This window comes from Triturus cristatus, chromosome 12 (genome assembly GCF_964204655.1).
Source record: "Triturus cristatus chromosome 12, aTriCri1.1, whole genome shotgun sequence".
Taxonomy (NCBI): domain Eukaryota; kingdom Metazoa; phylum Chordata; class Amphibia; order Caudata; family Salamandridae; genus Triturus; species Triturus cristatus.
Genome location: NC_140595.1, coordinates 67,848,466 through 67,992,644, shown reverse-complemented (window position 1 = coordinate 67,992,644; position 144,179 = coordinate 67,848,466). Strand labels below are relative to the sequence as shown.

Here is a 144,179-nt window from a genome sequence, read left to right as displayed (position 1 = left end):
TCCCCCACGAATAACAAGCCTCTCTCCCTTCTGACGAGCAAGGGAATGATACACATCAAGATGCGGAGAACAGGCAGGTTGATAGACTGCGGAGACCAGGCAGGTTGTTAGGCTGCGGAGAACAGGCAGGTTGATAGACTGCAGAGACCAGGTAGGTGGTTAGGCTGAACCCGTAGGCAAAGCCTGGTCCGGCAGTACGGGCAGAGCCTGGTCCGGCAGTGCGGACAGGGCCGGTTGCAAGGAGGCGCGCCGAACCCCGTGGAGATGTGTCAGCAGTACGGAAATACAGGAGTGCAGTTATAGGTCTAGTGTGATACTATAAACGAGGGATACCGGGCAGTGTCTAGCCTGGCAAAGAAGTAACACAGGCAGTGGGAGAGGAGTCGGGCATGAAGGACTGGGTTATTCTTAAGACCCAGCGGTGCCAGGGAACAACACCTGAAACCTTCGTGGGTTACCTGTTCTGGCGTACCAAACACAGAGACACGGGACACTTCCAGCGACGTCAGAGATCAGCGTTTATTTACTGCAGGGATACAGAGGTCACAAGAAGTACACAACGTGTAGGTTCTCGGAGACTGCTTCAAATTCGTAGACGTGGATCGCTCCTTTTATACAAGTTTTTGCCATAGCACAGTATGGCGAACAAAGGTTACAACTCAGTTCCCACAATAAACTTCAAAAGGGTCGCGTTCATGTTTCAGGAGGCCGGAACATAATTACAACAGTCTTGCCGGTTCCCAACTGTAAAAACATATTCCCTCCGCAATAAATACCTCCCATCCTAACCATAAACACATTAAGAGGAAGGACGAAACACAGATGCAAGGAAAGGACAAGAATACACAACAGGTTTAGAAAAGAGTGTCAGGGGCAATAAAGGAAACTCGATAGAAGGGTCAAAGACCTCGTGTCTAATGTATGCGTGGCTGAAACAATAGACCGGAGCGGCAAGATGAGCCTTGAGCGGGGCCATCTGCCTTACTCGTGTCATTCCCCTCATCGTAAAAGTCACCTCAAAGAAACACGTGTCCTTCGTGCAAGCTTGAAAGTCCCAGGGTCACGAAACGGACAAAAAGCCCGTTCGCTGGCTACCTGAGGGCAAGAAACAAAATGGATGCTGTATCTAAAATGGAACCCGAGGGTTCGGATGAACAAACCCAAAAATGAGACGAACCATACGTGGCTGCATAGCGAAACTGCGTACACCCGCTATACTCGTCATTTGCGGTTCGTAGATACCAAACTCATCCATATTCGTCACCACTCGAAAAGTGCCGTCCCATCTCACACGGAACCTCAGACGCTCCTTTTGCCCTCATGTAGGCAAGCACTAGTCAAGATCAGAATCTATATCAATATTCATCAGATCGTTCAGCTGCTGCTGGAACATCATCCTATTCATCAACGTCTCCTTGGTAACAGATGGCCGCCTTATACACGTCGCAGCACATAGGCCACATAAGGCAGGACCACACTGTACACAAAGACAACACGTGAACAGAAACGTTACAACAGCCCCTACGATCATTAGAATCTTCCAACCCCAGGTTGACATCAGGCCCCAAAACCATCCTAGGAGCGTCCAATTACCTTCGTCCACGTGTATGGACTCGGAAATCTTGTGCAACTTCGAGATGGCTTGGTAAACAGTTGGAGCATTGTCAGGAATAAAAATGCAACAACTCGAATGGATAATTTTACACACACCCCTCTATCTGCAAGAACAACGTCTAGAACCATACGGTTCTGCAACGTCATGAGTCTGTCCGCCTGTAGTTCAGCTGTCAGATTACCAAGGGCATTTGCAGTAATATTAGCAGTCGATTCTACCACACGGGTCAACTGTCTTAGGTTCCTACTATTAACCATAGGTCCCCAAAACGGCAAGAAACCCTTGAAGAAGTCTCCTGCTTCTTGACCAGCAGTATCCTCTTTGCTAATAACGCCTCTCACGACTCTAGTTTTGTGGTAGTCCGAAGCAACTGTGAAAGTCGGAGGTAAAAGATTCGCAATGTAACAGGTACCCGAAAAGTCGCGGGGTAACCATGTATACGCGCGTTCATAACATACAAAATAGGTGCCCTTAGCAGTCAGAAAAACAGGGGAAGAGAGCATCGGTAGGACATACGTATCAGTGCAAGCACTGTCCCCAAGTTGTGCTCTCGGATTTCGACCCAAACCTTTCAAGCAGAAATTACCAAGGTGCGGTACAATCCATATTGGGGACGAGCTCTTAAGCTGTCTATCACCCACTGACGTACTATACTCAGTCTCACTCAGATCCTTATAGGCCTGCACTTCTTCATCTGGAATGAGTGATGCATCAAAAACATCTCTATCCAGATCTGCTATAGCTATCGCCAAAGGCTTGTGGTACGGCCCAGGACCAAAGTTGACAGACCGTGGCTCTCGACTGGGGTAGGAATCTAGTGCACTACGGAACATAGTTTGGAATGCTCGAGCTGAACCCTGGGAGCTGTATGGAAGGACCAAATACGGAATACCCCTATCCATGGTGTGTGGCATTAACCCACATACCCAACAATTGGTAGTATTCACCACCAACTGATGCTGATGTAGAAGTTGAACAAAGGAATTATTCATGAATTCCGCACGTCTAACCTGCTCATGTTGAGGCAAAGGGTGAAAGGAATGTGGGGAGACAGTGGTGAGGGAACTTGGGTTAGGAGAAAAAGTAGGTGGAACAGAAGGCAAGAACAACGGTACTCCGAAATACACTCCACCCACCAATAACATAGATAAGGCCAGGAACAGTAGAAACACCTGAAACAAAAAACATTTTGTTCGTACAACCCTCCATAACTCTGATCTCTGTGCCAACACCCTTTCTTCTTCCAACAGCTTAGAGAATGCCATCCTCTACAAACCGTCCGTGACGTACTTGACGCACTTCGTTCTGAGTAGCGATTATCAATCCCCAGGAGTTCCCAGAGATCGACAAAAGTAACCAACCTAGCGTCAGAAACCTGCTAAACAGAAAGGAGTACCCGCACGGCCCTACGGTGACCCGGATGGCGAGGTTTCCTCGAAACGTTCAAATTTATTACAAGTCTCTTAGCAGTGGAAAGCACAAAGAAACTCAAAAAGAAAGGATGTAATTGTCCATAATATTCGTAACGTCAAAAACCACTATACTGTTAACTTTTATTAGTCCTTGAACGAAGAAAGTATCGACTTCTTCCAGGTCGAGTTTGTTCTTCAAACAATTGTTCAGCTGGCGCAACAGTGATCGATGAAGTGGACAACGAGTCAGACCTTGGGTTCTCTGCTACTGATGACTCCACATGTGGATTTGGCAGTGACGAATCCTCCTCCACCAGTTGAGCGTCGCTAAATGGCACAAAGTGCAAAGGAGTCTCAGTTTCTGCAGCCAAAATCCCAGTCCTCACCCAACCGTCCGTTGGTAAGGGGATCGGTACCTTCTTTGTGTGGCTGGCATGCACCCAGTTTTTCCGACCCTCCAGTCGAACCGCTGTCCTCGTCGTCAATAAAACTTGATAGGGTCCGACGAATCTTGGCTCCAAGTTACGCTTTCGACCAAAATTTCGGGTAACCACCCAGTCTCCTGGCCGGAGCTGGTGTCCAGGACCCTCTGTCTGCGCCGGTAGAGCTTCAAGGACCTGTTGATGGATTAACCGTAGTTTAGTGGTCAAATCATGCAAGTAATCAATTAACATTGGATACTCAAGACTATCAAAAGCCCTAGGCCTCGGGACTCCCCAAATATTTGCAGGGCGGCCAAACACAATCTCATATGGGCTAAGCCCTACTCGAGAGTGTACGGTTGCTCTGGTCGATAGGAGAGCCAGAGGCAAGGCATCAGGCCATGCTAGACCAGTCGTGGCTTGGATCTTAACGAGTTTCAGCTTCAGGGTACCATTGTACCCTTCAACCAAACCCGCTGCCTGAGGATGATTAGCACTGTGGAATTTCTGTCGAATTCCAAGGCCCTTACACACACTCTGCATTACACTTCCCACAAACTCGCTTCCATTATCCGACCACACAATCCGTGGCATTCCGTACCTAGGAAAGTACTCCCTCAGCAGGATTTTTGCTGTGGACAGGGCAGTATTATCTTTAAGAGGATAGGCCTCGATCCATCTGGAGAACGCGCAAACCACAACCAAAACATACTTCAGGTTATTGCATCTCTCCATATGGATGAAGTCCAACTGGATAACCTCAAAGGGACAAGGAGGAGGAGCAAAATGACCAGGTGGAGTGGGGGTGCCTTTTCCGGGATTGTGCATCAAACACACCATACAATTCTTAACCACTCTCTCGGCACACTTAGCAATACCCTCATTCCTCCATACAGGGGACAAGAACTTACATATTCCTTTCGCACTAATATGTGACAACCCATGAGCCATCGTCACAACAGCTAATACATACGCATCTGGTAACATCCACCTCTGACATTCCGTCAGGTCAACCCAACATCCATGCATATCCAATTTCCCTGTACTTTCTTTCCACTTGGTCTTTTCAGCTTCAGTAGCTTCGTTCTGAATTGCTTTCACACTCTCAACAGTATTCTCACACATACCAGTCTCCATCGGCCACCTCACTGAACTCGTGACATACATTCGAGTCGCAAGATTCTTAGCCGTTTCCTTAGCAATCTCATCCGCAAACGCATTACCACGACCAACGTCATCCGTCACCTTCCGATGTGCACTACATTTAACGATCGCCACTTGTTTAGGCAACGTAAGTGCATCCAAAAGGTCATTCACAAGCTGCCCATGTTGGATCTTTGTACCATGCGATGTCATGAATCCTCTTTCTTTCCACAGTCTTCCAAAGTTGTGCGCAACACCAAATGCGTACTGACTGTCGGTAAACACATTCACTCGCTTTCCCTTAGACAAAACACACGCTCTCGTTAATGCAATTAACTCTGCCGCTTGCGCGGAATTCTGGTTCAATCTCGCAGTTTCCACAACCGTGCTCAACGTCACCACAGCATACGCAGTCGTCACATCGCCATTCGGCAATTTGAAGCAAGAACCATCCACATACAAAGTACCATCGGGATCTGCCAAGGGAGTGTTTTTCAGGTCCACACGACCTTTTGTTTCTTCCTCAGTCCGTAAATAACAATCATGTGGCAGCACATCATCTGACTCCATATTAATCGGCAACAATGTCGCCGGATTCAGTACATTACAACGTTTGATCTGTATATGACTTGCCAAAAGGGTCAACTCGTACCCAGACAACCTTGCACTCGTCAGATGTTGAGTCTTTGTCCGATTCAAGAGCGTATCAACTGCATGCGGAACCATTACTATGAGCATATTATCCATGACCAAACCTGCGGATTGTCGAATAGACGCCGCAGCTGCCGCTGTCGCCCTTAAACAACTCGGCAACGCTCTAGCTACCGGGTCTAAGGTCGAGGAAAAATATGCACACGGACGCTGCTTATCACCAAATTGTTGCGTCAAAACACTCAACGCACAACCTTCTCTCTCGTGAACGTATAGTGTAAACGGTTTACTGTAATCAGGAGTACCCAACACAGGAGCCGAACACAGCGCATCACGTAGTTCAGAAAAACTTTTCTGACATTCGCCCGTCCAAGGCAAAGGAGTCGAAACGTCCTTGCACGTGAGAGCTACCAATGGCTTCGCTAACAGTGAAAAGTTCGGGATCCACTGTCTGCAGTATGACGTGATACCTAGAAAGGCACGCACATCTCTCTGAGTTGTTGGCACAGTCATTCGAGCAATTGCTGCAATTCGTTCAGGGGTCAACCTTCTTCCCGCCTTTGACAATAAGTGACCTAGATAGGTAACTTCTTGACAACAATATTGCAGTTTGGAAGGTGACACTTTATGATGTAAAGCACAGAGATGCTGTAACAGAGACACTGTAGCGGCTCTACAGAGCTGTTCAGTGTCGGCAGCGACCAACAAATCATCAACGTACTGAATCAAGGCTGCACCAGCCGGTAATACAAACGCATCAAGTTGACTCTTAAGAGCTTGGCTGTAGATCGACGGACTCTCACAGTAGCCCTGTGGTGCGCGTTTGAATCTGAAGCTGCGACCACCTAATGAGAAACCGAACAAGTCTCTGCTTTCCTCAGCAATCGGAATGCTAAAGAACGCATTCTTCAGATCGATCACCGAGAACCATGATGCAGTGGCTGGAATCATAGTCAGTAAAGCTGTAATGTCTGGCACCACAGGAAACTGTGGGACAACAATTTTATTCACCTCTCGCAGGTCGATAACTAGACGATACACGGGAGGCTTGGAGGGATCCGTTCGTTTCAGAATAGGCAACACGGGACTATTGCACACATTACCCCGTGTCTCCTCAATAACATCTTTACCGATCAGATCGTAAATGATCGCTAACAGTGCCCTTTCACCATCAAGGGAAATACGATACTGAGGTATACGTGGCAAACGCGCACCAACTTTCAGTTGGACAACATAAGGTGGTATATCCAACAGGCCCACGTCATTGGGACCTGTCGCCCACAAGGAGTCCGGAAGAGATCTCAATTCCGATGGGAGCTTGTCGATCGATAAATACATAGGGGAAATCACGCTCTTACCCAACGTAAGCTCCACACCCGTAGGAGAACAATACAAAGTCGCATGTAACCTTTTCAACAGATCTAGGCCCAAAAGATTCTCACCACAACCAGTAGTCAAAATCAAAGGAGCCTTTAGCTCATGAGACCCAATCGTAAGGGGCAAAGGGCTTGAAACTGGATTGCTAACGGGGGCGCCAGAAAATCCAACGGAAACATTCGTTAAGCCAGACAAAGGCGCGCCAGGGAGTTTCGAATGCATGATGGAACTTTTTGCTGCACCAGTGTCCAACAGAAAAGGCTCAATGACGCCCAAAGTGGCTACTGCAACATAAGGCCCTCTCTGATCAACTGGAACTGATACTTCTCCCTTCCTTTGTCTATGGCTGTCCTAGTAGATACCATCCGCATCAACATCACACTCAACATAACAATCATCCACATGATACTGTGCAGACCGACCGGACGATTGTTCGCGCCGATCGAAACAATTTTGCGAGTCCGAAGACGTGGCAAAGCGTTCGGCCTGATTCTGGGTAACTCCGCGACCTCTACCACGGGAAACCTGTTGAGGACCACTACGTCCTCCTCGAGCCGACACACCATTGTTCCTATCACGGAGAACCGGACAGTCAAACTTCAAATGGCCCTCCCCACGACAATATGCACATTGATTATATCCCAACACAAAGCGAGGTGCGGGAGAGGCATTTCGCGGCTGTGATCTAGAGAACTGTGATTGGGATCGATTTGGCTGCTGGGTATCACTGAAATTCGAACGCGGGGGATAGGCTTGCTGCAATAAGACTTTAGTTTTAAGATCCTTCGTTTTCTTTTCTGCACGCTCACATTCCTCCTTTTCTCTATTTTCGTAATATTGGGCCGTCGCCAATATTTGGGCAGTGGTAGAAACAGCCCACGAACTCTCAGAATTCTTCAACTTGTTGCTAAGGTCGGGCAACAAGTTCGATACAAACTTATCAACGAACAGCCGCTGACCACCCTCGGAACCCATGTCCTGACCACTATGATCAACGAATGCTTCCTCAAATCTCGTAAAGAAATCAGAAACGCTTTCATCCCTCTTTTGCTTGCACGCTGATAATTTGTCCCAATTGACGCGCATCGCTGGCATAAGCGTTTTCATGAGGGTAATTATCCTCTGGGGCAAAGCCACGATAATCTGTTCAGGTTTAGCCCCACCGACCTGCCGGGCGTCTGCCGCTGTAAGGGCAGCCCAGTCACCGCCTAACTCGGCTGCGTGATTCTCGTGACGAATTTTCGCCCAAATCGGCTGAGGCACCACATTGCCAAACAACATGTCGATATCAGCTAGATTCATAACAGTAGCATCCACCAATTGGGACAGCTCCTTATAATAACCTGCAGGATTCTTACGGGGGTCAGGCAAGGATTGCTTCACTTGTAAAACTTCCGATCGTTTCCAAGGGAGGTGTATCCACACTCTCTGGAAATGGCCTGGGACAACAGGGTTAGCATTAGGATCACCTGGCATCCATACCGGGGGAACTTCCCGCATAGGATATTGACCAGGTTGTGCCATCCATTCTGCAGTCTCATCCTTAAACAACGCACGAGGTTGCACTGTACATCGAAAGGATAACAAGCGTTCTAGAGCCTCTCGAACCTTATCACCGACGATTACACCCGTGGCGAACCGAAGCTGTAGCTCGGAAACCTCAGGTGGTATATCATCAGCCATATCATCGTCCCACTCCTCTTTCAATGACTTACACAATTCTTCGAACACAAACCGTTGCGTGGGCACATTAAACTGAGAAAACGTTTCAAACACTACACGTGGGGTGTATTTAACAGGGTTACGAATCCATCTCCGTGCCGTTTTCACCAACGATTCACGTTCCCTACCATCAGGGAGCTGACTGCGCCTTTGAGCGACATCTGAAAGAGTCGAGCCAAGTATCGGCCCAAAAGCGGAGAATAAAGAGAAGCAACAGCAGTCAAGAGACGACTACGAACAGAAGGAGAAGAGGAAGAAGATGCAGGCGTAGCAACAATAGGGGTGGAAGCCGTAGAAGTCGACGCGGCAGCAGGAGTAGCAGGAACAACAGGCACTTGGAAAGGCGCAGTAGGGAGAGAAAGCGGAACGAGAGGATGCACGATCTGTGGCACAAGGGGATTTGGGAGTACGGGAGGAACGGCGGGCTGACCAGCAGCCGCCAAAACAGCGGGTTGAGGAAGAGGTGGACGAACGGGACCCATAACATCGGGAGCATAGGGAGGTGGCGATTTCATCAGATAAGACAAGAGCGAGTCCTCCATCGCTTCTTCTCCTGTCTTATCGATATTAGAAGGTAGCACCGGATAACATTTATCCACTGCCATATGGTGAAGCCGAGCGCTAACTTCCTGCTCTTTCTCATCTTTGTCTAACTGATATTGTTCTGCATTGCGCATCACCGTAATAACACCTTCTCTTTTACTTTTCTTATTCTGTTTGATTTCTTTCTGCTTGGCCTCTTTCCGCCATAACCGGAAGGAATCAAACATGGCCGGCCTAGCTTTCTTTTTAAATAATTTAGCTTCCAAGTTATCTAAAACGGCAGTCTCGAAACTACCATGAGATGGCCAACTAAGGACGCCATCCTTTTTAGTGTAACGAACCCAATATTCATTATATACGATAGGACCCACGCCATGGCGACTATAGAGCTCGTAAATCGGAGTTCCAACCGGAGGTATCGGACATGAATCCTCCAGCCGGGAATCCATGCTGCAACATTTGAGAAACCCAAACAAAGTACTACGGCCAGGCATCGTGCACACTAACCGAGTATACAAACTTCAAGGGCTATCGAATTACGATGTCCTTGCAAAAATGCAAGACCCTCGGTTTTTGGCAATTGCAATCGTCAAATAAAACCCAACAACTAAGAACTACGAATGCTATGGAACCATGCAAACAACAAAGCGACACTGGGAGCGACCCACAAATACTTAACTGAGAGAACAATGGCGTCACCAGGAAGGCCCGTTGAGCGTCTCGCCGTACAAAGGACTACGCCAGGCGCCAAAACAGGTCGACAGTCAGGGCATCGGTCCGTCGCAGCCGTTAGGAGGCGGGGATCTTCGCGGGAAAAGACGTCGGGCCACTTATTTCGACAACTGGATCGATGAAGCGGGGTGCACCTTCCCTCGGCGATTTCACACGAAGTTCCTCACGATCGTCGGGCTTTGGACCGGTACCGTTGATGTCGCCCTACGTTGGGCGCCAACTGAAGGACTGGGTTATTCTTAAGACCCAGCGGTGCCAGGGAACAACACCTGAAACCTTCGTGGGTTACCTGTTCTGGCGTACCAAACACAGAGACACGGGACACTTCCAGCGACGTCAGAGATCAGCGTTTATTTACTGCAGGGATACAGAGGTCACAAGAAGTACACAACGTGTAGGTTCTCGGAGACTGCTTCAAATTCGTAGACGTGGATCGCTCCTTTTATACAAGTTTTTGCCATAGCACAGTATGGCGAACAAAGGTTACAACTCAGTTCCCACAATAAACTTCAAAAGGGTCGCGTTCATGTTTCAGGAGGCCGGAACATAATTACAACAGTCTTGCCGGTTCCCAACTGTAAAAACATATTCCCTCCGCAATAAATACCTCCCATCCTAACCATAAACACATTAAGAGGAAGGACGAAACACAGATGCAAGGAAAGGACAAGAATACACAACAGGTTTAGAAAAGAGTGTCAGGGGCAATAAAGGAAACTCGATAGAAGGGTCAAAGACCTCGTGTCTAATGTATGCGTGGCTGAAACAATAGACCGGAGCGGCAAGATGAGCCTTGAGCGGGGCCATCTGCCTTACTCGTGTCATTCCCCTCATCGTAAAAGTCACCTCAAAGAAACACGTGTCCTTCGTGCAAGCTTGAAAGTCCCAGGGTCACGAAACGGACAAAAAGCCCGTTCGCTGGCTACCTGAGGGCAAGAAACAAAATGGATGCTGTATCTAAAATGGAACCCGAGGGTTCGGATGAACAAACCCAAAAATGAGACGAACCATACGTGGCTGCATAGCGAAACTGCGTACACCCGCTATACTCGTCATTTGCGGTTCGTAGATACCAAACTCATCCATATTCGTCACCACTCGAAAAGTGCCGTCCCGTCTCACACGGAACCTCAGGCAGCGGGACAGAACACCGGGATGAGGGGAGTAACCAAGACAGAGGGAACGGAGCAGGATGCGGGACAGAACACTAGGATGAGGGGAGAAACCCAGTCGGGGGGAAAAGGAGCAAGCTGCAGGACAGAACACCGGGAACAGGGGATTACTCCATCCGCGTTAGACCTGGCAGCAAAAGAGGAGCTGGCGGCAGGGCGTGTCAAACGAAACCAAGAAGATACGCGGTAGTTCAATTCCAGCCAGCGTTCTCAACTCGCTAGGGGCTGAAGGCGGAAACAGGAAGCGAGGACACGGAAGTCAGGCAACGAGAATCAGGACGGAACCAGAGCTCAGAGCTAGAACGCTAAGCGCGTTCGAGAGCATCGAGGGTCCTTAAATACTGGAGCGTCGTACGAGTCGGACCACGGGGCATGACACTGGCTGGGCCATTCGGGCTGGACCGTTCCTATTGGAGTATGACCAAGGCTGACTTGAATGTGGCTGGGTGTAATATGATGTGGCATGGTGGGCAAAAAACTGATGGATTTCGATGTGAACCAGAGTAATTTCCAATGGATGAGATTAATTCAAGCATTCCATTCATCACATTTTTATATTTTCATTGTGACCACTCAAGTGTGATGAGTCTGCCCAGATGTGAGTCCTGTGCTCACTATCTCACTGGAACTAAGCTGCATCCCACTGAAGATGCCAAATTAGGTATGTCCAGATTTGTGTCCTGTGCTCACTATCTGTCTTTAACCGATCTGCACCCAACTGAAGAACCTAATTTAGACTTGGAATTGAAAAAATTGAGAGTGATTTTATTATGAATTCCTGGAACAACAAAGGAATATTGATGTACAATTCTAGATGAGTTGTAATTGTTACTTTTCTGTGTTAGACCTGTCATCCGTAGGGTGGTCTTCCCCCAAATGTTTTGCCTGCTTACCTCATCTTGTTGCTGAATCTTTTGTTGGCCTCGGGACTCTGAGCACTTTACCACTGCTGACAAGTTCTAAAGTGCATGTGCTGCAGATCGGCGCATATAAAATCTCCCTACTTCCACGGACAGAGTAAATCCACAGTCACACGCACATGCACTCATCATACGCTAGGGCCCATCACACTGACATTTATTCTATTACTCTATCCACACTGAATATAGGAGAGAAACCTAAACCAATCTGCACCTAAAGCGAGGTCAATGCGACCATAAAGAAATTGTCCTGAGTCATGATTTAAAACATAAGAAATACATCTGAAACTCAATAAATGACAAAGAATAACCACCCGACACTGGAATTCAAACAAATGGTTGTTTATCTAAATTAGTTCAAATGAAAGTCAATCAATAGCAAAATCATTATTCTCATAGTTACCTATTCTAGCTAAATGGGTCAGGACAGGTCTCTCAGTAAAGTCTCCCGAGTCGCCGTCCTCACGAACAGCATCGATCCTCACGAACATAGGTTCAGGAAGAAGTGGCCTTAGACCCTCCCTAGTCTAACATTATTTATAATAAAACTTGCAAAATAAAAGTAACAAATAAACACTGAACGTCCGTTGAGCCGCTGAGCAGAGCGAGCAGGAAAGGATGTTGTTTTAGCACGTTTAGAAAACCTCCGCTCAGAAAAATCACAAAAATAAAAACACGGAAGAAGGAAACTCAAGTTAGGCAATCGATACATTTATGAATGCTCTTCCCTGGAACCATAGCGGAGCCACTGCATACTATCAAAGTTCATTGTGGCTTTATTCTCCTCCAAGGGCACTTGGCAGCAAGCCCGGAGCTGCTGTCCTCACGGAAACTTTTAATTCAGACAGAGGCTGTGGTCAGGTGACTTCCAACCATGTTCAGCAAGGCCTCTTGTCAAATCTCAGTCACTCGAGTGCAGGCTGTAAATAGCGGCCATCTTGATTTAGGCCAAAACGGACCATCTTAATTAAAAGAAACACAAAACAACGTTACCACATCGTAATGATTATACAGTGTTAATTCCCACTAATACCCTTATGTCTATATAGACTATAGCCCATTTGTCAATAAAATCGGTTAGGACGTCATTTATGAAATGTTGGAAAGTGGCTGGGGCGTTACACAGCCCGTACAGCATTAATTGCTACTCAAATAGGCCGTATTTTGTTCGAAATGCCATTTTCCGTTCATCTCCCTCTTTAAGTCTAATCAAATGGTAAGCACCTCTGAGATCCAGCTTGGTGTAAATTTTTGCCTCCTACACTTGGTCAATCAGCACAGAAATAAGAGGTAACGGATATCTATTCTTGATTGTAATTTGGTTTCTTGCTCTGTAATCTATACAAGTTTTCAGATCCTCTCCTTTCTTCAGTATGAAGAAGAGGGGCGATGATACTGGTGACTCAGAGGGTCTAATGAAACCATTATCCAGATATTTCTTGAGATAATCCTTCAAATGTTGGTTCTCCTTCTCCGTCATTGCGTATATTTGACTACAAGGTAAATTGGAGCCTGATTCAAATTAGATTTTGCAGTCATAAGGTCTATGAGGAGGAAGCTTCTTAGCTTCCACTTCATCAAACACATCCGTATAATCTTTATACTCTTCTGGAATTTCATTAGTTTGTATCACACAAACTGAGACTTCGCTGTTACAAAGTTGAGTTGCCACAGTTGGTTCTTGATTGATTCTTCCTTGATTAAAACAATGTTCTTTACAATAATCGGAAGTCATTTCTATTATTCTCGCTCTCCAATTCATTACAGGATTGTGTTTAGTCAACCAAGGAAGACCTAAGATCAGTTGGAATTGCGGAGCACCTATAAGATTGAACTGAAGTATTTCTTGGTGTCCTTTTAGACACTGCAATTGCACGGGTACAGTGTGGCTCACTATTGAAAGATTGGTGCCATCTACTGTTCTCACTGCTTCACTTTTATCCTTTTGTAAGGCTGTTATTCCCATTTGATGTGCAAACTTCAAATCACAGAAATTTGCTGTGTCCCCTGAATCAATCATTACTGAAACCTCTTTTAAAACTATATGTCTGCATTTTAGTGTTGCCGAAAGGATAAGGTGAGGCGATGACAATTGCAAAGTATTTGCCACCAAATGGTTTATTGGAGTTGTCTCCTGATCTGCACCCACCAGTCCAACTCCTCCTACTGGTGGTACTGAGAGTTTTCCTTCATTTGTAACTTTGGTTTCTTTGGGCAGATCTTTACAAAATGTCCACTAGCTCCAAAGTAGAGGCATAGTTTGTTAGTCCTTTTTTCTTTTTCTTCTTTCAGTAACAGACCTCTTATTGGGCCTATCTGCATTGGTTCTACCCCTGTGGGTCTGTCTGTTGATCTTAGTGTTTCTGATCTTACTCTGTCGAATCTTGGTGGGCTGGTTCGAGACTCTTTTTACTTTTCCCGGCGCCTCTCATTCTGCCTAAAATCCATTTCCAATACTAAGTCTATTAACTCCGAAATCTCTGTTAGTCGATTAGGGATTTGAGCCAATGTGTCTTTCAATTTGTCTTTTAAACCTTGGTAGAAAACCGCTCCTCTTGTATTCTCTGGCCAGTTTGTTTCTATTACTATTTGACTGAATTGTGCTAGATAAGTGATCAAATCTCGATTACCCTGTTTCAATTCTAGTAGTTCATTGTCAGTAGCTTGTGATGCCTTCCTCCTGTCGAATATCTGAAGAAACTCCTTCTTGAATTCTTCATAGTCATATAAAATTGGGTCATCCTTTGTTACCAAGGGCATGGACCACGATGCCGCATCTCCGCTGAGATTCGACAAAATAAAACCACACAAGACTGTGCATCAGGAAACATTGTTGGACGGCACATAAAATGGAGGGAACATTGTGTTAAGAAAATTTAATTTTTTTGAGGGTCTCCACTAAAACATTCTGGGGTGCTAACGGAATCACTGGAGAAAGTGAATGAATTACTTGAGTGGGTGTGAATGACATAGAGCTAGTTGAGGGACTAGTATTTTCTGTAGCATGTGGCTAAATTTGAAATTTCTCTCCTGGAACTGACTGTCTCTTTCTGTGACGTTTTATTTTCTTCCCTCACTAACATTAACTCTTTATGAATGCTACCCAAGATTTCTCCTAGATTTTTTAGGTCTATTCCTTCTGCCATTCTGCTCAGGTGCAGTTAAGCAACATGAGCAATTCACTCTGTCAGAAGGTGATAACCAAATTGCAAAAGCAGAATGACACCTGTTCCCAATTCGCCTCCATGAACTCGCTGCCCTGAAGAAATTGTTTAGTCAAGGTGCAGTTACGTTCAAAGGGGGGAAAAGGGGATGGGGAAAGAGAAGAGACTGCCCAAGCAGTGGATGGTCTTGATGGAATTTCTTCTTATCTTCTCACTCAGAATCTTCCTTCTGTTTTTTATGTTATTGCAAAAGAATAGCAAAATGTTATCCTACTCTCTCTCTCTCTTTATAATTCACTAGTTATATATTCTAACTTTAACCACATACCCTCACTGTCTTAGGCTATTGATCCTCTTCTATGTCTTTTCTTGGTAGCTTCTTAATCAGTATGTTCTTAAATAATTAAATAACGTTTTCACATTCAATCTTCTTTTTTAACTTTAAACCTTTTCTTTCTTTTAGATTTGTACTTCCGTGTCCGGAGAGACGCTTCGAATAACTGAAGACTCAGCAGGTAAGTGAAGTAACTTCCGATTGATAGCCTCGTATTTCTATGAAGTCTGTCTCCACTCGAAAGAACAGATAGAATTGCATTAGCAAGATACAGGTAATAGACTTCCTAATGTTCTTTAACTGTCTTTATTTAATTAACCTTTGACATCCTTATGCGCTTCAATTATTTGGAACCTTACCGGTTTTGAAGAGATAAGTGCTCTATCTAGGTCTGATTTCTAGTATTTGCAAGGTTCTATAGGCTTCGTACCATCGTTTTACAGATTGGAATCAAGACGCTACTCAACGTAAGCCATGTGCACAAAACCAATGCCCATAAAGGTGTCCAGCAATGTATTTCCACTCTGACTCGCAAGAGAAACACTTCTCTCTGGAAATGGAACAGTGCGCAGAATCAATTTGGAAACACTTGCCTCAAAACGTATTTTCACTCAGACACAACATAGACAATAATCTCTCTTCGTAGTTGACTTGCGCTAAGGTAAAACCTAGTTGTCACTGGAGATGGGTTATGGTGTATAGGAAGCAATCAGATAAGTGCATTTGATGCCCGTCTCGACTGGCTTAAGATGTGGAACCATTAGGAGATAGATAGATAGATAGATAGATAGATAGATAGATAGATAGATAGATAGATAGATAGATAGATAGATAGATAGATAGATAGATAGATAGATAGATAGATAGATAGATAGATAGATAGATAGATAGATAGATAGATAGATAGATATAGATATAGATAGATAGATAGATAGATAGATAGATAGATAGATAGATAGATAGATAGATAGATAGATAGATAGATAGATAGATAGATAGATAGATAGATAGATAGATCTATCTCAGAGACCTCCTATTGCTATACATTGGAAAGACCCTGTTTCTCTCCAGTTCGCTAGTTGAGAGTGCAGATTGACAGACTCACTTGCAAAATGTGTCTCTCTCAAGTGACTGACTACAATTCCTGCACTCTCCTCAGCCAGAAGATACAGGAAACACCATGACCACTGATTGATACATGCCTTAGGTGAGACTTGAGAAGTAGATGGTGAAAGATTTTAGAGGTAGTTGGCATGGAGATGTTGAGAAATAGGGGGTTGGCTGGCTCAGAAGCCATGAGACATTAATTCTGTAAAATACAGAATGTACAAGTATAAAATGGTAGCACTTTTTAAACTTTGCTCCCATTGTAAACCACTGTACATAAAAAAGAGTGAGCCAGTTCCTTACTGGACCAGAATACAAGCAACCAGAGGTCAGTTTCACCCTGGATTTAGTTTTTTTGGATGCTTGTGTTCTGCTCGGAAAGGACCTGGCTGTAAGGAGTATCAGGATTTTCTGCAGGAGCGTCAGGAATCCGAAGAGAGAGCCTCAGCCTTCCCCTACGGCCTTCCGACTCTATAAGACGCTAGACTAGCGGATGACACGCCAGGGGAAAACAGGGAAACAAAACAAGGGAAGGCGGGTAAACTCCTGTAGTGTGGCTGAAGACGGGTCAGGAATGGGTAAGGCGGTACTCTGTTGTAAAACAAAGGCTGTGTTATCTCCAGCAGTTACATATGACCCATATGTTGGATTAACCCTTAGGCCCCACCTACCACTGTTCTTTTACATCCGATCATATAAGGGGTAGGCGTTAAGGTTTCAACATTGCGGATCCCATACGATAGAAAACACAGGGTTAGAGAGAGAGAGGACCCCCTGAGAACTACACCAGACTACTAATGAGAGTAACTCACCCACCCGTCTTATAGGTACATAGGACTGTACTCCAACTAGGGCCCACTATGCTTGAAATGTGAGGAGTTCAGCTAGGGCGTAGGAGAAGATCTGCCAAAAGAACAAAACAATGCTAAGTACCCCCCAAACTGTTATCATGAATCAAGGTAAAGAAATAGGCAGCGCACAGTGCTGTTACCGTGCTTCTGTCGTGCTGAAATACGGGCACAGTGGTCCACGCTAGTTCCCCCACGAATAACAAGCCTCTCTCCCTTCTGACGAGCAAGGGAATGATACACGTCAAGATGCGGAGAACAGGCAGGTTGATAGACTGCGGAGACCAGGCAGGTTGTTAGGCTGCGGAGAACAGGCAGGTTGATAGACTGCAGAGACCAGGTAGGTGGTTAGGCTGAACCCGTAGGCAAAGCCTGGTCCGGCAGTACGGGCAGAGCCTGGTCCGGCAGTGCGGACAGGGCCGGTTGCAAGGAGGCGCGCCGAACCCCGTGGAGATGTGTCAGCAGTACGGAAATACAGGAGTGCAGTTATAGGTCTAGTGTGATACTATAAACGAGGGATACCGGGCAGTGTCTAGCCTGGCAAAGAAGTAACACAGGCAGTGGGAGAGGAGTCGGGCAGCGGGACAGAACACCGGGATGAGGGGAGTAACCAAGACAGAGGGAACGGAGCAGGATGCGGGACAGAACACTAGGATGAGGGGAGAAACCCAGTCGGGGGGAAAAGGAGCAAGCTGCAGGACGGAACACCGGGAACAGGGGATTACTCCATCCGCGTTAGACCTGGCAGCAAAAGAGGAGCTGGCGGCAGGGCGTGACAAACGAAACCAAGAAGATACGCGGTAGTTCAATTCCAGCCAGCGTTCTCAACTCGCTAGGGGCTGAAGGCGGAAACAGGAAGCGAGGACACGGAAGTCAGGCAACGAGAATCAGGACGGAACCAGAGCTCAGAGCTAGAACGCTAAGCGCGTTCGAGAGCATCGAGGGTCCTTAAATACTGGAGCGTCGTACGAGTTGGACCACGGGGCATGACACTGGCTGGGCCATTCGGGCTGGACCGTTCCTATTGGAGTATGATCAAGGCTGACTTGAATGTGGCTGGGTGTAATATGATGTGGCATGGTGGGCAAAAAATGATGGATTTCGATGTGAACCAGAGTAATTTCCAATGGATGAGATTAATTCAAGCATTCCATTCATCACATTTTTATATTTTCATTGTGACCACTCAAGTGTGATGAGTCTGCCCAGATGTGAGTCCTGTGCTCACTATCTCACTGGAACTAAGCTGCATCCCACTGAAGATGCCAAATTAGGTATGTCCAGATTTGTGTCCTGTGCTCACTATCTGTCTTTTTTTTTTTGTGTTGAAATTTTTTATTGAATTTTATAAGACAAATACATTAGGGCATATGCAATAATAAATAAAAGAGAATAAATACATGTTAGAAGGAATCATGGAATAAGATATTAATAAATAAATACGATATAAATATGCGTTTAAATAGATAAATACAAATTAATGCAACGATGAGATCAAAACCCAGAGTGACATGTAATAAGAGTGAGCTATAGGGAAAAGAGAGAGGAGAAAAACATAATAGAATAAAAAGTGCTGGAAATATAAAGAAATAAAACAAAGGAAAAATAATTAAATAAGAGCAGAAGAATACCACAACGGAAGAAGCAAAGGATTGGGGGGGAACAAAGAGAAGAGAAAAAACAAAGGACAGAAAAGTGAAAGCTGATTAGTGTGTTTAAGTAGAAGTGGAGGCCGGAGAATCAGCAGCATTTGATTTAAGAAATGGAGACCATATTCGAAGAAAAGTGTCGTTTTGATCCTGAAGATTATAGATTGTACGTTCATGGGAGGCAGTTTGCATCATTGCCACCAACCAGTCCTCCTGTGATGGAGGCAAAGTTGATTTCCAATGACGCAATATACATATTTTGGCAGTAGCAATTGAAGTATGAAAAAGACGGAGTTGTGGCTTCGTGAGCTTTGGGGAATGACGTAAGTCATGTAGGAGAATGTTAGTAGATGTAAGTGGCAATTTTAGGGGCATAGTGGATTTCAAGGTAACACCGATAAAAGTCCAATAGGGTTGGATACTAGGACATTCACAAATGATATGAGTAATATCACAACCTGAATTGGAGCATCTCCAACAGTTAGAATGAGAGAGAAGACCAGCTTGGTGTAATTTGACAGGAGACCAGTGCCAATCATGCAGAATTTTAAAAACACAAAATTTGAGCCTTGATTCACGGGCTCCCTTATTTAAATTCTCTAGAATCAAATCCCACTCAGTATCGGAAAAAGAAATTGAAAGACGAGAATGCCATTTACGCTGGAGATCATGTGAAAGAGATTTAGAAAAAAGATGAGATGAAAAAATTTTGTATATACCAGAAGTAACACCCTTAAATTTCCCCCAAATGTGCAAATAGGATAATATAGGAGAATCCTGCAGGAGCCATGGTGATGTTCCCATATGAGTCTTCAAACATTGTTGGAGTTGAAGATATTTGAGAGAATGATGAAGGGGAAGATCAAATTCTACCCTGAGCTGAGAGAATGACTTAAAATCCCCATCATGCAGAAGTTGATCCGGATAGAGAATACCAGCAGCTCGCCATTCAGGCCAGGATAACATACGACCATTAATACGGATCCCCGAATTATTCCACAAGGGAGCCTTAGCATGGATTCTTGAGTTTGAGCCTAATAATCTATGACTTCTCTGCCAGGATTTATGTATGGCAGATAGTATCGGGTTTTTTGGGTCAAAACGACTAGAGCCAGTACCATACAGAGGAGAAAGGTTTGATTCTGAGGATAGGAGATGTCTTTCTATTTGAACCCATTGTGGTAAATCTTTGATGCCAGGTAAAAAATATGAGATTTGGGAAATATGTAACGCCAAAGAGTAGTGTTCAATAGATGGAAGGCCAATTCCGCCAGATAACTGGTGGGCCTTCAACTTAGTGATAGCAAGGCGAGGCTTCATAGTACCCCAAATGAAAGTTTTAATCTGGGCATCTATTGATCGAAGTAAGGATAGAGGGATCTGCAAAGGAAGCATACCTAGAATGTATATAAATCTCGGAAGGGTAACCATTTTAACCGCCTGAGTTCTGCCCCAAAGAGAAAGGCCCAAAGCCTTCCATTTGTCAAAATCCCGTTGCATTTGGGATATAAGAGGAGATAAATTATCTGCAACCATGTCTTGTAATCCTTTATTAACGAGGACACCCAAGTATTTAAGGCGTGAAGGCTGCCAATGAAAAGGGAATCCAAAAATGGCTGCTTTTGTGGTACCGTTAGAGATGGGCAAAGCCTCACTCTTGTCCCAATTAATCTTATAACCTGAAAAAGAGGAGAAATCATTAATAATGTGAAGAAGAGAAGGAATCGACCGGGGAAGACGAGTAAGGGTGAGTAGGATATCATCAGCATATAAGTATATTTTAGAATGTCCAATTGGAAGGGGGACACCAGAGACCTCATCAGATTGACGAATGGTGGCGGCCAAGGGCTCCATAGCCAGAAGAAACAAAAGAGGGGATAGTGGACATCCTTGACGTGTCCCTCTCTTAATGGTAAAGGTGTCTGATAGAAACCCACCACAATTTACCTGAGCAGAAGGATGATCGTATAATAAGCGTACCTTATCAATAAATTTCGTGCCTAAACCAAATCTATCCATGACCTTGAAGAGATAGTTCCATTCGATGCGGTCGAACGCCTTTTCTGCGTCAAGTGAAAGGGCTAACGCATCATCCTTAAGATGTTGGGCCGACCATAATGCATGGGCCAGAGAACGCAGATGGTTCCGAGAGGAACGACCCGGTACAAAGCCTACTTGAGAATGGTGTATCAAGGAAGGCAAGACTTTACGCAAACGCGAAGCAAGAATGCTGGCCAAGATTTTAATATCAGAGTTCAATAGAGAGATGGGGCGATAGCTACTGCAGAGCTGGGGGTCCTTACCTGGCTTTGGAAGCACAACAATAATAGCCTTGTTAGAAAGAGGTCCTAGTGAAGATGAACTATCCGCCTCCTGGAATGCGGCATGCAGGGTATCAATAATATTGTGACCTGCCCAGCGATAGAACTCAGGGGGAAATCCATCTTCACCAGGGGCCTTGTGGTAAGGCAGGGCAGTAATCGCACTAGAAACCTCATCTCTGGTTATTTCACCCTCTAGGATGGCTCTGCCCTCCGCCGAAAGAGAAGGAAGATGCACTTTTGCAAGAAATGCTGTCATTTTATCCGAGTCCATTCTACTATCGGAGGTGTAAAGAGATTCGTAAAAGGAGGCGAACTCATTAACAATGTCTTGAGGTTTCGTGCACAGGTGACCTTGCGTAGATCTAATGGCCGGAATGGCCATGGACGCCTCCCTCTGACGCAGCTGCGCGGCTAATAACCTTCCCGCCTTTTCCCCTTGCTCGTAATGCCGGCCTTTCATTTTCTGTAAAGCGTATTCTGCTTTAGATGTAAAAAGGCTATTTAAGGCCATTCGAGCTTGCTCAAGTAATTTACGGTTTTGTAGAGACGGAGATATGGTGTATAAACGAGAATAAGTTTGTATGTCAGATTCGAGCTCACTTTGTCTCCTTGCATTTTGTTTATTAGCAATTGCTGCATCGCGCATTAATTGCCCCCTCAAAGTAGCCTTCGCCGTGGCCCAAAGAGTCCTGCTGGAGGTGACAGACCCCTGATTAGTAGAAAGATAATTTTGAAGGTGAGATTGCAGTTGGGCCTTACCAGCAGGAGTCCTGTGGCGTTGGATGTTCATTCGCCATGGTTTACGTCCAGGCCGAGAAAGACCCAGATCAAGGGAGAGGAGAACCGGAGAGTGATCAGACAAGGCCGCTTCCAGGATGCAGGAGTCTGTAACGAATTGAACTGTGCTATGAGAAATAAGGAAGTAATCAAGACGAGAAAATGTACCATGGGCCGATGAAAAGAAAGTATATTCCTTATCCGTTGGATGGCTAAAACGCCAATGGTCAACCAGTCCAATATCTGATATGATGTCCCCCAACAAGGCTCTGTCTGACGCATTGCCCCTATCTAATGGGCCAGTTTTGTCTAGAATGGAATCTTGCGTTACATTCCAGTCTCCGCCAATCAAATATTGTGATGCATTAATTTCAAGCAGCAAACGGGATAGTTGAAGAAAGAATGTTTTTTTGGTACCCGTAGGGGCATAAACAGACCCTACACAGATGTGAGACTCTCCAATTTTAAGTTTGGCAAATACATAACGGCCATTTACATCTGACCATGTTTTAGAGACAGTGACCGGGAGGGATTTGCGAAGGAGGATTGCTACTCCACATTTGCGGAGGGGGCCTGTATCTGAGGAATCGTCTTGCTGGACGCTACTATGGATAACCTTGCCCACCCAGTCTCTGCAAAGTTTATCTGATTCTAGAGCATCCAAATGGGTCTCCTGAAGCAAAGCCACATCTACATGTTTGGTCTGGAGATAGGAGAGTACTTTCTTCCGCTTTATGTAATGGGTGAGGCCATGTACATTCCAAGTGATCGCATTAAGAGAATGTGCCTGTGTCATAGTAGAATAGAGCAAAAATCAGAAGGAAGAAAATAAAGCACAAAACAACGTTTTGAACCAGACAAAGAAAAAAGGGAGAGAAATGACAAAAGGAAGGGGAAACAGAAAGAAAATAAGTGGAAGCAGTACTTCTAATCTAGATGAAATGCATAAAGGAAACAATAAAAAGATAAAGACGAAAGGAGGTAAAATTTAGAAAATAGTACAGTAATAAAGAAACTATAGAATAGTAGCGAGTAAAGAACAAGAAACCGTAAAACTGTTACCCGCGGGTCTGGGCGCACTAGAGCGCCGCCGCGGGAAAAGACCCCACAGAAAAAGAGAAACAATTAAGAAAGCATTAATAATATAGAAGGGAAACCCGAAAGAGCAATATAAAAGAGAACAGAAGAAGGTAGAGAAAGCCAAATAAAGGTTGAGAAGCGACACTACATAAGAGGAGAAATCTTACAGTAATTAAATGTGAGGTAACCTTAAGTGTATAAAACATATCATACACATATCAAAAAGCCTATACCAATATGCATACGAGCAAATAAGATAATACAACTATAATCAAACAATTAGGCGCCAATGCACCCGAGTAGCTGCAAAACCAGTTAAGAATATGCAATAAAATTGTAACATGAAAAGTAAGAAATGCAGGGAGAAAAAGAATAGCATTATAAGGCAGAAATATAGCAGAAGGCAAAGTGAAAAGAAAAAGAGATAAGATAAGAAGCTAGTGAGAAAAGAGGTGAAAAAAAAAAGGCAATCAGATATTATAAGAACAGCGAAAAATGCCAAAAATAGAGTAATGATTTAACAATAGAAACAAGGCTCGCAAGGACCAAAAGTCCACCATAAGCTGCCAATAGGTCAGGAAGTAACTTTTCCCACAGGAGGAAGTATTATTCAGTCCGCATCCGAAGGGGTTTTAAGAGGAGAGCGGGACTTGTCCCTTTGTAAGTCTTGTGGGAATGTGGCTGCCGAGACCGATTGTATTGCAGACTTCCTATCTTCTTGTGAGCGATGAAGTCGTTCGAGGTCCCTGCCCCGAGATCTAGGGCTACTAGGAGGGCGCCTGTTACGTTCTGACATTGAAGTAGAAGATTTAAGGAGTGATTGGGACGGACTTGGCTGTGAGGATGCAGCGAGAACCTCCATATCTTGAGGTTGAAGGCAGTCCAAAAATTGCTGAAGATGTTCTGGATCAAAAAAGTCCTTGGAGACTCCATCTTTGGTAACACGAAAACGTGCAGGTTCAAATAGGCCATATTTTATATCTAATTGACGTAACTGAGGTCGCATGGAAAGAAAGGCCTTCCGCCGTTCATTGGTTTCCTTTGAGAAATCAGCTGCCATATGAATGCGATGGCCTTCAAAAGAGAAGGAACCTTGAAGTCGAGCAGCAGACAGTAATTGTCTAGTTTGGTCATGTCGGAGAAAACAAGCAATGATCGGCCGTGGGCGCGCGGCAGGATCACCACGAGGAGGACCAATTCTATGAGCCCGCTGTATCTCCAGAGGTGGGGTAAAAGAAATACCAGTCATCTGAGGAAGTATACGACACAGAAATGCACTGGAACTCTGCCCTTCAATACGCTCTGGAAAACCAAAGAAACGAACATTAGCCCTCCTGCTTCTGTCTTCCAAATCAATAAGTTTGCTACGGAAGAATAGGAGGTCTCGTTCTTTGTTGGGAAGGGAGTCCAAGTGGTTCTCCACCGTCTGAACTCTGGAGTCAAGAGATTCAATCTTCGCATGAAAGCTGGTGAATTCTGCTTTAATTGATTTAGTCTCCTCAGCTAATGATGTAATTGTGAGTTTCATGTCATCTAATCGGCGACTAACCTCAGATATTTCGTGTAAAATTCGCTGCAGAGTTGCCGCCGATGTCTGCCCCCCATTAGAGGTCGAAGCCGATGGTAGAGCGGGAGGAGAGGAGGCAGTAGCTTTCGTTGGCATGTTAATGGTCTGCTTAAGAGCTTCGGCAAAGAGAAGTGGCTTAGAAGACTTATTTCCTTGCCTAGGGGCAGGCATTTGAGGAAAATATTTGACAGAGACTTTGAAAATGCGTGAAGACGTCTTGCTGGTAGACAGTTCTTGTATATAAATACAAAAATACAACAATTCCAGACACTAAAATGTAAAAGTACATCACATGAAGGGGAAAACCCTGCTTAGTTATCCCCAAAACCACAAGCAAAGGGTTAAAGCATTGATGAAGATAGTGTAGCTGTCGCCATGCTCAAAGACGCATAAATAGAGTGAAACAGCATATAAACCACAGTTGTATTTGCAGAATGAACAGGGAAATCATGAGCCTCATCAAAGCAAAGAGTACACAACCTGACTGAAAAGGTTGACTAAAGCACTATGATGACATTAAATTAAGACATGCTATTAGATGCGTCACCCATGTTGCATTAAAAGAGTCATTTCCAGGCAGCCCCAATCGAAGGGGCGAAACTATGAGGCCACTCATAAGAGGATGAAAAAATTCGAAAAGTTCAGTTTTGAGTGACAGTCGTGACTTGTTCTTGCAGGAAAAACATTAACTTTGCAGAAAGTGTGGCGCAAAATGACTGACTGAGGTAAATGACAAAGCGCCACAATAAAGTTATAAAAGGAGTTAATCCTACCAGCAGCAGACCAGCAGCACAACAAGAACCATGACTCCTGTGAGGTAATATTGCTGAGGAGAATAAAGCAGGCAAAATTGAAGGAGGCGCGGCTACATGAGGAGGCAGGTATTCAGCAGTAATAGCAAGGGCGGGACTTCATGAGGAAGGCGCCTGACAGCAGCAGCGAAGGCGCGGCCTCATGAGGAGGCGGGCGCTCGACATCCACAGGAGCCCGACCTCGTAGGGAAGCGGGTGCTCCTCAACAGCAACAAAGGCGCGGCCTCGTGAGGGGGCAGGCGCACTCCATGAGTAGCAGAGGCGCGGCTTCAGGGGGGAGGATGAGGCAGCCGAAGGAAGCACGTCAGGCGGACTGCGTCAGGTAAGCAGCTCCATACAATCTCGTCAGGATGAGCAACACCAGGAAGACTGCGCTGTCACATCCCCGGAACACGCCCAAATCGTGCCCCCCACCTTCCGGCAAGCACAGGGCACACGAAGAGGACTCCAAAGCAGGTAAGGAGTAAAATATTTCTGTTAAGAGCCCATCCCGCGGCGGAGCTCACTCGTCAGGCGGCCATCTTCCTGCGTGGCCAGACCACGCCCCCCTCACTATCTGTCTTTAACCGATCTGCACCCAACTGAAGAACCTAATTTAGACTTGGAATTGAAAAAATTGAGAGTGATTTTATTATGAATTCCTGGAACAACAAAGGAATATTGATGTACAATTCTAGATGAGTTGTAATTGTTACTTTTCTGCGTTAGACCTGTCATCCGTAGGGTGGTCTTCCCCCAAATGTTTTGCCTGCTTACCTCATCTTGTTGCTGAATCTTTTGTTGGCCTCGGGACTCTGAGCACTTTACCACTGCTGACAAGTTCTAAAGTGCATGTGCTGCAGATCGGCGCATATAAAATCTCCCTACTTCCACGGACAGAGTAAATCCACAGTCACACACACATGCACTCATCATACGCTAGGGCCCATCACACTGACATTTATTCTATTACTCTATCCACACTGAATATAGGAGAGAAACCTAAACCAATCTGCACCTAAAGCGAGGTCAATGCGACCATAAAGAAATTGTCCTGAGTCATGATTTAAAACATAAGAAATACATCTGAAACTCAATAAATGACAAAGAATAACCACCCGACACTGGAATTCAAACAAATGGTTGTTTATCTAAATTAGTTCAAATGAAAGTCAATCAATTTTAAAATCATTATTCTCATAGTTACCTATTCTAGCTAAATGGGTCAGGACAGGTCTCTCAGTAAAGTCTCCCGAGTCGCCGTCCTCACGAACAGCATCGATCCTCACGAACATAGGTTCAGGAAGAAGTGGCCTTAGACCCTCCCTAGTCTAACATTATTTATAATAAAACTTGCAAAATAAAAGTAACAAATAAACACTGAACGTCCGTTGAGCCGCTGAGCAGAGCGAGCAGGAAAGGATGTTGTTTTAGCACGTTTAGAAAACCTCCGCTCAGAAAAATCACAAAAATAAAAACACGGAAGAAGGAAACTCAAGTTAGGCAATCGATACATTTATGAATGCTCTTCCCTGGAACCATAGCGGAGCCACCGCATACTATCAAAGTTCATTGTGGCTTTATTCTCCTCCAAGGGCACTTGGCAGCAAGCCCGGAGCTGCTGTCCTCACGGAAACTTTTAATTCAGACAGAGGCTGTGGTCAGGTGACTTCCAACCATGTTCAGCAAGGCCTCTTGTCAAATCTCAGTCACTCGAGTGCAGGCTGTAAATAGCGGCCATCTTGATTTAGGCCAAAACGGACCATCTTAATTAAAAGAAACACAAAACAACGTTACCACATCGTAATGATTATACAGTGTTAATTCCCACTAATACCCTTATGTGTATGTAATTATCTAGCCTTCTGCAACGCAAAGAAGCATTAGAGCACGTTATTTAAAAGCGCAAACACGAAACAAATAGCACTTTTGCGACACTCATTTAATTAATTTGCCCACCAATTTAGTTCACATATTAATAAAGCCACATAAATGCATTCCCGTAATTTTCTCTTCATTAGTAATGTTGATTAATAAAGACACCAACAAAGTTAGTATTTTAATGATTATAAATCAGTAATTTTAATCACGACATATAACGCAAACTGGAGTTTAAATCTCAACAAATTTTCAATAGAAAACCCTGCTCCAGCAATCCCCCCTTTGGTGATATATATCACCACAAATAACCAACCCAAAAAAAAGCAATTTAGTCCCAATTTTAGGAGAAATTGAAAATGTCTTTTATGACACAACATTAAACACCAGATTCTCTTTCATCATCCCTCTTCGACCCCAAATATACACTCTCCCTCAATTCTTCTAATTCTATTTCTTGTGGGTCTCTCTTTGACCTCTTTTGTTTCTTTGCAGAATTTCCTCTAATTATTCTCTTTTTCCCTCCCCTGTTTTTACAACACAAACACCCTAATCTAAGCATCAATAAGGCAACAATCACACATGTCAAAGGAAATAATACTTTACCAATAATGGTACTACCTATCTTAGCAATATAACTCTTAACAGCTATTAGCTTATTAGCTATTTTAGTCCAGATACTTTCAGCTTCCAGTGGTACTAATTCTTCATGCAAATCAGTAATATTTTTGATATAGACCTTTAGATCTCTACTTTCGTCAGGAATGTAAGTGCAACAATGTTGAACTTTCAGCATTCCACAAACTCCACCCTCCTTGGCCAATAGAATATCAAGGGCAAGTTGATTTTGCATAGACATGGCACGTACGGCAATCAGCTCCGTATTTACCAAAAGAAACCCTGCAGCGGTACTTGTCGATAAGCGATCCACCACTGTTGACAGTTTCCGAATTCCATATGCATTTAAAGAAATTCCCACTGCTGGAATCAAAGCTCCAAAAATATCACCTACAATTTCTGACCAAGTTTCTCTCTTAAAACGTGTTAGTAGATTAATGTGTTCTACGTCCTCTATTCTATCTATATGAAAAATCTTTGGAAAGACCAGGCCAACATAACATGTGCCATACCAATGGTCAGGCAACCTGTAATAAGCCCTGTTCCCACAAATATAATACACTCCCGGGAAAACTGGATCTTCACCACCTTTAAAACCCCATCCTGTTGCAATAAAGTATGTATCATGACACTCACTAGTCCCAACAAAATGACTATCATATTTACCCTTCTGTGGTGCATCTAAAGCCAAAGTTGGACTGGCCCCATTCTTCAACTCTTTTCCCATCTCAATATCCCATATTGTCTCACTCACTTCATATTTCCCTGCCTTCTCATGCATGCTCACTCTCCTTTCTTCTACCAAGTCTAGGAAAGCCTTTTCCTCTCCTTTCAAACTGCAAGTTAAATTGTTTCTAAAAATGTAATCTAATGTTAACTCTTCTGCCTCAATAAAAATCTCACCAAAAATGTTAACTTCTTTAGCTGGATTCAGCTTCTTATCCATAGGCAATTGCCCAAAAATGTTATCTTTGTTAGACATCTCATAATCTATTTTCCCTAACAAATAAAAAACACTACTTAGCACACTACATGAAATCCCATACGTAGCTGGTAAATGGTGATAAGTAACACCCTCTGAAACGGACGCAGGTAATTGCATACAAACGTAGCAATCCCTAACTTCCATTGTCTTTACGTATTCGTACAACAACTTTGAAAAAACATTGCTAGAAAAATCATTAATTGATCTATCTTTATGTATGTAAATGTTACTACTTCTAGTCGGAACTACTTTCTGTGAATTCTTCTCTATATTAGTCACATTCTCAGTATGTATTCCAAAAGTATCTATTGTAACCCTAAAGGTAACTAATAAAGCTAGTACACCCCATAATAGTATTAATAATCCAGTACAGCAGCAGCACATTCTACACCATCTTTTCAAAAAGGCACATCTACTTTGATTATTTTCTGTGTTAGCCATTTTACTATTTTGGCAGTGTCTTTTGACTTAGCCTCTTCTACTCCACTACTGAAACACTAGAACACTAGATTATTTCAAACAGCTAATTTCAGACTTTTTCTTTTCACTTTCCTCCAAGTGACTCCTTCAGTTTACTCAGTTTGGATTTTCATCACTTTTCACTTCTTCTTCAGCAACATCAAATTGTATCAAATCTTCAACAACATCCTGTGCATCCGACTCTTCTCCAATGTCAGTCAGGATAACTTTCAGGATTCCAACAGTTTTCTCCTCAACCACTTCTCGTACGGTCCCCTCTGGATATCCTTAACTCTCTGCCTCTTCGCCTTCAGACAGTACCACGTACGTCCATTCCGGTGACCTATACTTCTGGTTAGGTTTTCTGATTCTCTTGATCTCCTCCGGTTCTTTTGAGACCTTTTGTTTTTCACCTTTTGCTTGATTCTGACTCGACACCTCGTTCACCTGTTCAGCTTTCGATGAACTTGAACTTGCACTTGCTCGTGTCAGTTTGTTCCTTAGCCTCTTTATTCTGTTAGGCCAAAGATCTCCTCTTACACTCCTCTTTGGTCTCACTTCTTTATTATTTCTCTCTCCAATCCAAGTTCTCTTTCTCAGAACTCGACCCTCTGATTTCTCATTATCACTCTCATCTGATTCTGTCTCATTTGCCTCTTGTCCATGGACAATTTTCTTTTGCTCCACAGTCTTTTCCACCACTGATTGAGATTTCCCTAATTCTGTCCCTCCTCGGGTCTCCGACACGCAATCTTCTTGCTGTCTACTTATCCCTTCACCTAGCTTATCAGGAATGTTCCCTACACCTGCTCGGGGGTCTTCCGCAATCTGTCCCTCTCTATCTTCTTCTGACCCTACTTCTTCAGGTGTAATCTCAGGTGAATTTTCAACATCTGATTCAGGCGTAATCTCTGTGGAATTGCTCTCTTCTCTTCTTTCTTCTCCACTGTTCGTTGGAACTTCAGGCACTCTTACAGAATCTGATCTCTCCTCTGAGACTCTCAATGTTTCTCTTGAAGCCTCTCTTGGAAAGAAAAAAGAATCACCTGACTCTCTTTCTCCTTCCCCCCTTTCAGGATTCTTTTTTCTTCTCACTAGTTCAGTTTCTGCATCATCACTGGAATCTGACTCTTCAAAATACTCCTTACCAGTCCCATCCTTTGGATTTGGAACTCTCAGAGTATGACTTGCATGAACCCAGTTCTTCACACCAGCACACTTCACTGCAGTTGTCGTAGTCAGAATGACTTGTCTCGGCCTTCCCCACCTTGGAACCAAGCAATTTCTTCTCCTGTGCACCTTAATCCTCACCCAGTCCCCTGGACTCAGGTCATGGGCTTGCTTCTTCTCAAGTGTGGTAGCGTCTTCTCCAACCTGGTGAAACACAGAATGAACTGCGTCAGCCAGGCCTTTACAGTAATCCAAAATCATGTCATCAGTTATTGTCATCAACTTGTTGACTGGCACAAATGCATGTCTCGTCGCACGTCCCATTAATATTTCGTGCAGACTCAACCCTGTGGTTCTATCTGGAGTAGACCTAATAGTCATAAGCACAAGAGGCAAGACATCAGGCCATTTCATTCCAGTGGCTAAACACATCTTACCAATTCGGTTTTTGATTGTGCCATTCATCTGTTCAACGACACCAGAAGCTTCTGGTCTGTATGCACAATGTAGCTTCTGCTGTATGCTCAATGCTTCACAAATTAAACCCATGAGCTCATTGTAGAAGTGTCCACCTCTGTCAGACTCAATTGTCACTGGGAACCCGTACCTAGGAATCAACTCTCTTAACAGTAACTTTGCAACTGTTATTCCATCATTCCTCCTAGTCGGATAGGCCTCTACCCATCTTGAGAACAAACAGACTACCACTAGAACATACCTCAATCTGTTCACTTGGGGCATTTCAACGAAATCTATTTGCATTCTCGTAAAAGGACCTCCTTCTCTGCCTATTGTTCCTAGACTCACCACTGTCTTTTTCCCAGTATTGAACTGCTGACAAATCAAACATCTTTGACAGATGCTCTCTGCAATTAGCCTGAACTTTGCACTGTACCAAGTTTGCTTAAATGACCTAATCATTGCGTCCCTTCCCAGATGTCCCTGACCATGGTACATCCTTGCCATTGTTGACAGCATGCTATTTGGCATGACTGGTCTACCATCTCTATAGATCCAAACATGATCTGTCTCTCTTGGGGCACAACCTGCCTTGATCCAATCTCTCATTTCCTCATCTCCTGCTTCATCCTGCAACTGTTTCACTTCATCCCACGTTTCTAGGACATTAGTAAACATCACAGAACAAAAAGACATTTCCTTTTCTCGTCCCCTATTAATCGAATTATTGTTCTTTGCACAATACTTTGCTATGTCATTGGCAAAACGATTACCAAGAGTAACAAAATCATCTCCTTGTCCATGAGCAGCACACTTCACAACTGCTAGCTCTTTAGGCAGCTGTATCGCCTCAAGCAATTTCCCAATCACTTCAGCATTCTTTATTGGAGTCCCACTCGACGTCAAGAAACCTCTCTGAAGCCAAAGTTGGCCAAAATCATGAACCACTCCAAATCCATACTGACTATCAGTCATCACAGTCACTCTCAGATTCTTCCCAATCTTGCAAGCCTTTGTCAATGCCACCAATTCAGCCACTTGAGCAGATCTTACTCCTTTCAAAGACGAAGCTTCCATAACTTTTGAAACCTTGCACACCGCATATGCTGCACTCAGCACACCATCATCAGTTCTCAGACATGATCCATCCACAAACAGCACATGATCACTCTCTGGCAATGGCAAATCTCTTATGTCGGGTCTGGGTTTTGTGCAATAGTCAAGCACATCCAAACAATCATGATCAACATCATCTCCAACATTCACATTGTCAGCATCTGGCAACAGAGTCGCTGGATTCACATTCACACATCTCTCGAGAGTCACGTTTGATGCTCCCAGAATGATTTTCTCATATTTAGTCAGTCGACTGTGTGACATATATTGAGTCCTGCTTCTTGTCAAAAGAATTGCCACATCATGAGGTACGAATACCCTTACAGGATATCCCATTATTATACCCTCACTCTGTTCCAAGCTTCTGCATGTAGCAGCTACTGCTTTCAGGCAACCTGGCAAACCCACAGCTACGGGATCAAGTGTCGATGAGAAGTACGCAATCGGCCTTCTCAGTTGTCCATGTTTCTGAATTAACACTGAAAGTGCACAGCCATTTCTCTCACTGCAGTACAACTCAAACTCTTTCTCATAGTCTGGCATTCCCAAAGCAGGGGCTTCACACATTCTGCTCTTTAACTCTTCAAACGCTGCCATTTGTTCTGCATCCAATTCCAATGGGTCTTTCACTTCACTTTTGGTCAGTTTAATCAGTGGCTTTGCTATCAGGGAGAAATTACTTATCCACTGACGACAATAACCCACCATCCCCAAAAACATCCTCACTTCTCTCTGGGTCATCGGGGCTCTCATTCCTCTGATAATTTTGATCCTGTCATCGGTCACCTTTCTCAGACCTTTCTCAATATTGTGTCCAAGATAATGCACCTCTTTCTTGCAAAATTGCAATTTGGCTGGAGATACCTTTAACCCTCCATCTGCCAGATGATTCAGTAAAGCTATGGTATCTACTTCACAAGCTTCACGTGTCTTCGATGCCACAAGTAGGTCATCGTTGTACTGCACTAGTACTGAGCTTTCAGGCATGATCAAACTCTCCAATTATTTTTTCAACAACTGATTGAATATCGAAGGACTCTCTGTATACCCCTGTGGGATACGACACCATGCTAAAATACGCTGTCCAAACCGAAATGCAAAAATCGGCTGGCTGTCATGATGCAATGGAATTGAAAAGAAAGCATGACACAAATCAATCACTGTGTACCACTCGGCATCATGAGGAATTTGATACAAAATCACTGACGGATTTGGCACAATGGGACAACATGCCACCACAATTTTGTTAACCTTTCTCAAATCTTGTACAATCCTGAACTTTCCATTAGGTTTCTTTAGCCCCATTATCGGTGAATTACACGGGCTACTCAGTAACTCTCTCAAAACACCCAGTTGAATCATCTTGTCAATTATAGGAGTTATTCCTTCAATTATCTCTGGTGTTAATCTGTACTGTGGGATATTAGGATAAACAATCCCCTCTTTCACTGAAATCTTCACTGGATCTACATTATTCATCAATCCCACATCCTCTCCAGTAAAATCCCAAACCGCTGTTTTTACTGTGTGTCTCAACTCCTGAGGCAAATCATCTGGATTAAACACAGCATATGCCCCAACAATCTCACTCTCTCTATTATCTAGAGTCATCCGGTACAAAACATCCTCATCTGGTGTCTCAAAAGCTATTCCATCCGGAGTACAGAGAATTGTACAATTCATCTTGCACAATAGGTCCATACCTAACAAGTTCACTGGACTAGTGTCACAAACTACGAACCTGTGCATGTCTGAAAATTTCCCTATTCTTACCCTTACTGGTTCGGTAAGATGAGTCTTAATCTGTGTATTGGCTACACCAACCACTTGGATTGCTTCGTCCGAGAGAGGAAGATTTCTAATATCTGCTGACCTGACAGTTGATCTCGTCGCTCCTGTGTCTACCAAAAAAGTAACACTCTCCCCATTTATTTTCCCATCTACAAATGGTCCTGCCTGGTCTATTTCTAGAGTTGCACCAAGTATACACTCTTCCTCCTCTCTTCGGCACCGTCAGTAGTCCCCTTCAGACTCACTCCCCTCATTCTTTAACCAGTACTGCTGTACCAGGTTAGAACGTCTCGGAATGTCTTTCTCCCGAGTCGCCGTCCTCACGATCAGCATCGATCCTCACGAACATAGGTTCAGGAAGAAGTGGCCTTAGACCCTCCCTAGTCTAACATTATTTATAATAAAACTTCTAAAATAAAAGTAACAAATAAACACTGAACGTCCGTTGAGCCGCTGAGCAGAGCGAGCAGAAAAGGATGTTGTTTTAGCAACATTTAGAAAACCTCCGCTCAGAAAAATCACAAAAATAAAAACACGGAAGAAGGAAACTCGAGTTAGGCAATCGATACATTTATGAATGCTCTTCCCTGGAACCATAGCGGAGCCACCGCATACTATCAAAGTTCATTGTGGCTTTATTCTCCTCCAAGGGCACTTGGCAGCAAGCCCGGAGCTGCTGTCCTCACGGAAACTTTTAATTCAGACAGAGGCTGTGGTCAGGTGACTTCCAACCATGTTCAGCAAGGCCTCTTGTCAAATCTCAGTCACTCGAGTGCAGGCTGTAAATAGCGGCCATCTTGATTTAGGCCAAAACGGACCATCTTAATTAAAAGAAACACAAAACAACGTTACCACATTGTAATGATTATACAGTGTTAATTCCCACTAATACCCTTATGTGTATGTAATTATCTAGCCTTCTGCAACGCAAAGAAGCATTAGAGCACGTTATTTAAAAGCGCAAACACGAAACAAATAGCACTTTTGCGACACTCATTTAATTAATTTGCCCACCAATTTAGTTCACATATTAATAAAGCCACATAAATGCATTCCCGCGTGTAATTTTCTCTTCATTAGTAATGTTGATTAATAAAGACACCAACAAAGTTAGTATTTTAATGATTATAAATCAGTAATTTTAATCACGACATATAACGCAAACTGGAGTTTAAATCTCAACAAATTTTCAATAGAAAACCCTGCTCCAGCACATGTGCTTCTCCCCTTAACATGGTAACATTGGTTCCTACACAATTTACATATTCAATTTACTTGTTAGTCATTTGCAAAGTGGAATATCATATACCCAGGGGCCTGTAAATTAAATGCTGCTAGTGTGCCTGCAGCACTGATTGTGCCTCTCACACATGTAGCCTTTCAAACATGTCTCAGCCTGCCACTGCAGAGTATGTATTGAAAACAATTTACCATGCCTTAAACTCCTCTTTTATTACACATACGTTACCCCTACGGTAGGCCCTAGGTAGCTCATAAGGCAGGGTGCTATGCAAGTAAACGGTAGTACATCTACTTTTATGTTTTGCATGTCCTGGTAGTGACAACCAGCTACATTTGTTTTTACTACTGGGAGGCTTACTCCTCTCATAGGTTAACATTGAGAATTGATACACTTTTAAGTTGTAATTCCTGATAAGAAACGAGTAGCTGTGTCATGTTTTTTGGAACGGTAATGATAAATCCTCTTTACAGCTAAAGTTGGATTTAGCTTTACAGCTAAGGTTGGATTTAGCATTACTACTTTTAGAAAGACCACTTTTAGAAAGTGGATATTTCTCTGCTCTTACAGCTCTTTATGCCTGCAATCTGTCTCCAATACACGTCTGGGGTTGGGTGACAGCTACACTTCGGGCGTTCCCTCTAGACAGCCAAACACACAGGAAGGTTAGGAGTGTCTGAGCACTCATCTGCATTCTAATGGCTCATCCTGGGCAGGATGGGATCGAAGAGCCACCACTTACTCCTGAATAGGCCGTGTCCTGTCCCCACACAAAGGGCTGATTACCCCCTACAGATAGTCTGGAGCCAGGGCTGGGAAGAAATGACTTCTTTGCACTTCAAAGACCCTTCTTTGAAGTCTCCCCTACTTCAAAGGCACAACTGGCAATAAATACTGGGTATCTGACCCCCTCAAATCAGGCACTTCTGGACCTACAATTGGACTCTGTCAGAAGAACTGCTTTGCTGCATCAAGGACTGCCACTCTGCTGGACTGCTGACCTGGAAGGTTGCTTTTCTGCTGTTCTTCTGACCTGCTGCCTGCTGCTCTCTGACCCTGCTGAGGGAGAGTTGAACTCTGCCTTTCACCCCAAGTGTTCTCCAAGGGCGTGTTGGCTTGCCTCCTATTGTTGAAACTCAGGAAAATCAAAGTCTATGCCTGCTCTTGTGCTTGGTTCACTGGAAAGGGGACCCAGCTACTTGCCTCAGAGGCATTGACGCATCCACTGACTGCGTGAGCATAATTCAACACATAACACCTGTGGTAGGAGCATTACCTGGCGCATTGCTTCGGAACCTGTGCAGCACATACAGAACCACGCATTGTCACCACAGCAGTCTTCAGAACCAACGCATCTCAGCTTTGGAGCTGCGTGATGAAAATCACTGCATCACCTTGACTGAGGGCTCGACATCAACACATTGCTCGTCTGCACCTTGTACCTCGTTGCGACCATGATTGTCCATTTTTCTAACCCTGTGTGGAATCTTTCTGTGGTGTTTTCATTGTGTTACTTTGTGTTGTGTTATGCAAATATTTTTCACATTGCCTCTTTTGTTTAGGCCGACTGCTCTGTGCCAAGGTACCAGATTGTGAGCACAGGTAAACATTTAGTGCGTATATAGACTAGAGTGGTAGTCCCTACTTGGGCAGGGTGCATGCCTCTACCCACTAGAGATCTTTTTTAAACACTCTGGGTACAGTGACCAAATGGGAACTGTTCTGTCTTACAGAATAACTAACTGCATAAAATATTTCTTCTATGTTTAATGTCTTGATGGATATGGTCTTTCTTGACTGTTCGCTTCACATATGAACAAGGCATATGCTGGAACACATGGACCTTCTTCTTATCAGCCAGCACTGTTTTCTATTATATGTCTGTCATTATCATTTCAAGTCATTTAAAGAAATATTGGTTTGACATTATTTAGTTAGGATAAAAAAGGCATTTTTTTCAATAGTTAAAAATAATAGCAGCCTGATAAACTGGACCACTTACAACAGAATTTTACCAAAAAATTGAAACTCCTAATGGTGGGTAAAGAACCCATGTTCATAACTCCTATCTATTCACAAGTACGCTTTGCTAGGGAAAATAAATGTGATCTGAAAATCACATTTTCCCGCTAGTGTACTAATAAATGTATGCTCACCCATTCATTACTGCAGTGAAGATATCAGACCATGGTACAGTGCAAATAATGGGAGAAACCATGCTTACTGAACTACAGACTGCATGGGGAGTGACTTTACAGAGAAAACTACTTTATTATTACCGAAAAAGTATTTTATTGTGATTTTACTACATTTCATATTTGTAACCCCTTGTATTCTGCTTCTGATTGATTGATACCTGTATTTATAACTGATACACGTGATAAATAATGTTGTCTAAACCTTGCATGCGGATCCACTGCGGGTAATATGCTATTGATCGCCATTGCTGGCGGAACAGAGGGGCTCCTGGATCCAATCAAGGATTTACTTTCCCTGAGTCATGGCCCCTCCCCCTCAACAAAGCCCATTCACATCACATTAGACCCTTAAAAGAAACCTTAGCAGGCAAACAGTGAAAGGGGACCCGACGTAAGAGTAAGGAAGAGTTCTGAAATGGATGCAAGAAAACAAATGCAAAGCATCCCTTTTGGGGAATTGTGACCAACTGATAGACACACTGTTTTGTTTTCTAGCCATGAGAAAGACCCCGCAGACAGAGGACAAGAAGATGCTGTCAACAAAGAATCTGGTTGACTCAGGGCTGGTGATCAGCCTTCTGCTGCTCGCTACATTGATTGCTCGCGTAATACTCTGTAAGTAAGATTTACTATCTTTGAACTCTTTCAAAGAGATGTAATGAATTACTAGGAAATTAGACTGTCCCAAAGTCTGCTCTGTTTCTGCAATTGGACAAAATTGTGATCAAATTAGCATCATCAAATGGCATTTTCTGTCCATTTTGTCACTGCCCTCACTGGACTTGTTGCAATGCCATTCCATGTTTGAGAACAAGGTGAAACCTTAAGTGAAAAGTACTATTTTCACCCCTGACCTAATTCAATTAATGAGACAGTGTGTGCATGTACTTTTTTAAGTACCACAGATTATTTGACATGAAATAAAATCCCTTTAAATAAAATTTAGTTCAAGTCGCTCTTACTCCTTTCTTCAATCATCTTAGATTCAACGGTTACTGCCAGAGCCCAGCTTACCCAGGAAAAGTTGGCACAACTGGAGAGCAATCTCAGCCGGGCAATGAAGTACATCAGGTGCAAAGAGAGAACTTCTGGCACCAATTGTGGGCGTAAGTACTCTAGCATGGACCGGTATTTGTACTGTGCTACAGGCAGACGAGAGTCACAAGCAGGCCTGGACATTTCTGAATGAGCAAGTGAGCATCGTAGGGACTCTTCAATAAAGAACTTACTTTAAAAAATGGGCCAATTGTTATTTTTTATAGCACATATCCCATAACTATTGAATAACAATATAAAGGTTTTTTAGGTAGGTCTGAAAGGGGATTCATGAAATACCCAATGCTGTTTCATAAAAGCTTTAAAAATGTCTCCAAATTAATATTCGGCAGGTGTAACAGTGCTAGTCTGAGTGTTCTGCATCCAATAGATCCAAGATACCTTTAAGTGAATGTGGTGCTCTGTAAATCACATTACAAATAAAATAAAAAAAAACGTCTTCAATACACAGCGCACTAACCAAGTGCATTATTTTGCGACATGGCAAATTACATAATTGTTTAGAAGAAAATTGTGCCCCATTCTACAGAGCTGCAATGGAGGTTAAATGGTCTGAGATGGAGTGGGGAAGGCTCATGAATTGAGAAAAGAAACAGAAGCTGGACACAAGTATTTGGAGAAAAGCATACAGCCATCAGACAACTTTGTACCTTCCAAAGAACTCCATTCGATAGTCCTGGTGGATGCTGGGATCATAACAGATCCTAGGTGCCAGGATGAAATTTACCCTTGCTCAGATTTTCAGTTTTGTACTTTAGACTTCAGTCTGATGGTGTTCTGGGTATGGTGTGCTGAGATGCACTGGGTAGTGTGAGCTTCTCAGGAAGATTTTTCATGAGGGAGGGGTGATATATGGTCTTATTTCTTAAGGCTCTTGATAAGGAGTGTTTTGTTGGGAAGAATGCCCTTGGTGGCAATGTGGGAGTCTGTGGAGCAGATTGTTGCCACCATCCAGACACCAGAGGGCGAGGGCTTGACCAGTAGTTCTGAAGTCACCTTCTGGGAGGAAACATTCCACTTTGTTTAGATTAGAAGAAAAAGATGATACTAGACACTTTTTGATTTCTAGAAATGTGCTCCTTGTGGGTGAGGTCCTGGGTATATGAGAGTGACTTGGCATTGAGTGCAACCTGCTGTATGAATAAGTCCAAGTTCATGTTGTTGAGCCAGTTTTGCTAGTTGATGCACATTGTTGTTGGCGATTAGAGGCATTCCATTTTCAAAGGGCATGAGCTTATGGGAGGTGTGGGTTAGGTCCATCTGATGGAGGGTGTTAATGGTGTTTTTCCTGAGTACTTAGAGAAAGGAGCTGGTAGCTTTGGCTATGTTAGACTGTGTATTGATTAGAACCAATCCAAAACAGCTAAACCAGTTACACCGAGACAGGCCGCTGAACATGTGGGGCGATTGTAAAGAGTAACTGCGCAAATATACATTCAGGGCAGTAGATGATGAAGTTATAAGCTGCTATGCTTAAGCTCAGGGCCTTAGAGACACCGCCAACTAAAACAGAATGTGGTGTGAGCACCGTGAGGCTCACGTTTAACCCAAGAGAAGTATTTTTGTTGGTTATTCTCACTGTACCTTTGTCTTTCAGAGTTCTTCTACCAGGTCTGCCCTGCAGATTGGTTGCTGTACAATGGAAAATGCTATTTCTTTTCTCAAAACACGCTCTCATGGGACGGAAGCAGATTAAAATGTCTGAGGTGAGTTAAGATTCGTGTAATGCTTTGCTGTGATGGCTCAAAGGCTTCTTCCATGGTGTATGTCTGCTTCGGAAGTGTTGTAGTCTGCAGCATTGTAGCCTTAATTGTGTTTCAAAATGATTTTGAATGAATATCAATCTATATATCAATTGGAAATCTATATGTTTCTCTACCAGCCTCTTTGCCTATCGTTGTAGCCACACACACACACACACACACACAACCTTGCTCGAGTCTATTAGCTGTCAGAGCTGATTGAGGCAAGGCTTTGGGTGAGAGAATATGTAAAGAACCATTGCCTGAGCCAATTGTTTTGGCTTTGTTTAGTGGAGACCTGATCTCCACTAACAAACACTGAACAGGTACAGTCAGGGCAGCAGAAGAGTAAAGGTGTTGAAAGTTTCTTTAAAGGTACGCAGATACAAGAAAACAGTGAGGAGGAGTGCAAGCTTCCCTCCCACACAAAGATCAAGCACTGCCCTGCATCAGCAGCTCCCTCTTCTCTCACACAAAAAACAGCAGCAGTGGAAGCTGCTCTCAGAGAAACGCAGAGCAGATCCAACCCTGTAGCAGCAGTGCAAGCTTCCATCTCACAGTGCAGTTGCAGCAGAGATGGCTGCAGTGCATGTTTCACTCATACAAAACAAATGAAAGCAGGATTGTAAAGTTGACACACACAGACACCCACACACACAGCAGCTGTTAATGATTCTTTCACACACAGACTAGTTACAGCACAAGCGGCTGTAGATGAAGCTTTCCTCGAAGTAACAGAATAGGTACCTTGCTGGAGTCAGCTATGTTATACACAAAAGGTACAGAAGCAGCACCCAGACTTCCAAGCATATATACTTCACATACAGCACAAGCAACAGAGAGAGGACAAGCTCCTCCCCCACAGAACAGGTACAGCATTGGCAGAACAACGGTGCATAAAATTCACACATGCATTGCTCAGCACAATATGTACAGTAAAATAAGCTGCTGGAAGTGCTGTCTGTCTCATACACACAAGCACACACAACAGGTACGTGGGAGACAGGCAGCGGCCATGCAAGTTTACAGCCTCAACATTAGGGGCAGTAGAGTAAGCTCCCTCGCACAAACAGAGCAGGTGCAGCACATTTTTTTTTTTTTTTTTTAGAGTTTTATATAGCGCGAACTAGACCCGAGACATCTGGTATCAGAGCGCTTTACACAAGCACCAGTTTAGTTACAGTTGAACACATTCACTATTTTAGTTTTTTGTTAGGCACGGGGAGATTAAGTGCTTTGCCCAGAATCACAGGATGTTGAGCGTCGTTGCCGAGACTCGAACCCGGTTCGCTGTTTTGAGGTCGACTGCTCTAGCCGTAAGGCTACATCATCTCCCCACATACAGCAGTAGGAGGTGCTTCTATAGAATGCAGTAGAAATGTTTTATCCCTGTACAGAAATATGCACCGTACCTGAGGCATCGGTGAAGCTCCCCTCCCACTGAGGACTGCAGGAAGAAGCCATGTAAATTTCTCTTACACAGAGGAAAAGTACATCAAAGGCAGCATAAGTGCAAACTACTCACAAACACAGCTGATGTAGCACAAGGAGTAGCAAACTTTTACCACAACAACATTTGTTCAACACAAGTTGTAATGGTCCAGGCAACCCTCACTCAGTACACAAGTACATTACAGCTGACAGCTGTGCAAACCTCTTCTCATAAAAAGATGCATGGAGATGGTGTAGGGAGTGAGGGGAGGATGTTAGCAAATCCAGGATTGAAGACAGGATAAAAGAGCACACAAAATATACTTGCACTTATGCAAGCAGTCCACACTACTCTGCTTTGACACTGTGGCACAGCCTACTAAAGTTGGCGGTGGTTACAGGCCGGCAGGCACCAACAGTGTTTTGATGGATCTCAAATCATAAAGAAATTGAATTTAAAGTGCGTCCTAGTGTGAGCGGTTGCTGCACCACAAGTCAAAAGACCTGTTACTCCCAGCAGCCATTTTTCCATACAAAGGGTTTTGGTCAGTAAATTTTCAGAATCCTTGCGTGCACCCAGCTCCGTTGTATCCATGAGTTGTCTAGCATCAAAAGTGGCCACCTGTGTCTGAGACAGGTCACAAATTACCCCAAGTACTCTGAGATTTGTGATCTTTTGCAGAGCCTGTTCCCTTTGCTCTCCTGCAGCTCTTCATCTCAAACACGACAAAGACGGATAGCTACTGGATTGGCCTGACGGACAGGGATCAGGAAGGCGCCTGGAAGTGGGTGAACGGTCTCAGTTTGCAATCAGAAGAGTAAGTCGCCTTCCAAGCAAAACAAACACGATTTATATTTCTGTATATTATAGTTTTCTATTTGTCCCTTATTTCACTTACCAAACCACAGAATCTAGAACAGCGACGTGTTAACTAAAGGTAACAAGCATTGGCAAGGCCAGTAGGTCTCATTTATTTCTAAAAGGGCATCTTCCGTCCTTGGTGAGTTTGTGCAAGCAATAACTCATCTTACAGGCTCACTCATGTATCCTTGAACTCATACATCCAATAGGATATCACATGGCTCATTCCTGTATCATTAAATTTGTCCAAATTGATGTTGTCAAGAAAAGTAGTACAGAAGGAACCAAGGAATACAGCAGAATAAATAAATGTGTTAAACTCAGAATCTAGAATTGATAGTTTTAGACAAACTGTGTGATAGAAAACATGGAAAATTGCATCCAAGTAGGAGACGGCTGAGCAAAAACAAGAGATCAGAGATGTAATTTCACAGGTGGAAGAAGAAAAATAGAAAAAAAGTCCAAGGATCACATACTATTGGGCCGCAATTTGGGCTTGTTTCTATATTCAGACTGTACCCTGTAAACACCCAGAGAATACTGACTGCAAATGGGGTGGTATTTACCTGATGTACAATTAGGGGCCCATTTTGATTGAAGCGTATTGGATTTGAGGATGCTGTACTACTAGGGGAAGCTATTTACCATACTACGGTCACCAAAGAGCACAAGTGCCCTTTCACCTACTCAGATTTCAACAGGTTGTACTAAAATCCTGGAGTGCACAATTTGCTCCCATTCAGGAGATTTTACCCAAATCAGAATTGTCAATGGAATGAAGGCGTAAACTGTATGTGGCAGACGACGAAGGGGAAGAGAAGAAGTGGAGCTTTGTATCCTTGTGAAAGACTTTTCACTCAAAACTCAGGAAAAAATGTGCAAGGGAAAATTGAGAACAGATAAGGATAGGGGAAAGGAGATGGTCAGTAGCAGAGAAGAGTGGGAATGGCTGAGAAGAAGAGAACAAAAAAGAGGAAACAAGTTGAGCAGAGTTATGACGCAACCAGGGATTGGCAGACAGATGAATCAATGAGATAAGCCAATTTCTTCCAGGCGATTTCAGTCAAAAATTTTATTCTGCACAATCTCATTGGACCATAAAAGAACAAACAGTATAAAATTGCTACAACAACAGAAGTTAAAAAATCAGCTTAAAAAGACAGAGGAGTGATCGTGCAGTAGGAGTAGACTGCTCAGATAAAGAACGTTAGCCACAAATAGCACCCAAGTGGCTTCCCCAGCATAGAACTACTCCAGCAACACAAATGAGAAGTGTGGCTCAATGATTAGAGCGGCAGACCCTGATGCAGAGGTCTAGCCCGGGACCAGGGTGCAATTCCCCGCCTCGGCGGGTCTTGGGCTCAAAAATTCCACGGACCTGATAATTCTCGCCTCGGTGCCATTCCAATCATGGAGTCCCACTCTGCAACTCTGGGCAATAGCTTGCTTAATCTCCACAACGGTCCCCACAATGCTAAGGATGCCTGGCCTCCACCTTGGGGGTGCCCAGGAGTGGACGCCTCACAGGGAAAGCCAGGATGGGTTCCACAGCGGTATTCGTACAAGCGCCTTGAGACCCTTGCGGGTGAGTAGTGCGCTATACAAGTATCAATATATATACAAATAAAAACAGTTTACAAAGACGAGGTAGTGATCATATAATAATGATAAAGAGGTCAGCTAAGAATCATCATCAGCAAATAGCACCCAGACAGGCTATCACAATATGAAAACAAACTATGCACAGCATTAATGGGAGAACCATCTAAAATAGGCAAAACTTATGTGTAATTAGATATGCTTTTTCTAGTTTGAATCTCACTCCATATATAACAGGCTATTCAAAAGCTTCGGGCCAGATGTACGACACCCAAAATAGCGCCTCGCAAATTGCGAGTTTTTTGCGACTCGCAATATTTTGGATGTACAACAGTGTGTAACACACTGTTAGCGATTCCCAATGGGGTCACAAATTGAGAGGCTCATGAATATTAATGAGCCTCCTGCAATTTGCAAACCCATTGGGAATGGCAGGCCCTCCCAGGTATGGTGGCCTGCTGGGCTCAGCAGACCACCATGTCTGAGACTGCTTTTAAATAAAGCAGTTTTTTAAAAATCCTGCCCGTTTTCCTTAAAGGAAAACAGGATGCATTTAAAAAAGAAATAAATGAAAAGTTTTCGTTTCATTTTTTAAGGGCAGGTAGTGGTTCCTGGGACCACTGCCTGTCCTTAAAAAATATTTTCCCATCCATTTGCAAAGGGGAAAGGGTTCCCTGGGGGCCCCTTTCCTTTTGCATGTGCATTACCACCCCCTTGAAGAGGTCGGTATTTTGCCCGTCTTGCACCCGCAATTGCGGATGGAAAACATTCATACATGGTCTTGCGCACGCTATTAGGAAGGGAACGCCCCTTCCTAAAAGCGTGTCGCAAAACCTATTTAGCGAGTCGCAAATAAATTGCGACTCGCTAAATATGCTTTGTACATGGCCCATGCTGTTTTTGCGTGTGCAAAAGGGTATGCAAACCCGTTTGCGCCTGCAAAAATGGTTGTACATCTGGCCCTTAGTCTGATCCAAAGCACACAGGTACCGCAAACCATTATTATGATCCTTGATACTATTTTCAACAAAGGTTGGTTTCAAGAAACAATTCCTTTGACCGTCATAGAAACGACAGAATAATGTACAGTGCTGAGTGCTCTGCTTCGCAACACCATCACATTTGCATCTTACTGCGCCCCTGTGCCAATGATTCGTAATGGAGAAAGTAACAAGGTGGTATACTATGCCCAGGAGCCGCCTTGTAAGAACAAAGCGGTGTTGAGTGTTGCTCACTTAGGAAAGATACAATTGGAGGCCCTTGGGGAAGGTGCCCGACAAATTAGAGACTAGTATTGTCGATTTATGGACTCAACAAGAGCCCTTTTTTCTTTCCTAGCACCTAAAGGCCCCTAAACACACATTTGTGTAAAGCAGGGTTCCTGTAGGGGACTTGGAGCATGGAGGTATCAGACAATGATTTAGAGACTTTTTTTTTTTTTTTTTTTAACATAATTTTATTATTTTAACAAGTTTGCACAGTTCTTACAGTGGCGTGACATTACATAATAACTCTTACATATAACTTGCACTGTAAAATAGCTTCTTGTCCACTTCCCATAGCTGTTCCCGGCTCCTACAATTGTCTACCATAATGCACGATTCGGCAAATACTATATAACCACAACAATAATAGAGACTTTGTTACTATAGGATAGTCACTGTATTTCAAAGACATGGTCTAACGCTAGACAATCCACATTGATGAATTTCGTAAAAGCAGTTTCGGTTTTAGCCCAAATTGAGTGCCAAAGTAAATTGGACTTAAGAGGGAGCAGGTCCCCAGGTGGGTTAGCCCCACTTCCTTATGCACAGTAGTGGATGGTGTAGAGGCAGGTGTAAACAATAGGCGCCTAAGGAAAGCATTCTCTTCCACCTGAAGAGGACAACAAGACGAATAACCTCTCAGGCCCCCTCCATACATAGCATCAGAAGGGGTTCTTGCTTTGTAAATGCTGACCATTTCCCTAATGGGTTGACTGCCAAGTTTATGGGAGAACCTAAAAATTCCCTCACACACTGTACTCATTTTGGATTGAGCATTTTGAATATGTTGAGTCCATAAACCATTTTTAGTGAAAAGGATATCTAAGTAGCAAAATGAATTGAGCTTCACGATGGGAAAGCCCTTGATAGAAAATGTTTTACACTTCTGGCTATTTCTACCACAGGTCATCGTAAATGTTTTAGCTATATTGATCATTAATTTTCTAGGCTCAATAAAGTCCGCGAAAGTGTCCATCAGTCTCTGCAGACCGACAGCACCCCAACATCATAGGACCGCATCATCTGCATTCAAAAGCCCTGGGACCGAACGTCCTCCAACTATAGGAGAATTGGCCCTCAGAGTCTGCATGGCATCATCCACTCCATTGATAAAAAAGGGAAAAAAGGAATGGAGCAGGACGCAAACCTGCCTGAATCCCCTCTTGATATTACACAAGGGAGACCATTCTTCATACCAATCCAATCAGGATTTATAAAGCGCGGCTAATCACCCAATAGAGTATCCAGGTCGCTTGCAGGTCCCTGAGGCTTATTCGAGCAGCCAGGTCTTGAGGGCCATTCAGAACTCTGGAATTTAGGCAATGGTCCGGAGGTGCATGGGGAGGCTGTTCCAGGTCTTTGCTGCAATGTGGGAGAAGGAGCGTCCTCCACTTTTGCTTCGGTAGATGCGGAGAGTATGGGCAATTGAAAGGGAGGCGGAGCATAGTCTTCTCGACGGTTAGTGAAAAGTCAGGCGGTCGTTAATGTAGGCAGGTCCTTGGTTGTGCAGAGCCTTGTGTGCGTGGGTCATCAGCTTAAATTGGCCTCTCTTCTGTACGGGCAGCCAGTGGAGTTTCCTGAGGTGAGGTGTGATGTGGGTTCATCGGGAAAGGCTGAGGATGAGTCTGTCTGCAGCGTTCTGTATGGCCTGAAGTCTCTGTAGAAGGTGTGCTGCGATTCCTAAGTAGAGGGCATTGGTGTAATCCAGTCGGCTGCTGATGAGGGCGTGTGTGGCGGTGCATCTCGTGTGTAGGAGAAGCCTCTTGAAGATCTTACATAGCGTGCGCAAAGTCAGGAAACCGGCAGAGGAGATGGCGTTGATCTGTGATTTCATGGTGAGCTTGTTTTCAATGATGATTCTGAGGTTTCTGGCGTGGTTGGAGAGAGTGGGTGCAGGTCCTAGGTCTGCTGGACACCAGGAGTCATTCCATGTGTTGCTGCTGTTGTCAAAGGTCAGTACTGCGGTCTTGTCTGTGTTCAGCTGAAGGCAGTTGTTCTTCAGCCAGTCGGTGACGTTTGTCATGCATGTGTGGATGTTGGCTCTGGTGGTGGTGGGGTGATCGGTGAGTCAGAGGAGGAGCTGGCTTTTGTCTGGTTCGGTAATTATGTTGAGACCGTGGGATCTGACGATGTGGGCAGCAAGGCCATATATATGCGTTGAAGAGCCATTGGGGCCATAACAAACTTTTGCAGATAAATTACCATACAACTGGGACAGGAAATGAACAATATTCTCGAGGGCCTCAAGAGAGAGCAATATGTGCCACAAAACTGAAGGCACTGCTAAGGTCAGCAAAACACAGAAGAAGGGAATCAGACTTAGCCTTCGTATATTTACCAATAAGCAGATCTCAATTCACACACTTCTCCACTATTCACAGCCCCCTCCTCAAACAATACTGGGCCTCCGAAAGGAAAAGTACCCTGCCCTGCAACTTTGTGGAGGTGTGCAGGAGGGAGATGGGGTGGTAGCACTTGGGATTGTATCTGTCCCCATTTTTAAAGATGGGCACTATAATGGAGTTGGCCCGGCTAGATGGTATCGTGCCCTCAGCTGGCGTATAAAACACTCTGGTCAAAATGGGGGCCCATCACTCAACCAGGGCTCAAAATGCATCAACCAGCACTTATCAGGCCAGGGACTTTGACTCCAGTGCGCTTTTCTAGGGCTAAAAGGACCTTGTCTAACGTAAATGCAGGGGTCCCACTACTAATTTGTAAGCCTGGGCTACGCTGAACTCCGTGAAGTGCATAAAAACTTTGCCGCACTACGCGACGCTCCGTGAGCAGCGGAGTGCATTAGATAAATGCCAGTTTGTGGTGATTTTCAGTGCCAGGTGCTTGTCCTCACTGTGTAATCATCGCGAACGGCACCATGCACAGTGCAAGCGGGCGCTGCTTCCTTTCTGCCGCTCGAATCGATTTTTACTCGAGCAGCAGCTTTTCTTAATGCGAACAGACAGTTTCTCAACGCGAGTGGTTACAAGCATACACGACCACTCGCAATGAGAATTCTGACCGCCCGTGTTGAGAAATCTCGTTGGGAGGTTGATTTTCCACCCTCGCACTCGCCAACATGATGTTGACGATCGTGAGCAAGAAGAAATCTCGCCGGTAGGTAGATTTTCCTCGCTCGTGCTCGCCAACTTGACATTGACGAACGTGAGTAGGAAAAAAACTCCCCTCTGCAACGCAGAGTTTTTCAAAACTCCGCGAGCTTTGCATAACGCGGAGAGGGAATAACTCCACAAACTCCATGAGCGGAGCGGAGCGGAGTTCACAGCCCAGACCTACTAATTTGGGGAACGCTCTTAGGTTCATCCACTATTGCCTTTCGACTGTTCTCAAAGTCAGTGCCCACAAAGGGATAAAAAGTCTTTGAAAAAAAATGGTCAACCCATGCTTGGAGAGAGTCAAATGAAGTTAGTTCCGGGGGTGAATCATTAAAAAAAAAGGTGTGCTAACCATGCCCCAAAACCGGGACACATCAATAGTCCCAGCTGCCTGAGCCAGACCTCTTCCCTGAAAGCCTGTTTCATAGAGGCAAGCGCCTCACTATAATGCTAACTCAGTTGCTTAATGGCAAGATGGTCCCTTGGAGAGCTATGTAGGGCTATCAAGAACGACTTGGATGCAACCTTACATGAATGATTAAACCAGCCGTGTCTTTTAGAATTCCTAGGTCTAAAAGGCCACATCAGTAAACAATTAATTGATCTGGTGATTGTTTCAAAAGCTTGAATCAACCCATCTTGATCCACCTCGTTGCCCAGGCAGTAGTTAAACTAAGTTACATGTGTGGCTAATAGCTTTTGTGTTTTGTGCTATGAATCGACCTTGTCCATTTGATGAGGTCTCCATTTGGCCTTACATGGCTAATGACTGTGGAACCTTTAGCTCGAAGGGACAATGATAAAACAAATGGGTTGTGGTCACTCACAGCATTTCAGGTTACACCAAAAAAAAAAACAAGGTGACAAATTAAAGAAGTAATTAGGATATGATCAATTTTGGTATTTGTACCTTTACTAGCGAAAGAATGATTCTGCACACTAATTGAGGTAAGGTTGAGTTTAAACATTAAGGAATTTAAAGACTTTCCATAGGCATTGTGCGGAAAGTGTGAGACACCCTAACCCAAAGTGTCGGTAACAACAACATATACTCGTCTCGCTGGGAGGGGAGATTTTGGAATATTAAAATCGCCAGCCCATAAGATGGGACAGTTAGAGTGAGTTAGATGTGGAATTAAACACGCTATTACAAAAATGTGATCAGGGATTTTAATCATGCTTTGCGTATCTTCAAATCCGATACCAGAACCCTGTATGTCTGTGTACTCTCCAAGTTTCTTAGGTGGGCCTGGCTTTTAAGAACCAAAGGTCGTGCAGCTCAAACGTAATGCAGATTAATTTTTCTGATATATCTTTTTAACTTAATTGTCCTATTTATTATGTCTATATGTGTTTTTTTACTCAATTTCCATCTGCTCAGGAACTGTAGGTGTTGTTGCTATTTTTTATCTTTTCGATATTTAGATTGTTCACATTATTATTATTGTATGTGCTTTTATGATATCTATATATCGAAATAAAGCTTTAATTCATTCAAAAATGTATTATCATTAGATCCGACCCGCCTCTAAAAGACAAAAACACAAACTGATAATATGGGGAAGAAGTGACAGATCTTCTAATAATAACAGGCAAAAAACTAGAAATTAAAATCTGCAGGCTGCCGCTGGTACGACCTGATGGAGACGGAATAGCAGCAGTGAATATAGAGGAGAAACCTTCAGCATGGGTTGGTTCAACGCGCCAGGTTTCCCAGAGGCTTGAGAGGTTTCAGTAATAGTGAGTCAGTCCGGGGTCATTCATTTGTTTGAGTCCAGAAATATTTATTGAGGTGATATTACATACCCCATCATAACTGGAGGTTATTGGTGGAAAGTGTATGTCGGGGGGATCAGGCAGCATTGACTGACCCCCCTAACAGCCTGAGATGGATTTAAGAGGGCAGGAGCAATAGGTTAAACCATCGGCTCATGACTATGACAGAGAGAGGGACGGATGTTATCAGTAAGGCCATCCGGGGAGATTGGCTGAGGTGTACCCCAACTGCCAAACTGTCACTCAACCACCTGCAGGTCGCTCAAGGCTGCAAACCTATTAAAGAGGGGAATTTGAAAACGACGGTTACCAGTGGAGGACTGACCAGGAAATAGACTGTCAGGGGCAAGATGCGCACAGTGCAGGTGGCGGTAGAAAAAGGCAAGTGGGAGAAGCTTAATGTTTCCGGAATTAAAGAGGCGAGATTAGGACATCTCGCCCACAGACCTAGAGTCTTTAAAATTAATAATAAACCAATCTCCCTTAAAGGACTTGTTAGATGGGCCAATCCACCCAGTCCTTCGTGCCAACAGAAAGTGACCAGCTTTACAGACCGTAAAGATATACTTGGCCTGAAGCCAGTGGAAGACTTTGTTCTTTAACTGGTCTGGGGACTCTGTGATATGCGGAGACTGGGGATGGACATTCGTCATTATCACAACATAAGGACAGCAGTCAGGTGGTAAATTAATGGTGACATTATTGTAACACTCCTCCTCTATGGGTAGAGCCCTCACGTTCCCCGACCCCCGAATTGAATTACCCAGTCAGCCATCAAGTGGCGTAGTGCTGCTGGTAATGCTAGCGGGGTTATTAACACCAGCACTAAGAGGCTGTGTGGATAGCTGACCTGCTGTGGCCCTAGAGGCCTTACCCAAAAGAAAATCCCCCCAAGGCCCTTCCACACCACTCAGCCCAGAATCTACTCAAGATTGATGATTTCTTGAAGGGTAGTGGTGTGAAGTGGGGGATGAGGCGTGTATCTGTCCACAGAACATTTGGGTGGGATATAGTGTTTGTTAGGGGGCAACACAGGGCAAGAGTGCAGAGGCCCGGGTACCAGAGTGTGAGGAAGTTGAGCAGCTATACTATTAGGGGCGGTAGAGAGTCTTGATGTAATGCTGCACAAATGAGTTTTGACAGCCTCCCAACCGCACAAGCAGAGGAGAAAGCAGAGATTCCACCTCCCCACACAGAATCCAGTAGTTTCCTCTGGAAGAGCTCCAAGGCCAAGGCAATAGACATAGTAGTGCTTGTTGGGCTGGTATCAAAAGCACAGGTTGACAGTTTTAATATAGAGGGCATCGTTCTTGATCCCTGGTATCTTTTTAGTTTAGCGGGCGCCCATGTTATGTGAAGAAGTTCTATCCACTCCAACATTCCACCCAGGGACCGAAATTAAAGATGAATTAGGTCTGGACTTAGTGGGAATCTGGGCTTTATGTTTCGCCATCTCGGGTGCTGGGGGCAGATCAAATAAGCAAAAGCAGATCAGTAAAGCAACAGCACCTCCAGAAAACTGGAACCAAGAGTGGTGGCCCAGTCTCAGGTCCCCCATTGGCCTGGGCACAGCCCAGCTGCTTCCTGCGCTGTGGGATTCAATGCGCTACCCTGGCGTTGGCGTGGCCTAGAGCAATATGGGACAGGTAGTTGCTGGCGGCACAGTGCTGCAAAGCATCTTCCTGGCTTCATAGAATTTGACAAGACCATAGAAGAAGATTCACCCAGAAGGAAGCCAAAATTGGGGAGATTTGCTTCCAGGCAGAAGGCAAGGAAAAAAAATGAAGAAGTCAACCACAGAGTTCTGGTCAGAAGGAGCAGGAGGTGTGTGGTCAAAGGCAAGGCTGGTACGTAGAGGAGAGAGGGCTTCAGAAAGAGAAGAACAAAAAGTAGTGGGTTGTGAATAAAAGTAACATTGGAGGAATGGGAAAGAAGGAATAGAGTTCTTTGGTGATGGATATGGCTGAGACGAACAATTTCTTCAGGCTTTCCTCAGTGCTCCGTGTAGTGTAATAGTTACATTGTGAGGAAGATCACTCTATCAACAGGGCTCCTTTCCTGATTTCCTCCATCTTACCTCCACCCTCTCCCTCTCCTGGTCAGTCCTTTCCAAATTCCGCACTTTGAGACATCCTAGAGGTGTGTAAACCCTAACATAACATGACATCCTAAGCGTGGTCCAAAAGTATAACGCAAGGCAATGCAACACAATAGAACACAACACATAAAACAGAACAGCAAAACCCATTACATGAACCACATAGCATAACATGGCTGGTTTTTGCGGTTGCAAGTGTTTCCTGTGGCAATACTGTGGGGGCAGCAAAACCTCCTACGCATCAGGCAACAGAAGGAATGAGACTGACACATCTAAATCAGGAGTGTGCACTTCTTGAAAAAAATAATATGTTGTACTCAGTAGATGTAAGGCCCCCGTCAGTTCAAGCCCTGGTCAGAGATGCTCCAGTCTGCTGGGTCAGTGGACTAATGCATTCCCTTCAGAAACCTGTGTTTCACCTCATGGCCACAGGTTTGCATCAAATTGGGTTCACACAGCCCTTCATCCTTCTGAGGTCGATGAAAAGGGTACCACTGGCTATCAGGCAGCGTTATACAAACATTTTCGAAAATTGGAACACATCTCTTGATCCTTATTTTTTTTTTTTAGATTTTGGAGCTGTGATCAACCTGATAACCGTGATAACTCTGGAAATGCAGAGGATTGCGCCACAGTGGGCTCTATAACATATTGCGGAGGAGCTTCGAGCCGCTGGAATGATGCCAGATGTGAAAATGAGTTTCAATTCATCTGCGAAAAAGAGGCGGAGGACAGGAAGATGGATTTCCCCGCATGAAAAACCGAGCCAGACAATGGGTCACTTTTAATTCAGCCCTTTTATGTTAAAAAAAACAATAGGTCACATTTACTTACAGCGACTGAATGCACAATTCTCATGGGGCAAGAGGGGTTACTTTGTCAAAATCTGATTAATAGTGACGCCTAATTTCCATGTATATGAGAACGATTTTATTTAACTAGCTCTCTAGAATGTTTTCATTTGAATTTTGCTTTCTTTAGAAACAGTTAATGCAATGTATGGTAAACAGATCAAAAAAATTTAAAAGAAAAATCTTCTAAGGCCAGACCCGGTGATAGTGTAAACTATAAAGAGGAGGGTGGGAGTTGAAAGAAAAGACCCACTTCAGTAAGTGAAATAATTTGCAAGATTTATGATGAGAAGGCGTTCTTCAAGAAGTATTATAATTCAAAACAGTGCAGTATAAGAAAGGGTGTTATCTTTGGTGTGGCATTCTTAATGGACATCTGGAGTGGATGCACTAGGGCCTCCTAAGCAATAATTTCACAGTCCTTGAGATTGAAAATTTACTGTAGTTTTGCTACTTTTTAGGTCGAGCCTGGGCAGCGCATGCGCTGTTCTGCGAGTCATGCTGTATTAGGGTATGGACTTGAAGCCACCCACACTCTCCGCCCATATTTTTCATTGGCTTGTGTCATTGTCCTTAATAGGCTTGTTAGTCCCTCCTTAGCACCGCCTTGTCTTCATTTGTAACCTCCCATGAGGACTGTCCCGTTTACTTCGGTTATTACACGGTACGTCTTATTTAGTCTGTAAGCACTACTTTCTTTAATGAGTTCCACCTACTGCAGGCATGTCATACTTTCCTGCAACATTCAGCTTGCCACGTGTGCTTTTACTTCCCGAGCAGCACGGGACAATTGTGGCCACTTCTTTGAATAGGTCTCGCATTTACAAGCGTTTGAGCTATTGGCATTATAAATGACAATGCCTTTTATTTACGTGTTAATTAGTAAAACAGATAAATAAAAGGCATTGTCAGTCATTTACAATGCCAATAGTTAAACTCTCGCAAATGTGAGACCTATTGCATTGCAAATGCTTGTCCCCTTTGTAATGGAGAGAGTTTGTGGACGTCAATCTTACCGCGTCGATCTCCACGTGTAAATTCTGAAATCTGGGCCGTTTTGTTTTACAAATTCCAGGTTTGACCTCTTCTTGTATTAGACTCAGAGCATGGAAAACCACTATATTTCAAGCCATATGGAATCAAGCAGGATTCCTGTTCTGACCCTAATTGCATAACAGTGAAGCTTAGAACAAGGCCTAAGTACTTGGCAGTGTGAATTAATTGTTTACTTTGGTACAATTGGACATTGTCAGCAGTATGTCCACATACCAGCCACCTTAGTTTGGCTTGTAACTGGGTTGTGTCTCACGCAAATAGGTATAGGTTATAAACAGAGATATATTTATATAGCCGTGTGACACCAAGAATCAAGTGGGACTGCATTGCCCAGAGTGATGTGGCTGCCATGTTGAGGAGGAGGAGCCAGAACCTGTTTCTGGTGCAGGAGCGCCATGAAAGTGCGGGCTGTGCTCCACTGTGCAGGACGTGCCCAGGCGAAGCCCGGGCCAAGGGCAGGCCTGCCCTTGCCCGTCATTGACAGGAAGAGGCAGGGCAGGGTCACCCCCCCCCCGTGTACCTCCTGCCTAACACTAACTGTGTACTACCACCAACTGGGAGATTGAGCCTCGCAAGTTACACACATTTTGCTGTGACTGTACGCTCTTCATTTCCCGAGACTCACATAAGTACAGCATCCGAGCGGTAAGCACGCACACTTAATCATCAAGCACAAATTTAAAATCATTATAGATACTGTGGGCACTAAGAACATCCCGAACATCTTGTAATTTCTCTGACTTTTTGCTGCTGTTTATTTGTTTTCAACTGTTTTTTCCTGTACCCCCGTGTACTCCTTGGTAACCTGTGGCCACGATGGGTTAAAAAGGCGATAAACAATCAGTCCCCCCAAAGTAAAAGGTGTCAGGGGCCCCATCTTCAATGTTAATGAAATACCTTAGTGGGGCGATGGGGGCAATAGGGAAGCAAATTACAACAATAAACTCAGGCGGGCTGGGGGTAGCAGCTTCCACGAGTAAGGAGGAAATGGCAGATTTGACAACAACAACAGAGCCTCCTAAGACACTACAAGCCCAGAATGGATGTGTTCAAAATGTGCCGGAACATATAATCATTAGGGATCTGGAGTGCAACGCAGAGCCTCCAGCGAAACGCCCCCGAATATTTTCAAAAACAGGCCTGACTAAATCATCAACTGGTTACACAACAATCTGAAATATATGTCTCTTTGCTGCAGGGACATTGCGTCCATGTCTCCTAAGAATGAGTTACACCTGGATGTTACTCCTAACAGTTGTCCTTGGGTACTGAGTGAGCAATGGTCCTCTGATGCTTGAGAAGCATGGCCAACCCATATATGGGAATGATTACTATCAGTTAGCAAGCAAATAACTGGAATAAAAGATGTCTAATGTGCAGTAGAGCTGGGATATATTTTGAAGACAGTCGTCCATGGAAGCTACAGAGTAGAGGGTTTGTCGAATTGAGAACATCCTAAGTTAAAAGATTGAACGAAGAAAAGTGAAGGACTTAGTCGTTTTTCTGTCTTGTGGGGAAAAGAAGGAAAACTGCAGTGTAATATTGTGCTTTGCACATGTACATCAAGAAATATTTAGGAAGGGGTGTAGTGTGTGCTGAAGCATGACATCTTGGAAAATAGGGCAGAGGTGGACATCATTCTGCTTGACAAAAAGACAATTTAGTGCACTGATGACTTAAACACAAGAAGCACAAGAAAGGAATTAAGTGAAGTAGAACAAAAGGAGGAAAGAGAGAGTGAGAAGCAGAAGGAGAAGAATAAAAATAAGGAGTATCAGCACTAGTAAGAGACGAAGGTTAAGAAAATGGAGGAGATGAAGAGATAGAGAGAGAAAGAGAAGGGGAAAAAGAAAACAGGGAAGCTCAAGAAGGAGGAAAGGAGATGGGGAGTGGAAGCAGGGGGAGGAATGGATTGAGAGGTGGGAGGAGAAGTCCAAATGTAAGAATGAGGATGGGTTAGAGAAGAATAAATAGTATAGGGCAAAGGTAGTCCGGTAAGAGACAAAGGAGAAGGAGGAAAGTGAAAACAACAGGGGGGGGTAAGAAGGAACAAAAAGTAGAGAGGGAGAAAGAAGAAAGAAAGAAAGACAGAAAGAAAGAAAGAAACAAACAAACAAACAAACAAACAAACAACCAAAGAAACAAAGAAAGAAACAAAGAAAGAGAGAGATACATTAAGAAGGACATTGGAGAAGAAGGCACATAATACTAAGAAAAAGAGAGCAAGAAAAGAGTGGGAGAAGGCAAATATTGAAACAAGGATGAGAAATGGAGAAGGAATAGAAGGAGGAGGGAAAGGAGAATGGGAAGAATAAAGAGAAGAAAGCTGAAAAGCAGAAGAAGCTAAAGCAGAATATTGAGATGGAATAAATACAGAATTGAGAGTATGCGGAGTAGGAGAAGGAAAGGAAGGAGTCAGTGTGAGGGAAGCAAGAGATGGGTGGAACAGTAAGGGAATGGAGCAAAAGGAAGCTGAAGACACAAGATGCTTTTCCTAGATCATAGAAAGAGACAATATGCTTGGTTTAGTTCATCAACTTTCATGATTGTCATGAGCTGAATAGTAAAGATGGTTGGACTATGGCCACCTATTGCAGTAATGGTGAAAAGACAGTGCCTGTGAATTATCAAGAAGATATTGAGAGTTAAACTACAGATGAAATCATAAATATGTATTTCCATTTGATACATTTTGTGGTGTGACATGTCATGGTCAAATAATGTTCCTGTTTATTTTTTAACTTTAAGGAAGCATCAAAGTGCGCTTAAGCATGTGTCATCAGGATAAGAATTAATTTCACTCTAAAAAGTTAGTAACTATTTTATTTTGTGAGTGGCTGGTCACCAAAGAGACCTCATTCATTAATGTGAAAATCCTCTTGCATTGCAAAGTTTACTTTGATTGTAAATCCATAATGGGGATGTAACCCCCTCATGTAAATAAAATAATGTAACTGTCATAAATGTAAATCAATTTATCCTCATATTCTGTTATATAATGTGGACGAGCCTGAACTGAAATGGAAATTTGGCAATTCAAATGTAACACAATTGAAAAATATTTCTCAATCCAGACAGACTTGTGGATATCACTGTTTTAGTGTTGTAACAAAAATAATAAAAATAATAAATGACTGAAAAAAGATAACGCCTCCAGTTTTCATCTGTCTCCAATATGAGGTAAGAGGCCTCTGTGTTTCAAATGGGACTCCCTTGAAGCCTGTGACTTGGAGAAATTACCTGATTTGTCTTGAAGGTAAACTCTGACCTGGACATGTATTGAATGTGGGTCAACCTTTCTAAACCTGGAGCACACAACACTGAGCTCACAACTCTTCTTTTTAACCAACCTATAAGCAGCAAACTAGAATTAAAATAGGCACAAATTATCATTTGCTCTTTTTAGCACTTGCGCCACTTAGAAAGACGGGGGATGGTGGTGCTTAATTGATCCATGATTCCACTACCATGACGCTTGTTCCTATGACGTATGTGTTGTGAGGAAGAGGGCATGTCTGGGGTGTGAGAGGTAATCGGAGGATAGCTTATACTAATTGGTTCTGTACTCTCTTTGGTCATGAAGCCCAAAAGCTTTTTCCAGATTTAGTTATGAGGAAAACATACATATTGCTCATGTGCTAATCTGTACAAGTATTTGCACTTGTTTGTTAACACTGTTCTCTCTGTCAAGCATCTGCCTTTGGTGCATAATGTGTGACTGTGCAAGTGTTGAGGGTGTGAAGAGATGGAACTCAGCTCGTTCCTCATTCCTAGAAGGAAGGGCTAAATTTCCCACCTGGTTCCACTGCATCTCCACTAGGGGAGGATTGAACAGGCAGAGGGTGCTGAAAAGGAAGACACAAGTAGACATGGGGCAAAAAAATGTCCTGTGCGTACACCATATTCCACTGCTCATGAATTACATGAGCGGTGGAGGACTGTTATTTATTTGTACGTTTGTATTTGTATGTGGTATTTGAATAGTGTGAACCTATCTGAAACGCAGTGGATCTCTGTACAGGGCCGAGGTCGACGAGTGATGGCGGGCGTTAATGCATTGTAATGTAGTGTTCTTTAACCCCTTCCATGCCCATGACGGAACGGTTCCGTCATGAGCATCGGTTGCGCTGTGCTCATGACGGAACCGTTCCGTCATGGCCCCGCCCGCGCTCGAACCCTTCAGCACCGCGGGGGAATTCCCGCAGCGCTGAAGGGGTTAAAGAGGTGCATCTTCAACTCTTTCCGAAATTGAGAAGCATTTGGGCATTCCTGATGGATATGGGGATATTTTTCCAGATCCTGGGTGCATAGATGTAAAAGACTAACAGTCTAATGGTGTCCTGAATCTGGGTGTACCGACAACCGCCAGAGAAAGTGTCTGCAAGGTAAGTGTGGTGCTGGTCTTGATGGCTTTGTAAACGATGCAGCTGGTTTTCAAGATGGGGTGGGCTGGCAAGGAGAGCCAATGGAATTCCATGAGGCTGGAGGGGATGTGATGCTTTTTTCGTCAGGCCCTGGATGACATGCTGCACCATCTACAATGACTCTAAGGGGGTGCCAGCGTGGAGTATGGGTGGCCATAGAGAAGGGCATTATCAACATCCAGATACAAGAAGGAATTATTTAACCTTCTTTAGAAGAGAGAATCTGTACCAGGCAGTCATTGTTTTTTTTTTTCAATGTGTTCATTAGGTTCAATTCAAGTGGCATTCAGTGAAAGATGGGGTTCACCCAGTTTTGTACAGTCACTTGTTGGTTGTTCTTGGCAAATAACAGAAACTCTGGAGATTTAGAGCAAAGGTGTGACATATACATCCTTTAAAGACCAAGCGTATATGCCCAAGGAAGGCTGTAGGCGCATGGATGCAAGCCTACTCATATCAGCAGGCTTTGCCACCATGCCCATGTTGCTTAAGGGAGCCAAGGCATAATAATGCAGTAGACACACAACTTTAAGGACAGGGCTGAAAATGCAAGCCCAGACTCTCCAATCGAGGCCTGGTCCTCCTACTGACTGTAAATCCCAATTATGAATGTTGTAGGGGAAGAATGCTTTTTTGAATGATGTCCCTGGCATCAGACCACTCCACTGACATGTAAAGGTGCTGGACTGAATAGGCTCAGACTGAATTGTCGAGTCCCTACAGGTGAGAATTTCAGTTTTTGAAGCATTGACTTTGGGATGGTTCCAGCACATCTAATTTTATACTGTCAAGTAGCAGTGACAGAAAAGGGAATGCTTGTTTCTGATGTTTTCCCTCATTTTACAATGACTTTAGCATTGTAACCAAAGTTGGGGTACATGTATCCTCAACATTGCACTAGCATCAATAAGTAGTAATCAGAACAGGTCTTGTCATGGATCCTATTACACTTAAGTGAATAAGCATCAATTGAAATGAAAATGTATGTGGGAGAGCATGCAAATTCACCCAGAAATTAAAGGCGGAAGAGATTCATTCCTATTATGGGATGGGGTAGCGAAAAAACTACTCCAATGGGTAGAGCAGATCTATTTATTAATACTTTAAAAACCACCTCCAATGCTGTTCTCTCAGGTAGGTCTCCTCAAAGTTCTCTCATTGGAATTCCAACTCCCAACAGTCAATGACATTATCAGGGATTAAGGAAATATGGCATCATAGGGTGTAAGTGAGTGTACCAAGAGGTAAGTAGAGATAATAATAAAAATTAGCCAATAATTAATAACCAATATAACACATATTCCCCTTTATGGAGTGATAAATCATTAATACTAAATACATTATATCAAAGTGACACAAATGAAGTAAGAAACTTTGAAAAGAGAAAAAATACATTACAAGGTAGTGGAGGTTATAAAAAGATAATTATTTCTAACATACAATACATAATGGCTAGTGACATTCATATTGTGGAGAATGTTTAACAAATGTTGAATAAACATGTCCGATGGAATTACATCTTAACTCGTCATATAGTCCTTGTACCATACCGAATTTTGGCCTTGCCTAGACATTTCTGGAAGAAAGGAGGGAGATTCAGTATTGTTTCTTGATAAATTGGTATGCCTGTCCCCATAAATGATAGGATGATGCACCAATCTATCCATAATCCAGGTGCAGACTCTTCCATCACACCTACATTATGTTTTTTCTTTGACATTTTCATAGGATGAGATAAGATGAAGTAAGACAAAATGAGATGAGAAGAGATGCGATGAGATGAAATGAGACGAGATGAAGTGAGATGAAATGAGATGAGAGATGTCATGAGATGAGCTGATTGGTCATTGTGTTGGCTTGGACTTTTAAGAATCGCCAATTCACCTACAGTCCAAAGCTGTTCCTTTAGTTCATGTTTAGAGTCATGACTTTCTTTGTCTTTACTTTGATTTTGTCATACGCTTTCCTTCATGGATTTTCTGTGACCCCACACAGGATCACCCCCATGGGGCCAATTGAGAGTGTGAATGGTACCTGGATGTCTACCACCCAATGAAAGAACTGGAGATTTGCCTGTTGGGAGTAGTGGTTTCCAGGTACCAAGCTTACTCGTCGTTCTGGCATGGGCAACTGAATTATGCTGTGTTGGAGCACAGAGATTAATGGCAAAGGGCTCCGTCGAGTCGATCAAGATATGAGGTATTTTAAACTTTTAAATGTGGAGGCATATAGCAACAACTTTAGTGATTCTTTTCTGCACCATGTCGATAATGACAGTTTCACATGAGTGGTAAACGATCATTATCCAGAAATAAAGGAGAGAGTATAAAGCTTTAGTTTATGCTGAAAAAGGAACTAATGTTTTGAGGAGTGAAGAGGAAGCATCATTCATGCAAGATCTAAACGATGGACAATAAAAATCTTGTGGGAATCCAGTCCCAAGCATAATAAGTTAATAGCGGATAGAAGATCATGCAGGATAATCAAGTGATAGTTGAGTGCATACCAACATGTGAATATTCTGACTTATTAGGAAATAACAGTTGAGAGAGAGATGAGGGCCCAGGAGAACAGGCGGAACGGCTGTCTCCTGCATAGACCGCTTGATCTTGGTCAACCAGTGAGAAACATCTCCAGTGGTTAGAGAAGACGGATTTATTAAGACTTAAAAAGCCACCCCCTAGGAGCTTCTCTCAGGCAGGTCTCCTCACAGTTCTCTCAGCAGCATTCCAGCTGCCAGTAGTCGATGACATCATCTGGGAATAATGAAAGTGGCAACATAGGGGGTATGGGATGTACCAATCAACCAGAAGAGGTAAGTAAAGGCGATAATAAAAATGAACTAATAATTAACAACCATTATATCATGTACTGTATCCAAATCAGCTGAGGTCAGTTACCCAATTTTCACCAGCATTTTTAAGGCCATCCCAAATGAGGATTAATGCAGACTCAGCTTCACGCAGGGGTCTAAAACCAACTTTGGCACTTGACACGGGATTATTCCCTGAAAATCACTCTAATAGCAGGAGATCGGTTTCTCTTTCATCATCCTTTTTCTTTAGGTCTGTAGTTGCCAGTTTTCAAGAGGTCTAAACTTTGCCTTTTGAGAATGTCTGTGATGTAAGATGTTAAGAGCCAGACAGGGAACAGCTGTTGATAGTGGAAATCTGATGGAGCAGATAGAGAGAAGGGTCCAGGGGGGCAAGGGCCCTGAGAAGAATGAGAGAAAGGGAAGAAGCCATAGTCAGGATTTGTTGGGTAATAAAGCAGCTTGTGGAACCTGTGGAAGCTAGAATGTAAAATATCATAACATTACCTGTATTTGTAAGGTGCTCCAATACAACCTGTGTGGAAAATACTTCTTGCTTTCGTTTAGTTTCACAAAACACACTGAAGAAATAGGTTTATATATGATTTGCATTGAAACAAATGGTTTGGTATAAGGCTCACTACTAGCAAAACATCTGCAACTTTGAAAAGTCCAGAAATATAAAACAATAATTTGTAATGGACAAACATTTGACAAAGTTATTGACCACAGAATGGCGCACTTGATTCAGCCTTTGAGGCCTAATGGTAAAGTTAGTGCGTGCCAAAACCACAGGCTCCACGTTTGTGTACCAGAATGGAAAATTGTTCTGTTCTTCACATGTGGGTGCTCTGTATGTTGTTTTCCAAGCATCACAAAAAGGGCGAGATGAGGACTTACATGGGCCATGTAGAGGAGGAGAGCAGAGTGAAGAGGCAGCCAGGACTGCAGGAGAAACAGAGAGGGAGGACAGCACAGAGAAGTGAGAGGTGAAAAAAACGAGATAAAACAATTTTAAAAACCAAGAAAAAAATGGGATCTGTCAAAAGAGAAAATGGGGAGGGGCTCCATTGTTAGGTGGATGTGAGCACGCAAAATGCTGTCAGAGTAAAGAGAGTGAGTGACTAAAGTGAGCTGACCCACTGGCCCATGCTGTGTGCTGTAGTAGGCAGAAGTAAAATCTGAAGGACCAATTAAAAGGATACTGGATGAAGGCCGAAGGGCACTCTATGTCTATATGTATTTTTTATGTGCCTATTTTTGGGGGAAAAGAACAGCCTAATGTTAAAAAAGTCCAGACCTAAAAAGCAAAGTGCGCCCACTACAAATATAAAGCAGCGCCAAGCAACACGAAGCGAGGGGGCTCTGCCAAGGCCGACCTGAGGAGCCAAAAGCCACTCCAATCAGCTCCTTGTGCAATCTCTCTTTTCATCCATCCATTCTCTCTCTCCTCCTCTTCCTCTGCTCCCTCTCTGTTTGCTTTCTCTCTACCTTCCCCCACCTCCCTCTCCTTCTCTTGAAGCTTCCCCATGCCAGCTGCAATAAACTTCGAGGACTTTGGGGAAGTGACAGCGGCACCAGAAGTTGACTACGGGATATCCCTGCTCGTGTCTCACACAGGGAGGCAGCTTAGCTCTGCATGCCAGGCCTTCATCTCCATAACCCTCTCTTTTCTATAGAGAGGAGCATAGTGGACCAGGGAAATAAGAGACTCACACTGCACGGTCCGCTTTTAGGCCTCCTGTGGTTAGGTTACTTCTGGGATGGGGTCAGGACGCTTAATTTACATTGGAGCCTTCAATCTGACCTCTTTTTGTTTCGTCGCAGCGAAACCCAGCCTTTCGCTTAGCCTATGAGGAGATGGGTAATGTCCGTGCTCTTTATTAATGGTAGGGTTCTTGTTGAAGGTAATACCACTAAAGGGCAATCCATTAACCCCTTGAGTGCCTAAGTATGTGCAAAATACAACAAAATAACTCCCCAAAGGAAGTAGATGGAGTTGAAGAACTAATAAGCAGCCGGTTGTTAACAGATTTGTTGGACTTTCTAAAGGCGGCCCTGCTCCATCCTAGTCACTTCGGTGTCTGGCTCTTAATTCTCCAGAGAGAGGAATGCAAGTAAACATCTAAAATGGAGCCCACTTTGCAGATGCTTTGAGCCAAACTTTAAGGGTGAACATCAAAAGACCCCCACACCGGCATTTGCAGAATCTCCTTTATGATTTTTCCATTATTTCCCCTGAATACTCGCTCATGTTGATATGATCATGAGGTTGCTCCTTGCTGTGAGCGCAGTCTAAAGCTCTCAAGTTTTCCCTATTTCCCGGCCTTTACTTTACGCTTCCAGCCACTGAGTTGATCAGCTGTTCTTGCTGAACTCTGGTCTAGTGGTAATTCAGCAGTGGCTAGACTTTAGTCTAGTACCTATCATAAGCCCCCAATATAACACTATCTCAAATGGAAATAGTGTTGTCTCTTTCTCTGTGATTGCATCATCAGATTGCATGCAATTTTAAAAAGCCTGCTCTCATGGCCGTCCGCAAGGGGGAGCGCCTATTCCCCCCCACCCCCACCCCGATCCTAGAGTTTTCACTTGTCCTTTAAAAAAATCTTAAGATTGAGCTGTCGGTATAATACCGGCAGCGCGAACCTGACATTGGTTCTGTTCATTATATGGAAGGTAGGCGGGCTGGCACAGTAACAGCGGTGGGGCGGGGCAGGGGCAGGACGAGTGGGGAAGTGGACAGATTATGGGATAGGGGAAAGTAAAATTTAAAAAAAAAAACACTTGCCTTGCGCTCAAAGCACTGGCAAGTTGGCAATGTGGCAAGAGCATGGTAAATGGATAAAATTATTTTTTATTTCACTTTCCCTATCCCATCGTCTGTCCACTTTCCCCTCCACCGCCCCGTCCCTGCCTTTCCCCCCTCACTGCCCCACCGCTGTTACCTGTGCTGGCCGCTCCTGATGGAAGGAAGGAGAGTTGCAAATGACTGAGGCAATGGTCCCTTTAAGAATATGTGACTACAAGGAGATGTTTTCTCCCCTCCACTAAGAGTTATCTCGCTCTTGATTATAGGGAAACCCTGTGAGACCAAATAATAAGTGAGTATGTTTTTGTTTTTGTTTTTTTTATATTGGTTAATGTGTTTATGTAACTACTATAAACAAAGAACTTTCCATTAAGAGACCTACAGGGAATCATTCAGTCCAATTGAAAGCCTTATTACCTTTTTGGCAACTAAAGAGGCTGAATCATGTTGACTAAGAACTAGGATGGTGGCATACTCATTTCCCTTTCCCATTTGTATATTTTTAATATTTGTCTGAGAAAACCCCAAAGCAAATAAAGTAAAGACAGCTTCTTTTCAAGCCAATTTTAGTTTCAATAACAGTTACTGCAGATCAATATCACATTTTGAATGCTCCCATTAGAGTGGTTGAGCCCATCCATGCAGGTAAGTGCGGTGGGGCCGGGTTGGGTGGTGGGGGCTATTCGACAGACGACCATGAGGGAAAATTAAATAAATAATTAATTTTCCCTTGTGGTTGTCTGTCGAAATCCTCCCCTGCCCCACTTCCTCACCGCTCTTACCTGCATGATCCGCGGCTGACAGCTTGGAAGCTATGAGTATTTGAATGTATTTAAATAAAATAACAAAAAGCATCAGGGGTGACAACTTGTAAAAAGTGAGTGAAGTATTAATGAAAGAGTCTGAGGTAGATGCATATGTTCAACTGAGCTTGATGGGTGGCAGATTTTCAAAATAACCACTGACTGGAAGGGAAGCAAACCACCACTTAAATGTGAGTAGGGCAAAGGAGAAGTAGTTCCAACAACAAGCAATATTTTTCAACAGTGGAGAAAAAAAAAGACAACGGAAATTGCACCATTGAAAAAAGGAGCTTGTATTTCACAATGACTAACTGCACAACATGCGCAAATACATATTGTGGAAAAGATTCCAACAGACAAAAAAAAGGACTTTAAATAGGTTTTCCTGGTTATGTCTGGAAAACTGTGACGGGTGCAGGTTTCAGACGTAACATGGATAGGTTTTGTGAATTCCAGAAAGTCATAAATCTTTTCATATTTGAAATTTGGGCTGAAGAATGCCTCATCTGCAATGCAGCCAGTAGCCCGATCAGCGAAGAGGAAGTAATTAGACAGCCACAAACCAGTATAGAGAAGTCACAAACACACTCATAGTTGTGGACAACATCTACCAGGCTCATTCCACTCGCGAGGGTCTGTCTTGAAGTCTCGCCTCCATCTGTTATTGAGAAGCACCGGGCGCTCACAGCCACTCTTTCCAAGTAACACCAGTGGCAAAATGATGTGACTGGTGTGAACTTCTATTCAAACAGAAGAGCAGATCTTGTGTGGCGCACAGGCACAAATGAAAAGACAGCAAAAAAGAGAGCATTAAAAGTAAGTACCCTATTAGGAATGCGGTAGACCGTGTGTATTTAATTGTATTGATATATGTGTATGAGTTCCTTACACTAATGTACCACCTTTATTCCTTTGCCAGATTGAGTGTTTGATTTGGAGCAAGCAAGGGTTGCATGGACAATTTCGGTGTGAGCTGGAAGGGCACACATATTTGGTAGAGTACGTAGAACTAGTGTGGTCTAAAGAGGAAAACGTGGTGTTGCGTGTGTGATCATCGGAGAGCCCTGAGTGTATAGTTTCACACAAGCAGATTAGCTGGATTCAAGTAAAAGAAAAAAAGTTGATACAGAGAATGCAACTTTAAAGTCAGCATGAATGCCAGTAGTAAATAAAAGTGATTGGTAGACCTGTTGATTAATACTGGTATTTGGAAACAGGTTTGCTGTCACTTGTGTGGCTTTAGTATTGTAGAGTCTTTGTCTGATTTGGTGCAAGTCAGGGCTATACAGGATCACCATGACTGCTTCAATTCTAGCCAGATCCTGCATGAGTAGAACGTAGAGAGCAAGGATGTAGTAAGTCATACGAAGGAAGTATTCTTGTAGGTGTAAGGTCCTAGGAGGTGCTCTCAATTTTTAATAAAAAGACAGCATGTATACACGATTGTGCCATGAAGAAAAGATAAGGATAGCATAGTATTGTTTGAATTCATAATATCACTGTTTCTTGTCACATGTTCCACGCTGGTCCAGATATGGTTGTTTTGTGTGACGCTCTGCAAGACTGAGCCTGCGTGCTTGGTTGCCTTGCTGGAATATGTGAAGAATTGAGCTACTGTGCGTAGTTTCCTCCACTCATTTAGTGGCAGTTGGGCTGTAGAATTTGGATTTTTATTTGTATATTATACGCCAACCCCGCACACATGTGCACGGTCATAGTTCAAACAGATTGTATTGTCTTACCCGCAATGGTATGACATCGATGCACAAGCCATGTACCCCATCATAATGAAGAAGTTTAATAAATTGTGCAGTAAAATCATAATTCAATATAAATTACAGTGTAGTGATTACTGGGGTTAAACCCAACGTCAAGGACACCCCGTTTGTATTGCTTTCTTGAATATATTTAAGTTAGTGTGTTTCCTCATCAGTAGGCTGTTGCAATGTTTAGCGGTCTGAACCGTAGAAACAGCACGAGTCACGGCATTTCCTGAAACTTAAATCAAAAAATAAAATTGTAGATCTGAGAATCTTTAGTTAGTAGAGAGAGAGCTTTGTTACAGGGTGAGGGGGTCTTCACTATTGAATGTCCTATGTGTGATGCTGCTGAGTGTCATAAACAAAATCTACTTGGCTACTGGGATTTAGCCTCATGTGTGGAAGGAGGAGATTTAGTCCTAATCTCAATCGAAGAGGAGTTGGTTTGCTGCTGTGTTCTGTATCCATTCGATTTGTTCGAGATCATATTCAGGATTACCTAATAGATACCATTGGCTTGGTCCACCTGGAGAAGAAGAGGGCTAGGGTGCCTTTACCTTTGAGAGGAGGCCCATGAAGGAGAAAATGCCTTTTAAGGTCCTAAGAGAGCAGAATTATCATTTAATACATATGGCAAAGTGCAAAGCAGAGTGACGAAAACTTGTTATCTGACTCATCCCTCTATATGTGTGGGACCCTACGTAAACTGGTTATGACCTGCATAGGTCTTATGAAATAATTGAGAATTCAAAGAAGAAATAACACAATTCTTATTTAATGAAGTGTCAGTCTGTAGAGGTTTAATGTATTTATACTTTAGGTGGAAACGGTTTAAAAATAAAATACAAATTTGTATTGGCTGAAAGTAGAAAAGCCATTGACGTCACTGGCCCGTGAATCCATTATGGATGTCCTCGGTATAGCATGGTGAAAGATGGATGGTCAGAATAGTATACCCAGAGAGTGAAAGTGTTTTGCCTCCACTCGTGTGGTTGGGGGACGGAAATCCAGTCCCTGGAGAGAGGAGGATGTAGACAGAGCTACCGATAGAAATTCTGGAACTGCTGATTAGTTCTTCCTGAACCTACAAACCCATCTAGGATGAGACACTGCCCATTGGGAGAAGCCCAGTGTGTTCCCAGGGTGTGGGGTGACTAGAAGGCTGCTGAAGGACGTTTAGCTGGTCCTGACCCAACGACTGTGTGGTTTTCTAGTCTCCAGTGGCAGCTCCGGATGAGAGCTGCACAGAGAAATATTCACCACTAGATATGCACCAACTGCATCGGCCTCCATCGCACCTGCAGTGCACCAGCCTCCGCCTGCACTGGCCTCTTGGACAGCAACAACCAGAGGTTTGCATCTGCCTGCTGCAGCCTCCAGTGCCACACTCAAATATTCCCAGGCCACACTCACATACTCCTGGGCCACACTCAAATACTCCCGGGCCACACTCAAATACTCCTGGACCACACTCAAATACTCCCGGGCCACACTCAAATACTCCCGGGCCACACTCAAATACTCCCGGGCCCCAATCAAATACTCCCAGGCCACACTCAAATACTCCCGGGCCACACTCAAATACTCCAGGGCCCCAATCAAATACTCCTGGGCCACACTCAATTACTCCAGGACCACACTCAAATACTACCAGGCCACACTCAAATACTCCCAGGCCACACTGACATACTCCCGGGCCACACTCAAATACTCCTGGGACACACTCCAATACTCCCGGGCTACACTCAAATACTCCCGGGCCACACTCAAATACTCCCGGGCCACACCTGCTGAAACCGACCATTCACCTGCATCGGCCTAAAGGGCCTCAACTGTAAAAATATGGACCTACCTGCAACAGCCTCCAGGACCACAACTTCCAGTGTTGAACATCTAGATGTGCTGTCCCCAGTGCTTAATGTGTAAAATAATGAGTACCACTACACAAATCTCTGCTCAGAAGCCCATCTCCAATGCAATTAAATATTGGTGCACCGTATACCACATTTCATTCGATATTGTATGGGATATACTACTCTTTTTTTTCAACCCCCTTTTGAAATGTGCAATATTTCGTAATGCTGTGCAATTTAAAGTATTTTTTTAACATAAAAGATGAGCTCTGGACTGAATAATAGTTTGGTTGGTTTTGAGTTCTGAGCTGTTGTCCCCCACTCTACCGGCCTGAGAAGTCTGTAACTGCTCATCTCGCCGCCCCCAACCCTGTGAGTCAAGTTCAGAAAGGGTTATACTTGGCCCGGTGTGCACAGCCATAGTAGAACAGACCCCAAAACACCAGTGGTGAATGACTTCAGCCACCACAGTTCAGGGCGAGTATCCCCTTTTTACCCAGAGGTTGCGCAAATGGGGTCTGACAACTTTATACCAAAACAAGTACTGGAATAAGTACTCAGGAAGGCACCGCAATGAGAGTATTCATACTCACTGCCCCGTTCCTAGGTCAGTTCTGCTATCACCGACACCAGCAGTCGAGCACTCCACCTGAACACTATATCCCATGGCACCTTCGCTGCACGCACAGCCGAGCCACGGATATCACAGACTGTGGAACAGCAGGAGTATCATTGGCCCAAGTGCAAGCAAGGATTATGGCCTCGCCTTTGATAGCAAAAACCTTCCAGAATTCCAGGACAGTGGGCCCTGACACACAGGGACCCGGTGCCACTGCACCAGCTGCACAATTTATAGCTATGATCTTAACCACAGTTTGTCTCTTTTTACCAATGTTCACCAAACCCTGCAGCTGATATAAACTTGTATTAAAGTTTTTATTTCACTCAGAGTGGAGCTACTTTGTATCAATGTTCACATGAACTCCTTGAGACTCTTTGTATCCATGCTTACATTTGCACAGAGACTGGGATGAGTTGTGACAATATTCACTGTTCCTACCTGGGCTGGGTAACTTTGTATCAGTGACACATGTCTTATTCATTTGTATTAGTAACACATGTCTTATTCAGGGCAGTTTCTTTTTATCAAGATTCAAACTTCCTGAAGATCAGTAGACAAGACAACATTGCTCTTGAGCAGAGTCGATGGCTTCAGGTGTGGCTCACCAGTAATCTTTAGTGGGGACCTGGACTTATTTTTCCTCATCAGACTTTGACCCAGAGCAAGAGAGAGAAAAACACAAAAGGCCAAAAGTCGTCAAGAAGGATCAAGAGAAAGACAAAAAAAAGTGACAAATGGAGAAAGGAGGTATGGAAATGCACCTGCAAGAATGAGCTAAATGTGCAGCGATGCCTGGTGGTGCACGGAAGCAGCATAAGGAGGAATTAAGACTAGGCACCCTTGGTATTTAACACCCCGACATTTAGTAATTCAAGCAGTGGGAGCTTCTCGGCAAAACTTTGGGCCCGGCACTTATTCTTTTAAAACATAACCGCAGCTCTTAAAGTGCTTAAGATTTTATCCGATCATGCTCCCATCTTTTTGTTTCCACCCAATATCTCTGATCAGAGGATTCTTAAGCTATATGAATAATGGGAAAACTGTCGGCTAAATCTGTGAATAGAAGCCCCTGTGGCTGCCCTACACGTTTCCGAGATAGGGCTTTGCCGTTGGAAAGTTGAGAATACTGCCTTTGCTCTCTGGTAAAATAGACTAAAGGCCTGTGATAATAAGGTACCCTGTACTACATGAAAGTGAGAAATTGCAAGAAATAATCCATCTGGAAACAATGATCTTAAATGCCTTTATGTCTCAGATACCTCAGATGAATGACTTAGTAAATCGTCGTGTTAGGGGACCTGATCAGAGCTAATGGCCATGTATAGGGTAACACACTGGAAGCCAACTCGGTGATGCGGCGCACGCAATATAAATTGTTTTGTTTATTTATTTATTTACTTAACTCCGTTCGGCCGTATGCTGGAGTTTACTACCCTCCACCCTGCCCCTCCCCCGCCGCACCGCCCCGCAGCACTCCCTCGAAGAGCCGCCACTGGTAAAAGTGTTGTCGAACATCCACATCAAGGGCATTGTCGAATACAAGATGCAGGCCCTCCAGCATTTTGCAATTCGCTAAATCAACTGAGGAGCATGATGGGCGTGATAATTATCTTTTCAGCCGCAAAAGGCTGTACAGTAACAATAGCTGCCTGCCTCCTTCTGCCGCCTTAGGAATTACAGGAGCGATCCTGTCTGTGGGCCCTGCGGGCATGACGTTCAGAGCTTGCATTCTGTGGCGCGTGGATCCAGAGCTTCACGCCAATAGCAGAAGAAAGGGGAAATCAATGATGTTGAAAGAAAGATGAGAAAACAAAAGTAGCACTTCACTGGCAAACTCTATAAAGTGGCGCTAATGTGTTTGATTGTAAATAATACCAATCCGGTCGCTTTGTCTTGATATATTTATTTTGACAGATTTGGGGGGGGGGGGGGGGTCATCCTTTTTTTCCTCTGTCCCGAGGCTGCACATTGGATGGGTAAAATATCTGAAAAAGATGCCATTTTCAGCAATGCCCATTTTTTTTCTTTTGGATCCATTTCACAGGGAAACGAATGTAGGAAAGGAGAGGAAAAAGAGAGTAAGAGCCGAATCTTAAAGTCACCGTTTTAGGCAGGTGAGGGGAGAAGAGATAGAGAGAGAGAGAGGAGAGAGAGAGAGAGAGAGAGAGAGAGAGAGAGAGAGAAAGAGCGAGAGAGTGCTAGCTCTGCCAGTGGCCTCAGTGACAAGTTGACAAATGTGAGCTGCAAGGGACTAGTATCACAGTAAGATGAGGGCTTGGTTTTGTGTCAGTGTCAAGCACTCCTTAGGGTACTTGTGGACTTTGTGGTGCTGGGGCTCATTTACAAGTTATTTGCATAAACTGGCCTCAATCTGCCCCTAAAATACACAGGTGATACACCACCTTTCTGAGTACTCTGTCTCTTAGCCACTCTGTGTGCATGTCTGTCGTCTCGCCACCTGAGAGCTCTGACTTTGCATAGTGGTACAAAGTAAATAAATCTCCATTTAGATGGAGCTGTTGTCTATGGCACCCATCAATATCAATTTACAATTTAAAGCCTGTAGCAAAAGCATTGGATAAACTAGGCACACTACAGAGAAACAACCTTGTTTGTTCTCCAAATCATCACAGTTGGCAATTTGGATAAAAACGCAGGCAGCTACCCTTTGCTGTGACTCGCATATTCCTTTAATATAATCTACGTTTTCTGAGGTCAATCATCAACAAACTCCCATGAAAAGACCCCTCATCGTCAGAAGTTGAACCATACCTGCAGAAGATGAACCTACCTGGCTAGATATTCTAAAACATTTCAGGCACTTCAGAAAATGCATCTACCTGCTCAACTTAAATAGAAATAGGTTTAGTGAAGGCCCCTGAAACCTCTAACTATTGAAATCATCCTGTCTTTGCCACATCATTGGAAGGTCACTAAATGGCAGACTTCAGAGTTAGTCTGGGAATCAGACGGGATATCATTGAAGCAGCGTAATTTAGGCTCCACACTCCATCATGGCACTTTTCAGCTTTTTGTGGTTCCCCATGTATATTAACCCTCAGCGAGTCCAGTGAGAGTGCTTCATGTTTTCCTTGACACACATTTCTCATCAGAGCAACAGGCTCTGCTTGCAAGGAGGTGGGTCCAAACTGGACCAGTACCCACAGATGAGGGCAAATACTGCACTCTCCAATCACATTATACGGTGGCCAGAGTTGGACTGGGACAGAAAATAAGCCAGGGGACCAAAAACAAAGTGGCCACTACAAATGCATCAAACAGCTAAAAAAAAGTGGCCCACATTGCAGTTTTGAACTTTTGTAGAAACTATAGGTGTTTTGTAATGTATGTATGCATTTGTGTTTGCTACAAGCAATGTTTATGGTAATATCAGTGAAAACTTGCAAACCAGACTCACAAACCTCCCAAAAAACGTCCCACACACTATCTTAACAGACCAGCCCCTCGGGCATTGCCTGATTGCCCTATAGGCCAGTCCAACCCTAATGCATACTGACATTCAGTCAAACTTAACTTGATCATTTTGGAGCACAAACCATTTCTCCTGCACCACTACTGAGAAAAATGTCTGCGAATCACATCGTAAGTGGGCTCCTTTATGTAACATGCTTGTGTCGTGTGTTTGTAACCCCTGGTGGAGAACTCCATTTAGCCAGTGGAGTTTACGGAGTTTTGCCTACTTCGTGCTCCGTTTAAGAATGCGGAGTTCAGGCAAAAAGCCGACTTCGTGGTGGAGCAGAGTTAGCCAGCCCCTCCACCCTCCATGATTTAATTATTTTTTAAAAAGGCACTCACCTGCTATGTGTCAGTGAGCAGGTGAATGCCATGTTAGTGAAGAGTCAGATTAAAAGAAAACATAGGGTATTTGTAAGGCCCTCTCGTTTTAATTGCTGGATGTATCTTTAACTGAAGAGAAAAGTAATTCCAAGATGGCCGCTATGTTTACTGACCTTCTGAGAATAGTAGCGGATGGGTTACGAGATCTAGTGAGACTTAAGTGTTCGAGTTCTGAGGAAGTGCGTTCTACCGCGCACTTCAATTTGACTAGAAACCAGAGAAGACGTAATTTCAGAGCGCGCTCACCTGAGTTGCAGTTGTGAAGGAGCGCGACCTTCTAAATTCCCTCCGTGGATCTATGAACTTCGGGAGGGGTACCAGTGTAAATACATTTTGAGTTTGAATTCAAAGTGTCGCGTCACGGCAAAAGAGTTGTCCGCCCGGGGTGACTAATTCCCCGAGTCACCTTGACGGAGTCACCCGTTCGAGCAGCCCCAACTCAATCTACCATAGAACGCTGCGAGCAACTGCAACATTTCCTCATCTCCGGTAGGCAAACCCGGGATGGTCAGAGAAAGTGCGAGTGAGAGAGCCAAACCAGAACATTGAAGCAACGCACAAGTAAGTAGAGAATTTTATGATTAAAACTGTTTACAATCTGTTTGGAGCGCTACAGGAGTTCTACAACAGCGCTTGCTCAGGCTTCTTTTCCCTTCCTCCCTTGCGAACTCACCTGCTCTGTCCTACATCCTATTTACCTTACCCTGTCCCTTTTTGCGCGTAATCCTTAGAAGCTGAGCAAAAAGAACTCAGACCAGAAACTTAATGAAGTGACTAAAAACTACGAGAGAAGTCTGAACTCAGTATTGACTATTGTGAGTCCTACAGTTAAAAACACAAACTTGTCAAGATTTGAGAGACAGAATACAGGTAAGAGATAGGTAGATAGAAATGAGAGTAAATAGTTAGATAGTAAGGCAGAGCTGTTAACTGTACTTGTATTTCCTGTGTGCATTAGGTATCACCCGCTACGAACATAACCAGTAGCCAACTTAACTTCTACAGAAGAAGAGCAGCTACTCCTGCAGAATCTGGTAGGGGGGAGTACAGGAGTAGAGAGAAAGAGTAATAGAGAAATTAGTCTGTAAAGAGCAGATTTGAAGTGTTGTCCCCTTCTGTGCCCTAGGTCTTCAAGAAACCACTTACATAAGACGAAGAAGAAGACGAGGTCCAGCACGAGTGTCTCTTCTCTGTCCCATTCCCCTTTCCCCCTGTCTGGAACAGCTGCATTTACGCAGTGCGTTCTGGAAGGTGGGCATTGGGTCTAGGCTGCGTTCTGCCTCCATGGAGAATCTGGAGCATTCCTGTCACTATGGTGTCTCCCGGCTTCCTCCTCCTCATGATGATCTCTCTCTCCTCCTTGTTCTTGCCGCCCTCATCCACGGAAACCCTACTTTGTATGCGCATGCCCGTGTGCATAACATACAACGTAGGGGGTTTCATGGACGAGGAGGAGAGAGAGACCATGACGAGGAGGAGGCAGCCCGGAGTCGCCACAGCAGGAACGTGCCTTTTTAAAATAATTAAATTAGGGAGGGTGGAGGGGAGCGGAGCAGAGTTCCACTGAGTTTTTTTCCAACTCCATGGAACTCTGCGTAGTGGCACTCCGCCTTCTCTGCCCGGGCCTCGTGTTTGGGTCCATATCTGTTGTTCATGGTACCTGGCTGTTGAATGTCTTTTATGTTCTTCAAGGTTCTTGCATACAGCACACAATCCTGGTCCCATGCCAGTAATCCTGTCACTGGAGCAGCTCCTTGTGTGGACCTTAGATATCCTGTTGCAATTTCACCTTTTCTGGTATTTTTATTTTATTTTATTATATTTCATTTTGTGTGACCCCTGCTGAATATCTCATGGAGAAATAAACATCAAACAATTGGTATACAAAAAAATAAAACATCCACAATACAATGAAGATGTAAATTTAAAAAACAAATAAAGTCACATAACTGTCCTCAGACCCTCAAACCCTTGGCATACTACAATTCAAATAAAGGGATGGGTCTATATGTGAAATCTAAGAAGAGGCCAGTTACAGAAGAAGTGGAAGGGTAATCAAGGGTAATCGTTGGGCAGCTACTGGAAAACCATGAGTTTGGCTTTTGCACATATTGGGAATATCAAAATGTAGTATCCTACAGAAGATGACTCTGGGGCTTGGACCCACTAGCACAAGTCAGCACAATGCCACAAAAAACAGGATGACTAACAATCCTGTGCTATTGTGCTTGTCTTACACTAGGATGCAGAATGTTACCATATAGCAAACAAACACTCTCAGACACTTTAAACATGCCTATTTGAAAGTGGAATACTCTGCTAAAGCAGTTTCCTTTGATTTAAGCCTGAAAAGGAATGATTACAAGTAAAATAAAGTACTGCAATAATGCTGCAAAATTTTAATTTTTGTGCCGCAAAATTTTAATTTTTGTGCTGCAAAATATGAAAATCTATGGCACGGTATCCGGGAGGTCTGAAAAGGTGTGCGATAACCACTAAACACTTAGATACCAACAGCATTAACTGATGTAGTTGGATGTTACATTCTACCACATTCTATGACATATCTTAATATAAAATGGATGCATACCACTATTTTTTCATTATCAATTATTCAAAGAAGATTGTATTTGTAAAAAGTTTATACTTATTTATAGAGTATTAAGGGGTCACAATTCATGTATATGGACCTATTTACAAACTATATTTTGAAGTACATGAAATAGTATTACAGTAGTACTACCCATGGACTACAAAATGCTATTAAAAAAACTTTGTGCATAGAGTAAGCCCCTGTTTCACTCACATATGTGTGCATTTCAGTAGTAAATGAGGAAGAAGCAAGAGAGAGAGAGGTTGGAAACTGGACAATTCTTAGGGCCTGATTCTGTTGCGGTTAGGAAGGTCTCCTAACGGCATTTGCTCCGTCCAAATTGGATCGGGAATGTGTCTTTCCAACCAACTCGGAAAGGTTTCCAGTCGACCGAGTACGATGCGAGTTAGGCGTTAGGAATATCCCAATCCAAATCCGATGACATTTGGAATGACTGAGCCGTACGGAGCAAAACTGTACGTCTCTACGGGCCGCGTTTCCAAACGACCGAGTACGATGCTGAATTTGGACAGCCTTTCTGAATCGTGCCATTCAACTCGAATCGGCAGTCGGAATCAGACCTTGGGGGCCCGTAATGGGCCCCCTGCACCTGGAGCTTCACAATCGGGCCCGTGGAGGTACCCATGGTCTTCCTTTACAAGCCATGCAAGTGTGGCAGGCACCGGGGGGTGCCTGCCACAGGATGCCCGATTTTCCCCAGCCACCCCTTTCTTCAATGGGAGCCTTAGCATTTGGTCGGAGCAAAGGCTCCCATTGAAGTCAATGGGAGTTCAACCAAATCGTATCTGGAAGCATCCAGATGCATTGTACTCGGTTGGTTGGACTCTACCGATCAGATTCGGTTGGAAACCCTTCCCAAACCCATTCGGTCGGGAAGCTTTCCAAACCGCATCAGAATCGGGCCCTTAGTCTTACTTATGAGGGGTTTAGAAATATTTCAAGGGTTTAGAGATGGACATGCTAATATGAACACAAACCCAGAAAGGAGTGCTGTTCACTTACTACACTTCTAAATTACTGCAGTACTAAAGCTAACAAAACATTGGAGTGAGTCATACCATACGATTGGTATATATGTGTGTGTGTGTGTGGGGTGTATATATATGTATATCTATATACACACACACACACGCACACACCCACACACATACCCTACAAGACTACTGGAAGGTCTCACAATGGTTGTATGATGTTATCAATTATGTAATTTAACATGTCATGAGTGATGTAATATGGGGTTAAAAGTAATGCCATGTCATGAGCACAAGTTATATTTTGCTCAGTAAATTATAACTAGATACTTGCAGCATTTGTCTGGCTTTTATATGCTTGTTTTTATATTATTGCGACCCCTAACTATAATGCCACTTTAAACTTTGTTCTTTCAGAGAATTTCTGTTTTTTTCAGTCATATCCACTCAAATCCCCCTCTGAGTATAGCTTTTTGTCATGCATGCCTTGGGGTTGGCCAAAGGGCTAGACCTGAGGCCAGGCCCTGAGCCCAACCCCCTGCGGAATGCCAATGCCCTGCTGCGCCCGGCCAATGGCCTTGACCAGGCTATTTGCACAGCCCCACAAGGACGGCCAACCCCATACCACACCCAGTTTTCGTCCCTTCACCGACAGTGGTTGGGCGCCCCACAAAGGAGTTCAATTCCCCACCATGCACAGCAGTTGGTATGCTGCAGATCTTGGCTCAACCCCCAGCTGGAGGGCAACCACCAACAGACACACCGCACATTTTTCTTGGGTGTTTATTTTCTTTTCAATTTTTTAGCTTTACCAAGGTACCACAGCTGAAGATCCACCTGCAGTACCGCGACATGGTAAAAGTTTCACTTGCTGACGCTAGTGTGTTCTCACAGTACCCTAGCTCCTTTGGGAGTCGTACAGCGCTATAAGGGGCTGCGCTGGGTCTCATGGGAATTCCACAGGATATGCCAAACACATTTATTTTTTTGAGTCCACAGTAGTGTTTCCTTTCACGCTTCCACAGAAATGGCAAGTGTGTAAGGTACCGCTACCCGGCTCCCTTATATGTTTTCTAAACTTTTGGTTCTGGACACGGGACAGAGTCTTGAGAATGTAATGGCAGCTGCAACATTTTTCTTCATGTTGTTGCCAGTCAGTCAGATCACTTGGTCCTGCGGGATCGGTCCCTCTGAACGGAACCAACCAACAGGAAAAAAGCCCTCTCGGCCGATCGAATCAATCTGTTTTTTAAATTACGGGTCTGCGAGACTCTCACAGGACAAACTGTCCAAATATCACTGTAGTTTAATCCCTTCATAACCACCCAGATTTACACAAAAGAATGAAAAGCATGCTTTCTGAGAAAAAGCTCAACCTTTATGCCGAATTTTGTATGATTCTGTTCAGCCATTTTTATCTGTATCGCTTCCTAAACTTTTCTATGGGAATTAATATGGGAAAATTATGTTTTCGGAATGTTAATTTTTCCCTGCCCCGGCTCGACGGATCACCCTGAAGCTTTCCCAGAAGGAGCTGAGGTGGATGAACTCTTTTTGGGAAAGATTTGAGAAGATTCATAACACAGCAACCTAAGAATACTTGTCGTAACTTTACACTCGTAAATCCTGATGTAGGAATCTTTACTGCTGGACTACAGGGGGTTGAGACAGGGATGTTTACAATTAAGTCTACACTTGGAAATTGTGAAGAGTAAAAAAGTGTAGAGTTGCATCTATGTTTAGTTGTAACATATACGTGACTAAGTATACAGATGTATATTAACATTTGAGAATGGCCTCACAATGTTTTACATTTTGGTTGATGCTAGTTATGTTCTTAACAATTACTTGGTTGCAGCACAACCGCCAACATGTTTCGACCCTTTCAAAGACTTTCTCAAGGCACAAAATGTTGTGAAGAACCTTAGTCATAGCTGCAGTATTTACTAGTGTATCACTGGTGGCTTTAGGAATAGTTGTGATGTGTCCAGTGTCTCTCCCTTTCTTGTTTTAAGAACCCTGTGGTTAATACTTAAAATTGTGGAGTGTTCAATTGCTAACATAATGATATTGTCGTTAATAAATGAAATTGGCAGGGCTGCTGGAATAAATATATTAGGGGTCACTGAGGTTTATGATTGGGCCACGTTTAACAGATATTTAACGGGAAGCTATCCGAACTTGCCCTACCGATTTCACGCTGAGCATTCATGACCATTTATTAACATCAATATCAAACTTCAGTTCCTCATTACACGTTAGGCTGCATAGGTGATCTAATTCCCACAGATGGTAAAGAATATTACTCTGGAGTGAGTTATCAGCCATGTGTGGTAAATTCCTGCTGTTTCGACTTTTTAACTTGAAAATGAGACATAACATGCGGCATCAGTATTTAACACACCAAATTCAACATATTTTACCTTTCTTACCAGCCTTTTCCCCTGATAGATCTCACCAGTTTTGACCTGATGGACTTTTTCAGAGGAAAACTGCTAGGGGTAGGATAATTATCACACAACTCGTAATAACAGAATTTAGCCCTCGTAATCAGGGCAATAGTCACTGAGCATCTCTGACCCAAAACCTAGTAAAATAATTGTGCATGCTTAAGGGTAGGATTTAAAGAAGCGCGATAACATAACAAACATAGAGAAGCAGTAATATTGCCATGTGTTGTTCTCATCTGCAGGTGGTAGCATGACTATTCTCAATGGGCAGTAATAAGATTGGGAACAATTGCATTAATATTGCATATCTAAATGTCGTGTGTGTGTATGTACAAAAAAAAACACACCAGAGGATTGACCAATCTGACTTTTTTAGGGGATTTTACTTTTGTCTCATACAAAACATTATTTCTGTCTTAAATCAAGAAACATATCTTTGCTTTACAGAGGATAAGAAACACTAAACTTCCCCAAAAACATATTTTGAAAGCATTTCATGAGACAAAGCCTAAAACAGAAATGATCCATTTTGATAGCTTATTATTATAAAAACATTTCTAATGAGAATAGTTTTACATTCTGCACCTTTCTAATGAAGTGAAAAAATTATTGCATTTCACATAATATTTGGAAGAGGCTCATCTTAAAAACAAAAATCATTGTTTTGTCACTACTAAAACTTTCAGACAGGGCTCGAATCTGAGGTTTTGTAGCAGAATTGTTACTGTATGTTTACCTGTTGGTACATAAAGTAATTACATTTGTTGCTCCTCAAGAGTGTTTTCACCAACTAGGCTTTGTGCTTTCTCTGCCACCTTCAGGTGATGAGAAGATACAGTTTCCAAAGATACTGGACTGGAATCCGCAGCCATGGAGTCCGATGTGACTTATGCTGATTTGAAATTCAACTCCGAAGTGGAGCGGCCAGCTAAGCCAAAATCAGGTAAAGGGTACGATGACGGAATGCAGAAGCTTACTGGCCTGTGGGTAGGCTTCAGAGTAGGTTATTGTATGTGAAACAGAGAACAAGTATAGAAATATTACTTCATTGTGTGCAGTGCTGGTGTTTGTGAGTGTGTGATGGTGTGTGAGTGTCAGTGTGTGTGTGTGTGTGAGGGAGAAAGAAAGAAAGAGAGAGAAAGAAAGAAAGATAGAAGATGTGTGGGTGGTTGTGTTAAGTATGTGAATGTGTGTGATGGTATAGAAGATTGCCTTATTTAGAGTTTGGCAGACAGGTAACACTGTCAAAAGTTTGTGACTATCCCTTTCGACATATTACAATTGCTGAACATCCACTACATTTGTGACGGAGTATTCCTTCCAGCAAACGTGAAATAAGACCATCTCATATTACACCGAAAAAACCCATAAGAAAAATACTTCCCTGATGTCAACAGTGGAGGGATACCCTCAACCAATTATAAAGTAAGGTGAAATCTAAATGCTATTGGTGGGACCAACACAAGATTACAGGAAGGAACCATTGAAGTACGAGCAAGGAATTGAAATAGAGAAGAAGGCCATCAAATCATGAGCAAGGGCAGACCCGAAGGTCACCTAAGAATATGTTGAAATATTGGTTACGATGTTGTTTGTAGGACACAGCTAAAGCTGTCTGTAGGGACAATGTAAAAAAAGGAACTTGAACCTCATGTCTAACAGAGGTCTGCCCTTTCCACTGCTAGCCAAACTTGTAAATGACTCATGCTCGAGCTCTCTCCAGCAGTTCTTATGAAATGTAAAGTCTGTATTCCAGTAAAGAGTATGGAGTGCAAACCGACATGCAAATATTTCTGTACTAAATTACGCTTATAAAGCTATTTGGACATATATATTACATTTATATACATACAAATAACATAACTTATAATTGCAAATTGATTTGAAATTCACAAAGGTAAAATTGCATTCATAAAGGGATATACTTATGGGTAATATTTCCCCAGTACACAATATTATGATGCATGATTGAATATTATTTTACTCTGCAATTGGTTGGCTATATGGAGCCCTCTCAAGACACCGAGTGAGAAAATTCCTTTTCTGTGGACTGGGTGCGTGGGCTGAGGGATTCCTACAAATTTGCTTTGTGGAGAGAAAATAATTGTTTAAAAGTACAGGTGCAATAACTCAAGGGTTTTGTCACACAATCAGTTGTGCACTAGGTGCAATTTCGCATACAGAACTGATTTTGAACATAATGGGAAATCATCCAAATCTTCCAGTGTGCTTCTGGAAAGCTGCAACTGTGGCAAGTAGGGTTCCATAAGTACTCTTAAATGCCTCTATGGATTCTAAAAACTCAGCACACAAACAGGGAGTAAACATACATCTGCAGATTCACGCATATTGTAAATATCAAACCCATATAGGGAAGGAAGGAGAGAGGGGGGAAGAAAGAGAGAAAGAGTTATTGTATGGATTATAAATTCCGTTAAAAGTGAGCCTACTATTCCACATAGGACGAGTTCTCCACCTGTACAAGGTTGTGCAGGTCGAGCAACTCCTTCGCTATTTCTTGTTTTTATCTTCTAGTAAGTAGTTGGACTTGCTTGATATGCTACCCTTTCATTCTGGCCTCATCCCTACCTCCGAGTAACGTTTCTGGCCCTCTTGTATATAGGTACAAAAGGAGATTTTCAAAGTGGGATGCAGGTTTTAGTTGGTTACCTGTAATAATTTCATCCACTGAATCAACTTTATATTTGGAAACATCTAGGGGATGCGGTTACGGGTTTCCACCCTTCAAGCCACCTCTTTCTCTATTCAGCAGTGGTGTTGAACCTTATTTTCAGGTAGCTGTCATCCATCCCTGGTGATGGATTAAGAGAAAAAAGCAAAAAAGGCGGAAAGACCGTCTGAATTGATCATGATAATTAGTTGGGTGTGGTTTATGGTCTACCTTTTATTTCTCACTGTTCATCTCCAGACTGGGAAGAATCATATGTAAATCAGCCTTGGCCCTGCTCCATTAGTAATATTCCAGCCTAAAATACCAATCCACATCCCCTTTAAATGGAAACACAACCAACCCCATACAGGTTTTGGCCTTATTGGGGGGTCACCAGTGAGTTAAAACTTGAGCCCTTTATGACTGACAACTTTTCAGACCCCTCTCACTTACTGCTTTACTTAGAAAAACAAAAAAGTAGTCGGTGGAATGTTTGAAGTACTCTTAGCCACTGTTAAATACTCAGGTGGTATTTTTAGACAATGATCCACTCCAAACAGAGAGCAACCAAATTCAAGTCAATCGTGGCCTTGCCCTAATAGGAACAGTCCAATACTAGCCACCAGGCCAGGTTGAATCTGAATGAGAACACACAGATACCCCAATAGCGTTACCCATGCTGGGTCCCCTGGCACAGTCTGTGAGAGGATGACGATTCTCCAATTAATATGCAGAGAAAATCTTGATTTCATTAAAGACAAACGGAGGCTAACATTATGCAATGACTTTTCTTTGCGGCCCAAACACGCAGCCCTTTAAAGAATGTCAATACAACATAAAACATAAGAATGATACTAAAACACTATAAATACACAGCGCACAGCCCCATCCTCCTCGTAGGCTGCGATGACACCAAGGATTAGACATCTCGTGGCTTTCCGCTTAAGCCTTGTTATCTAAAGAATCAAAAGAAAAGAACTGTATGTTAAAGATATTCTGAAAAAAACAGTAAAACACAAAAGCAAGAAACATCTTCAGTCAGCATTACATTAACTCAGGAAAATAATAATATTCAACCCTTACTCCTCAGGGTGAGGAGGTGGTGAGAATGTTAGCCTCTGTCTGTCTTTAATGAAATTAAGATTCTCTCTGCATATTTACTAAAGAATCGTCATTTCATTACAAGACCGGAGGGTACCACTTTGCATCTTCAAAGCCATGTAGGGCTACTCTGCTAACATGCTCCACTGGTCTCAAGGAAGATTTTGAGAACTTGCTTGCATTTGACCAATCAGCTGTTTTAAGTATTTCAGGTAGGGATCCCCCTGCCCAGAATACTTTACTAGCCACGGCGCCCCTAGAAGAGTGTGCCCCATACCCAGAGAAATCTACACCTGCTTCATACGTAACGTGTTGAAACCATCTGGCTAAAGTAACTAGAAACTGGTGTATATGGTCTAACATATGAGATCTGAATTCTGAAATCTTGCTCTCATATACCTTTATTCAACTAACCACACATAATTTCTCACATTCATGGGAAAAAGGATAGAATATAGACTCTGACATAGTTTTGGTTCTCTTCCAAATATCGAAGTGAACGCATTCTGAAGAGTAGAATCTATTAGAAAGTTCTAACGCTTTAATCTCTGAAACTCTTTATGCAGAGTAAGGTCGCAGGCTTCATGGAAATTTGCTTAAGAGAGTGCAAGGCATTATCAGGCCAGGCCGTGAAGAGTTAAAAAATTAAGTGGACAGGATTCGTAACGAACTTTAGGGGGTCTTCTTAATCTAACTCCTTTCATTACTCTCTTAATTAGGGGGTTACTACCTATTGCAAGATTATTAATCAAGGCATGACCTGATGAGATTTCAGATCTATAACAATTGGTAGTGCTATAAGAGAGACCTGAATCAAAAAGATGTGCTAGATAGTTGACTATCTGTTGGAAAGAGCTTTCCACGGGATCCAGATCCCTTTCCATGCACCAACTACACAATTTCCTCCAAACGTCCCTATATCTCATCCTAGTTCCTGAAGCCCATGATTCTTCCAGTAAGCTTTGAGCCCCTCCCGAAAGGTCTGAATATCTATCTGATCCCCTGAAATCTCCCAAACAAGAAGGTTCATTTTCACTTCTATGACCAACGGGTGTTCCTCTCCGTCTGGACCTTGAAGAAGGCCCAAGTATGTTGGGATCAGGCATGGGAAATCCACTGCCAGTTCCATTGCCCCGGGAAACCAGACTTGAGATCTCCAGAAGGGAGTTACTAGAATGAGGGTGCATGACTCTAGTCTCACCTTTCACAAAACGCTCGGTATCATGGAGAATGGGAAAAATGCATAACCCTTGTTTTTTCGCCAGGACTGAAGGAAGGCGTCCTGCCGTTGCGTTGGGATCTGGTCTCCAGCCGAAGTACGCTTGTACTTGGGAAGTTAGTCTGCTCGCAAAAAGGTCTATCTGAACTGGACCCCATATCTTTTGAATTAATGCAAAGCCTTCTGGATTCAATTTCAGTCGCTGGAATCGTGGAGAAAATGAGAATTTCAGTCTGCCTTGATATTTTGAGTTCCAGGTATAAAGTCTGCTCTGAGAGTGATCTTTTGTTCCCAACAAAAATACCAGATCTATTTTGCTATATCCGAAAGTGCTTTGGATTTCGCACCCCCAGACGGTTTATGTGTGAGACTGCTGAGAACTTTTTCAAACTCATAGGAGCATTTAAACCCACTAACATCTCTAAGCAATTTATGTGTAGGGATTGTTCCTTCAATGACCATCTCCCCCCAGTTTCTAGTTTGTTTAGGCGGGCTCCCCAGCCACGGTTGCTCACATCTGATTCTAGGGTAAAATCTAGAACGTTCCCGAAAATGGTTTTCCTGTTCCAAGTGCGGAGGTTCTTTAGCCACCAAAGTAGATCTTCCTGGGCATCCTCTGATAGGGTTATTAAGTCCTCATACCATAAACCCTTTCTCAAACCCAGGGCATTCAGTCTCTGCAGGTCCCTGTAGTGGAGGGGGCCGGGCAAATATCTTGGATAGAAGATGACAGAAGTCCCAGGACTCTCGCTAGATCTTTCAAAAGTATTGAGTTTTTGATAGGACAGCAGACACTTGTTTCTTTATTTTGGTTACTTTTTGCGGGGAAGAATTAAATGGGATAAAATCGTTATTTACCTGAAATCCTAAGAATTCAAACTCTAACTATTTATTATAAATCATAATTTCAGTAGGAGGTCTACAGCCCAAGACAAGTGTTCTTGAACCTCTGTTTTGTCATCAGACATCAAAAGTATGTCGTCTATGTAAATAATTAGACAAACACCTCTCTCTCTGAGGTAGCTTACTACCGGACGAAGGACCTTGGTAAAGCACCAAGGGGCTGAGGACAGGCCGAAGGGTAGGCAGAGGAACTGATAAAGAGTTCTTTTCCAAGTGAAACAAAGGTACTTCTGGCTGTCCTTGTCCATGGGTATTGTAGCATAGGCATCTTTGAGGTATAATTTTACCAGCCAGTTCGTGACTTGTGAAATGTCGATCAAGAGAAGAATCCCTTCCATCTTGAAATGCCTGTAAGTTAAGAACTTGTTTCGATACTTTAGGTTTATGACGGGACTCCATCCCTTGTACTTTTTGACTAGAAAAATTGAACTTATGAACCCCTTTGAAATCACTGTTAAAGGTATCTTTACTAAGGCTCCTTTGTCCAGCATCTGGGAGATCTCTAGGTCTATTAGTTTTGAATTCTCTGCGTCTAAAATCATCTCTCTGGGTCTTTTGTGCTGAATTGGATGTTTCCAAAAATCTATTCTAAAGCCCACAATTGTTTCTAGTACCCAAGGATCATGTGTAATCTCTGGCCAATTGTGTGCAAAGTGTCTCAGTCTCCCTCCCACCTTTGTATGGGAATAGGAATTCGGGCTTACCTTGGTAGCTTTGGTTTGAAGATCTGGGTCTGCCGCCATGCAACCTTGAGTTTCTCCCTTTCTGGGGATAGAAATTGGAGTTTTGGCGATAACCTCTGTTATAAAGAGTGGGGCCCCTCTGGTCTTGTGGGAAGAACTGGGACCTGTAGGAACCGCGGCTGACAGCCAGTCCCCTCCTGTCGGCCCTTCCAAAAAGTGGGCGTGCCCCAAAGACTCTGCGCATGTTAGACTGGGCTTTACTAAAAGCGGAAAAGGTGGAAACATACTTCCCCAGCGATTTCACAAAATTGTCTCCGAAGAGGAGTCCCTTCGTATCACCCATGTCCTCCCTAGAGAACAAATCTGCCAGTTTGGGATTCGTTCTCAAGAGGCCTGGCTTCCGTCGCTCAGTAATCAGGTCAGCGTTGGCATTGTCTAATAAACAAATGGCTTGCTGGGACCAGCCTCTCAGTAGGTCAATATTGACTGTCATATTACTTGCCCTTGCCTCTTCTGTCACATGTCAGAATCCGTATTATTGAGCCATGGACATCTATGAGTTTGTCTTGTCACTGTTTCAGATATTTTTCTATCCCTTTCCTAGGGTCCTTGCCAAACTTGAACAGGAAGGTTATCAATTCCGTATCGAGGTTGGGGGTGTTACATACCTTATCCTCAGTGGAGGGTCTTGGGCATTTATTGGGCAAAAGGTTATGAGTTTCTTTGTCCAGAGATTTCCTCACCCACTGACTTAAGTATTTATTCATGTGGCCCATGGGCCACCATTCTGTGCTGCGTGGGTGCCTAATGGATATAGGATTGAACATTTCCCTGCCTAGGGGGTCTTTAATAGTCATGGAAGTAGAGGGTTGCTCCAAGTCTTTGCCTAGATTCTCTAGGGTATCGTAGCTATCTTGTGGATCGAAAATAAATTCATCCATGTCCATCTCTTCATACTCTAAAAACTCAGATGGTGAGTTAAAGCTGTCTGCAATATCATTTGTACCATGAAGGTTACTTCTTTGTTCCATGCCGCTACGGGCAACCTTTCTCTGAACCCCGATAGGCTGGGCTTTATCTTTTGTGCTGCAATGAGCACCATAATCTATTCTAGCACGAGGGCTACCAAAATCATTGGCACGGGTAGAAGCTTCCTCTAAGTGTTTCCTCTTGTGGGAATCTTTCCCCCTTTTAAGGGGTTCTTAGGTAATAGGGGACTCGCCGTCTGAGAGAAAAGTAGATCTCCTCGATGGGGGTCACCCTCTTCCTCTTGGTTAGCGCGGCGTCCGCCGCCTCTTTAACGGAAGACCTAAGTTCTTCCTCAAGAAACTTCTTAAAACTTTCCCCCATAAGCACTTCCTTAGAATGGTGATGTGGGTTGTTTGTATCCATTGAATCAGATAGACAGACTAAAATAAAATTAAAATTGATAAAATAGCCCTTTGCAAGGCTTACTCACTGTTTATAAAGAAGGATAGAAGAAGGGATATTGTTTCCCAAACTTGTTAGTCTTGGAATAGTCAGAATTGATATGCTGGCAATTTAATTGTCAAAAGAAGTACAGCCAGTATGTATTTGCCCAGCATTAGAGTAGTGCTTTTAGAGAGAGGCCACTAGGTGGTGTCAGGATGAAACTTGCTTAAAATTAAGGGAATAGGTACTTTCTTTGCCAAGGAGGCGTCCGACTCGAAGGAGGCACTCGAGCGGGGAGCTGTCACCAAGGTAACATGCCTGAACGGCAAGGAGGCCTCTTTGTCAGGTTGCTATGCCCCACGTCACTAAGGACGCGGGCCCAAGCAGGAAAGAGCCTTCCCTCGTGTCTCCTAGGTAGTTGCTAGGAGACGCAACTCACTTAAATCCGTGATTTCGTCCATTCATTCTCTTTTTTTTTTATTAAACTCAAAAATTTACAAAGAATTAAGCTGTTGGACTTGGGAGCCCGGCTCGTCGGGAGCGCGACCCGCCTTAAATTACTGATAAAAGCAGGCAGGAGGCACGGGGCTCGATCTTTGAAAAAAGATGGAAGAAAATTACCTTTGGAAACTTTTAAGGTAAATGGCCTAGATGAAGCTTAACAAAACGCTTACCTGGCCCCACCATAAATTGGATGGGTTTAAAACCTGATAGGACAATCCTGAAAGGAAAAATATTGTTAGTTAGAATACTCTATGACAAGTTTACACAATGAGATCCTTAAGGAAAGGTAGAAACAAGTTGAATACTTGGTATGAATAGAAAACAACCAGTTACTAATAAAGCCACAACAAGGACTAATACTTAGCTTGTTATCAGGAGCAGTGAATAAAAGAGGAGGATGGGATAGTGTTTTACAAACATTCTTATGTATTAGGATGTATAGACATTCTTTAAAGGGCTGCATGTTTGGGCAGAAAATAAAAGTCATTGCATCATTATAGCCTCTGGTCTTGTAATGAAATCCATGACTTGCACATCTGACGCACTTAGGGCGTCACACTGGGAGAAGCAAAAAAGTGAGGGATGAAATTATTTATTTAGTCTTAACCACTAGTAATTTGTCTGGTGGCATTTCACTCCATTTTAATCAGGTTAAGGGCTTTTTTGTTCCTTCCGCTTCTTCCTTTATTGGGGAAGTGGGTTGAGACAGTTCAGGGGCCACCCATTCCTGGGCATGGCGGCACAATCTTTTTATGTGACATCTCGAAAAATCAGTGCAGTCAGTCGCTATTGGAAGACCTATTGTGCAACTCCACTCGTGTGGCAGAGCTTGTTAAATATTGTTCAACAGGTACCTTCTGGAAGCCTTATTTATGTCTAGTGCTTCATTGGCATTATTGCCATTCACCTTGCTGCCATGTTTAATCCGATTTTAGAAGCTGGCTTCTTTCCTCAAATCTGGAAGGAGGTGACGGCGGTAACTCTTACAAAAAAACTTACAGTCATTCTCATGGTTCTTAATAAAACAGGTCTATATCCCTGTTGCAGCTTCCTGCTTAAATGTTGGAGACAGCCCTGAATCAGGAGCTGTGTAGAATAAAGTAATGAACCAACCTGTTGGATACATTCCAATTGGGTTTTAGAGGTGGCCAAAGTACGGAGTCTGCAATAGTGGCTGTCACTGATGCCATTAGAGCAATGCGGGATCGACGGGGCTCTGCATCCCCGATCCTGCTGTACCTGTTAGCAGCATTTAAAACTGTGTCCTACTCTGCACTGGTGGCCTGCAGAGAGCAACTTGTTTTTAAAGGAAAGGCTCCAACCTATTTATTCTTTTCTGTCCATCTGAACATAGCCTATGTATGGCATGTAATCATTTCCATTGTAAATGCTTGTTGCTTTCATCTGGTGGACTTCAGAGATCTTTCCTGTGCCCCACCCTTTTTAATTTGTGTGTTTCTCTGCTGGCTAGTCTTATTCAGTCTTTTGGACTTAAGCTCCTTTCTTACGTTCATGACATGCAGATTATTGTTACCATCTCCGATGACATCCAACCTGTTGTAGCCAATTTTAGAAACTGCATGTGTGCATAGCAGCTCGATGAAATCAAACTGGCTTAAGGAGAATGGTAAAAAGACTGAGGTTCTGCTGTTTTGCTGAGATTTGGCCTTTTGGTCCAATACTTGCTGGACCTAAAGTAGTAAATGCCATTCAAGTGCCTTTCCATTCCACCTGGAATTTGGGAGTGGTTTTCGACAACTCACTACACCACTCCTCCCATATGAATAACGTCATAGCTACCTGTTTTGTCATTTTAAGGGCACTAAGGAAGATGTTTTGTTTAAACCCTATTTCATCACGAAATATAGTGTTGAGGGCCTTATTCTCATGGAGGTGGGATTAGGGGTGGGCGACAATTTCCGTTCCGCTCGCGGAAATTGCGACAATTCGACATTTTCGCGTTCCGCGCGGAACGCGAAAATGTCGAAATTTTCGCGATCCGCGAGGGAACGGAAATTGTCGCCTTGAGTCCTTTCCTGTCACAAAAATTAAGCCTCAACAGGAAGCACTTACAGATATAAATAATGCAGGGGCCCGAGTTGAAGCTCAAATTCAGTAACGCATTAATCAGCACAAAACATTCGGGAGCTAGGTCGAGGCTGGGCAGGTGTGCTTTTCTCCCCATATCTACCCTCAAAAATTAGCTGTGATCTTTGATGGAGCTCTGTGCAGCCATGACTTTCTAGAGCGCAATCCCCTTGTAGCTCCTGACACCAGAAGGTTCTGTCTCCTCGTCTGCTGCTCTGATCGGTCTCTGGCCCTTTATAAACAAGCGGCACGTGAACTGCATGGAAGCCCCGCCACACACACCAGCGGTGGGCAACGTCTTCCCACCCTTTCCCACACTATGATGGACAGCTGACTCGAGGGACCCCAGGGCCATCGGCGCCGTGGCAACGTTACAGACACACATCTGGTGGTCTTTGCATCCTTCATTTTCTCGAGCGCAATACTCGTGTAGAATTTGTGAGCGTGGTTAAGCATATGTGCCTTCTCCCCATTTCCACCCTGAAATGATAGCTGTAATCCTTGACGGTGGTCTTTGCATCCTTGATTTACTCGAGCGCAATCCTCCTGTAGTTCCTGTGCCAAGGCGGTTCCTTCTCCTTGTCTGCCTCAGAGACACTGCTCTGACCCTTTATAAACAAGAGGCATGTGAACTGGCCTAGAAGCCCCGCCCGTTAGGCCCCGCTCCTAACACACTAGCTTGCTTTATGAAACTTCTTCCCGCCCATTTCCCGCTATGATGGACACCTCACTCAAGGGACCCTAGCGCCTTTCGGCGCGGTGGCAAAGTTACAGACACACATTGCCACTGGAGACAACTCTTCTGGCCCTTTACGCAGCTGTAGTATGGGAAAAGCACTATACATTTACCCAACGAGGTAGCACTTACTGATTAGCCAGTAGAAAGTACTCGAGTTGAGTAGAGGTATTGCACAAAACGGTGGCATCTTCTTGGGTAAAGATGCAGGGCAGGATTCATTCTGGCACGATGCCCCTGTCACAAAATGTAAACCCCAACCGGTAGCACTAATCTCCGCGATCACGCAAAATATCGCGTGATCGCAGAGATTTTGTGCCGTTTCGAGATATTTTGCGAAAGGCACTTTCGCTAATTCTGCCCACCCCTAGGTGGGATTGCTGCCATTCCTTGTATTTGAGGTTGAGGAAGACACTGCAGTGTAGGCTTCAAGGGGCTCAGAAAGCATCAACTCGCCTCTTTCTCAATTTGCCTAGGAACCAGTTGGTCGCCAAAGAACTCCACATACTTCACTGGCTTTCTATCTGCAAAAGGGCCACGTTTAAATCTTTATTTTTGGCTCACAAGGTAGTGAATAATTCTGATCATAGTTTCATTACTGCAAGATTTTAGCTGTATATCCCTCCGCCTCTACTGAGATCTAGGGGCATATGTATCAAGCCCTTTTCCCGTTCGCAAACGGGCCGATTCTCAGAATCGGCCCGTTTGCGAACGGGAAAAGGCCTTTTGGGATGTATCATCCCAAAAGGGCATCGCAAATTAGAGAATCGCAAATTTGCGATTCTCTATTTTGCGATTGCATTTAAGGAATTGCAAATTGCGATTCCTTAAATGCAATGTAACAAGCACCCGAGTTGTGTGATTTCTCCTTAAGAAATCGCAAATTACCACCAACTTCAAGTTGCTGGTAATTTGCGATTTCTTTGAAAGATGCACTTTTTGGTATCTTTCAAAGTGCCATGTGGCGCACATACATGCCCTTAGGGCATGTATGTGCGCCACATGCGCGCACATGCTCATTTCAGGGGTGCATCAGGGTGTCCTTATGACACCCTTGCACCCTTGAAATTATTCTCAATTTGCGATTCTCTAATTGCGAATCGCTAATTGAGAATGTCTTCTCATTCATTCCTATGGGCCTCCTGGCCCATAGGAATGAATGGGAAGGTATTCCTCAATTGCGATTAGCAATTTGCTAATCGCAATTAAGGAATGCTAAGAAATTGCAAAACATTTGCAAATTTTTTATTACATCCCGTTTTGCAATTCTCAAATAGCGATTCCCTAAAAATCGCTATTTGAGAATTGCAAAAACGGAACTTGATACATATGCCCCCTAGTAACACGAATGAGCTGGTGGTTTCAAACTTTAAATTCAGAAGACGAGGTGGTAAATCTCTTTTCACCTCCTTCATGACTGAATAGTGGAACTTGCGGCCCTTAGCTATTGATCTTACAGAAAACCATCAATCTTTCAGGAAACTCATTAAGACGTTTGTCTTCTCTGTGATCTTCTCGTTCCTGCTGACTAGCTCTTTGCTCCAGCTTGCAGCTGCAAGATGCCTCTGAGTAGAAGTTGTGCTTTGCAAGTGCATTTCATTTCATTCCATAAGCGGGGCTACTGCTTCTCTTGCTCCCTTTTCTGATGACCCAGGCCTAACCTACTCCTCCTGGGCACCCTGGATTCTGATGCTGTTCCTATCCCTTTTCAGCCCAAACTGTGGCTACAGTTGTGAGACTAAAACAGGCAATGGAATAAGAGGGTCAGAAGAGAATCAGTGGGATAAATGCTCTAACTACAGACTCCCTGGTGTGTTTACAGCTACCAAGAACTCAAAAAATATACACAGGTACCACTTGCCCCAGCTGAAACCCACAACCTTCACACTTTTGGGGGCTATGGGTACTGCACTGTGTCCTTGTGTCTTTAAAGTCCAGCTGCTGACCTACAAACCAGCATTGTTGCAAGCCTGGAGAAGGCGCGTTTGTCAGTTTAACCCCCGGAGCTCCTTAAAGTCATGACTAATGCTATTGGCATGGAATCGCATCTATCTCCTTGACGCCACCGGGGCCTATTCATTGGAAACTAAGTGTTAAGATTACATTGGATACGCATATCCTCCCTGTTGGATTCACTATAGGAACCACGGACTTCAGTCCTCACCTTTAATTGATGGGTTGCCCAGTCCAGTCCTGATGAAGATCCGCCAGGCCGAGGAATTAATCGCCCTTTTGGCCACAAGTCGGATCGAAACGTCGACGCCCATTTAATCTAGCCTGGACCCCTAACCTTGTTTTCCACGTGCTATCCTAGAATTGATTTCTAGTCGGAACTGATTTATTATTAAAAACTTGTGTGATTATACTTGGGCCAGGTTACCCAAGGACGGTGATTTGTAACCGGTCCTCCCTTGTTTTTGCTTTGACATATCAAATTTCTTATATATTTCTGTTGAAATATTTCTTCTCATCACTTCACTCTCGAGCACTCTGTTTCATTGCACGTCTCCCTCTGGAGCAACCCCCCCTTTTTTCAAATTGCTATTTGTATTGCTTACTGCCTGGTTTTCACCAAATTGCTTTAAATAAATATATGGTGATCCAGAATATGGTCGTTTTTTGCACTTTTTATGTTGAGTACTTTATTCAATAATATGTTAAATCATAATCTCTGATTGATTCAAAATTAAAATATAGTTGCAGGACCACTGTCTTTTGTACCAAACATTACCCAGGTCCTTGTTTACTTTGGGTTACCCCGTTCTTTGAAATGATGACCTACAAACCATCAGTCCTGTAATGACTGCCTCAAAACTTTGCATGTTCTGGCAAGGAAAAGCCTCCATTCATGAACACGATTAGCACATCATTCCAGAGTACATCAAATGCAGGCCAGCGGTAAGACATAAAATCAGTGATATAATACCACCATCTGGATACATTCTGGTGAAGGAGCGCCTTCCTGTATTAACTGTATATATTTCAGTGAAGAATTTACCAGAATCCCGCTGCTTAACTAGTTATATGTTGATGAGTGAACACCTCCTGCAATATATAGATATAATCTAGTGAGGGAATGCCTTCCTGCATTACCTGGATGTACTCTGTGATGAATAGGAATTACGACTGAGTAGGAAAATAGCAAAGCTTGAGGAAAGACATTTAAAAAGCTTTTCACATTTTTTATTTTATTGTTTCCTATTGCTTTTTAAGGTAGCATAGTTTGTAATAATAGTCATCAGGGATTTTATATTATTTGTAGCTGTTTTCAATTGATTTTTAATATACTGATTCTTACCATAAATTCTCATTGTTGAAATTTTTGATTTTCCATTGGGTGTCAACACATAACTTTTCCATAGATTCTTGCTGGTGACATCTTTCATTATTTGTATTTCTTACAGATTTTGAGTTTGACATCCATACCCGCTTACCTTTTACTTAAAGTTGTGTTGGACATTGAAGTTCCTTATACCTTACTGTATCGTTGTATTGTTTACTTTTAAGCATTGCAACTAAATGCAGTTTCTCTGAGAATTACTTTATTGCACAGCCCACAACATTAAATACAAGGTAAGGTTGTATTTTGTATAACCTGTTTATTTGCCTGGATTGGCCTATTTGGCATTCTCAATAGGTCGGTTTCTCACAGTCACAATATATGAATCATTAATCCTATTGAGTGGATGGATGGGTCTCAAATGTCTTTTGCAAATGGAGTTGAATCTGCTACACATTTGCAATTTAATGGGTTTTCTTGTCTTGGCTCTGGATACTCAAACCCTCATGCATTAGTAATTGGAATCCAAATTGAGTCAAAGATTGTGTTCTCAACAAAAATACTGAATTTCATTGGAAGAGATAGCGTATAGTGTTTGCCATAGTGAATTGAATCTCAAGATAAGAGGTAAGGAAGTAAAGAGGCATACTACCAGCACTATATTGCATGCACTATATAGTGTGACAAAAATATTGCATCCACTTTAATGACCTAATCACTGCATTACATGCTAAATATCAACAAGCAGATGTCGAGTTACGAATAGTAAATATACACTCACATTGATGATTTAGTGGTAGGCAATATAACTGATTCTGTTGAATGATTTTAGAGTCCTTGAAACAGTGCCATATGTCTGTTAAGAAGTATCAGAAGTGCAAAAATCCTCAAACAAATTGGGTAGAGGTGGATGAAAGTGGATAAAAGGAAAAGTCATTGAAAAGGGAAGGTTTGAGTGGTGAAATGTGGAGAACTTAGAAAAAAAAAGGAAAATGTGATGAACTGCATAAGAAAGTATTACGTTTGAGGGCTTTAACCAGAGCACCTTTTCAAACATGACTGACATCCTTTTAACATTCAAACATTCAAACTAATGGTCGTTCTTTGGTTTCAAGGTGCCAGGACAGACTCCCGGGCTCAGGGTGAGAATAAGAATTCACCAAAAATCTTGGTAGCCCTATTGTTGGTGATTGTCCTTCTGGTGGCAGGATTGATTGCTTTGATCACACTCTGTAAGTACCTCGTGTTTTCTAATAATCTCAGTCAATAGGTCAGACTTGTTTCTGGCAACATCACCGGAAATGTATTTTTTTCATGCATGCCGTAATTTATTTTTCTAAATCATGGTTATACCATCCGCAGGTTTAACTGTCTCCTTCCCCAAGTACAAATGTGCCCACTTATATTCAAGTGGACAATCCCACCTTACCTAAACATTTTACATCTGGTAAATTGAGAAGATTCCCATTATGAATTCTCTTTATATCCAAAAATCCCTTCCGGTTTGTATCAATTATGGAGAGGTACAGGTGACTTTAACTCTTTTTAACTTTATTTTGAACTAGAAATTTCCATTGTTTATATTTAAAATAAATTACTTTTATTTTATGAGACACTGGAGGAAAGTGTTTCCCAAGTTACCTGTTTCAGAAAAAGGATCTGTGACTGTAAGACGTTGTTAGGATGTTATCTGAACTGATCGCAGCGTGGAGTCTAACTGGTAGAATTTTAAATGTTTTCTCATAGTCTCCTATCGCATCTGATTAATATTCTATATTTTTTCTTAAATGCCTCTACAATTTCAGCATTAGTGGTTTATTCAAATCCTTGGATTGTTGTTTCTAATTGGACTTTGACTATCTTTGCACAATTCTTCCTGAGTGAATTAGCACAGGACAACAGCCTTCCTTGAAGTGTGGTGATACCAAGGCCACAGCAATTATGCAATTCTGAGGCTACAGTACTTTCTGCATAATTACAGATTTGCTGTATTTGCCTCTTAATCCATCAGGTACATAATTTGAAGATTTTAGCAAATCAAAACAAAAGTTACTAAAAATTAGTTAACTCCTGTTGGTGCATGGTGGAAGGAACTTCACAAAGTTTGACTGGTAACCTTTCATTTGCTTGTATCTTAATTTTGGTAATAAACTGGTACCAGTTTTGCAACACCTTTGCAAGTTCGTTCTAACATGTGTAAAATGACTACATTATTAGGAAACAAATTAAATTACCAAATGTGCTGTATTACACAGATAAATTTGCCTGTTCATGCTGTATAATTTAGTTAATTCCACTAAATACGCTGGTCCTCATTTGCTGCAGAATTCCTGAGGCCCTAGTAATAACCTAGCATTAAGACCACAGGAGAGGAGAGATAGTATATTTGATTTTATTACGAAAAAGAGCATGCTGATTAACTCTGCATTATATAGCACAATTGTGTCCCCGAAATGTAATTACATTTCTAACCCGTGCTTACTCTGTCAATAAGCTTACTCTGTCAATAAACAATGTGAGTCTATGGCAAATCCCATATGGTAACTGCCAGTCGTCTGCATTCTTTTTGCAGGCTAACAGTTCACATTCACCTTTGGGACTAAGCACACCGTCTTGGTAACCACAACCGCAGTGTGGAGCTGAGATTGTTTACATTTTTTATAAATGAATATGGGAACCGTTTTAGCGTACATTTATGGGTGCTGCATGCGGGTTTCCAGCAGAGAGTTTTTGCATCTCCTTGTCCAGCAGAATGGGGTTTCTTCAAGGTAACAACAAAAAATTCAAAATTCCTCGCAGTGACTTTAGACTGTCAGCTGCAGCCACAGGCACAAATTCAAGTTCAAAGAGCTAATCAGTGGGAGTGCGAACACATGCTGTGAAGTTCCTCCTTCCCCATGCATCCACCAGGGATGTATGATGTTACAACGCATGCTTTTACAACGCATGCTGTTACAACGAAATTTTTACAACGCAAATGCAGTGACAACGCAAGTCTTTACAACGCAAGTCTTTACATCGACTTGCACTAGATGGCATGCTAACATTAAAAAAGTGTAATTTACTATTCTAACTCCAGTCCACGTAACAGTAGGGAAGGTGTTTGGATAGTAAACTACACTATTTTTAATGTTGGCACGCCATCTAGTGCATGTCGATGTAAAGACTTGCGTTGTAATGGCATGCGTTGTCAATGCATTTGCGTTGTAACAGTTTCGTTGTAATGGTAGTGCGTTGTAAAAGTTGCGTTGTAAAGGTTGTTCACCATCCACCAGGACACTTCAAGCAAGTATAAGGAATTATTTATTTTCCAGTAGTAAGCATGAGATTCCTTCTAAGCGACCAGCCTTCAAATGCCTTTAGTTCATGAACAAACGTTCCACTCTTGATGTCATGAACATTACAGTGACATGGACATACTCTTCCCAGGTTCGGATCTTCTGTGGGAATCTCCCCATCTTTTCCCTGGGACTTCTGACTCAAACTGAATAAAATAGGTTTGAATCAAGATGTAGGTAACCTGTACTCTTCTCATTACTTTTAGTCATTGTGGTTCTTAACTAACCAAAAGTGCTTGTTCCTTTAAACTCTTTGAGTTCTGTAGAGCAGGCCTATTTGACTATCTTTTTCAGAATTTGCTGGAGCAACACTTAGTCTCCTTACTTAGTCGGATCCCATGCTAGTGTTGCTCAGAATGTCTCCTCAGTGGACTTCATTTGCACCAGTAGCCTCCATTTTCTGATGGCTAGCCTTCATTTTACTTTTGAGATGTGTTTTCATCACAAATCACAGATATTTTTTATACTTTCTTTGCTATGCATTGTCGAATAAATTCTTTATCCGCTCCTCCTTTTCTACACCTGCAGCTTACTTCCTAGTTTCTGCAGGTGCTGTTGAGCTCATGCAGCTCTAAGTGTGGACATAAGCCCTCAGAAGTCACCCATATACAGTAAGCAAAGTTGTTTGGCTTTTAGGTTCCTGATTGTTTTTGAGATTTACTTTGTAAACACAGAATATTTTTGAAACATTGGGTCAGAAGACCTAAATTGTGCTTGAGAATGGAATTATGCTCAAAACATGAGGTATCTATATGTGTGCCCTCTCTAATAGAGTGGAAATAAATGGACAAAATTACATGGTTATTCGACGATTCAAATTTTCTGTGTAAATTAAATTTTTCAGGAGTGTACTGATACCGTGATTCTTTTTCAAACAGATGTTTGTAACATCCATAGATAACAGTGTGACTTGTATTCTTTGTAGATTTCATGGCATCCTCAAGGCTTCCAGAGTTGGAACATCAGATGGCACAATTGCAACACAATCACACCAAGTTGCTGGAGTACACTGGGTGCAAAAACAAATCTTCTGCTCACAATTGTAGTCGTGAGTACTCCTCCTACCCATCCCAGGCTTTCACTTGCATTTATAGCATTTAGCTGCAAAATATCTCATATCATTCCCACCATGTACATGGCAACCAAGGACTGCCAATTTGAGAGAAATAATAATGCCACACAGCAGCCTATCCTGATGGTTACACCAGGATACCAACTACTGTGCGTTACAGTGGATTCAGTTGAGGCAAGTGAGCATTTGGAATTGAAATACATAAAATCAGCAAAAGAAACAAAAAATATTCAACTAGATGAATTGACCAATAAAAACAATACTGTTAATAATAGTACTAATGTGTTCCCATGATGCCGAGTCAAGTGGAACTTCCCTACACTGGTTGTATGTCACATTAACAAACATTAAAATATCAAATGTTGGGACATAAAATTGGCTCTGTAATATGTTAAATTCAAGTGTACATCTTCTTTTATTAACTCTTCGGAGGTGGTATGTTGGACGGCGGTATTATGATTCTGATATATGTGGAAGTCGATGTTTTAACCGTATCTATACGGCCACAAAATGGTGTTGAGTTACCTAAAGGATTTGTTGCATGTTACTCCAGTGCAGCAATGTCAATCGTAGTTAGCCTTGATGTGTTATAGGAAATGTTCATAGTGACATCCTCTTGGAAAATACTCCACGCTTTAGGGACTCTCAGTCACACCCGCGCTGCACTGCTCCTTTTCTGAGCTGTACAAATGAAGGGCATACAGCGAAACTCAAATCTACTGCGAATATGGGTGACTCGAGCTTGTGTAGTTTTGGTACGTGCTGGACTGGCCAACGTTTCCCATTATTGGCAAGTGTTAGAAATGTCTGAATTCTGTTCTTCTTGTTTGGATATGTTCATTAATGACATCTACAGTGAAGCCTTAATGCAGAGCTATCTGTTGATGCAGAAGAATGACTCAGAGAAAATCCAGGGCCAACCAGATGTATTCTTGGATCAACCACTGTCTGTGTGCTCTTTATACCAGATTCTTACATCCACTGGAACCACCACCAGTACAAACAGCTGTATTTCAGGCTGCAAGCATTTTCCTTTGGTCACACATCCACAATGAACTTAGAAGCTTGACTGAAGACCCTATCCTGTCCCACACCTTTTCACACCACTCTTTTGACACACACATTCCTTGACAAACCTCACTAGCTCCACCACCTTAACAATGCATGTTCTTTATTCATCGTTTTTTTAGGTAGTCTGAATGGAAAGTTGAGACAAACTATTTGTGTTGGCATTACACACCCCAAAAAATGTTACTACACTAAATTGATATTAAGACACGGACATGCTAGTCGAGCAGCGATTTTACTTCTGTCTCCATTGGTGAAGATATGCATAATAGGGTTAAGGGCACTTTGATTTATAAATTGTCCACCCACAAAAAAGATTCAAACTTATGAACAAACCATATGTGGACTACAATTTATTTTGCAATTAGGGTGATTGCCCTACAACTCAGTAAGGGTTCTCAAAGCAAATGCTCTAACATAGAATGTATCATAATTGTCCCAAGGTCCCAAGGTCATATGCTCGGACATTCATCAAGGTCATCAAAGATCAAATTCCTGCATTCATAATGTTACTTCTAGCAGGGTAAAGTTAAACATTTAGGTTCAGACTTCCTCACGTTTGGCGCAACACAACACAGCAAGGCAACATGCAGCTCTGTGTTGCGTCAAATGGAGAGAGCTGCACAGCGCCATATTTAGAACATATGGCACTGTTCAGCTCCCCACTCACGATGGCGCACTGTGTGCTGCCTTGCGCCAATGTAGGCACTTGTGCGCCAAAGATTTTTCTCCTCCTTATGCCTCACTGGGAAAGGAGTAGCATTTGGCACATTCCAAAGTTTACTAGCTTTTGTACATCTGGAAACTGACAAAATCCATGAGTGGACACATGGGAAGGAACAGACAAGGGGCTGCGTGGCATTATACTTTTTTTACCAAGGCAAGCAAGACAGTCCTTACGTGGCTTAGTAAATATCAGCTAACATATGTGTCGTGGCTGCTCCAAAAAGTGGCGCAACCATGACACAAAATATTAATGAATCAGGGTCTTAGCACCCTTTGGCAATGAAGGGCTGCAGACCCCATGCACTGCCACCCATTAATATAAATTGCAATAATGGCCGCATGAAGTGATGCCTCCACACACCGTCCATACACAGCAAAAAAGGGCCATGAATCCTAAGCGGTACAAATGTAACTCTGCCATTAATTTTCATGTGGAAAAGCGAAATCCGTGTGATGAAATGAAATCCATCTATACTAGAAATCAAAGGAACCAATTCTGAACTTACATACAAGCACACATATACCTTAAACTAAATCAGGAAAGTGCCTATTTGTTGCTGATTGATTTGAAAAGGAAAGAAATACAAAACAGAAGAAGGGATGATATTCCTAAACACACATAAGAAGAGGAGATGAAAAGAAAGGAGAAAAACCTAGTCCAGAAGGACTTAGAGAGAAAAATTCTTAGCCAACTAAACATTGCATTGGAGGTGCCTTTAACCCATGGCTGCCCTTCAGTCAACTGGTAGCTCCTGGAACGTCTACAGCAACAGTAAAGAATTTGAATGAGAACATTAAATAATTACTGAAAAGCCACTAAGGAGGCAATTAAGGAAACAAAGATCTCTTTTACTCCATTCACAAAGAAAAGCAATATATAAACTATTGGATTAAAATTCTCTCAAATGCAGCAGGTGATGCAGAATGTGGCCTTGCACTGTCTGCTTTATAATCTCTCAAATAAACAAGGATTATGATGACATGAACAATGAAATGCCTGGGGCACGAAAAGTCTCCACTTTCAAAGATGTCCTCAAAAACAGTACTGATGTACCGCGAACCAGCAAATGTGAAACTGTTGACAACCATTATAGAAGAGACCCTCTAAGACCTCAATTTAATGGAAAGCCAAGAATGATCATTGGAAACACAAAATGTGGATAATTCAGAGGAAACCCAGGGTCATTACAAGTGTTCCTTTTCCAGGGTAAAATATGCTCCATTGAGGTCATAAAACTGTTTGACCTTGTACGCTTTGCTCCTGGTTGTGCCAGTCAACTGAGACTGTAAGCTAAGACAATAAGAGCCATGACCACTGAAGAGTACAAGAGGGCTAAGATTCAATAGCGTCTCCAACTAACGAAAATGAGGAAGTGTTCATAAGATACTTTGTAGACCGCACAGTAAAGCTGAGAAGAATTCAACCCAAGAGTGGTGTGATAGTTCCAATCTTGCAAATAACAGCTTGTATTAACACTGAAGCACGTCTGATTTCTATGAATGTGCTCCAGGGCCCATGCACACATTCATGGGAACAAATACCTTTGAAAATAATTGGAGCAGTGCACTACCAAATATTCAGTTAAAGTCACACCAAGTGGTCAATTTTCTTTCCATAGACAGAGTCTTTATTGTAGTTATCCAACAGAAATATGAAGGACGTCTCAGCCAACGCGTTTCGTTCAAAGAATTGAACTTCGTCAGGGCATGCTTGAGAATAAATCTTAGTTCCACAGTCGGGCCACTATCTGTTTTGTTGAGAGTCAGTCTCTAGAGGAGCCAGTAACGTTAACATGGTGTTTCCATATTATTTCGTAATATTTGGCATGTCTGAGGTAAGCGTGATTGCCTCCTTGATAAGGGCACAATAATGAATTCTAGAGCCTGTAACAGTCCGTGCTCCTTCCTCAAACCACCACCGGGTATTAGGTCACATTCATGGGAACAAATACCTGTATGAGCACCCAACAGTTATTGTGTTATTAACAGCTACCACTCTTGAAACCATTCTTTACCATGAAAATAAGAAAGTGCAAACTAAATTTGATTGCACATAGAAAGATATTGGAACATTTCTTTTTTTTTTTAAATATCTTTTTATTGCTTTAATCGAACAAAATAAATCGACATAGCATAAATGATAATCGGCAAAAAGTACAGTCATAGTGTGAGAACACAGTGGTGATGATAGCAAAATAATATACACTACACAAATAATGACAGTTTATTCCTTGAGGTGGTTCAGGGGGATAACGGTTCCTCCTCCGAGGAATGTACCGGGGCCATACAGATCCCTCCCCTATATGCGTTCCACCCAGACCACACTGCAGACCACTTTTTGGGGCATCCTTGTGCCATGTACATCGTATTTTCTCTGAACATGCACCAGTCTAGACTTCTCTCCCAGGAGGCCAAGGTAGGCGGAGCCACCGCTCCCCACTGCTGGGCTATATCTCATTTGGCCACCATAGTCCCCAATGTAGCCCAGGTCGTCTCCGTAGTTGTTAAATCAGTGGGACCCCACATGTTCAAGAGACATCGCTTAGCCTCCGGACGAATTGTCTTATGTAGCACCTCCTATATTACCTCATGTATCTCCCGCCAATACTGTTGTATCCAGTCGCATTCCTAAATTATGTGAATGAAGGTACCGGTGTGCCCACAGCGGCGCCTGCAATCGCCCCCGTCACCCCTCCCCATATGAACTAGCTGTGGCCCAGTGATATATGTTCGGTGGAGTATCTTGAGTTGGACCAGTCGCAGACGTGCCGGGATGGCGATCTCCCTGGGTGAGGCAATTGAAACATTTCTAAGCGGATAATCAACTGAGGACTGTGAGATGATTTACTTTGCACGTAGCGTAAACACACTTGGAGCTGAAGATATCCTAAAGGAGTTTGAACATATATTTAATGGGCCGGGGTATCAGAACACCGGACCACGGAAACAGCACAGTGACCCAACTATCAAGCTGGTACCACCAACACATGGACTTCGATCTTTTCATATCTGGTCACAGGTAGAAGCAAAATTCGGTATGCTTCAGAAGGACGCCGTCATAAAGAAAGTGACAGGTCCGACACCTACAGTGTCTACAATGATTGTTTCCACAAAATCAGAACAGGGGGCAGCTATCAGAATATGCAAGGGTGTGAGACTTCCCTCTCAAACCAAACTGAGAAGACTTGACGTGCACAATTGATGACATTGTGCCTGATCTAAAGAGTGCACTCTGCTTTTGAGAGCTGAACCTAAAGGACCTCCTTTGGGAAACTCTAGCAGGAATCACAGGAGTTAGGAATGTCGGTGATGATATCGCTGTGTAAACCACAGAAGTGCAATAACAATAAGGGCGCCCAAGAGCTGAGCTTCAATGAGTATTTGCGTGTGGACTGGTCCTGCACAAGAAGAAATGGGAGTTCATAAAAGATAGCTCTTAATTTTTGTATAGAATTCCACAGAGCATTCAAATATCAAGATGGCATTACCACCTCAGAATGCTTCAAAACGACACATTTCTAAACACGGAGAGTAGGACCAGGTGAAATATAAATTCATGCACTTCACAATAAGCCTGTTATGCAAAATGATATCATTATGCCACGTTATGTATTCAGGCCGCTATTTGTTCAAAATTATAGGGCAGGAGTGTAGGACATTGTGAATAACTGGAATGCAAGCGACTGTTGGTCGCAACAATTTTGTTTTTTGGGGATCTTTTTTAAAGTCAAATTGTGTCCTCACAGCAAAAATAGACACAAGAATACATTTTGTGATAAAAAACAAAATCACGAAATGACAAATTAGCATTTTATGTAAATGCGCATAATTTCACATAATTGTGCATAATTACGCAAAAATGAATTATGTAAATTTCGCACAGCTCTTAACAGCGGTAGATTTATTCCTAACCTAGCCACTATCACAAAGTCAATATGTGGCCTAACAAAGGTGAATCCGCTTGCGCATTGAAAGATACTAATGAAGCCTTCTACAGGACACAGTAATACATTATTTTGATCGCACTAAAGCTGCTGAACTGGTAGTTGGTGGTATTAGAGGTACAGTAAATGTGTCATAGCCTTTTATTGCATATGCCAGTCAGGCCACATTTGTACACAGAATACAGGTAATTACAAATTGAAAGAGATGCCCTCGAAATCAAATGGGGATGTCAAGATTTCTCTGTGTATTTATATGTGAATACCTCCAGAGTTTTCACAGATCACAAATCACTGATTGGATAATTCCCGTGGAACTGCGCTTAACCCTGTACCATATGAAAAAATGGGCTCTTCAGCGTAACCAATATCTTTTGAGAGCCGTAACTCCACTTCTTACCTCCTTCTGCACCCCGGTATGCCAATGAACACAGACAGCAGCATATAAAACAAGCATTAGAAATGCAATAGGTCTCTCATTTTTTTGAGTTAGAGCCATTGGCATAGCTCAACAGCTACCTGACAGAAATTGCCACTTTGCAGGTGCTGAACAGAGCATTGCTCCGTGAAACGGCCTGGAAGCATAAAACAATGTTGTTGGCCTACAAAATAGAAAAGGCAGATAGGGATGACCAGGAGGAACCGCAAACATATTGGGATGGCCAACGCAAGCAAACAACGAATGAAATCGCCTGGGCTTGACCCAAGGCACCAATAAAAAACCCGTAGTTCTAAATGGCACAACAACGAACAAATGGCAATTCATGGGCATACCAAAAGCCGATAGAGGAGATAAAAACAGGTCTTGCAGACAGCGCATGCGCTCTGCCTAGGCTCGACCTAAAAAGAATTACCTATCTTTTGGATAGTCCAGGAATCATGCTTTAAGGGTTTGAGCATTGAGTAAGTTAAAAATGCCATCCTTAAAGATGAATATCTTCAGAAAGCTTCTACTGCTGCGAAATCATACTGTTGAAAAAATGTCCTAGAAGGACATTGACATAAATATAGTGAAATACAAATCTCTCTTTAGGCCCTTGGGCAGAACCAAGTGTGTGCCACTGAAAGAAGGTTTGTAACAAAAGTAACAGCATCTGGCTGTCAAGGGCACCAAGCTATTTTCTAGACTAAAACAAGGCCAAGGGCATTAGTTTGGTTTCCAGGTTTTGACAAGTGATGCAGATGGTCATAAGTGGATGTAACCTCTGCTATATTTTGGGAGCAGATAGAGAAGGAACAGGAAAAATGTTGACGTATTATTGCACTATTTAGTTTTGAGGAGATTATTTGTTCTACAGCTATGTTTGTGCAGCTCTGATGTTTTAAGTGTCTTCCTTCAGTGGTGTGCTGTGTTACATTTCAATCCTTAAAAATTGACTGCCCTAAGTGTGCATCAAGATTGGAGTGGGCACCATTTAAGAGGTATTAGTGGTAGTATAATATGTTCATGCGTTGTTGTGTGTTGCACCTTAATCTCACAGCAGTGTGTAGAATACATTTTAGAAGGACTTCCGTAATTTGAGCCTACCCTTAAAGGACGGCTATTCCATATTCCAGTCATGATATAATGAGTGCTTGTGCACCCTGTTTCAGATATTTAGCAGGTGTTAAAATTCCGGATTGGATACAGGAGTTTTAGTTGGTAGTTTGGAAATGTTGCCTTAATTGTTAGCTGTGAATTTAAGTTTGAGTTTGCTTTTGAGGGTAGTACCAAGTGATTTTACCTTGTGCACTGTTTGGTACATAGGCCAGATTCAAGTACTTTGAATTGTAACTCCTCTGCGGAGTTACTGCTTGGACCGTGAGTGATAAATACCAAAACTGTCTTATTCTGGTTTAGCTTGAGTTGCTGAGTGGACATCCAGTTTTTATTTTAGATATACACTTATTGACATAGTCAATGGATAAGTCATTGAATAGTACATATATCGTTGTTTCGTCAGCGCATTGTCGATATGAAAGGAAAGTCAGAATGTTCTCTAATCATCCCAGTTACATCTGAACCATTCTTACACTGTTTCTGCTGTACTGAAATTGAAGGCTATTGAACTATGAAGAAATTTGCTCCATCAAGTGCGGCTGATATGTCCAATAGGATTAGAAGATTTGCTTTTCCTTTACCCTGCATTTGAAAGGGATGTATGACGTTACAACGCATACTTTGACAACTCATGCACTTACAACGCATTTTTTACAACGCAACATCCACTACAACGCATTCCATTACATCGCATGACACTACAACGCATTTTTAAAAACTACCTTTACAACGCATTCCATTACATCGCATACTACCTTTACAACGCATACCATTACAACGCATAATATTACATTGCATTTTAGGTAAGTATTGGATAGTATAGGGGTAAAAATTACTATTCTAACTCCAGGGGGTGCAACAGTAAGGTAAGTGTTGGATAGTATAGGGGTAAAAATTACTATTCTAACTCCAGAGGGTGCAACAGTAGGGTAAGTGTTGGATAGTATAGGGGTAAAAATTACTATTCTAACTCCAGGGGGTGCAACAGTAGGGTAAGTGTTGGATAGTATAGGGGTAAAAATTACTATTCTAACTCCAGGGGGTGCAACAGTAGGGTAAGTGTTGGATAGTGTAGTGTAATATTATGCGTTGTAATGGTATGCGTTGTAAAGGTAGTATGCGATGTAATGGAATGCGTTGTAAAGGTAGTTTTTAAAAATGCGTTGTAGTGTCATGCGATGTAATGGAATGCGTTGTAGTGGATGTTGCGTTGTAAAAATTGCGTTGTAAGTGTAGTGCGTTGTAAAAGTTGCGTTGTAAAGGTTGTTCCCCATTTGAAAGGCATCATCAATTATGTTCCACATAGGCCTTTCAACCGAGGGCCCTGATTTCAAACCCCAAATGAAATTTGTTCTGTGTTCCATTCCTTTAACTTATTGAGTTAATTATTTCCCTGCACGCCATATAATTTTGGCGAGAGGTCGGGCCCATAAGGGATGATTGTTTTCACTGCTGCCTTGATTGACTTTGGGTTTGGTTGGGATCGGCCTTGTGATGTTCATGTTAAGGAGGCGTGGGTTGAGCACAGCTCATGATCGCTGCTGGTGCTGTTTTTGCTGAGCACCGGGAGAGAGGAGGAGGGAGCTACGGCCATGTTGTTGATGGCATTCTGTGCAGAATCAGTCTTTAAAACCTAAACCAGTTATGCAGGGACAGGCAGCTGAAATTGTTGGGCTATTTTAGAGAGATCTGCATAAAATATACATTCAGGCCAGTGGAAGATGATTTTAGAAGCTGCTTTGCTTAAGTTGAGGGCACTAGGGACATCCCATCCCACAAGAAATGTGGTTTGAATCCCTATTTAGAGCACCTTGAGGCTTCACTTCTGACCCAACAGAAGGGTTCTTGCTGGTTCTCATTGTGTGTTCTTACTCCATGGATTGTCCTTTCTCTTTCAGAGTTCTTCTACAAGGATTGTCCCATAAATTGGCTGCTGCACAACGAAACATGCTATTTCTTTTCTCAAACCCCACTGTCATGGGAAAAAAGCAGATCCATCTGCCAGTCAAGTCAGGCAGACCTGCTCATCATCGCTGACCTGGCAGAGCAGGTAAGTTAAGGATTTGTTGAACGCTTTGATGTCATTGCTATACACCATCTTCCCTGGTCTATTTCTGCTTAGAAAGCGTTGTACTCTGCACCATCATAACCCTAGTTATATTGAAAACAGAGTTTTCAATCAATGTCAGCCTATAAATCAATTGTCAATCTATATGTTTCTCTAGCAGCCTATGTGTCTATCTATGTAGCCTTCCACATACAAACACTGTTGAAATAGACAACCTCAGGCCTATTAGTGGTCAGAGATGATTGAGGCAAGGTTATGGGAGAGAGATTATATAAAAAAGTACCATTGCCCGAGCCAATTGTTTTGACGTTATACAGGTACCATATAGGCAGGGCCACTTGAATTATGCCACAGAGAAGGACAACATTATGTGGCAAGGCACTTTCTGTGACATAATGCAGCACAGTTTGTGATAGTATTACTTATTGTGTCATTGTGCACACGATAGCACTGTTTGGCAAATTAATTCACCTCATTAACAACATTTTAACATCAAGCAATAAGGAACCCAGTCGAACTCTAAGATCATCAGTACATGGTGATTTTTCTGTTCCCAGATTTAGGCTGGCAAAAATGGTAGGCCATTCCTTTGCCTATTTAGGTCCTAAATTTTGGAATGCTCTTCCTGTGACCTTAAAGATAGAAACCAATCTCTTCCGTTTCCGCAAGGGACTTAAAACTTGGCTCTTTCAGCAGTAATTTGTAGCCCAGTAAAATCAGCTTGCTATTTTTCTTCTTTAGTCTGTCCCTGAGCGCCGGGAAACCCACTGTGGGTAGCTGCGCGCTTTAGAAGTTTAAATAAATAAATAAATAAAATAACGTAACTATGAATAGTCAGTCTTTGCAAAGACCTTAATCTAAGACTACAAGAACAACTGTTTCACTTTTGTGTTCCAAAATGGAGTGACTTCAGATGCACGCTGGTAATGTATCGGTAAAGTTCCACTCTGTATGGAGAGGATCAGTACGCCACACTTACAGTCAATGAACACACTCGTCATGAATGCTCAGGAGTGTAAGAATTTATTTGGCAATTGAAACATATGTGAAGCTTTCACTTGCTTCCTAACCTGCGCTATATATTTACTTTTATAATTGATTCTGTAGTTACCAGGGTCGGACTGGAAGACCTTCAGGTTAGAAATCATAAATGTGACTCCACAAATGTAAAATGTGCATACCTGCAATGTACATTAATTACACAAAAAGCAACATGCACACCCAGGGGTTTAAGTGACAAAATGTGCAACATTTACAAATTGTCTATGTGCACATGGATAAAGGAGATGGTGTAGGGGGAGCATTGACCGTGGGAGCAAATCCATGATTGACGATGATGGGATAAACGACAATGGAGTAGTGTTGGTCAATGAACTGCTGCATCTGTGTGTGCACCCAGTGAATGGATATTTATGAGATAAAGCACAACAATCCAGAGTATTCTGGTCTTAGTGCTCTTTTACCTCACCTGGTCCCTTTATTCTCCTGCAGCTTTTTATCAGAAACGAGAAGAAGGCGGGCTTCCACTGGATCGGCTTGACGGATAAGGATGAGGAAGGTACCTGGAAGTGGGTGAATGGCTCCAAGGTACAGCCAGAGGTGTGAGTCAACCACAAAGCACTAGATGTTCATAGTAAATAATGTTCATAATTTATATTTCAGAGATTAAATTTTTCTATTTATTCAGCGAATTTGTCAGTATTATTTCCAAAGCAACAAATTCTAAATCCATCAGTAACGCTAGTCAAACCAGCATGTAAATTATTTAATGTCATGTTTTGGGACAGAAATATGGAGGCTGAAAATAAGATGTGGGTTTGAGAATTTGACATCAGTGGAATAATAGAGTGAAAAAAGATGAGCACCTTGGTGAAAAACTTTCCTATAAACTATGTAGAAGAGAGTGAATATCTCATAGGCCCTTAATATGAAATCATTAGATTTTGGTGAGGGGATACAGGAGGACCAGAATTCCCAATTTATCTCAATATTCACGCACAATTACAAGTTTTCTCCTGACATAGGGAATAACCACACAGATCAGAGCTACACGGTCCTTTACTGCAGGATTTTTCAGTGACTTCAGTGATAAAACTATAGGTTTTGAGAAGGAAAAGAATGACATCAGGTGGTCTGGTGGGGAGTGTGTGGTGGTTGGGTGGGGCATCGGGGGGTGCTTGGGCCTGTCTGGGGGAGCTTTACCAGTTCCCCCACTCTAAGCAAGGGACCAGAAGCTGCGGCTACCTTCAGCCCACGTCTCTGCTGTCTCCAATAACTTTGGGCCTGGAGACATTGCAATTGTAGTTGCATTTATATAGCGCTTACTACCCCTGCCGAGGTATCGGAACACTTTTTCGGCGAGTAGCATGCTACTTGGGAACCAAAAAAGGATTTGTTGTGAATTAGTACAGTGAAATATGAAATTAATTTGAGCGATGGATATGTTAGTCTGTTATCTGGATTGAAAAGATGGTGGAGGGATAGAAGAGGGAAGGGTTTGCATTTATATAGCGCTTGCTACCCTGATGAGGTGTTAAAGTGCTTTTCGGCGAGTATGGGTGTCGGAATTACCCTAGGAGTAGTTATTGCTCCAGGTGAAATTGTGCCGCTTGTATTGAGGACCTAAGTAAAGAACAAACAGGGTAAGGGGACAAGTAACAAAGTAGGAAGAAGACCAAAGAGAGGGAAATAAAGTGTAGGGAGGAAATGAGGGACATTGGTGGAGAAGCAGTGTCAACGGATTTAGGTTCAATGCAATAATACACTGAGAAAATGGGATGAGTACTGTTTGAGGGGAAGATTGAAGATATGAGTGAAAAAGAGGAATGTTGAAAACCAAACACACTGAAGGATTCTCTTGAAATTGGGAGTGAAAGGATGCAAATATCAGGGAGCCCATGAAGGAATGGACAAAAGCCTAACATAGCACACAATATCCTCATAGTGACCCAAAAACACAATGTAATGTGACACACTCAACACAACACAATACAACAAAGCACAGCAGTTTGACTTGCAACACAGAACAAAACACAACATAGCAAATAAAAAACCTGGTCAGCTTACGAAGTTGCATGTGTTGCCACAGTTAGATTGACCTTAAGCAATGGTTTGGGGGACTCACCCTCGGAATGATTTCTTATGCATTATACAACAGGAAAAGTTAGACTGACTAACCTAAATTAGGAGTGTGCACTCCTCAAAAGCACTATCTTGTGGACATAGAGGAGGTAAGATTCATTGCATCTCAAGTCTCTGGTAACCCCGGAAGAATGGGTAATGCATTATGAGAGCATTTTTAACCCCAATGCCCTGGAAATAGTCAATAATAACAGGGGTGATTTTATAATAGTAGAACCAGTTGGAACCCCGCCTATAACACCAGAAGAAGTTAGATCGGCTTTGCAAAAAATTGCCAATGGCAAAGCCGCAGGTGCAGATGGGGTCCCTATTGATGTTTTTAAACACAACATGATTTTTTGGATACCTATTTTATTGAAAGTTTTTAACGCTACCCTTAAGGGCGTATTGCCGGCCACTTGGGTCGAAAGCATCATCGTACCTATTTTAAAAAAAGGAAAATGGAGGAAAAGCAAATTGTTACCGCCCAATATCTCTTCTCGATTCCACCTCAAAAGTGATGGGTCGTATAATGCTCGAAAGGCTGGAAACCTGGGCCAGTGAGCAAAACATCTTGACGGAGACACAGTATGTTTTCAGAAGAGGTATTGGGACGGTTGAACAATGCTTAAACTTAGAACTACTTATAGGGAAGTACACACTAGCGAAGGATGGGGCACTCCACCTATGGTTTGTTGATTTGACAATTGGCTTTGACCTAGTCAATCGTCAAAAATTATGGCAGACACTTAAAGAACTTGGGGCGCCCATCGCAATAATCATCTGTCTGTCTCAGATATACAACTTCCTAACCTCTAGGGTACGTTTTGGCAACATGGGAGAATGCACTCCGGATTTTAGAGTCACGCATGCTGAAAGACAAGGGTGCGTGTTAGCACCCTTTTTATTTTCCTTTTACAATAATAATATAGACCTTTTTCTACAAAACTTAATTGTAGTCGTCCCGAACGTTGGAAAACGCCCCATACCTGTTTTATTATATGCAGACAATGCCGTCCTAATTTCTAGGACAGCTAACGAGCTGCAACTTTTAATAGATAATTTTGCATCCTACATGTCTGACAAAGACCTACAGTTAAATTTAAAGAAAACATTTGTCATGACATGTGGGAATAACAGATCCAAGAACAGACAACACCATGTGGACGGGGTCTCTGTTAACAGGGTTTCATCTTTCTCATACCTAGAGATGCTTTTTAGCAAGAAAGGCTAGTGGAATGCACATATTGAATCATCTAATATGACATTTTTAAGAACAACGGAGAGTATCCTCAGATTCTCCACGAAACTAGGAAATAAACCCACCCGTGAGATATTAACCTTGTATAGGACCAAATGTGTTCCGGGGGTCTGCTATGGGGCTGAGATCTGGGAGACAGCCAACTTCACCTCCCTACAAATCCAGGAAAATAACTTTTTTTAAAGATTGTTAGCAGTCCCCAAGGCTACAGCCAATTATATAGTCCACAAAGAACTGTTGCCCCATATCTTAGCGACACAATAAAACAAGCATTTACAATGCAATGGTCTCGGCAATATTATAGGTAGAGCTATTGGTATTGCTTATTATTTTTTTATTATTTTTGTATCCCTAAATAAATGGCATTGTCATTTCTATAGGCATTAGCTTTTTTTTTGCATATGTGATACCTATTGCATTAGCAGAGAGAGAGAGTGAGGTAGTGAGATAGAGAGAGAGAGTGAGGTATTGAAATAGAGAGTGAGGTAGTGAGAGAGAGTTAGGTAGATAGAGAGTGAGGTAGTGAGATAGAGAGGGGGGTAGATAGAAAGTGAGGTAGTGAGATAGAGAGGGGGGTAGATAGAAAGTGAGGTAGTGAGATAGAGAGTGAGGTAGATAGAAAGTGAGGTAGTGAGATAGAGAGAGTGAGGTAGTGAAAGAGTAAGGTAGTGAGGGAGAGGGATGTTGTGAGGTAGTGATATATAAGCATAGAGTGATGTTGTGATGTAGTGAGATAGAGAGAGAGGTAGTGAAAGAGAGAGTGAAAGTGAGTCAGTGAGATAGAAAGAGTGAGGTAGTGAGATAGAGAGTGATTGAGGTAGTGAGTGAGAGAGAGTGAAGTTGTGTGGTTGTGAGCTAGAGAGTGGGAGCAGTGCTTCGTTCTAGTGGCAGGGGTGTCCCTAGAGCGGGGCATTTATCTAAAATCTGTGTCTGTAGTGGGGGAGTACTTACAATTACACCCCGATGTGCTTACAAATCCGGGGGTGGGGCGTCCCCAAAAGGCCTTCCTGAAGTTATTCCAACGTCACTGCCATGATGGACACTCAGGTGCAGTCAAGCACTGGCGTCAGAGCTGGTTTCACGTGGAATCAAACACTGCGCTTGAACGAGGGGGAGGCACAAAGGTCACCTTTTTGTGCAGTTTGACCAGGCGTCCCGGATTTGCCGGGACAGTGCCGGGTTTTCACCAGCTGCCCCGGCAGATTTTGGGAAATTTAGGCAATGTTCCGGTTTTTTAGACAGGGTCGATTTAAAACGGTGGCAGGTGCCTTTTTATGTTTTTCAAAGCAGCGATATGCAAGCAGCTGTTAGAAGAAAGCGGTTTAATTATCAGGCATGATACTGGCTTTAAAAAATGTATTTTAATGATGTTCTTATTGCCTCATCTGTAATTCTATGCTGAGGAGCGGTGTCATTCTGCGAGCCCAGTTAAAGTAAACTTGTAGTCCTTCTTCTGTTTTAGTGAAATGTCCCGGTTCTTGGCTTGAAAGTTCTGGTCACCCTACTTTTGGGGTACACCAGAAGCGTCTCGTGCCAGAGCCCAGAGGAATGACACGTCTTGAATACCCAGTCTACAGCGGGCCTCGAGCTCCTTGCTGCTTAGTCAGGCCTGCAGTCGGCGTTCACACAGCTTCAGGGAGCCGGACCTTTAATCACTAGCGCCATGTGCAAAGTTTGAGGGAGACTCCGCACGCTTTGGTGAACAGGAACCCTTCCATACGGATTGTTTCCAGCGTATTTGCCTTTTTGTTGTTAGTGGTACATAGGATACAACGGAAGCAATAAAGCCGTATAGAAACGACACGGTCTGGCTCCACGTTTGCCTCTGTGTGTCTCCTCGCGCAGCGCCTTGACTCTCTTCGGAGCCTTTACTGCGCTACAAACATACGCAAAATAATATGGGAGGTCTTGAAAGTTACCAACCAACACAGACCCCAGGGTGATACACACATGCCTTATTAATACTGCCCCCTTCGCCTGACCTACGTAATATACCGCCCACTCGAAAAACATGAAAGAGAAGCGAGGGAACAGTTTGCCTGAAGGCACATCTGCCACAGAAAGCACCTTGTTGTGTCTTATACAACACCCACGTCACTCGGAGACGGGTGTCACTTGATTTGCAACCACGAGGGGCGGGGGCAGTTACACGAGCGCCCTGGAGATTGCGTTTAACGTCAGTAGAGTCGACTATAAATATAAGAGCAGTGCTTTAAATGGGAATAAATAAGTGCAGGTACTCATTATCATGAGCTAGGGGTGTAGGGAGTGGGCGGGGCTAGGGGCGGGACTAAGGGCAAGACATGATGATACTTAACGACTTATATAATAGTTGCAGCACACACCAAAACACATAAAAAATGTGTTTATATAACAAAGCAGGTTAACTCATTACACAAAATGAAAGAGAAATGTGATATGTTAACATGACCTTTTTTTGCAATAGTTGCACCTTCTTAATGTCATACTGTTAATTGCTGGTATTTAGCACAATACTATATACTTTTGAGCATGTGAGTAGGAAGAAACTGAAAATACCCCCACTTCGAACCAAAGATCTTATGGCACCAAGCCAATGAAGGAAATCATCATGACCCTCCCCAGAAGACATCTCTTGTCGCTTCCATCAATCTATCCATTCATCCTTTCATCCTACCATTTACCTGCTGATGTCCACCCTTTACCCTTTACATTCTGTTGTCTATTCAGTTTTTCATCCATCATTTAGTTTTTCACCATTCCGTCGGTCCACCCTTCATATCTAAGCCTATCCATCCATCCATCCATCCATCCATCCTTAAACCTATCCATTCATCTTTTCGCTCATCCATCTCTTTATCCACCCTTTCACTCATCCAATCCTTTCATTCATCTATCCATCAACCCTTTCACTCCTTTATACCATCCACCCTTTCATTCCATCCACCCTTTCACTCAATCCCTCCTTTCACGCATCCATCATCCACCCTTTCATCCATCCTCCCTCCCTTTCATTCATCCATCCAATCTTTCACTTATCCACCCAATTTTTCACTTATCCACCCATTATCCGCCCTTTTATCCAATCATCCACCCTCTTTCACCTATCCATCCATTCACTCATACATCCACTCATCCATCCATTCATCCATCTATACAGCCATCCTTGCTCACTCACTCACTCACCCATCCATCCACTCACTCACCCACCAACCCTCCCAACTACGTTATTTATGAAACTTTGTTGCCAAGCAGACATGTACACACAAAGTGCCACCCATTTTCTTTAAAATACCTCCTGAGAGTGTCTTGATTCTCTCTCTCTCTCTCGCTTTTTTCTTACAAAAAACAGGCATACAAATGCAGGCAAACACACAAACATAAGTAGACACACAAAAGACTCCATGTTAAAAGCCATGTTATACTCTTCACCATGGCTTTTTTAATTGCCACTGCCAGGGGACTGCCGTGATTCCTGTTTGCGCAATTGCAGAGGATAGTGTGAATGTGGTTGACAGCACAGGGCCTGAATGGACCCCATAGCTGCCAAGGTTTCAGATTGCTATGTGTGACATTTCTCATATTTTCATTGTAATTATGTGAGTGACATTTCAACGACTATGAGTAACACTTTCTTGCTAGCAAAATTAAGCAATGAAGAGGACGGAATCATATAGATATCCGAAATGACACCCATTTGAGTATAGCTGCGAATATTTCAAATTGCTAATGAGTGACATTTTCATAGATTCAGTGGATTTACGAGAGTCAGGCAACAACTAGATGTGTAGCACTTAGAGTGGCACCTTCTTGCGACCAAAATCATGGAATGAAGTCGATGGAAACAGACAAATAACAGAAATTACACTCACTTGAGCAACAAGGAAGTCAAACTCTGCAGCAGGTGCTTCTGAAGGAATTATTTAATTTCTAAAGTAATCAGCGCCCTCCACCCCAACCTCAGCTACGGATGTATGTCGTTACAACGCACACTTTTACAACGCATGCACTTACAACGCATTTTTTACAAGGCACAATCCATTACAACGCATGACATTACAACGCAGGACACTACAACGCATTTTTAAAAACTACCTTTACAACGCATTTCCATTACAACGCATACTATCTTTACAACGCATACCATTACAACGCATAATATTAAATTGCATTTAAGGTAAGTATTAGATAGTATAGGGGTAAAAATTACTATTCTAACTCCAGGGGGTGCAACAGTAGGGTAAGTGTTGGATAGTATAGGGTTAAAAATTACTATTCTAACTCCAGGGGGTGCAACAGTAGGGTAAATGTTGGATAGTATAGGGGTAAAAATTACTATTCTAACTCCAGGGGGTGCAACAGTAGGGAAAGTGTTGGATAGTATAGGGGTAAAAATTACTATTCTAACTCCAGGGGGTGCAACAGTAGGGTAAGTGTTGGATAGTATAGGGGTAAAAATTACTATTCTAACTCCAGGGGGTGCAACAGTAGGGTAAGTGTTGGATAGTATAGGGGTAAAAATTACTATTCTAACTCCAGGGGGTGCAACAGTAGAGTAAGTGTTGGATAGTATAGGGGTAAAAATTACTATTCTAACTCCAGGGGGTGCAACAGTAGGGTAAGTGTTGGATAGTATAGGGGTAAAAATTACTATTCTAACTCCAGGGGGTGCAACAGTAGGGTAAGTGTTGGATAGTATAGGGGTAAAAATTACTATTCTAACTCCAGGGGGTGCAACAGTAGGGTAAGTGTTGGATACTATAGGGGTAAAAATTACTATTCTAACTCCAGGGGGTGCAACAGTAGAGTAAGTGTTGGATAGTATAGGGGTAAAAATTACTATTCTAACTCCAGGGGGTGCAACAGTAGGGTAAGTGTTGGATAGTATAGGGGTAAAAATTACTATTCTAACTCCAGGGGGTGCAACAGTAGGGTAAGTGTTGGATAGTATAGGGGTAAAAACTACTATTCTAACTCCAGGGGGTGCAACAGTAGGGTAAGTGTTGGATACTATAGGGGTAAAAATTACTATTCTAACTCCAGGGGGTGCAACAGTAGGGAAAGTGTTGGATAGTAAAGGGGTAAAAATTACTATTCTAACTCCAGGGGGTGCAACAGTAGGGTAAGTGTTGGATAGTATAGGGGTAAAAATTACTATTCTAACTCCAGGGGGTGCAACAGTAGGGTAAGTGTTGGATAGTATAGGGGTAAAAATTACTATATTATGCGTTGTAATGGTATGCGTTGTAATGGTAGTATGCGTTGTAATGGAATGCATTGTAAAGGTAGTTTTTAAAAATGCGTTGTAGTGTCATGCGTTGTAATGTCATGCGTTGTAATGGATTGTGCGTTGTAAAAAATGCGTTGTAAGTGTAGTGCGTTGTAAAAGTTGCGTTGTAAAGGTTGTTCCCCCTCAGCTACAGGTGCGGCCAAGCCACATGTAACAAAGGTAGCTATCTCTGTGCCAAAAACAGCAACGCACTGAGCTATCCACATACAATATAGTACATACAATATGCTTTTTTGAAGGAGACACATTAGCCCTCTATGCTACTTAATGGTGAGAGTGGAACTGCCAGTAGAGAAAATTGTGAGCGCTCTCCAGCGGGAACAATAATCACGACTTGTGTGCTGAGAAAATAAAGGGTGCTGCTTCGTAGTGTCACTGTCAAGCAGGGATGTTGAACACTTTGCACTACTAATAAATCAGCAATACAGCTAGTTTAGACAAAACGTAGCGCGTTTTCAGCAAAGACAGACAACTCAAGTGTGCCCATTTGCAAGGCCCTATACTGTGCTGGCGCCACCCAATCTTTGTCTTAACAAACATTTTAAATGTCAGCAGCAGGAGATTATTAAATTAATACCTGACTTACCTGCATCTCTTTACAGCTGTCAGAAGGATCCACCGAGAGGAGTTGCAGGCCTGGCATCGCGTGGATCTCTAGCCTGTCTCTTCTCCAGAGTCAGACAGCGAGCCCTGCTGCAGTGCAGCCTCAGCCTGTGCCACCTGCTCCCACAACGAGACTCACGCTGGCGTAGTGAGTCAGGGGCAGAAGTTGGGCTCTGCTGGGCTGGGCACAGCAATAGCACATCATGTCGAGGTCATGAGGAGGTGAGCAGGTGATCGATTCTTGAACACTGGCTTCCTCCCTTTGCCTCAATGCAGCAGGGGAATTCCTGGGTGACCTGGGGCCGGGAGGGCAGGCAGGAAATGCAACATCCTGCCTCAGCGCGGGTGCCGACCGGACATGGCTCCTCCGCAAGTGTGCCTATGTGGGACCTCACATGACCCGGGGAACACTAACAGCAGGCAGGGTTGGCGGCACTAGTTTTCAGCTTCTTTGGCATATAAGAAAGCCTTCTATGTACAGACCCGGTAATTGAGGCATTTTGCGTTAGGAAGGTAGGTGCCTCAGTGCAGAAAGCAGTTAGATAATCGCTCCAGGGGCCTCTTCGATCGCATTGTCCGGGCATTAACCCTCCGATCGAGAGAAAGTAAGGGAAATGTGAGAATCTGCCGCCCTTGCCCCTGATAAAATGTCTATGTTTAAAGTATTACCCTGCACTAACTTTTCACTACCTGAAGTGCTGCGCTTTGAAAATCACACGGGCACACTAGCAGGTAAATGAATCTCGACCCTGCTTTGTCAAGCACAGCGTCAGAGTGAGCACCGGACATTATTCAAATGAGCACTGCTGAATAGCTCAGCTGGGGCTCAGATCGGGGCTACTGAAGTGGTGCCTTGGCTTCCAGACACGTTCTACTCCTGCTCATTAGCACTCACAGCAAAGGGGAGCCTACTTTTTCATGAGTACCAGTACTCTCCTGGGAAGAAGAGAAGTGCCGGTTCTCAGAGCGATACATCTAAGAAGTGCCGGTACTCAGTACTGGTGAGTACCGGCCCATTTAAAGCACTGTAAATAAGAGCACACATTGTCGCCGCCCAGAGGCCGAGCGCCGGGATTACGCAGGCACATTCAAGCCCTCTGTGTCACATGAATTGTCTGTTGTCGCACCAAGGAGCCGTGACGAGGAGAGACTGCAAGGACACACGTCTGTCGGGTTCACAGAGTACTCCCAGGAAATGAAGCGCCCGCGGACATTTACAGTAAAGAGAATTAATTGTCAGAAGCGAGTCTAAAACCCGGTCAGTGCCTTGAAAGACGGCTACTGTCCTGGGCGAGCAGCCAGGCCCCGCCCTTCACTGGCCCCTCAGGCGATGCAGTGACGATGCGGCACACGCAAGCTGCACGAAAACATTCACAAGATTACAAACTGTGCTGAATTTTAAATCAGTGTCACAAGAGGTCTACATTTTCATATACCCTGTGTCCTTTCACGGTAATTATTTTTCATTAGCTTTAGCTATTTTACGGACTGAACTATAACAAGCATTAACAAGCACACCACTGCCTAAGCACACCACTGCCTTTCTCCGAGGCGAAGCAAAAATGCCTCGGAGAAACGCAGCGGCGGTTTCAGATTCGGGGGCGTGTTTCTTTTTCTCTCCTCTTGCCATTGGCTGGAGGAGAGAAAAACACGCCTAAAAAAGGGCGTGGCTAAAAAGTGGAAAGAAGAGCACGGAACACGACCCCGAATCTGAAAAAGACGGAGCCTATTTGGAGGGACGGCTCTCTCCTCCAATGGCTGGCCTCCATTTAGGAAGCCAGCCATTGGAGGAGAGCCAAAAAGAGAGGCGGGCTAAAGAGCCACTCTCAGAAACATAAGATCTCCGGACTTCCGGTTCTGCCTTCGGCAGACCGGATGGTCCCTCGACCTAAAAATGGCTGGCCTGTCGTTTTGGAGCGAGATTTGGGCAAAGGAGGAAACCAAATTTACCGGAAAATTCCATGGATGGAATACATTTTTAACCTGTTAACATGTTGCAAAGTCGAAATTGATAAAAAAGAACCCGTCATCTATCTTGGACTTTGCAAAAAGTGATTTGAAGCTTAAATATTTAATTGTCATGAAAAACGATAGGAATAGGGCTGCTAACAACAAATCCAGCGTAGTCTCTTATTGTGAACATCCTTTTATGATGACGCTTCAAACTTATTTAATACTGGTAAGAAATACCCCAAATAGATTTTATTCAACAAGATTAAGGTTGGGGACCTTACACTTTTTATTCGCATTTCCAAAAATGAAAAAATGGGGTCACAAATTGCCAAATTGCCCGTGTGACGGTAAAACATCACAATCGACGTTGCATTTCACCTTGTTTTGCAGCTTTTATGGAGATATTCAGAAATCAATTTTAAAACCACTGTTTTTATCAAATCGGCTTTATACTTATAAACAAGCCTTTAACCTCCTTTGTGGCCTGGGAAACCTGAAAATTATAAATTCTGTGATCCGTTATGTGCAATTTGCCATTAGGAAAAGAAGGGATTATACACATCTGGATACATTATTATATGAAGAAATGGACGAAAACTGATAAATTCCCCCTTTTAGTTTTCTTTTTAACCTTCATTTGCACTTTATATAAAAAAAACTAGGCAATTATAATCATTTATGCAGATTAGAGAATGTATGAAGAAAAGCGTGATACTATGCAGCTTATGTACCCTTATGCACAAAGTAAGCACTAGCACTTTTAAATAGAATGTTTTACTTGTATTGACTGAACGCGTAAAAATTTGACAACCTTTAAATGGATGTCTTTCAATAGCTCCATGGTTCCTTTATATGCCGTTTTTGTACTAGATTAAGCAACGTCAAATCTAACTTGTACAGATATAGCTTGTTATTGTTATGATTTTAATTACTTTGTGATGTAGGAACGTTCCTTTTTTTAGAACATGCTTAAATGGTGTTTTTTATTTGCACCGAATAAGGCTGAATTTGAACTTGAACTTGAGCATCTCAAGTCTGCATCAATTAGGGTCTAGTCTTGGGGCTCGGTGGACAAATGCATTTTCTGCAGAATCCTGTGTTTGACCTCATGGACATGAGTTTGAATCTCCATAGTTCCACTCTGCCCTTCATGCTTCTGAGGTCGATGAAATGAGTTACTTGAGTTGGGTAATCATAAACAGCTGTTATTCACTCACAAATGTTACAAATATATGTTACGTTCAGAAGCTACCAGGCAGAATATACACACATTTTAGTTAATTGTAGCTCATTTATTGATCCTTATTTTTTAGATTTTGGAACTGTAAACAACCTGATAACTATAAAGGAGAAGAACACTGTGCCACTGTGGGTTCGTATGAGTACTGTGGATATCCGAAGGACTGGAATGATGACAACTGTGTAAAAGAGCACAAGTTCATCTGTGAAAAAGAGGCTGAAGATACAAAGATGGATTTCATCCCATGAAATACAAAGCCAGACAATGGATCGCTTCTAATTTAGCCCTTTTATGTTTAAAAAAGACAACATTTATTTGGATGCAACAGAATGCACAGTTCATATTGGGGAACACGAGTTAGTTTGTGAAAACCTGAATGAAAATAGTTAAAGTTTATTGCTTATAGTTCTTAATAAGCATCACAAATAAATCAAACAGTCATTATAAATCCAGGTATAAATAAAAAGCATTTGTAGGTCAATTAGTTCAGTGTTGGTCATAAAAACCAATCAATAAAACATCTTTTCCAGGAACAATATAAAAAAATTAAATACCTACGCACTGTATGCAAGCATCTCAACAGATCTTCTTCACAGACTTCAAACCACCCAAATTGCCGCTGCAAGACTCGTTGTTGACCTACCGCACCAAACACACACCACACCACTCCTCAGAGAGCCCCACTGGATCTCCACCCAGATGCCCTGCCAGTTCAAATTTCTCACACATGCATCAAAGTCACTACACAAGACGGGATCAGCATTCCTCAATCACCAGCTTCACTTCCACCAGCCCACAAGATAACTTCTCCCAGTATCACTCTCACTCGCACATCCACCCCGCATCCACTGAAGTAGAATGGGAGGTCGATCATTCTGCTACCAAGCAGACACATTCTGGAATGACCTCCCCCAACACATCAGAGACTCCACCTGACTTCTTGTATTTCACAAGAAAACAAAGACCTGGCTACCCAATTAGTCTTTTTGCAGGACGTTGAGACTGCCTGTATTCAGGCCGAGCCTCACCACACAATAGAAGGACCTACTCTGCGCTTGGATACCCTCACGGGTGATATGCAGTGCTTTACAAATCCACCTTACTGTATATTACAACTACACATAAAAGATGATATAGAATATGTGTAAATGTGTCCATAAAGCATATTTTTTGTCTAATTGAACGCACAAATATTTCTATTGATAATACAAACCCAGGCCAAGGCAACCTTTCTGACACACAATTTGGGGATTTTAGTTTGCCTGGGCGGAGGTTGCAGAATTCAGCTAAGCGGAACTCCACAAAGTGATCGAAAAACTCTGCCGCGCTACGCAGAGTTTTGCAAGATGTGGAGTGCGTTAGGTCATGCCATTCATGCAAATTTTTAGCACTAGGTGTTTATCGAGGGCTGAAAAATCAGTGCGAACGGCACCATGCGCAGCGCAAGAGGGCGCTGCTTCTTTCTGCCGCTCGAGTAGATGTTCTACTGGAGAGACAGCGTCCTCAACTCGAACGGAAGGTTTCTCAACGCGAGCGGTCGCGCCCATCTGCGGCCGCCTGCTATCACAAATCTCGCTGGGAGGTAGTCTAGCATTGGATTTTCCTCGCTCGCCCTAACCAACTTAAAATTCGCGGAGTGAAGAAAACTCCGTAAACAGAGCGGAGTTCACCGCCCAGGCCTGGATTTTACCAAATTATATTGTGATTGCGGCATTATCCCACTTAAACATCAAAACAAGACAACCCTGCTCGATTATATTTGATTACAAACAGGGTCATCATACTTCTTTCAAGTTTAAAATGTTTATAAATATTTGTGCTAAAAGTGTCAATGTGTTTTACAGTACTTGTACAACAAGGGTTGATATGCGTCAATCAGTGTTTGATAAACCATAGGAGGAACAGCTAGTTTTATTAGTCAAAACAAGCCAATGCAGTGGCATCATGGCACATATACTCTATATATTTGACAAAGTTACATGAAAGTTGTGGGATGTTCCCATTTTAGGTGCTGAATCAAAGCTGCCCTACATGATCTGATTTGTAAAGTGTTGAAGTGCTTACTTAAAAAATACTTACATGCGCCCATCAAAATTAGACAAAATGTACAAAATGGGAATAAATGCTTTTGCTTTGTATCCACATAGATGACAAGATTGTGTTGGCTGAGTGCACTCCCAATATGGAATTATGTCTTTTGAGGATAGATCGCCCATCCTTAACCTCATGAACTTTGTCTTGATGTGGTAAGAATACTCAAGTAATACTATGGTTGCAAACAGATATAGGAGTTTAAAAGCAGCCATGCATGAGCTATCTTAGCAAGTTAATTCCTGAAGAAACCAAACAAGTCTAACTGACCTGCTTACAAATTGCTTAAAGGACGGGCCTGAGACCACAGAGTCCCATAACAGAGTAAGCCTTAAAGTGCTCAGTGCAGAGGATAGATACTCTTCCCAAGAGATATTTTATTTCACCAAAACCCATTTCTGCCCAGATAAGTGAGGGCAGGGAGGATGTGGGTGCTTGTTCCAGTGTTTTGCAAAACTAAATAAGTGCACCCTAGTGTAACAAGACTTGTCTAACTAAGCCAATTCCAGGAGTATCTGTGCCTGAGAGGTAATGGGTTGATGTCTAAAGGGGCGTCAGTAGAAGTTTGCCTAGAGAGTATCTAAAGGTTTTGAGTCTTGTGCACGCATTATTTCTGATCCATAACTAAGTGATGCTATAAATGTAGCCTCGTTTGTCTTAAGTATAGGAGTCCATGTTGGACCACTCAGTGTTGGAGTGTTTTGAATGCAGCTAACAATGAGTTTGAATTTTGTTTAGATAGTTAGCAATAAAAGATGATTCCTAGGTGTGTTGGTTATGCGCAAATTTTTGTCTAACTACCAAGTCAAGTTTTCTTTTTATCCCGGAGGTTGCCAAATGCCATACCTTCTGTTTTCTTGGTATACATTTGCAGCCCATTCCTTCTAGTACATTCAGCAAAGGTTGTTATCAGGAATTGGAAATCTATTGGAGTCTTGCTAAGCAAGACTATATCGTGCATGTTAGATCTGTCAGCCTTAGGGTGGTGTTCCATCAAACTTTTTGCCTACTTACCTCCAATTTTTGCTGAAATTCGTTTTTGTTGGCCTTAGGACTCTGTGCACTTTATCACTGCATAGTACAGTGAGATTTAAGGGGGCTTATTAGCTAGAAACTGGCAAGGATTTATTAACATTGGTACAGTCAAGCCCTATCGCAACTATCTGAGATTGTGCTGAGGTTGGGCTGTTCCACACCTACCTGTATAGATCACAGATTGAGATATCTAGCCATTTCTAGCTGCCTTACTGTATTGTGAGGATTTTTAAGCAAGAGTTCCCCAAAATAAAAAGATGTGCAATACATTTTTTAATATCCTCAATCTGAGGCAGATCTTTTGGAATAGAAAAGAAAGTCGCCTCAAAAGATGAAGAACTCGGAATCCCTCTTTGTTGAGAAGTGCTCCCATAACCTGAAACTCCAGCCTTCCAGCTGCAAAGAGGGTTCCTTCATGTTATTTTCACGAAAATACAGAAAGTCATTCCAGGATTTTTCCCTGTTAGTGACCTGATCCTAAGATCATTACAATTTCATTTTCATTCTCCACTTCTTCGGTGTACCTACTTCCTCTGTAGGGTGATTGCCTTTCTGCCGCTAGTGTACATATTATGGTTTTCTGCTGAATCCTATTTTATATTAATCTTGTAAATATGTACCTTGTGTTAATCATTGCTACTATGTAAAATGCTCTGCTGCCCTTTGGGTCTGGTTCATGTCATATAAAATCTACTAATAAATCAATCAATAATAAGAAAAAATTGAACATGTGTGAATGCTTCTCTCATAGCAATGACAGCAAAGTCAAACAAGCATTGGCATAGGCAATAGGTCTCGCCTTTGGGACCTTATAAGTGCTAATCCATTGAACAGTTGATGTTGTTGCACCAAGGATATTGTGCTGGATAACTAAACACTTATAAAGACCCAAAGGCGCGACCTATTGGCTATGCCAATGCTTGTTTTCTTAAGTGGTGGTCTTAGTGACTCAATGGTGGGCCTTTAGATAAGGGCACGACAGGCCCGAGCTAGGAACCCAGATCTAGACGGCCTACCAATTGGCTGACAACTTCTAACACCAGAGTGCCACGAAGCCACTCCGAGGCCTGGATACTAAGCCATATATAGGTGCATTGGAAGACCCATCTCTTGTCGCCTGCCTGCCACAAATTTCGCTGCATGTCCTAGTCCAAAGGTCTTCAAACTGTGGGGCGCGCCCCCCTAGGGGATCGTGGTAATGTTCCTAGGGGGGCGCAAATGCCTGTGTAAATACTTGTAAATGAAGATGTCCAGGAGGTGCGACTTTCTATATTCATCGCGTTTCCAGGCTGTCTTCATTTACATCCAGCAGGTAAAGGTCATAGAAAACCATGGCAACTGTTATTCTTGGCGCCATGGTGGCGGGTTCAAAGACGTGGTTAAGTGGCTAAAAAGGAAAAGAAAAACATTTCCTGTAAGTATTTGGTTGATTTTTCACGTTTAGCTAGCTGCATATGAATTAATGCACATACCATAAACGAAAAATAAATGCAAACTAAAATAATCCTTGGGAACACTATCTTTAATATTATCAAACCTCAATTCATTAATACCATCACTACCGTTGTCTGTGAAACCAGAGAATCAGACAATTGAATCCTGCTTGGTATAGTGTGGAATGCTGACTTTTGTATTTATAATTCTGTTAAGTCCCAGCCTGTAACATAAAGCACTGTGAATATGCAAGTAGTTATTTACATTTTTTATTATACACTATATAAGCAAGGCTGTTGGAATTATGCACCAAGAAGGATGAAATTATATGGCAGAGTTGACTAAATTATGCGGCGGGAAAAAAAAGCCAGCACATGCTGCTAACACAGTGCTTTTTGTGATAGTGTTTCTTTATTAGTTTATACATTTCACCCATGCTAGCACTGTGTGGGCAAATGTTTCACCTCATTAATGCCAGATTAACCCTCAATTCAGCAATAAGCAGCAGAAAGCTGACTGTCAACCTTCGCGATGGGCCTTCCACTGTGTGGCAACATGTGTTGTTGCATTATTAATAATTTTTGATACGTTTGAGCTAGAAACAGATTTTTGTTTGTTAAAATCGGTAGAATATGCAGCAGATGGTGAATTATGTGGCTTGAGGATTTTAAGTGGCGATCACTACAATTAGTGCAGCAGGTGTAGTGGCACTAGGGCAGTACACACCAATTGTGTCTGTGTTACTAGCATAATGGTGGATGGAAACCCTTTCTTCCTGGTAAGCATTAGTGCCCTAGTTCCCCTTGCAGCGCAGGGGACAGGTCCAAAGCAACAGGCGGCAAGATGTGGGATTTTCTCCCTTTTCTTTTTAACACAAAGGAGCAGACAACCTGCTTTGGGCCTCACGTCTAGAAGTGATTGACCAATGGATAGAGTGGGCAGAGTAGTAGGTATCATTTGTAACACCGAAGCGGTTGCATGGGGGCCAGGGGAATGAGGCGTGAAAATAAACCCCAATTCGGGTTTTTTTACTGTCTTTTCTTGATTATGTTGGGGCCCACTATTGTTACCATTGGTTTGCAAGTGTTGCTTTGGGCCTCGGACCATTGGCCCAATAGAAAGGAAAATGTAATCAGGGGAGGCACATTAGCTTAGGACTCAGAGAGGTGACAGAGTGGGGAAAGTGGCAAGATGGAGGCCCATTTTTTCCAGTAAGGGGAAGAGAAGACCGCCACCTCACAAGGCAGTTGATCTCATTACTGAAGCAGATGCAGTGGCCCTCAGGCCCAGGAATGAGAGGCCCAATGCATAACAATTATGACTGTCTTCATTTATAAAAGGGATTGTAGGCTTTTCTTCCTAGCATTAGAGGTGAGAGCACCCTTGCTGCAAAGTGGTGGACAACCTGCCTGAGCCAATTTTATTCTGAAAGTGACAGAGAATCTGCTCCAAGATTGGAGTGATGGCCGTGCATGGTGAGGTAGAGGTGAAAGAGGCAGAGGACACAGTCTGCTACTCAGGACTGCAGCTGTCATTAGTGCTACATGTGCAGTTGCATTGGGTCTCAGGAGTGTGAGGGGCTCACAATACCCCAAGTATCAGGAGTTGTGTTGATATATTCGCTCTTTTACCAGGGTCACATTTAGTGTGGATTCTCAGTTACAGAAGAGTACCCTGAAATGGTAATCCCACCCCCTGCACTCGTCTTGGATCTTTCCACTACCCCAAGTGCGGACAAAGTTTTCAAGGGGGGCCCTGACTCGAAAACATTTTGCTCAGGGGGGGCTCACAGCAAAAAAGTTTGAAGACCTCTGTCCACGCCGCTGGGTAGCCTGCACAGCTAAGCCCACGAAGAAATCGCACGACACCTCCAACCAACGCCTGGCCAAGCAAACACTATCGGCCACCTCAGCCCCGTTACCGTACCTCCCATTGCAGTCGTTGCGTGAACCCAAGTCCGCCAACATGCCAACACCGGTTTGCCCAAAATGGCAGTACAATTCACGATGAAAACATGAAAATGGTGAAAAGCGACGTCCCCCCGCAACAATTACTTCCATGTAATGCCCAACGCCATGGGGAGCACAAAACCCTTAACATACCAGAGGACATTTGTCAACACTGAAAGCCAAAAGCGCCCAGCGAAGCAGGAAAACTTCAAACAAGTCCACAAATCTCCCGGCCCTTGGGACTAGCAAGCGGCGGATCCCGGGCTGGATATTAATGGTGCTTGCTATCTGCATCAGTAAAAAGAGACAATATTATAAGCAAGGTGTGGACTTGTTACTGAACATCTTAGCACGGGCCCACGGAGCACCCTTAAAGAGGTGCACAAAATTTCACATTTGTGAGTTGAAAAACATACTAGAATTGGAACAGGTTGATGAATATGAAATGAAATGAAATGAAATGAAAAAAAGATTTCTAAAGCGCATGGCTGCCCTAGAGCGTCCCAGCGCTAGCAATGTACTGAACCACTACCCCAAGATACAGGGGGAGACCTACAGAGGAAAGAGGTAAGTCTTCAATGCTTTGCGGAATTTTGCCAAGTTGGGTTCTTTACGCAGAGCCATCGGCAAAGCATTCCAAAGTTGAACTGCATTAATGGAAAACCGACGTCCACCCGATTTCGCCTTTTTAGCTCTGGGTATCATTACTAGATTCCCATCTTCAGAGCGAAGGGCTCGCGTAGGTTTGTAGGAGAGGACCAAATCTCTTAGAATGGGAGGACCCGATCCTTGTAAGGCTTTGAACACTATGCATAGAGATTTAAATTTAATGCGCTCTCTAATAGGTAGCCAGTGCAAGGCCTTCAAGGCGGGCCGAGCTGAAGAGCATTTGGCGGTACCAGTGAGCATCCGTGCCGCTGCATTTTGAGCTCTTTGGAGAACATTCAGTGAGGATTCAGGTGCCGCCAGGAAAAGGGCATTGCTATAATCAAGCCTGGAAAGCACCAATCCCTGAACTAATAGTTTCCTGGAATTATCAGGGAGAAGCGACAGGACTTTTCGGGCTGACCGGAGCAGCCCATAACACGTCCCTGCCACTCGTTTGGCTTGTGTGATCATAGACAGCTCTGGTTCGAGCCATACGCCTAGACTTTTAATGGTGCCCTTAGGGGCTGGGGGGGCGCCTAGACTAGCTGGCCACATACATTTGGGCAATGATGAGCATAAATTGCCAAGGAGCATAAGCTCAGTTTTCGTCCCATTCAGTTTTAGCCGGGAGTCCGACATCCATGCCATAATGTTGGTAAGGCAAGCCGCAAACTTCGCCCCCTGGCGTTCCGACGGGGACAGAGAGACAATCAGTTGAGTGTCGTCTGCGTAGGTTGCCATTGTCACCCCGAAGGGGGCCACCACCTCCTCCAATGGGGCCATATAGACGTTAAAGAGCGTCGGGCTCAATGAGGAGCCCTGCGGGACTCCACATAGGAGGGGGGTAGGCAGAGATCTAAGATCGCCATCGCAGACCTGATAGGAACGATCACTCAAATAAGACTGAAGCCACTGGAGGGCCGACCCTCCTATCCCCATCTTTCCCAGATGGTGGATCAAGATATTATGGTCCACCGTGTCGAAAGCAGCGCTTAGGTCCAGGAGGACCATTGCAGCAGATCCTCCTGAATCCAAGATACATCTGCCTTCTTCGACCATTGCTATCAAAGCCGAGTCGGTTCCCTGGCCAGGTCGAAAGCCAGTCTGTGTCCGACCTAGTAAGTTGTTAGTTTCTAGGAAACAGGAGAGCTGGCGATTGACAAACTTCTCAGCGATCTTATTCAGGCCAGGCAGAAGCGAGATGGGACGGTAATTTGCCAAGTCAGCAGGGTCAAGGTCGGGCTTTTTCAAAAGAGCCTTGACAGTGGCCTGCTTCCAGTTAGGTGGAACTATGCCATAGGTGAAGGAGGCATTCAGGAGATCAGTTGCGGGACCAGCAATGAGATCAGCAAGTTGTTTGAGGATCCGGATGGGCATGGGGTCCGAGGGGGAGCCACTCTTCAGCGCCGAAAGCTCCTTACAGAAATCTTCCCTTGTAATGGGAGAGATGGTGTCTAGTCCCTTCCCAACAGGAACCTCTTCAGGGACTGTTATGTCCATGATTCCTGGACTGGGGGTGGGAAGGCTATCTAAGATGATCCGTATTTTGGTGTCAAAAAACTGAGCCAGTTGGTTACATTTGTTAGAATTCAACACCTGAGAGGTCGAAGGGGTGGGAACCGTGATAAGTTCTTTGAGAATCATATAAGTTTCCTTTGAAGAATTGGCTGCCTTAATTATTCTGTCTTCAAAGTGGGAGGCCTTAGTTGATTTACGTGCCGCCTTATAAGATCTCATGGCTTCACGGTACTTGTCTTTACTATTAACGGCCCAGTCCTTCCGCCATTCCCGTTCAAGCCTTTTGCATTTCTTTCTCATCATCCCCAGCTCTGGGGTATATCAGGATGACCTGTGGCTGTTACTTTTATTGGTAATTTTTTTGGCAGGCAGAACTGCATCTAAGGCATGACAGAGCCAGTCATGGAAAGCAGTGTCCGCTTCCAGAGGACCAAGACCAGGGGGGGGAGTGGACTCAGCGAGAGAACGTGAGAGGCTATCAATAGGGAGTTGAGCCCAAATTCTCTTATAAATAGGAGGTGTCTTCTGGTAGTGAGAGAGAAAAGGGTCCAAGCTGACGTTAAGCTCCCCTGCCACCAGGAAATGGTCCGACCAAGGCAAGGGAAAGGGGGAACCTATCTGAAGATGTGCAATGTTAGAAAAAACACAGTCCAGCAGGTGGCCCTTCACGTGCGTAGGTTCCAGGTTGTGTAGGTTAAGGTTAGATATTCTAAGTTCAGATCTGAGGTCATTTGCAATCTTATCCTCCTGCAGGTCAAAATGAAGATTAAAGTCCCCCAGTAGTACAAAGTTAGGAGAGGATGCCGCTAGGACGGGGACGTGGTCCAAAATAGAGCTGGAAAATTGTTTCATCATCCCAGGGGGGCGATAGACTAGCAATCCAGTTAGAGAGAAATTCGGAAAGAGGCCACTTTCAGCATCCAAAATAGGGCCCCTAACTACTCTACACGAGAACTTGTTCCTGTGAATAATGGCTAAACCACCTCCTTTTCCTTGGGGTCTATGGAGGCAGTGGATCAAATAGCCGGAGGGGAGAGTGTTGACAAGATCAAAGTTAGAGGAGGCTGACGTCCAAGTTTCGGTCAGATATAGAATGTCTAAACCGTTGTCTTGAATCAGCTCGTTAATTTCTGTAGAATGCTTAGGTAGAGATCTGCAGTTAAGTAACCCTAATTTAAGAGGGTCCCTGGCAGGGATTTTTTTGCCGCTGACCTGGTTCCTAAGGGAGCAGTATTCACAGGGTTTAAAAAGAGCATCAGTTCTGATGCCATGTGAACAGTGACGTGAGTCAGACGATTTAAGCAGAAGTAAGTCTGCTTTTGAATAGGTAATGGGGTTACCTCCAGGAACTGGCAAGGTCCCTGGCCCTAGGTCCGTCCTGGCCCGGACGGGCCCAGACAAGCTTGCCTCTGGCGCGCCTCCGGCGCGCCATCGGCGCGCCCGCTGCGCCCGTCCGCTGCGCGGACGGGAGGTCCATCTACTTATATGCATAGAGAGGAGGGTGGGAGGCGTCCAAGATCTGGACCGCTACCCTGCCTTCCCCTAAGATGGCGGCGCTAATTCTCTACAAGCCGGCGTCAGCGATAGGGAACAGCTGCGCCGGTAACAGTCGGGAGTGGGACCCCTTGGGGAGTAAGACTGCGGAAATGCGGTAGGTAAAACAGAGTAATTTAAAATATATACAGTTTTTTAAAAACAGATACCAGCAAAGAGCACAAGGAGCACCAAAAGCGTAAATGAAAAGAAAGGCGCCCCCGGCTTCCGCCTCAGGGGAATCGAGCAGAGCCACCTTGTGGCTTAAACAGAGTATGCCCTTAGGGGAAAACGTGAACGTGAACTAACTTCTCTTATGGCAATCCGACCTATTGTGCCATCAACCAACCCTGTAAATTATTTACATCACTCCAGTTGGGGTACAACATTTATCCAAAGTTACAATCAGTAGCGTATTTCGGTACACAATTCATGGTGTCCTTAACATGCCTGTAATCTGGAGTAACATTTATGCTGAAAATATTTAAACCATACCATGGTTTCATACTGCTTATAACGTTTACAAAATATTACACGAAACTCTTCCAAGGCTCTTTGCCACAGTTGGCTAATGGGCATAAATGATTGCAAACTAAGGCCCTGTGAAAGTCCAAACACATGGGAAATGCCGAAAGCAGATACGCTACCCGGTTGTATAAACCTTGTGCGGCGCACAATGAAGGTAGTCGCCTTAACCGGACGGATATAAAACTGTTACAAGCATCCGTCTTACTCGTTGGCTTCCAACACCCAAATTTTGCCTCCGTGAAGTAAGAGCAGATAATACTTGCACTGCGAGAAAGTTCTTGCCTAAAACATGGGCCGCCGAGACATGACGTCGAGTTCGGATAAAGAATGCTTCGCAGTAACCGCAGTATTGTGCAATGGACCGCACACGCCTATCAAGGCAATCATGAGCCCCCCAGAAACAATCTACTGGATGCGCATGCCCCCAGCAGCACCACCCCCGGTGCTGACCAGCACAGGCGAAGGTTCAAACCGGGCATCCAGAATCCAAAAGCACAGCACGACAAACAACCACGACCCGCGTAATCGCTCGCAAAGGCCCCAACATAATGGCCCAACCTTAATCATACTGCCACCTCCATGAAATTTGAGTGCCCCCTAGGCTATGGTTCGCCAGACACACCGCTTGCAGACCAGATTAGGCAGAATCGCTGATGCTGCCCCTATGCAACTCACGTCCCAGCAGTGAAGTTGTTTAGCTGGACGGGCAATTCAGTGAAAGCTGTTCAGGTTTGGAGAGGGGCCAGGGAATGACCTGGGTGGGAGACCCGCTTGCAGCGCGTTTCCTAATCAAAGGCGCAGCACCCTACCAGGAGCATTTAATGACTATATCCGGAGCAGCTGGTATGTCCTGAAATGCTAGCCAAGTCGCTGCAAGGCTGCAGTTGGCGCCACCTCAAAAACTCCTAACAAATGCAAACAATGTGCCCCCAGAAGTAATCAGCCATCGGCAATCGGCAAACTCAGGCCAGACTTTTGCTTAAAATCAGGCAATGTAATACCTACCCAGCCTGTGTCGGTGGCGTGATGCGATCTAGCAGTGCCCGCACAACTACTAACTTCGCCACTCCTATGAGTGTGACAACTCAGACTGCTAGAGGGAACCTACGTGGTTTGCCCCACTTCACAGGATGCTTGAACCTACCGCCAGACGAAGAATGATTTTGGAGCGGGCACTAGTTGTCTGCAATGCACACTGGACAACAAACAACTGTTGTGCTGCTCTTTTAACACACAACCAACACACAAACAGCGCCACCATGTGGCAGCGATCACAAGGGCCGGCGTCCGATACAAAGCTCCAGAAACCACTGGCTCAAACCAAGCTCAGCGAAAATACTGGCGAGGCAAACGCACACCCCGCACTGTGCTTCTGCACGTAGGCGCTTGACACTGGACCACATCCAAAGGTCCACATACAACAAATTACGCAACAGTATCCCCCTGTAGCAACCGTGGTAAGCACCGCTCTCCTTTGCCACCGGCCCAATTCAAACTCTGAGACAATACCAGCGCGACAATGCCAGCGAGGCAAACTTAGACCTTTATCCCTCCGATGGATACAAGTGGACAGCACAGGTCTGAGTAAATAATCTCGTTATTGCCACGCCAATGCGTTTTAGCATTATATTAAAAAGTGCATTAAAGCCAACTAGGCGCCATGCCACAAGGGCCCCTTGCCTTCTCCAGCGTGCCCTTAAGTTCGATACCATCAGGAGGTTTGCCTCATCCCGAAAAGCTAGCCAGTGGTGCACACGGGCACCACCGCCCCTGTCCCCCGCTTGGGGTCTGCCCCTAAGAGGCCCGCCTGTTGTGGGCACTGCAGGGTTCGCGCTGTGCCAGACATTTGCACCTTTCATTGAAAATTATACTTCAGAACGACAACACAGGTGTGTAGATGAATCCAGCGTCCATGCTCAACTCAAATATGCAACCCAACCAACTGAATGGCCCCCGCATGCTGTGGCCGTGTCTGTGCGGTGCCACAAACCTTTATTGGCATGCCCGCACGCAACACGGTAGCAGTAATAACCATACCGCAACCAGGTGACCTTCCTAGCTCGATGTCGTTACCACATCTTCTCCCCGCCAGACACAGTACCCCCCGCCGCAGGCCCGATCGAGTCCCCGCCGCCGGCGGGCATCCCCCGTGGGTTGCCTTACAACAATAGTGGCCACACCTTCTCCCAGGTCCGGAGGCTGTACCGCCAGTGTTCGCATATTACATTCCGTTGCAAGACGACCCGGCGCTGTTAGCACTAGTCTAGGTAATAGCCAATAACGCGGCAAGAAAAGCTCCAAACCCGAGCCACCCGCCTGAAGCCCGGCCTCCCCAAGGGGTACAGTTATGGACAACCAGTCATTCAGCTCGAGCATTCAGCTCGCTCAGCCATCGTACCTGCAGTGCTAAGCAAGTTCATAGCGCCTCACAGACAGAAGAGATGGTATACGAGGAGCCCTAGACTGTCCCCAATCTCAAGCATCACAGCGTGTAGTGGGAACATGCTAGCTGAAACCACTGTACTATTAAAGGAATGCAGGGCCCCTCAAGATCAGCCCGATCACTTCCCGACTGCCGCCACAACATTTATACAAGCAGCAACAGACACAAACAAATTTGAATTAACTTCAACACCGTACTGGGGAGCTGAAACCCCCCTCACCCCCCCACGGCCCGAGCATACGATTGGCCCCAGGCTAGGCTGTGCAAGCCCCAAGCCGCCGGTGTGGAGGGGGGGCTTGCGGGTACACCCCTTACTCAGCCCAGCCAACACAACGTTGCCCTGCAGTCGTTGAAAGATTCAGGGAGGCCCCGCTGCGTGACCGGAACCCCTGAAAGGGTGATCCATCGTTGCCACACCACCGCGCAAGCCGAGGGCACCTCGGGGCAAGGAGTCGTGGCAACGGTCGCACCCCAGGCCAAGTGCGGGCACCTATAGCCATTAATCTCCTGTCAGTGCCCCTGGACGAAAAGTCCACCTAAAGCGGAAGTAAGCAACGAGAGGAGGACCGCAATGAGCAGCATCCCACTCTTCCCACTCCATGCGGGGCAGCCAACCCTATCGCCATCCCCCCCCGGGGGCACCCCACAAATCATCGCGAGCAGCGGCATCGGGGACATTACTTCCAATACGCCCACCGCACGAATCGGGCGCAAGGAGGGGGGGTTGTGACACTACGACATTGGCGGGTCACAGGGGTTGTAAATGAACCTAGACTGCCATGGGGTCGCCCAAATGGACCGTGGGGTTAATCTCCCCGGAACGCCTGCACGGGCTGGCCCCCGCAAACCCAACACCTAACCGGAAAGCGTGGGTGGGGGTAGGGGTGCGGGGGTGATCGATGATCAACACCCGGGCCAGAGCCTCCTGATTGGCGAGGGTGACAATGACTAACCTCTTTCCCGATGGCAGCAGGGTTCACAAATGACCTCTAGACGGTGTGTCGGGCGCGCAAAGAGGACGCTAAGATGGTGGGGGAGGCATATATACCCTCTCCAAGTCGTGCCGCCCAGGAAGTGACACCCCTAGCGTGCCGCGACCAGGTGGGGGTGACTCCACCTAGAGTCCCTGCCCCTGATGGGGGCGGGGGGTGTGGGGTGCCCAGGTGACACTAGAATGCTGACCTCTCTAGTGGCCCCCTGCGGGGGCCTTGGTCAGCCGTATGTTCCACTGTGTCTCTGATACAGGTAGCACATGTGTACGGAGTGAAAGTATGGGGGCCACTTAGTGCCTGTAAAGCCTGCTGTGCCCTCGCCCCCCTGCGGAAGAGCCCCCAGAGCTGCTTCGTGTCACCCTTCCCCCCCAAGGCAGCCCTGGTTTCCGGTGATTCACGGCCCCGTCTTCCAGCAACACGTGCTCGCGGCCAGGTCTGTCAGTACCACGGATTGTTATTTTTCATTTTTATAGTCGTCGAAGCGCTTTGAAGCAGTCTCCGACAACGGCAGTGCTTCATTAAATTATAAAAGAGAGTAAATGAATTAAGTGGCGCACTTTAATGGCAATGGGCTCTCCTCGCAGTATCTTTTGGATAGGGGGAGGGTATTATTGTTGACAATGTTGGGTCCAAAGCACTCCATGAGACAGATTGGTTTCCAGCCATCTCCCTATCGTTGGTCTCTTACAACCCCCAAGATCCATGTTACGCTCACTCTCTCATCCACTTGCTTCTCTCTCGTCCCTCCCATTGCTCTCTTGTGAGTTTAATTTTCCACCCTGTATCCCTGTTTGTTTGGATCCCTCAAAACATGTTCCTTCCCCCACCCGCACCTCTGTGTGTTGCTTTCCCCCACCCTCCTGTTGCTTCTAAAACCTCAGTGATTCAGCCACCCGACTCTCCGTGTTGCTTCTATCCCCACTCAACGATCAATGCTGCTGTCTCTCGTCATGACTTGCATAACTTTTGGATCAACAACAGCTCCACGTTTAACCCATTGCACGCGCGGCAAATTCCGCCGCGGTGCGAGGGGGGGCGGGGCTAGGCGTGGCACCCAGGTACTCAGGACGGCTTCCGGCTGTCATAAATCATGGTGACGGCCGGGAGCCGTTCGAACTCCGCCCACTAATTAATTCGCCCGCACAGGCGGGGAATTAGCCGCGCGTGGGCGGAGCAGCAATGGTCGGACGGCTCCTGGCCGTCACGAGCACACGACTACCGTGACTCATGACGGCCGGGAGCTGTCATAAGCATGGAAGTGGTTAAAGGGGCGCCGTGGCACCAAGAATCCCAAGACATACTATCACAGACTGGGGTATCAGTGGAGGATGTTAGGACATATGTTGTTTTGTTTTTTAAAGTAAAATGAATGATTCCCACGCTCTCACCTCCCAAAGATGCTGTAGAGTGAGCGCCGCACAGGAGCAAAGCAGACGCTTCTTGTTTCTCCTCCACAAGATTTAGATTTGACTCCTAGGACTCCACAGCTTTACATCATCACACTTTGTAGCTCCTGCATACAAGACAGCTGTGAGCTGTTCATAGGAAAAAGCCTATTGTGGACCACAGAGGTTTAGGTTGAATGAAAAAGCTGATGGCATGTCCCCTTAAAGGGGTATGATCTAAAAAATTAGGAATGTGGCTTAAAACATGTGAACTATAATCCTGTGCATTATGGAACATGCTACCTGATGAAAATGTAGGTTCCTCTGTGGGAGTTTTCTGCTATTGCATCCAGACATATCACACAACAACAGATGTGTCTGAAACAAGCCAGATGCATTGGCTTTGTGAGTGCCTGTTAGCCGCATGCTATAAATGCGTAAAAACAATGATTTTGTTGTAAACAATTATAATTGCTAATTACAAATGGCACATATGTGACCATTACTATGTGAGTACTGGAGAGAGGCTAAGGATTGGATGAGCGTGTAATATCAACACTATTATGGCCCAAAGACTCACAGTACCTTCAGCTTCAGCTTGAGAGTTCTCAATTGTGCCCTATTAACACCCTCCCACAACCAGAAATCACACAGACACTTAAATGCGACTCAGCTCACATGTCCCATACATGCACAGGAAAACCCAATAACTCCAAATCATGCAGAATAGACCTCTTGGCTTTGCTAAAATGTAGAAAAGCCAATTGTAATTAAAATAACAAATTTTAGTAAAGCAAAGAGAGTTCACAAATTGACATAAAACATGATATGTATATACAGTAACATATTACTAAAGCCGTCGTCAAAGCCAGTAGGTACCAAAGGCGAGATGTATTGGCTTTGCCCATGCTTTTAGTTTGTTTGTGTGTCTGGTGACTCTAGCATAAACCCCTTCTGTGCTGGGACATCACACAGAACCCAACATAGTACTGCCCCTGGCACATGGATTTTTTTAAATGTTAAATTCTTTCATACATAATTTGAGGATTTCTTCCAGTGTCGATAGTAAAATGTTGTTGCAGAAATAGAATAGTACATTCAAGGATGCACAATTCTAACCGCTTAAAGTAATCATGAATATTGTGATCAACATTTACAGCTCAAAACAATAAGGCATTTTCTATTTAAATGTGTGTAACATGCCAGGCATGGATTCAATATTTCATTTCAAGTGTATATGTGAAAAAATTGTTCAAGTGTGGCCGATTTCTGGGTATTTTGTGCGTTATCTGCATGAGGATACATGTATGTATCGAACAGTATCAGTCTGTTATCAATTCTGGCAAACTAGGACAGATGTTGACACAGGTCCGGCTTTAGCGCTGGTGGTGCCTGGTGTGGCAATCAGTTTTGGTGCCCTCCTTGCCCTCCTCCTCAGATTGCCTGACTACCAGCAAGCAAAATTGCCCCCTATCTCTCCATAGCCCCTCTCTCACATACATTTAATTCATTTTAGAGCACTGGTAACGACTGACGTTACTAATAAGAATGTATATCGACCCAAACAAATCCTTTTTAGCAATATTAGGAATAGATATGAAAGACTGAGGGACACAACATAACGTCCTAACAATGTCATGCAGTTTGCATGCAGCTCTTTGATGTTAGTTCATAACAGTCATTGTTCTATATTAGAGATGTAACTTATGGACTGCGGTAACAAAAGGATCTCTGTGATAAAAACAGTAATCCACTCAGCTATCCATACAAAATACCCATCTGTGATCAGTAAGGTACATGTTATTTGCAGCAGGCATATTAACCCTCTGTGCTACTTTATGCCGCTAGACAAAACTCCAATCTCTCTCTCTAACAGGAACATTAATCACAGGAGTTATCTTGACCTTTGTATTGATGCTTGAAAGCTGGATGCACAAGGAACTCTGCAGAAGGTGTTTTTACATGATAAGATATTGCTAAACACAGCTACCCCACTGAGGTCAGCGCCAACCTTTTCTTTTTTTTTGTGTCAGTTTCATATAACGTGAGCTCAACCCCAAGGTATTGGAGCACTTTACATGAGCACCAGTTTCATTACACAAGGACACATTCATTTTTTGGTGGGCATGGGGAGATTAAGTGATTTGCCCTGAATCACAGGATGTTGAGCCGACGCCGAGACTCAAACCCCGTCCCCCAGCTCCAAAGTCAGCAGCTCTGGCCATACCACCACACCCTCTCCCTTCCTCAGATCAGTGCCCAGTGAGGCCACACCAGTCGCACAGCCCTACAGTGCCGGGCCTGAGGTTCTTCCAGATTCACTAACCACAAAGCAGGACAAAGAGGAAAGAAGGCTTGATGACTGTCTTTCACTCTTTGCGGTTGAGGCATGCTGCAAAGAGAAGTTGTCACTTGACACACCTTGCCCATCTGGGAATAACTAGAATATTCCATCAGCACCCTTTCAGATCCAGTGGTTTTGTTTACAAAATGTAAGCAAATTGTGCACTAAAATGCTCTATTTGGCCACATTTTTTCCATTTTGTTTTCAAGGAAAGAACGCCCCACAACCCAACTTGAGAAAGAAAAGCATGCTTGCTTAACTTACACGCTGTTCACGCAGGCACATGCATCGGCAGTCAAGTGGACAACACCAGTAGTTGAAGTGGGTGGCACCTTCTAAGAAACATTTTGGCCCCCTGCGCTTATTTATGTATTTATTCATTCATTCATTCATTTAATTTTTTATTTTACAAACTAAGCACTGCTTCAGGGGGAATGTATTCCCTGCATCAAACTTCTTTCCCTGCACTCCCTTTGATTTTAGGCTGTTCCTGGACATTTCTCACTCTTGAAAAAGATTTATTCCAGCCATTGGTAGAAGCAAATGTGTGACAACTGCGTGATTGGGTCACAAAATGGTTTGCAAACACATACATAAGTGTAAATGTGGTTCTTTTCACAAACTCTCTGGACATTTGTGCCTGGAAAGCACACTACATTCCAGCGGAAAGCATTTGCTAAATTGGAACTTTTTGTGTAGGTAAAGAATTGTACAATTCATAAATCAGTGAATTGCAAAAAATCGTTTGCACTTGCAAAAAATAATATATTTGTGTGTTATTCCGAGAAATATGTGCTGGTTAATGTGTGTATGAAGCAACTGTAGTCTCATCTCCCCAGTGACTAGGGGGGTAAAATCAAATCAGACACATTTTTCAGTGATTATTGCATAAGGAGGCTTTCCATGAAGTGAATGAAATATTCAATTGGAAACCAGCAATTTACAGGATGGAGGGGACCTTCCCTCATATCATGGTTTTATGAAGACACCTACTGTGTGAACTGTACGTAAATTGATGATTTAGTATGCAACAGCTAGACAAGTGCCCCAGTCATGGAATCCAAAAGTGACTTTTCTCACATATTTTATGTATTTTCTTCAGTGCAGTTCACAAAGATTCGTTTGTGCTCCTAAAATGCAATTGTTTTTTTCCCAAAAAGCTGTTCAGACATTTCTTGACTTATAATAAAAAGACCACTCATTGTCCTTTCAAAATAATTTCTTCAACCCATAACAGCTTTATGCTGTTCATTTTAAAATATCTATAGCTATTATGCCAAATTATTAATAATTTTGGCAAATTAATGTTAGGACTGCAGATATTATAGGGCAGTGTTGAACACTACCAGGGCAGCCATGACTCTGATGTCAAATCAAACTTTGTAAAAGAGTCAATAGTCCAAAGGAGAAAGTAAGTGAGCTAGAGGTTGACCACTTGAGAGGATCTGAATCAAAAAGACTGAAGCAAGGAGAAAGTGTGGCCCACTGGACTATCTGGCAACTATGGAAGGAAAACAACAGTGAAATATATTGTTCTTCAGTGTGTGTGTAGCAATGGGTATTTGGGAAGGGGGTTAGGAAAGCTGACCCACATTGTTTTGATAATGGACCCAAGGTGGACATCATCCAACGAGACAAACAACTATACCCTCCATTGATGACTTTAACAAAAGAAGTAGGAACAGTGGAAGAAGAAGGAAAGTGAGGAGGAAGAACAGAAGAAGGAAGAGGAATTGGAGATGACAGAGAAGAAGGAAGGCTGAAGGACAGGAGGTAAGGAAGAAAATATATATTTTATCAGAAGTACAATGCAAACGCTCAAATATCATACAGAGAAATATCTGAGAATGATTAAAATGGAGAAGATGCATTTTTATAATTTTTACAGAAAATAATTTGCTACTGTGTTCAGGAGACATATGACATCAGTATAACTCTTCAAAAGAACAGGTGACAGGATATTTATTCTCAATGTAGTCCTAATTCCGTGTTCCTAATGTTAAGGAGTTGATTAGAAGAGCTGGTTGGTCTTTGACCTTGCGTTGCAGTAATCGTGAAAAGACCCCGGTGGTGAACTCTGAAACAAAAAAGAGGGTCTTAAGTTATGCACACAAAAAAGAATGATTTAATTTATAATTTAAATTTATTTTCAATAGGCTAGGTTTGAGCCTGCTACATTGCCAATTAGTCTTTCCATAGCTATTATTTTCCATAGTCTTTAGTGAAACGGAGGGGCGGTTCGGTCTCTGCTACTTAAATGCAGTCAATAATTTTGCGTCTCTCAATCACTGTAACACAGCATACAGTTCCGTTTTGCAGAAGTGATCATATCCTGTTGGTCTTAGTCCTATTATGAAAGAGCCTGGTATGAAAGGTAGAGGAAAGCTCTGTATCTGCCATGTTGTTTTAGTTACCCCTTTCCATAATGTGAGAAGTCTTGGACAATTCCACCATATACATATTGCGTCTCCTTCTCCCCAGTGTCTCCTGCATAGACAAGTCTCCGCCAGAATCATGCAATGGATTTTGACTAAAGAGTAATGATAGACATACATAGTATTAAGGAAGAACTGTGGCTTAATGAGTCTAAGGAGTCTTCAAACATATGGAGATTTTATGAATAACTTTATGCAATGCTTTATTGTGTTTCTGCTGATTTGAACTTAACACTGTACCAACGCTCCCAGAAGGTTCCTTAGGTCTTTAATCAGTCATTATGTAGAGTATAAACACCACTAACCTTACAGAAGGACAGCCAGGGCTCTACTCACCCAGAGATCTACACAGCATCTACATCCTTAGAAGGTTCCACATTCTAGTATGTGGTTACAGCCACACAGACCTACTTATAACCCGTAACATTTCCTAGGTATTTTCTGTCTTCTAGGCATTTAGTGCCAGAACTTATTCTGCAGTCCATCAATGAGTAGATAGTTCAGTTGTTTAAATTGTGCTATTCATGCTTGTCAGTTTCCCTATTATTTTCTCAAAATCAGGTGTGTCTCTACAGTCAGCTGCTTTTATGTTTGGGTGTAGGACCTTGTATCGTAGTTGTGCATAATGTAATCCCTCTGTTTCCTCTAGATGTAATTCAACATTACATTGTGAAAAAGATGTTATAAAGGGGCCTTTTAAAAGGCCAGAAATCATCTCATATTCTCCAACTCTCCACTTAACTAGCGTGCCTACTTGGGATGCTGGGGTGAAGTCATTTTTTTAAATGTTGAAGGATTGGTGGGGGGAGGAATGTGGTTAGTCCATGCATCTCTGTGATCATATTCCACAACATAAGTATGGTGCAGAATGTTTTGGAGAGCTATGCGTTAGTGAGCCTGGTAGCTTTGTTAAAGCAAATTACTTTCTATAACGGTCTTCCAATGATGGCATGGGTCATGGCGGCACAGCGCTTACCTGATTCTGGTTTTGACCTTTTTATGTTAATTCGCATTTGTGCCGCTATATGTGAGCAGGAATCCGGAAGGGCTAAACTACCATTGCACTAAATCTGCTGCTGGCATTCTGGATCTAGCTTTATTCCCAATTAAACATAGCATGATTCTCTTCATTGAGGTGAAGAAGGCGGAATCCAAGAGAATTTGATGGGCCAGGAATAAATAGTGGACTTTTTACAGAGTATTCATTTTTATTGTATTTATGGGGCCCATACTTACAACTAAAAACAGAGCCACTTTTCTAGGTCTGTATTTGATTTCCACTGCTAAGAGGAGGGAGAAGCTGTTCCCATATATTTAATACAGGTAGTCGCACTTTGGAAGTCAGTGTACCATGTTTTGTGACTAATTTGTCTGTGTTGCTGAAGTAGCGGCCTATTGGCCCACTCGTGTAAAGTTTGGCTAACCCAAATCCTAGCGCTAACATTTCAATTGTATGTTGTATGTGTTTGTGTATGTAGCCTGTATGGTACGTGCATTGTGTGTATGAGTGAGCCAGAGTAACAGAGTCCTGTGGGTTCCATTTGAACGCCCCTGGCCTGTTTCTGTGAATGAGATGGGGGTGAGGTTGTTTTCTCAAACAGTGGAAGCGCATTGCTGACATTCTTGAACCTGGAGGGAGGAGACATTGACACTAAAGTGAGGACAGAGGAAATAAATGCCTGTTAGAAACTCGGTTGGGCCTTTATTTTTTTTTATTTTTTTTAGATTTTAAACAAACTTTATTGGTTTCCTCACGATCACAACTTGCATCATCATCAGTACACTGCATAACATAGCCATATCGACCGGTGCTTTGAAGAGACTCCAACCCAGGAAGCCGTGGGACAGATATCTACAGATTACCAAGGGACCAAGCCAACACGTGGCACCTAGCAGTGGTGCGGTCGTTGTGTCATCCAGAAGCCTATTATTAAGTCTGCAGCAATCTTGCCCCACGTATGGGTGCAATTCCTTGTAGAGTCCATTCTCATTCATAATGTACAATCGATGTCTCTGTGAATTCGCTTTATCCAAACCAATCTTAAAAACAATACCCCCCTCCCATCCGCTACCCCCAACCCAACCGCCCCCCCTACCCCTCCCTACCCCCCCCCCCCGCTGCCGGGTCACCGTAACTCAATGGTCGCTTATCAGAGCACTCACACAGGGCCACCTGCAATCTCCCTCTCACGACCTGGGGTCTCCCCCGCTCCGATGGACAGTCCCGCTGTACTGGATATAGTGACCTGGGAGGCCTGTCCCGCTATGTCCTGCATCATTGCCCCCCATGCTAGTAGCACCTCAGGCAACTTGGGGTCTCTCCTAGTGCTTCGTATGTGCCCCTCCTCTGCCAGGGCCCATTCCCGTAAATCTGACCTCCACTTTGCCAATACAGGTCCTTGCTGCGTCAACCAGTGGATTGCTATACCCCTTTTGGCTATCCCTAGCCCCAGGACCAGAAACCGCCTGCTTAGCTTGCGTTTCGGGTCTCGCGGAATCAGCCCCAGCAGACATACACGGGGATCCAATGCGATCGTCCAACCGGTTATCCGGGTCAGTTCGTCAATAATCGCCCCCCAGTACGTCTGGATCGTTGGGCACGTCCATACCATATGCAGAAAATCTGAACTCGGTTGGGCCTTCTGCTGAGAGGATCTGCTGAGAAATCTGCCTGGAGCACTATCATTTGGTACATGGTGGTGTGAAGGGTGGGAATGCAACTTATGTTGTTCAAGGTGAAACTGAACGCTTTAGCTGAGCCTGACCTGTCTTCTCTTCTCTAATTATTGTTGACTGTGGCTGTCAAAAGCCAGGTGCAGAAGGTTCACACCTCTTTGCGCCTCTTATCTGTGTATTTCAGGCTGGAGACTGCCTTGGTGTGAAAAGCATTACTGTACACAATGGCTGTGTCCGGAGAGCAGCCCGGAAAAGACACTTGAAAGATGAACCACCCCA

At 43.5% G+C, this 144,179-nt stretch overlaps 2 protein-coding genes across 2 annotated transcripts; both read left to right on the top strand.

Annotated features, from left to right (window-relative positions):
• The first annotated feature begins 38,321 nt into the window (after positions 1 to 38,321).
• LOC146772514 (hepatic lectin-like) lies at positions 38,322 to 52,963 on the top strand. Its single transcript, XM_085637006.1, has 5 exons — positions 38,322 to 38,370; positions 39,918 to 40,026; positions 40,751 to 40,793; positions 42,202 to 42,311; positions 52,777 to 52,963. Exons 1-5 carry the CDS (start codon positions 38,322 to 38,324, stop codon positions 52,961 to 52,963), a joined length of 498 nt encoding a protein of 165 aa, XP_085493132.1.
• Positions 52,964 to 65,548: 12,585 nt separating this feature from the next.
• LOC146772513 (asialoglycoprotein receptor 2-like) lies at positions 65,549 to 124,737 on the top strand. The gene is made up of 7 exons (XM_085637080.1): positions 65,549 to 65,780; positions 79,914 to 80,035; positions 94,806 to 94,922; positions 97,954 to 98,076; positions 107,274 to 107,425; positions 108,935 to 109,044; positions 120,963 to 124,737. Exons 2-7 carry the CDS (start codon positions 79,963 to 79,965, stop codon positions 121,135 to 121,137), a joined length of 750 nt encoding a protein of 249 aa, XP_085493206.1. The 5' UTR covers positions 65,549 to 65,780; positions 79,914 to 79,962; the 3' UTR covers positions 121,138 to 124,737.
• Positions 124,738 to 144,179: the final 19,442 nt, after the last annotated feature.

Coding starts and splice junctions, on each gene's coding strand:
- LOC146772514 (XM_085637006.1), top strand. CDS start 38,322: ATGAAGTACATCAGGTGCAAAGAGAGAACTTCTGGCACCAATTGTGGG. Junction 40,794..42,201: donor TAGATGAAGCTTTCCTCGAA/GTAACAGAATAG, acceptor GCTCTCCTGCAG/CTCTTCATCTCAAACACGAC. Junction 42,312..52,776: donor CTCAGTTTGCAATCAGAAGA/GTAAGTCGCCTT, acceptor TTTTTTTTTTAG/ATTTTGGAGCTGTGATCAAC.
- LOC146772513 (XM_085637080.1), top strand. CDS start 79,963: ATGGAGTCCGATGTGACTTATGCTGATTTGAAATTCAACTCCGAAGTG. Junction 80,036..94,805: donor GCCAGCTAAGCCAAAATCAG/GTAAAGGGTACG, acceptor TTTGGTTTCAAG/GTGCCAGGACAGACTCCCGG. Junction 98,077..107,273: donor TTCTGCTCACAATTGTAGTC/GTGAGTACTCCT, acceptor TTTCTCTTTCAG/AGTTCTTCTACAAGGATTGT.